Raw genomic sequence first — 106202 nt, 5'->3', positions numbered from 1 at the left:
AAAACAATAGGTCTTTTAAGATTCCAATATCCCACCTTCCTGGAAAGCCTTCCAGTGGACCCAGCAAATAGACTTTGAGTTGTGGCTGCAGGGTCATGTGATCACGACTCCAGATACTGAACTCCATGTTAAAATTAGTACTTTTCCACTGACTAGGGATGGACTCACACTGGAAAACAAGGGATTCCGGCCATATGTGAAACCTATTTAAGGCAGGGGAGCGACCTAATCAGTGTTTGTTTTTCACTGAATCCCCGCCCAAGATGTTTGCTGTGAACATTTAAGAAACAAAGACATGGGCTGGGGGGAGAGAAGAGCTGGAAAGCGTCTAGCCTGTGAAAGGAACATCTGAAGTTTTAAGTTGCAAGCAAGAGCAGCTTGCCTTCAAGATCCTCTGCAATATGCCTAAAATAACATTTAGGGTGAGAAATTGATGCTTACAACCACTTTCTTTAGCATATTGAGTTTAGCTTGCGTGTTTGTTTTAGTTGATCGGTAATCTGTTTTGATCCGTTTGCTCTCTCTTATAATCACTAACATCGATCTTTTGTAGTTAATAAACTTGGTTTTGTTTTCACTAAAACCAGTTTCTGAAATTCATAACTGGGGGGCAAAAGCTGTGCGTATCTTCCTCCACCCTGAGGAAAGGGGCGAATTTCATGAGCTTATGCTGTATAGTTCTCTATGCAGTGCAAGACAGTATAATTTTGGGTTTACACTCCAGAGGGGTTGTGATCATATGCTGGGCAATCATAGGCGCCGATTTCCTCTCTGCCTGGTGGGTGTTTGACCCCTTGCCTCTGTACCGCCCTCACCCCACCCCCATTCCACCCCTTTCCCAAAGTCCCCACCCCACCCCGCCTTTTCTCACCCCAGCCCCGCCTCCCCTTCCCACCCTCTTCCCCCAAGTCCCCTGCCCTGCCTCTTCCTTGCCTCCTCCCTCGAGTGTGCCGTGTCCCCGTTCCTCCCCATCCCTCCCGGAAAATCCTAAGCACCGCCAAACAGTTGTTAGGTGGTGGGGGGGAGAAGTGCTGGGAGGGAAGGGGAGGAGCAGGGACTCGGCCTGCTCGGGGTGGGAGAAGGAGGCAAGGACAGGGGAGCTTGGCTACCGGTGGGTGCGGAGCACCTGCTAATTTTTCCCCATGGGTGCTCCAGCCCCGGAGCACCCACGAAGTCGGCCCCTATGTGGGGAATTCCTTAGTTGAAGCCTTCCCATGCAGAGCTGATTTCAGTGTCTGTGTCCTTCTGCAGTTGGTTGTGGCCCTACCTGTGTGCGCTGAAGAGGCTGGAGGGCCTGGCTCAGCAGGGCAGGGTAAGGGAGCCCAGGCTGGTGGAGCAGGTGGGCTCAGTGGTTCCCCAGTACATCAGGTGGCACCCCGGGGGGAGGGGGGAACCCAACATGACATCAAAAGTGGGTCTAGGAATCAAAACTCCTTTGGCGCTTGAGTACCTGCCCTGAACCTGCAGCGGAGCACCAGAGCCTTTACATATTCCTCCCCGCACTGCCAGCCGTTACCAGTCACCTCTGCACATCAGACATTTTAGTCGCCCAGAGGGTGTTAACTCAGATATGAAGCAGTTCGCTTAACACAACCACGCTGTCAATTCATTAACCAGTGTGTAAATATGCAAAATGACTTTTTTTTTCTACATATCCGTTCGAGCTGGCGTGGAGGTGACTTCTCTGGCTCAGTTTCACCGTTGCAGTGGCTGGTTCTTGAGACGGAGAGGGAGTTCATTCAGGTGATTCACTCAAGGTGCTGTGCCAGCCAGACGCCTGTTCTCTGGGTGGATTCCTCAGTGGACTTTAAAAGCCAGAGTTAATAGGGTGCTTGTCAGCAACCCAACTAAAGTTGTTACCCAGCAGGCGGTGTTCTCTATGGCCAGGCGATGCTGGTCCCACTCACGTCTCCTTCGTGCAGACATTTTGACTTGAGGAAGCAACGTGCTGAACAAGATGGGACATTTTATACCATTTCTGCTGGATTGTGCAGCTTGGTCACGCTGCTGGGCAAAGCTGGCCTGAGCCAATCAGGAAACAACCTGTACTCATGGCAGAATCTTACAACATCCAACCAGGATATGAGTTGTGTCCATTCTCATTGTCCAATGAGACAATGAGGGTATCACAATCCAGAGTGTAATCCAGACATGCGGTGGGGAGGTGGGACAGTGTCACCGCCCGCCCTGTAACCTGGGGGGCCCAGTAATGCTTTGCTGCTGTCACTCCCAACCTGGACCACTCACAAACAGCCTCCAGCATTCCGGTCGTACCCCGAGTGTCTGTGTGTAGCTGCTGCCTGCCCGCCACGCTCAGCTCACACTCTGGCTTTCACAGCCTTGGTTATTACTGCAGGGTGATCCCAATACACACACTGTCCCAGATTTCCCCCCAAATATATGTGGCTTGTATTGTCCAGCCTTCTCCTGGACAGTCCTGATAGAATAGGTCCATTGCCCCTCTAAGGGGATCAATATACCTACATATTTCCGCACCCCAAATGGAGTTGCCGACACAGTCCACTTCATTTCAATTAAAGAAGAAAAATTTATTTAATCACAAAGGTAGATTTCAAGTGATGAGGCATCAAAGTCAGAAATGGTTTCAAGAAAAAGAAAGATATAAACACTTCTCAGGACTAAAGTGAACAAACCAGACGTGGTGCAAAGTGAAGTCCTTTACCACAGGTTTCCAGTAGCATTGCTGACCAAGTTTTTAGTTCAGGATCAGTTCCTGAGGTCCAAGGGCTGCTTTTTTTTTTTTTTTTTTGGGTCCTCTTAGGTGATAACAAGAGATGAACAGGAAAAATAACACGAGGTGTTTTTGCCCCTCTTTTTTATAGTTCAATCACCCTTTGAAATGCAGAATTTTCTCAGTGACCCCTAGATGTGGAGAGACATGAACTTTGGGGGAGAAGAGGTTTCACGCTGTTGTTGCTAAAATGCAGATCAGTTTGTTCCTGATTGCCTTCCTTTCCAAAGAATGGCTACTTGATGGGTGATGGCCCATCAGCTTTGATAACAACTCGGCTAACATCTCCTTTGTTTTTGAGAAACAGTTTTACCCGCTCCGGAGACGTGTCTGGTCAACACGCTTCAGTTGCAATTTCAGCTTCTGTTCATAGATTTTTATACAAAGTTGCTGCATACATTTCACTATGATCATGCTGACCAGTGAGTTATTAGTTTTCAAATGATACCTACCTTGTAAGGCATAATTTGTACATAGAGGATTATAGCAGTCTGTAGGGTTTAAATACAGGGGTGTATTCCATCCCAGAGATGTCTTGAGACTTTGGAAAACTCCAGTATCCCCGTGTAAAACACTCTGTGCCGTCCCAGTTGGTGTGAGACCTGTGGGGTCATGGAGTGAACCTCAGCTCCAATCAGTAATCTACCTCCACAAGCTACTTTCCATGGGCTCCCTGCCCTGTGCACCTTTGGCCAGCTTTGCATGACTCCATGCTCCTTCCATCAGCACTCTGAGCTGTGTGCAGAAACTAGGGATGTAATTAGGGATGGAATGGGCCCAGCTGCAGCACCAGCCCAAGTGGGCCCAGCCAGAGTCCCCCCCGCACCAGCCAGATGGGCCCCAGCCGTGTAAACGGTTAACTGTTTAAATGACATATTTTAATCATTTAAATGGTTAACTTTTTAAACAGTATTTACACCCCTAACAGAAATTTCCATCTACAAATTCGAACCATCTCTATGGAAAGCAGTATTGGTTTAGAGTTAGTGGGGCCCTGTGCTCAGCTCCATTTTTGGGGCCCCTCCTTGGGACCCAACCAAGAAAAAGAACATTCTCTCTTATCTCCCCCCCCTTCATTCTTTTTTTCTTCTTCCTCCTCCTATAAGTCATAGGAAGTAAATGAAAATAAAGGGAGATACCTTGATTGTTTTTGTAGTCTAATTTATTTTTCCACAGACCACTTGAAGATCATGGAGGGTCTCGGCGGACCACTTCATGATCTTTCCAAATATTGTTTGTACCATTAGCTAATGATTGTAGAGCGCTTTGGCTAAGAGCTCTTTATTAAAAAAAATTTAAAAAACCGTTGGGGTGTGGGGTCTGGCCAGGACTTAGGGTGTGGGAAGGGGGCTCAGGGCTGGGGCAGGAGGTTGGGGTGTGGAGCGCTGACTGGGGGCAGCTCCCGTTTGGTGCGAGGAGTGCAAGTGGGAATGTGTGTGTGTGTGTGTGTGTGTCCAGGAGCTCCCATTTGGTGCTGGGGATGGGGGGGGGGTGCTGGAGACAGGGCATGGGGTTTGGGGGTGCTAGGTATGTGTGGGGGGTGCAGGAGTCAGGGAGGGCTGTGGGTTTGTGAGGGGGGTGCAAGAGTTAGGGCTGGGGTCGTGGGGGTGCTCCCAGCCCCCTGCCCTGAGCGGCTCACGGCAGGGGGCTGGGGGGGTATGTGTAGGGGGAGTGTGGGGGCCCCACCCTGTCCCAATTCCACCCCTTTCCCTAAGGCCCCTCCCCCACCTCTTCTCCGCCTGCTCCCCGAGCGTGCTGCAGCCCTACTCCTCCCCCTCCTTCCCAGAGCGACCTGAGGGCCAGCAAACAGCTGTTTGGCGGCAGGGGAAGCATTGGGAGGGAGGGGGAAGGGAAGAGGGAGAGGGAGGGGCAGGAACACGGCATGCTCTGGGGAGGAGGCAGGGAGGAGGGAGCGTGGCTGCTGGTGGGTGTGGAGCCTGCAGCAGGAGCCAGGAGGACCAAGCTTCCGCCCCCACAACTGCCCAGACCTAGGGTACCCTGTTGTTGGGGGGCCCTGTGCCAGGGCACCCTCTGTTTCACTGCAAATCCGTCTCTGATGGAAAGTCTCTTTCCACTCCTGGGTGGCTCCTTGGAGAATAGTTCATCACAGAGACATATATAGTGATTTGACTCATTTGCGTAGTCTGTGGGCATGGCTAACAGGAGTGAACAGCTGAGGAAAGAACACGAACAGCTCTACGCACCTCTGTACCAGGGTTTGACACTTCCCTACATGTCAATGATTACATCAGTGATGTCACTTCACATGCGATACTCACAGAGGAATTCTGCACCACTGCACAAGCACAAACTTCATGTGCTCCACAAGTTATTTTTCACCCCAGAATAATTTATTTTGATGGAGTAGTGCTGCAATTATACCTTTTCCCCCCTGGGGGCTCCCATGGCACCAGAAGAGAGAGCAGCTGGTTTATGGCTGGAGCAGCTGGCCAGAGAGGGAGGGGGTCAGAGGATACTTCACAGTTCTCTGCCCATGGGGTCAGGTATGGAGGCAAGGAATATGGGGGAGATGGACAAAATGGGGCATACAGGTCTCCTGGGCGGGGTGAGGGGAGTCACAGGAGCTAGTGAGGTAACACTGAGGTAGGAGCAGAATGCAAGTGGGGATGCAGGGACACATGGGGGTAAAAGAGGGGGCAGGGATACACGGGGATGTGGGGAGGCAGGGACACACAGGGACAGCGGGCAGGTGTGCATGAATCAATGGGAGAGGCCAAGGGTAAGCCAGGGTTCCATACGGGAGGATTCCCCAGTCTCTATCAATCACTCTTCCCCTCTCCCAACAAATCCCCCTCTTCCATACTTCCCCCACCCACACCCAACAACTCTCAAAATTCACTCCAGGCTCCTTCCCAGCAATTACTTCCCTCTCCCTCAGCTTCTCCATTACTCCTGGCTGCCCCAAGCCTTTGCAGTGCTTCTGAGGGGTGCAGGAAATACATTTTGATAGTGTAGTTTAAATGAATTAATACTCAAAGTTCTGTGTTAAAGGGCCTAGTAAGGAATCTATTTGTGAAAAATCCCTTCCTGAATCTTTTTTGTCATCTGTTGTTTGTACTGTTGCAAACATAGTTGCTGATAGGTAGTTTGAAATAAATTACCAAAATAATTGACACTAGTGTGATTATATTGTGTTATGTTGACAAATAAAATATGCAAAATTTTAAAATGTGGTGTGCAGAATTTATTTATTTATTTATTTTTGGCATAGAATTCCCCAAGGAGTAATGCAAAACTCTCTCTGTGCACCTGCCAGTCACACGGTTCATCAGGCCTCATGGTCAGTCAGGCCTTAGATCAGACCAATCGATGCTGAGAAAGGACAGCAAATCCCAGCTCCAGATGTCACCTAAGAGTCACCCCTTGGCTAAAACCGAGGGAGCTGTGGGGGGAAGTTCCTGATTCAGTCCCATCTAGATGGGGGGAGGGGGAATTGTCCTGGCTGCCTCACAGCTATATGTGTTGTGGGGAGTTTGACAGGGAGACCCCTGGCTGGACCCCACCTAGATACAGGGGGCCCCTAATGGAGTAGGTTGTGACCATCTACTCTAAAATCCCCCCACCTCTCTGCTCTTCCCCACGCTGCTTAGTCAAGTCCCCTTCCCTGCCCCATACAGTCTTGCTGGGCATCATGGGGACAGGACCACGCCCTGGTCTGATTCTGCTGGCACTGTGCCAGGCCCGCCAGCTGCCAGAAGCCCCTTGGGCCCTGGTGGTGGCAGAAGGGCGAGTCAACTGGTGCCAGGTGAGGTTGCCCAAGTGAGCAAAGCATTTGCCACAGTCAGCACACTTGGACAGCCGCTCCCCGCTGTGAATGCGTTGCTGTATTCTCAGGTATTAGCTCTGTGCAAAGTTCTTTCTGCAGACAGTGCACTGGAATGGCCGTTCCCTGGTGTGCACTGGTGCTGGGTCAGCTTGTTGGCACCGTTGAACTTCTTACCACAGTTGGCACAGCGGTGCAGCTGCTCCCCGGTGTGCGTGGGTGCGTGCGCTGATGTTTGGTCAGTGCACTGGCATTGGTAAAGCTTTTGCTGCAATCGTCGCAGCGGTACGGCCGCTCCCCGGTGTGCGTGCGCTGGTGTATTCTCAGGTGTGCAATCTGGGCATAGCCCTTTCCGCAGTCCGTGCAGCGGTACGGCCGCTCCCCCGTGTGCGCGCGCTGGTGTATTCTCAGCTTTGAGCTCTCTGCAAAGCTCTTGCCGCAGTCGGCGCAGTGGTGCGGCCGCTCCCCGGTGTGGGTGCGCTGATGCATTCTCAGGGTTGAGCTCTGTGCAAAGTCCTTGCCGCAGTCGGTGCAGTGATGCGGCCGCTCCCCGGTGTGCAGACGCTGGTGTATTCTCAGCGTTGAGCTTGTCGCAAAGCTCCTCCCACAGTCGGTGCAGCAGTACGGCCGCTCCCCGGTGTGCGTGCGCTGGTGTGTTCTCAGGTGTGCGATCTGGGCATAGCCCTTGCCACAGTCAGCACAGCAATACGGCCGCTCCCCGGTGTGGGTGCGCTGGTGTGTTCTCAGCTTTGAGCTCTCTGCAAAGCCCTTGCCGCAGTCAGCACAGCGATGCGGCCGCTCCCCGCTGTGTGCGCGCTGGTGTCTTCTCAGGTGTGCAATCTGGGCAAAACCCTTGCCGCAGTCAGCACAGCGGTGCGGCCGCTCCCCAGCGTGCGTGCGCTGGTGTCTACTCAGATTTGAGCTCGATGCAAAGCCCTTGCCGCACTCAGCACAGCAGTGCGGCCGCTCCCCGGTGTGCGTGTGCTGGTGTGATCTCAGATCCGAGACCTGTGCAAAGCCCTTGCCACAGTCAGCACAGCGGTACGGCCGCTCCCCAGTGTGCGTGCGCTGATGTACTCTCAGCTTTGAGCTGTGTGCAAAGCTCTTGTTACAATCAGCACAGCGATGCGGCTGCTCCCTGATGTGTATGCGCCGATTCTGGGTCAGTGTGCTGGCGTTGCTGAGCCTCTGACCAGAGTTGGCGCAGCAATACGGCTGCTCCCCAGTGGGCATGCGCTGCTGCTGGGTCAGTGCGGAGGGGTTGCTGAACCTCTTGCCGCAGTCGATGCAGCGGTGGGGACACCGGCCCATGGGGAGTCTCTGGCTGAGTCTACCCAGGAGATGAACTGTATCCAGCATATTGATCCCCGTGTGGACTGTGGGATCCTGCTCTCCTTCTGTGCTCTCCCCGCATTCAGACTGTCCCCTCATTTCTCCCGGGATCCCGTGCCCTGCTGGAGAGAGCAGAGGCCATTCTGGTGTTAGCTCATCATTAGGGATGCAGGTTTGCCAAGGAAGGAAAAATGTCACGGATGGAACAATTTCCCCATTTCCAGGTGACGGTTTTTGGGATTTGCACCTCTGCCTGCAATGGCGATTCCTCTCCCACAAGGCTGGACCCAACACCTTGCTCCAGATATTGAGACCTGGCCTGCGGGGTTACAGTGCCGCTCAGATTTGCCCCACACCCCAGTCATGATGGTAGGGGAAAGGACCAAACTTCAGTGAATGGCATTGCCACCCACATCCACTCCAGCCCACCCTAACTGTTAGGATACAGATACGGAGGCCGGCCTGTAAAGGCCTATACTTTAAGAATTTAGGTATATGTTTATCATTTAGCTAGTTATAGAGATATAAAAGAAAGAATCTGTGTAATGGCGTTCTCTCACAAAAAACTTCAAAAACAGACTCCAACGAGAGACGCTGAATTGGAATTAATTTGCAAACTAGACACCATTAAATTAGGCTTGAATAAAGACTGGGAGTGGATTGGTCATTACACAAACTAACACTATTTCCCCATGCTTATTTTCCCCCCTACTGTCACTCACACCTTCTTGTCAACTGTTGGAAATGGGCCATCCGGATTATCACAACAAAAGTTTTTTTTCTCCTGCTGACAACAGCTCACCTTAATTGATCACTCTGGTTATAGTGTGTATGGCAACACCCAGTGTTTCATGTTCTCTGTGTGTATATGTATCTTCCTACTGTATTTTCCACTGCATGCATCCGATGAAGTGGGTTTTAGCCCATGAAAGCTTATGCTCAAATACATTTGTTAGTCTCTAAGGTGCCACAAGTCCTCCTTGTTCTTTTTTCTCTCACTGTGACAGTCTGAGGCCCTGTTCTTAAGCTAAGGCCTTTGGCTACGCAGCAGAGGCAGCCATAAGCTGGGAAGCGACCGGTCACACCCTCACATTCCAAACTAGTCACATTGAAATAAGGTGCTATTGGGCTGTTAGGGATTATTAGCACAGGATTGTATTCCTTTCACCACCTGAGAAAGATGGTTAAAGAAAATTTAGTTTGATAGCATCCTGTCTGGCAAGAAATCACTTCTCAATGGTTGTGAAACCCTCATTTCTGTATGTTTTATCTTTAGGGCCCCACTTTTCTATTGTTAATCTGTCTGGTTCTTTAATTCTTTCTGTCTGCCGTATAATTAATTTTGCTAGGTGTAAGTTAATTAGGGTAGTGACATATAATTGGTTAGAAAATTATGTTACAATATGTTCGGATTGGTTAGATAGATTTCAGTAAAATGATTGGTTAAGGTATAGCTGAGAATATTACTATATAAATTAGGGGCAAAGAGGAAGTAAATTGGATTCGAAAATAAGGAAGAAGGAACTTCTATTTAAGCTTGCTGGAAGTTCACCCCAGTAAACATCTAATTGTTTGCACCTTCGGACATTGTTGCTCTCTGTTCATGCAAGAAGGACCAGGGAAGTGAGAGGGTGAAGGAATAAGCTCTCTAACACCAACCATTCTGCCCCGGACTAGGATTAGGCAGTGCTGCGGGGAGCATGCTTCTTTGGGTGGCAAGTGCCTCTGGGCAGGGCGAGGAGGGGGGCAGGTTTTATTAAAAATCTTCAAGCAGTCACAGTAAATTTTGTGACCTGTGACTTTAATTAAATGTATTCAAACTGCTCCGTAATTTTTGAGACAAAATGCTGTGAAAATCTGCAGCCTGACTCATGTTGGTTCTATTCTATGTTGTTTGTGCAGTGCCTAGCGCCTGCTCCCATGTGTGCCATGCGCCTCTTGGGTCTTGTTTTATGCGTAAACTGCCCAGGATCCAGGCAGTGCCCTGACCCAGGACTAGGGCCCCGCGGTGCTCATGCAGTTGAAACAGGGTCCATGGTTTATTTTCAAACTGATTTTGGTTTCATTTCAAACAGAGGTTTTTATTTACACGGTGCTGGTTCTTCACTTTCTCCTGTTTTATAGCACGAGGCCTGTTCCTCAGTGTTTGTGCTGTTTTAACAAGGCTGGTTTCAATATAGTTCAGTTGAGGGGCTACAATCCCCTCCTGTGGACGCAGGTAGCTGCTTAGCACAACGTAGCTTATTCTTCGGCTTGACGTTTGTTTAATTCTTTGTGCAAAACTAAATCTAAACTAAAATACTTAAGAAGGGGGGGAGTTTTTTTTTCGGGGGGGGGGTGAGGGAAGGGGATTGAGGGGATGCCAAGTTACTCAGGGTTTGTGTGAGGTAACCTCAAAAAACATTTTTTGTCTTGTTTTACAACCTGATCCATGGCACTGCTGAGCTGGAAGGGGTGAATGGCTGCTACCCGGCAGGCCTTTGAGCTACAGACAGTCACAGACCCCGTTCAGGCTGAGGACTGTGCTAAGCATTGACACTGAAGCAATGTAAGTGACAATGATTTTGTGCCACTGAGAGAGCAGGAGGAGAGGGGATGTGACAAAGGCCATTCCACCCCCCTCCCTCACACCCTGCCCATACACCAGGGTACTCCAAGTTGTGCCACTCAGGACGATTTCCTCTGGACCCCACGTGCGTCCGCGCCCCCAGCAGCAGCTGCCTGGAACCCGGGGCAGTTTTAGAGCATTACAGTGAAGCGCTACAAGAGCCGGAGAGCTGCTCTACAAAATGGCGTCCTCCGCCTAGACATGACCTCGCACTCTTCCTACGTGATTGATCCTGTCTTGAGACAAACTGGAGAGCGTCTAGAGGAAGGCAATGAAAATGATCAGGGGGCTGGAGCACATGACTTACGAGGAGAGGCTGAGGGAACTGGGCGTGTTTATTCTGCAGAAGAGAAGAGTGAGGGGGATTTGATAGCAGCCTTCAACTACCTGAAGGGGGGTTCCAGAGAGGATGGAGCTCGGCTGTTCTCAGTGGTGGCAGATGACAGAACAAGGAGCAATGGTCTCAAGTTGCAGTGGAGGAGGTCTAGGTTGGATATTAGGAAACACTATTTCACTAGGAGGGTGGTGAAGCACTGGAATGGGTTGCCTAGGGAGGTGGTAAAATCTCCACCCGTAGAGGTTTTTAAGGCCCGGCTTGACAAAGTTGGTTTAGTTGGTGTCGGTCCTGCTGTGAGCAGGGGATTGAACTAGATGACCTCCTGAGGTCTCTTCCAACCCTAATAGTCTCTGACTCACCTGGGGAGGGGCTCTCAGGCCCGGAGCTTTCCCTGGAGTCCTCGGCATCCCGGATCCAGAGCTCTGCCTCCCCTACCTCGATCCGGTGGATTAAGTCCGGTGTGGAACCTGAAGAGCCTGTTTGGGGGGGAAAGAATCAGTGTTATTACTGAAGCGTTGGGGGCAGTGACTCAGTGATACGTTGGTGCAGCCCAGCACAACAAGGCCCCGATCTCGATCAGCGTATGGTTGCACAGCACCTAGCACAACGGGACACTGCTCTCGGTCGCTGCTTCAGACGAAAGTGCAAGAGATCCCAGGCAGGAGAATAATGAAATAAACCTTCCCTAGAAGAAACAACAAGGAGTCCTGTGGCACCTTAAAGATTAACACATTTATTTGGGCATAAGCATAGTAACGTAACACACCCATCTTTGCATGTGTGTGTATATATATATATATATATATATATCTGCCCACTTAAGTTTCCACTTCGTGCATCTGATGAAATGGTTCCAGCCCACAATAGCTCATGCCCAAATAAATGTGTTAGTCTTTAAGTTGCCACAGGACTTCTCGTTGTTTTTGCTGAAACAGACTAACACAGCTACCCCACTGAAACTTCCTTAGAAGAGATTTCTTCCCGTCTCCCACCAGGCAAGTTCAGTTTGTACTCTGAAGCAGCAATGTCTATGATCCTTCTCCATAGTTTGGGGGGGCTGAGTCATGGCAGGTATCGACATGTGGTGCCATTACACAGACCTATCAATTCTTTTGCTAAGGATGCAGCATTGTTCAACTGTAAGGTTGTTAAATTTACTAGGCTGTTCATTCTTTTGGAGAAGATGGGGAGCTGTTACAAGAAGCAGGAGAGTTTTCTCCCTGCCTTATTTGTCTAACTAGAGTCAGTTCTTAAGGAAGAGTTGCTGCTCTCAGTGGTTGGGCTGGGATTCCTGGAAAAGGTTGTTGCTCATGTGCTGTTTGCTACCACCGCTGTGTCAGGACTGAGGTACGTAATAAACAAGTTACGCAGAGATTAGCCCCAGGCTCTGTAGTCCTGAGTTGTCCTTTAACAGGAAGCCGGCCTGAAATGGGCTGATATTTACCACCATTTCGCTGCTGGGTAGCACATGGCAGCAGAGACCTTGAAGGAACCCGACATTTCACAGCTGTGAGTAAGACGAAGCCCGTTTTTCAACTTAAAGGGCTCTTAAAATCGATTTCTTCACTCCTCCCCCGACAAGGGGATTAGCGCTGAAACTGGCCTTGCGGGGTCGAATTTGGGGTACTGTGGACGTAATTAGACGGTATTGGCCTCCGGGAGCTATCCCAGAGTGCTCCGTTGTGACCGCTCTGGACAGCACTCTCAACTCAGATGCACTGGCCAGGTAGACAGGAAAAGGCCCGCGAACTTTTGAATATCATTTCCTGTTTGGCCAGCGTGGCAAGCTGCAGGTGAGTGCAGAGCTCATCAGCAGAGGTGACCATGATGGAGTCCCAGAATCGCAAAAGAGCTCCAGCATGGACCGAACGGGAGGTACGGGATCTGATTGCTGTGTGGGGAGAGGAATCCGTGCTATCAGAACTCTGTTCCAGTTTTCGAAATACCAAAACATTTGTCAAAATCTCCCAGGGCATGAAGGACAGAGGCCATAACAGGGATGCGAAACAGTGCCGCGTGAAACTTAAGGAGTTGAGGCAAGCCTACCAGAAAACCAGAGAGGCGAATGGCCACTCCGGGTCAGAGCCCCAAACATGCCGCTTCTATGATGAGCTGCATGCCATTTTAGGGGGTTCAGCTACCACTACCCCAGCCATGTTGTTTGACTCCTTCAATGGAGATGGAGGCAACAGGGAAGCAGGTTTTGGGGACGAGGAAGATGATAATGATGATGATGTTGTAGATAGCTCACAACAAGCAAGCGGAGAAACCAGTTTTCCTGACAGCCAGGAACTGTTTCTCACCCTGGACCTGGAGCCAGTACCCCCCAAACCCACCCAAGGCTTCCTCCCGGAACCGCCAGGCAGAGAAGGGACCTCCGGTGAGTGTACCTTTTAAAAGAGTATACATGGTTTAAAAGCAAGCATGTGAAAGGATTACTTTGCCCTGGCATTCGCGGCTCTCCTGGATGTACTCCCAAAGCCTTTGCAACAGGTTTCTGGGGAGGGCAGCCTTATTCTGTCCTCCATGGTAGGACACTTTACCACACCAGGCCAGTAGCACGTACTCAGGAATCATTGTAGAACAAAGCATTGCAGTGTATGTTTGCTGGCGTTCAAATAACATCCGTTCTTTATCTCTCTGTGTTATCCTCAGGAGAGTGAAATCATTCATGGTCACCTGGTTGAGATAGGGTGCTTTTCTTAAGGGGACATTCAGAGGTGCCCATTCCTGCTGGGCTGTTTGCCTTTGGCTGAACAGAAATGTTTCCTGCTCTTAGCCACGGGGAGGAGCTAGCCATGCGGTGGGGGGAGGCAAAATGCGACCTTGGAACGAAAGCACATGTGCTATGTATGTAATATTAACAGCAAGGTTTACTGTGAAAGAGTGTACCCATTGTTCTATAAAATGTGTCTTTTTAAATACCACTGTCCCTTTTTTTTCCTCCACCAGCTACATGTGTTTCAAGGATCACAGGATCTTCTCCTTCCCAGAGGCTAGTGAAGATTAGAAGGTGAAAAAAAACTCACTCTCGATGAAATGTTCCCTGAGCTCATGCTGTCCTCCCACACTGACAGAGCACAGACGAATGCGTGGAGGCAGACGATGTCAGAGTGCAGGAAAGCACAAAATGACCGGGAGGAGAGGTGGCGGGCTGAAGAGAGGGCTGAAGCTGAAAGGTGGTGGCAGCGTGATAAGAGGAGGCAGGATTCAATGCTGAGGCTGCTGGAGGATCAAACTAATATGCTCCAGCATATGGTTGAGCTGCCGGAAAGGCAGCTGGAGCACAGACCGCCGCTATAGCTCCTGTGTAACCAACCACCCTCCTCCCCAAGTTCCATAGCCTCCTAACCCAGACGCCCAAGAACGCGGTGTGGGGGCCTCCAGCCACGCAGCCACTCCACCCCAGAGGATTGCCCAAGCAACAGAAGGCTGGCATTCAATAAGTTTTAAACTTTTAAAGTGCTGTGTGGCCTTGTCCTTCCCACCTCCACCACCCCTCCCGGTGCTTCTCTCCTCCACCACCCCTCCCGGGCTACCTTGGCAGATATTAATAAAGAATGCATGAATGTGAAGCAACAATGACTTTATTGCCTCTGCAAGCGGTGATCGAAGGGAGGAGGGGAGGGTGGTTAGCTTACAGGGAAGTAGAGTGAACCAAGGGGTGGGGGGGTTTCATCAAGGAGAAACAAACAGAACTTTCACACCATAGCCTGGCCAGTCATGAAACTGGTTTTCAAAGCTTCCCTGATGCGCACCGTGCCCTCCTGTGCTCTTCTAACTGCCCTGGTGTCTGGCCGCGCTTAACCAGCGGCCAGGCGATTTGCCTCAACCTCCCACCCCGCCATAAACATCTCCCCCTTACTCTCACAGATATTGTAGAGCGCAGAGCAAGCAGTAATAACAGTGGGAATATTGGTTTCGCTGAGGTCTAACCGAGTCAGTAAACTGCACCAGCACACTTTTAAACGTGCAAATCCACATTCTGCACTTGCTCAGCCTGTAGTTGAACAGCTCCTGACTACTGTCCAGGCTGCCTGTGTATGGCTTCATGAGCCATGGCATTAAGGGGTAGGCTGGGTCCCCAAGGATAACTATAGGCATTTCAACATCCCCAACAGTTATTTTCTGGTCTGGGAAGAAAGTCCCTTTCTGCAGCTTTTGAAACAGACCAGAGTTGCTGAAGGTGCCAGCGTCATGTACCTTTCCCAGCCATCCCACGTTGATGTTGGTGGAACGTCCCTTGTGATCCACCAGTGCTTGCAGCACTATCGAAAGGTACCCCTTGCGGTTTATGTACTCGGCGGCTTGGTGCTCCGGTGCCAAGATAGGGATATGGGTTCCGTCTATGGCCCCACCACAGTTAGGGAATCCCATTGCAGCAAAGCCATTCACTATGACCTGCACATTTCCCAGGATCACTACCCTCAATATCAGCAGATCTTTGATTATGTTGTCTACTTGCATCACAGCAGCCCCCACAGTAGATTTGCCCACTCCAAATTGATTCCCAACTGACCGGTAGCTGTCTGGCGTTGCAAGCTTCCACAGGGTTATTGCCACTCGTTTCTCAACTGTGAGGGCTGCTCTCATCTTGGTATTCTTGCGCCTCAGGGCAGGGGAAAGCAAGTCACAAAGTTCCATGAAAGTGCCCTTACGCATGCGAAAGTTTCACAGCCACTGGGAATCGTCCCAGACCTGCAACACTATGCGGTCCCACGAGTCTGTGCTTGTTTCCCGGGCCCAGAATTGGCGTTCCACAGCATGAACCTGCCCCATTAGCACCACGATGCCCACATTGTCAGGGCCCGTGCTTTGAGAGAAGTCTGTGTCCATGTCCTCATCACCGCGCTGACGTCGCCTACTCGCCCAGTTTCACTATGCCAGGTTCTGGTGCTGCATATACTGCTGCATAATGCGTGTGGTGTTTAATGTGCTCCTAATTGCCAAAGTGATCTGAGTGGGCTCCATGTTTGCCGTGGTATGGTGTCCGCACAGGTAACTCAGGAAAAAAGGCGCAAAATGATTGTCTGCCGTTGCTTTCATGGAGAGAAGGAGGGCCTGACGACATGTACCCAGAACCATCCGCGACAATGTTTTTTGCCCCATCAGGCACTGGAATCTCAATACAGAATTCCAATGGACAGCGGAGACTGCGGGAACTGTGGGATACCTACCCACAGTGCAACACTCCGGAAGTCGACTCTAGCCTCGGTACTGTGGAAACACTCCGCCAAGTTAATGCACTTAGAGCATTTTGTGTGGGGACACACACAATCGACTATATAAAAACGATGTCTAAAAAAACGACTTCTATATATTCGACCTAATTTCATAGTGTAGATATACCCTAAAAGAAGGAAAATTGGTCCTTACCAAGGAAAACAAGGGCCCAGTAATTCCTCAGCATCTGGTCCCGGTACAGCTGCTTCTCTGGCCGGGATAAGAGCTCCCACTCCTCCCGGGTGAAATACAGAGCCACGTCCTCAAACGCCACCCGCAGCTGCTGGCACAAGCGTTACACACTCAGCACCCTCCGCGCCAGCCCCAGCCCGGGCTCTCAGCAGGGGACGCGGGTTCTAGGGCAGCGGCTCCCGGGGAACCCCCAGCCCAGCAGCTGTGACCCAGGGAGACCCCCCCGCACAGCCCCCCAGGGACTCGGGCCCTGCTGGCCGGGGACAGGAGTCGCCCTCGGCTCCCCACGGGGCTCTGGGGCGGGGCGCTGGGCAGGGCCCGAATCCCAGGGCAGGGACCAGGCTCCTCCCCCGGCCGGAGTCCCCGCCTCCGCCCCAGGCCTGTGCTCGGCCCCGCTCCCGCCCCCGGCTCGGCCGCCTCGGGGCTCCTCGGCCCGGCTCCGCGTGTCCGCCCGGCCCGGGGCCCCCAGCGCCGCTCCCCGGCCCCAGCGCTCCGAGTGCGGCAGCCCCCAGCCCCGGGGTCACTAGCGCGGGAGGGACCCGGTCCCGGCCCCCCTCGGCCCCAGCCGGGACCAGCCAGTGCCCGGCCGGGGAGTCCCCGCCCCGCGTCCTACCTGCGCCGGCCCCGCTGCAGCCATCGCGGGGCTCCGGCCCCGGCCGCTTCCTCCGCCCCGGCAGCGACCTCCCGCCCCGCGGCTGGTGCCTCGCTCCCCAGCGACCTGGGGCTGCAGCTGGGACCCGCCCTGCGCAGTGGCCCGGCTAGGACCCAGGTGTCCCGGCTGGCCCCGCCCCCCTCGCTGGGCGCTGTGGGACGCGCAGTCTCCAGCTGTGATTTGCTGCCCGCCCGCCCCGGCTGCAAGGGCCCGGCGCCTGCGCCGCTAGCTCCAGCAGCCCGGGGAGACCCCGGCGTGGCCGTGGGGAGCTGGGGGCGGGGCCCCGCTGTGCCGTGGGGAGCTGGCTGCGGGGGGCTGGGAGCCCGGGCTCCTGGGTCCTCTCCCGGCTCTGGGAGGGGGGCGGGGACTAGTGGGTACAAGAGGGCCCCGGCCAGGCTGTGCAGCGTGGGAGTGTCGCAGTAACACACGGGTCGGGCTGTGTCGTGTGTGTTGCTCGGCTGTGCGGTGTTGGTGCGTGTGTCACAGGAGATCACACCCCAGGCTGTGTGTGGTGGGTGTGTGCGCAGCGCTCGCTCTGTGTCTATGCGCGATACAGGCAAGGGGCGGGACTGGAGCAGTTTGTATTGGGGGGCTGCTGAGAGCCAGTGAACCAAACCCTAACCCCTGTATGTATTGGAAACCACTTCAAAGCAGGGGGTGTCATAGCACCCCTAATCCTAGCACCTATGGTTCCCGGAGCTCTCACATGGCTGTAGTGTGTGTGTTTCCGGAGCTCACACCCATGTCCCTGCCCAGCACCATGGGGAGGGCAGCTGCCCCATACAGATGCTGTGTGTGACACAGCCCCAGCCAGAGGAGGCGCTACAGAGCCCAGCCTTGACCACTACCACTGACCCTGTTGCCCCTAACCCCAGCACCCCCTAACCTATGTGAGCCCAAGGCCAGCACTATCCCTGGCTGGTGGAGAAGAGGATGCTGGTCTGTGGGGTAGTGTCTCTCCCATTCTTATCCTTTCTCCACTGGACCTGTCCTCTGTCCCACAGCACCTCCCCTAAGGTGGCTGGGTCTCTGTCCCCCTCTAGCAACTGCTTCACATAAGAGGGAAGAAGTCCAGTCCCTGTGGTTCATGTGGCCAGAGGTAACAGCTAAAGGTGGCCGAAGAGGGGCAGGGGGCTTGGGGCAGGGAGGGTCACCACGGGCCTCAGGATGCCTGGGTTCTATCCCTGTCTCTTAGAGGGCAGGGGCGGCTGGTGGGTTATAGCAGTAGGGACTGGGAGCCGGGAATGCCCTGGAATAGGATCCCAGCCGTCTCCCCCTCTCTGTGCTATTTCAAAGGAGGGACCCAACCCTGGTCTGAACACCAACCAGGCCAGCATTATTGAGCAGTGCCGGAGCAAGAGAGTGCCCAAAGCATCCACTGTGATGGCCATCAAGGGAGGGGTACGTAGCTGGGTCCTACCAGCCCAGCTCAGGGGACAGAGGGGCTCATGGACTGCAGCCTTGCTGCATTCATTCTCTGGGCCAGGACAGGCCATGTGGAGGAGCTTCAGAGCCTTGAATGAGGGAGCGAGGCTGGGCTTGTGGCTACGGGGCTGGGCTGGGCTACAGGACTCCTGGTTTCTATTGCTAGCTCTGCCACTTGCTCCCTCTGTGACCTTGGGCAAATCACTTAGGTCAGTGGTTCTCAACCAGGAGTATCCTTGGGGGTACGCAGAAGTCTTCCAGGGGGTACACCATCTCATCTAGATAGAGGCCTACTTTTACAACAGGCTACATAGAGAGCACTTGCAAAGTCCAGTACAAACTAAACTTTCATACTGACAATGACTTGTTTATACCACTCTATATGCTATACACTGGAATATAAGTGCAATTTATAGTGCAGTTGATTTAGTTTATATGACAAAAATGAGGAAGTCAGCATTTTCTCAGTACTTGTGTGCTGGGACATTTTTGTATTTTTATGTCTGATTTTCTAAGCATATCGTTTTTAAGTGAGGTGAAACTTGGGCATACGCAAGAGAAATCAGAGTGCTGAAAGGGGTACAGTACTCTGGGAAGGTTGAGAGCCTCTGACTTCGGTCATAGGAAGTAGGGACACTGGATCAGACCTGCAGCCTGTCCACTCCAGTGCCCTGTTTCCAGCATCAGAGGCTGCAGAGGAGGTGTAAGAACCCTGCAGTAACAGATTTGGGGATAATCATCCTGTGCTAGGTCTGATCTTGGTCTGTAATAGTTACAGTCAGCTCAAGTCTTGGAGCAGGAGGTTTAATATCCCTGCCAGTGGTTGTATGCATTAACTATTCCAGCTTTGGAAGTTCTTGTGGTCCATAGAACTATCCAGTCCTTCTTTGAATCTTGCTAAGTTTTTCCCTTTGTAACATCCTGTGGCAATGAGTTCCACCGGATAATCATCCATTGTGTGAAAAAGTATTTCCTATCATCAGCTTTGAATTTCCCACCTTATACATCACTGAACATCCTCTAGGCCTTGTGTTATGAATAGAGATGATTGGGAAATACAGTGTCCATCCTGTGGGAAATTCTGACACTTCTGAATTTTTAGTGGAAAGAAAATTTAAGAAAAGTGTTGGAGTAACTTAATTTATGGAAATGAGCTGGTGTACATTATTCCCTTTAAAGGAATAACTAATTTAGTATTTCTGGACTATCCGGGAGAGGGTTGGACATGACAGAACATACATTTCTGAGGGAAAATCTGGGATTGGGAGTATGTAGGGGTCACTCTGCAATAATTCAGGCTGGAGAGAAAAGCAAGGTGTGGCTGGCTGACTGTAGAAGGAAGCTCAGGGCAGTTCAGGAAGAGGGGGTTAGCAGAGGGACTCGGGGAGCCCACGGGAAGCTGGACAGGCCAGGGGCAATGCGGGGATGGCTGGAAAGCCTAGGGGAGTCATTAGGGATCGGGGGGATGGCTGGGTAGACTTGGGGACGCAGCAGGGAACCAGGATGATGGGGATGTGCATGTGGAGCCTGGGGAGGGCAGAAGGCTAAGGGGGAGATTGCTGGGCTCTGTGTGGAGGCAGTGGGGCCAAGGCAATGGGGAGGTGGGTGAGGAGCCAGGGGAGGCAGTGGGAGCCTGTGGAAATGGGAAGGTGAGGGGAATATAAGTGCAGGTCCCCTGAAACTGACAATATTTTATTTCATTTTTTCTTAAGGCCCTCACCCGGCAGAGTACTTCAGTGTGCTTAAATCTAAGCACTTGAGCAGTTCCATTGATTTCAGTGGGACCACTCACTTGCTTATAATTGAGCATAAATTTTAGATTTTGCTGGATTGGGGCCTTAACGTCAGAATATATTATAATGAGTAATAACTAAGAACTGGAAAGTCCCACTATTAAACTCTGTAATGTTAATAGCAGAAGTGGGTCAGTTGTGAAACTTTGATCCAAATTCAAGTTCCTAAACTTCAGATCGAAACCCAAGTCACTTCACAAGAGTGTTGGATTTGAGTTCTGAAGTGGGTCCATCATAAAAATAAACATGAGCTGTTCAGTTGAAATCTGCACCTAGATCTGATCTTCCTCGTGGTTGTGCTGTGTGGCACAGCCTGGTCACTCTGCTGGGCAAAACTGGTGTGGACCAATGAGGAAATGATCCGTGATCATGGCAAAATCTTGGAACATCCAACCAGGATATGAGTTGTGTCCACTCTCATTGTCCAATGAGGCAATCACAATCCAGAGTGTAATCCAGACCAGTGCAGGGCAGTGTCACCACCTGCCCTGTAACCTGGGGGGCCCAGTAACGATTTGCTGCTGTCGCTCCCAACCCGGCCCACTCACAAACAGCCGCCAGCATTCTGGCCTTACCCTGAGTGTCTGTGTGTAGCTGTTGCCTGCCAGCCATGCTTGGCTCACGCTCCGGCTTTCACAGCCTTGGTTATTACTGCAGGGTGATCCCAACCCACTCCCAGTCTCAGATTTCCCCCCCCCAAAATATGTGGCCTGTATTGTCCAGCCTTCTCCTGGACAGTCCTGATATAATAAGACCATTGCCCCTCCAAGGGGATCAATATGCAACAGTTTGTCACCCCAAATGGAGTTACCCACACAGGTGATAACACTGGATCCGTTTCAATTAAGGAAGAAAACAAATTTTATTTAACCAAAAAGGTAGATTTCAAGTGAGTACAAGTGATGAGGCATCGAAGTCAGAAATGGTTTCAAGAAAAAAAGAGATAAAAACACTTCCTAGTACTAAACTGAACAAACTAGACGTGGTGCAAAGTGAAGTCCCTTGCCACAGGTTTCCAGTAGCATTGGGCTAGTCTACACTGGCAACTACACAACGCGAAAGCTCTCCCAGTGTTCTAAAAAACCACTTCCACGAGGGGCGTAGCTACCCGCACTGTCTACACTGGCGCTTTACACCACTGAAACTTGCTGCACTTGGGGGGAGGGTGTTTTTTCACACCGCTGAGCCAGAAAGTTTCAGTTCTGTAAATTGCTAGTGTAGACAAGCCCATTGTTAACGAAGTTTTCAGCTCAGGATCAGTTCCTGAGGTCCAAGAGCTGGTTTTCTTTTCTTTTCTTTTCTTTTCTTTTCTTTTCTTTTCTTTTCTTTTCTTTTCTTTTCTTTTCTTTTCTTTCAGGTGAAAAAGAGAGATGGACAGGGAGAGATAACAAGGTGTGTTTTGGGCCCTTTCTTTTATAGTTCAATCACCTGTGAAATGGATTTTTCTCAGAGTGACTCCTTGATAAAATTCTCCTCAGCTGAGTGGGTAGACATGAACTTTGGCCAGAAGGGTTTTCATGCTGTTGTTTGCTAAGATGCAGATCTTTTTGTTCCTGCCCAAATTCCTTTCCAAAGAATGGCTACTTGACAATTGATGGCCCATCAGCTTTGATGGCACCCTGGCGAGAGGCATTCACTTCTCCTTTCAGAGCAGCAGCCGTGTTAGTCTGTATTCGCAAAAAGAAAAGGAGGACTTGTGGCACCTTCGAGACTAACCAATTTATCTGAGCATAAGCTTTCGTGAGCTACAGCTCGCTTCATCGGATGCATAAAGTGGAAAATACAGTGAGGAGATTTATATACACACAGACCATGAAAAAATGGGTGTTTATCATACATATTGTAAGGAGAGTGATCACTTAAGATGAGCTATTACCAGCAGGAGAGTGGGGTTGGGGGAGAGAAAACCTTTTGAAGTGATAATCAAGGTGGGCCATTTCCAGCACATTTCCAGGAGTTAACAAGATCGTCTGAGGAACAGTGGGGTAGGGGGGAGGAATAAACAAGGGGAAATAATTTTACTTTGTATAATGACTCAACCACTCCCAGTCTCTATTCAAGCCTAAATTAATTGTATCCAATTTGGATACATCTATTGAATAAACCTATCCTTGCAACAAAGCCCGTTGCCAACTGTGCCCACATATCTATTCAGGGGACACCATCACAGGGCCTAATCACATCAGCCACGCTATCAGAGGCTCGTTCACCTGCACATCCACCAGTGTGATATATGCCATCATGTGCCAGCAATGCCCCTCTGCCATGTACATTGGTCAAACTGGACAGTCTCCACGTAAAAGAATAAATGGACACAAATCAGATGTTAAGAATTATAACATTCGTAAACCAGTCGGAGAACACTTCAATCTCTCTGGTCACTCGATTTCTGATCTAAAAGTGACTATTCTTCAACAAAAAAACTTCAAAAACAGACTCCAACGAGAGACTGCTGAATTGAAATTAATTTGCAGATTGGATACAATTAACTTAGGCTTGAATAGACACTGGGAGTGGTTGAGTCATTAGGTTAGGATATAGATATTCAGGCCTGTCTGTAAAGGCCTATACTCAAAGAATTTAGGTGTATTCTTATCACTTGGCTAGTTCTAGAGGTACAAAAGAAAGAATCAAAATCACTGTCTGCCGGTGTAAGGGCCTTCTCTTACTGTGATGGTCTGAGGCTCTGTTCTTAGGCTAAGGCCTTTGGCTAAGCAACAGAGGCAGCCATAAGCTGGGAAGCGAACGGTCACATCCCCACATTCCAAACTAGTTTCAGAGTAACAGCCGTGTTAGTCTGTATTCGCAAAAAGAAAAGGAGTATTTGTGGCACCTTAGAGACTAACCAATTTATTTGAGCATGAGCTTTCGTGAGCTACAGCTCACTTCATCTGATGCTTACTGTGGAAACTGCAGCAGATATTATATACACACAGAGATCATGAAACAATACCTCCTCCCACCCCACTGTCCTGCTGGTAATAGCTTATCTAAAGTGATCATCAAGTTGGGCCATTTCCAGCACAAATCCAGGTTTTCTCACCCTCCACCCCCCTGCACACAAACTCACTCTCCTGCTGGTAATAGCCCATCCAAAGTGACAACTCTCTTCACAATGTGCATGATAATCAAGGTGGGCCATTTCCTGCACAAATCCAGGTTCTCAGAAACTTCCTGAAAAAGCACAAGATCAAATCCGCACAGACACACCCCTGGAACCCCGACCTGGGATATTCTATCTATTACCCAAGATCCATAAACCTGGAAATCCTGGGCGCCCCATCATCTCAGGCATTGGCACCCTGACAGCAGGATTGTCTGGCTATGTAGACTCCCTCCTCAGGCCCTACGCTACCAGCACTCCCAGCTACCTTCGAGACACCACTGACTTCCTGAGGAAACTTCAATCCATCGGTGATCTTCCTGATAACACCATCCTGGCCACTATGGATGTAGAAGCCCTCTACACCAACATTCCACACAAAGATGGACTACAAGCCGTCAAGAACACTATCCCCGAAAATGTCACGGCTATCCTGGTGGCTGAACTTTGTGACTTTGTCCTTACCCATAACTATTTTACATTTGGGGACAATGTATACCTTCAGATCAGCGGCACTGCTATGGGTATCTGCATGGCCCCACAGTATGCCAACATTTTTATGGCTGATTTAGAACAACGCTTCCTCAGCTCTCGTCCCCTAAAGCCCCTACTCTACTTGCACTATATTGATGACATCTTCATCATCTGGACCCATGGAAAAGAAGCCCTTGAGGAATTCCACCATGATTTCAACAACTTCCATCCCACTATCAACCTCAGCCTGGTCCAGTCCACACAAGAGATCCACTTCCTGGACACTACAGTGCTAATAAACAATGGTCACATAAACACCACCCTATACCGGAAACCTACTGACCGCTATTCCTACCTACATTCCTCCAGCTTTCACCCTGACCACACCACACGATCCATCGTCTACAGTCAAGCTCTGCGATACAACCGCATTTGCTCCAACCCCTCAGACAGAGACAAACACCTACAAGATCTCTGTCAAGCTTTCTTACAACTACAATACCCACCTGCGGAAGTGAAGAAACAGATTGATAGAGCCAGAAGAGTTCCCAGAAGTTACCTACTACAGGGCAGGCCTAACAAAGAAAATAACAGAACGCCACTAGCTGTCACCTTCAGCCCCCAACTAAAACCCCTCCAACGCATTATTAAGGATCTACAACCTATCCTGAAGGATGACCCAACACTCTCACAAATCTTGGGAGACAGGCCAGTCCTTGCCTACAGACAGCCCCGCAACCTGAAGCAAATACTCACCAACAACCACATACCACACAACAGAACCACTAACCCAGGAACTTATCCTTGCAACAAAGCCCGTTGCCAACTGTGCCCACATATCTATTCAGGGGACACCATCACAGGGCCTAATAACATCAGCCACACTATCAGAGGCTCGTTCACCTGCACATCCACCAATGTAATATATGCCATCATGTGCCAGCAATGCCCCTCTGCCATGTACATTGGTCAAACTGGACAGTCTCTACGTAAAAGAATAAATGGACACAAATCAGATGTCAAGAATTATAACATTCATAAACCAGTCGGAGAACACTTCAATCTCTCTGGTCACGCAATCACAGACATGAAGGTTGCTATCTTAAAACAAAAAAACTTCAAATCCAGACTCCAGCGAGAAACTGCTGAATTGGAATTCATTTGCAAATTGGACACTATTAATTTAGGCTTAAATAGAGACTGGGAGTGGCTAAGTCATTATGCAAGGTAGCCTATTTCCCCTTGTTTTTTCCTACCCCCCCCAGACGTTCTGGTTAAACTTGGATTTAAACTTGGAGAGTGGTCAGTTTGGATGAGCTATTGCCAGCAGGAGAGTGAGTTTGTGTGTGTGTGTGTGTCCCCGGGGGGCGGGGGGGAAGAGGGGGGGTGAGAGAGCCTGGATTTGTGCTGGACATGGCCCACCTTGATTACCATGCACATTGTAGGGAGAGTGGTCACTTTGGATGAGCTATTACCAGCAGGAGAGTGAGTTTGTGTGTGTATGGGGGTCGGGGGGTGAGAAAACCTGGATTTGTGCTGGAAATGGCCCGCCTTGATTATCATGCACATTGTAGGGAGAGTGGTCACTTTGGATGAGCTTTTACCAGCAGGAGAGTGAGTTTGTGTGTGTGGTTTTTGGAGGGGGGTGAGGGGGTGAGAGAACCTGGATTTGTGCAGGAAATGGCCCACCTTGATTATCATGCACATTGTGAAGAGAGTTGTCACTTTGGATGGGCTATTACCAGCAGGAGAGTGAGTTTGTGTGCAGGGGGGTGGAGGGTGGAGAAAACCTGGATTTGTGCTGGAAATGGCCCAACTTGATGATCACTTTAGATAAGCTATTACCAGCAGGACAGTGGGGTGGGAGGAGGTATTGTTTCATGATCTCTGTGTGTATATAATATCTGCTGCAGTTTCCACGGTATGCATCCGATGAAGTGAGCTGTAGCTCACGAAAGCTCATGCTCAAATAAATTGGTTAGTCTCTAAGGTGCCACAAGTACTCCTTTTCTTTTTACATTCCAAACTAGTCACATTGAAAGAAGGTGCTATTGAGCTGTTAGGAATACAATCCTGTCCTGATAATGCCTGTCACCTCCAGAGAAAGGGAAGTGCCTAGAAGTGCCTAGAAAATGTAAAAGGAAACTTAGTTTGATAGCATCCTGTCTGGCAAGAACTCACTTATCAATAGCTGGGATGTGAAATCCTCACTTCTGTATTGTTTTGTCATTATAGTTCCCACTTTGCTATTGTTTGTCTGTATAATCTCTGTCTGGTTCTGTGATTGTTTCTGTCTGCTGTATAATGAATTTTGCTGGGTGTAAACTAATTAAGGTGGTGGGATATAATTGGGTACATAATCATGTTACAATGTGTTAGGATTGGTGAGTTAAATTTCAGGAACATGATTGGTTAAGGTATAGCAAAGCAGAACTCAAGTTTTACTATATAGTCTGCAGTCAATCAGGAAGTAGGGTGGCGGGCATGCGGGTGGGGGAAATGGGAACAGGGAATGGGGGTAAGGAAATTGGAATCATGTTTTGCTAAAGGGGGAAATGGGAACAGGGAATGGGAGTAAGGAAATTGGAATCAAGTTTTGCTAAGGGCAGGAATGGGAATAGGGACACAGGTGTAAGGCTCTGTGGTGCCAGAGCTGGGAAGGAGGATACTAAGAAAGGAAACTGGAATCATGTTTGCTGGAAGTTCACCCCAATAAACATTTCCCCTTGTTTATTCCTTCCCCCCCCTCCCCCCGCTGTTCCTCAGACGTTCTTGTTAATTCCTGGAAATGTGCTGGAAATGGCCCACCTTGATTATCACTTCACAAGGTTTTCTCTCCCCCCACCCCACTCTCCTGCTGGTAATAGCTCATCTTAAGTGATCACTCTCCTTACAATGTGTACGATAAACACCCATTTTTTCATGGTCTGTGTGCATATAAATCTCCTCACTGTATTTTCCCCTTTATGCATCCGATGAAGCGAGCTATAGCTCACGAAAGCTTATGCTCAAATACATTGGTTAGTCTCTAAGGTGCCACAAGTCCTCCTTTTCTTTTCACTTCTCCTTTGTTTTTAAGAGTTTTACTCACTCCTCAGGTGTGTCTGGTAAACACACTTCAGTCATGATTTCAGCTTATGTTCATAATTGTATATACAAAGTTGCTGCATACATTTCACCATGACAATACTGGCCAGCAAGATATTGGTTTGGAAATTATACCTTATAAGGCATATTTTGTACAAAGATTATTCTAGTAGTGTGTAGGGTGTGTATAGTGGTGTATTCCATCACAGCAACCTCTTACAACTTTGGAAAACTCCAGTATCCCTGTATAAAACATTTTGTGCAGTCCCAGCTGGTGTCAGAGCTGTGAGGTCATGCACTGAACATTTAAAGGCACAGATCTGGTTAGTAATCTACATCGACAAGCTACGTTCCATGAGCTCTCTGCTGTGTGCTCATCTGTCCAGCTGTGCATGACTCCACGCTCTTTCCATCAGCACCCATAGCTGTCTGCAGAAATGTCCATCTGGAAGTTAGAACAGAGTCTCTATGGAAAGTTTCTTCCCACATCTGGATGGCCCTGTCCTTGGATAATAGTTCATCACAGTCACATACAGTGGTTTGACTCATTTGTGTGTTCCGTGCTACAGATGCCAGGTGTCCCATTTTCAACTGCAAAGTCTAGTCAAAAGGGGACCAGTACAGCATCTTGTCAGATGTACTGAACACATACCAAAAGTCTGGTTACTGTGGGAGGGAGTGGAGGTAGGTGGGAGAGGATCATCAATCTGTGCCAGCCCCTGCTCCTATCTGCAACTCGTGGGCAGACAGTCTCTGCGTCAGGGGCTGTAGCTCCCATCCTCGAAGGAGAGGGGGCCCAGCTTTGGAGATGGGGAAGTTCGAGAGGACTGAGCAACGAGAAATGCAGTGGGGGGGAGAGGAGTGAGTGGGGGGCCGTGGGAAGAGATGGAGAAGGGGCGGAGCATCAAGGGAAGAGGCAGAGCAGGGGGCAGGGCCTCAGGGGGAATAGGTGGGGCAGGGTTGCAATGCTCCTGCTGTATTGTCCTGTTTTCAGAAATTAGAAAGTTAGCAACAGGTTTCAGAGTGGTAGCCGTGTTAGTCTGTATCAGCAAAAAGAAGGAGGAGCACTTGTGGCACCTTAGAGACTAACAAATTGATTTGGGCATAAGCTTTCGTGGACTAAAACCCACTTCATCGGATGCATGCAGTGGAAAATACAGTAGGAAGATAGATATACACAGAAAACATGAAGCAATTGTTGTTGCCATACCAACTATAACGCTGGGATGTTGGTATGTATGTTAGCAACCTTATCCGCAGCCAACAGGGGAGAACAGTTAATGAAAGAACACTAACAGCTCTACACACCTCTGTACCAGGGCTTGATTATTCCCTACGCTTCAATGATAATATCGGTACTGTCGCTTCACATGCGATACTCACGAAGGAATTCCGTGCTACTGCGCAAGTGCAGAATTCATGCGCCCCATGTTTTTCCCCATTGCAGAATAATTTATTTTGATGGGGAAGCCCTGTAATTGCACCTTTTCCCCACAAGGGGCTGCTGGGACACCAGAACAGAGAGCTGCTGGCTTAGGGCTGGAGCAGCCAGTCACAGGGAAGGAGGGGGTTAGGGGCTGCTTTCTTCACAGCCCCCTACCTGTGGGCCGAGGTCTGAAGGCAATGGATGGGGGAGGGGGATGGACAGAATGGGGCACCCAGGGCTGCTGGTGGGGTCAGAGGAGCTAGGGGGTGACACTGAGCTAGAGGCTGAATGCAAGGGGGGGTGAGGTAAGAGTCTGCGGACTGCTTTTTTTGCATGTTACACGAACTGAGCATGCTCAGTAATATCTGCTGAAGCCACTGCCCTTCAGCCTGCCCTTTCTAGACGTTAAGATTTTGCTGACGGCTTTTTACAGGGGTTAAAAAGGGGAAAGGGGGCAAATCGGAGGAGGCGGGTGGTCAGGGTCTGAGTAGGGGGCGAAAATCAGCTGGTCTGGGGGGTCAAGCAGCTGGAGGCAGGGTTAGGAGAGGGACTGAGGGGCAAAATTGGGGGAGGGGAAGAAGGAGCCAGGGTTAAGCCCAGAGGTGAGGCGCTGCCAGAGGGTGCCAGAGGGCAAAACCCCGGCACAGGCAGGAGCAGAGGGGGTAACAGTTACCTTGGTGGACTGAGACACCAATGTTTGCAAAAATGGGGGGGGGGGAGGCAGAGGGGCTTTTTTATTATTTCCTCTCTCACAAACAGCACCTCTCAGTGTGGGCTTCCCAGGGCTGGGTTCTTAAAGGCACAGGCATCCCACTGCCTCCTCACCGTAGCTCTCTTTGTCTGATGTAACCGACTGAGGTGCTGCAGGAGACTTAATTCAGTGAAATATTTTACATATACCCCCCTCAGAAACAAAGAATCCCTAATCAGTGTATCTGACTGCATAGAGTCTCCTAGCAGTTCACCAGTTTGTCTTATCTGCTGCTGGGATTCCCTGAATTACTCTTAGGATTTCATCATTTAGCTTTGTTATTGTGCAGATGCATGTTATTGTGCTATTTAATTTATATTTTAACAGCAAATACTCATTGAAAATATATATAAGTAAGTTCATGCTAGTAGTTTTAGGAATGACAGCTGTGTTTCTAGTGTTGCCCTTGCTGTTTTTTACTGTGATTTCTAATTTGAAATTTTTAATTCTAACTTTTTTTCCCTTATTTTTAGAGCAGAAGATTTATTCTGTTGGGTCATCTGAGTTCCCGTCTCACTAAATTTATGGACTGGTCTCAAAACTTTGTTTTCATTCAATCTACCAACTGTGATTGCATTTTGCAACTGTTATTTTGCCTCTCAATCCAGCCCTTAGTGTTCTTCCGCATGCCATTGCTTGTGTGTACAACTGGATTCTCAAATATTCAATAAAGGCCGATTACTATCTCCTATAACATCTTTCTCAAAGGCAAAAATCTATTGTAATTTTTGCTGAACATTAGAACTGCCATAGTGGGTCAGACAAATAGTCCGTCTAGTCCCTTATCCTGTCTTCTGACAGCGGCCAGTGCTAGGTGCTTCTAAGGGAATGAACAGACCAGGCAATCACTGAGTGAACCATCCCATTGTCTACTCCCAGCATCTGACCATCAGAGGACAGTTTAGGGACACGCAGAGCATGGAGCTGCATCCCTGATTATTTTGGCTAATAGCTAATGCACCTATCCTGAGGGACTGATCTAATTCTTTGTTGACCCCATTCATAGTTTTGGCCTTCAGAACATAATGAACACACATCTACAACCCCAGGATACCTTGACAACCACAAGAATTCTAAAAACACGAGTTATACACCCTGAAGTCAAGATATTTTAATAAATAAATGATATTTTGTTCTTATGCACCTCTTTGTTCCTGAGCCTTTAGGGTGCAGTATGGTCAGTTCCCAAAGCTGGAGCCTAAACACCTGAATGAATCTTAGTCTACCCTCATACTTTTCCTGGGCTTATTAAGAATATGAAATAAGAGAAATCCAAAGTATGACTCCAACCAATTCCCTTGCATACAGGTCAGTTGGCCCTTTGAATGGGTGGGAATTTATTTAATACGGCCATTACTGGCAACAAAGGAGGGATACCAGTATATCCTGACAGCCACAGACTATCTTACAAGATAGTTGAAGCATTTCCACTTCGAAATACGTTGGCATCTGAGGTGCCAAAAAAAATGTATGAAATTATACAGCAACTTGGATGTCCACAGTGTATTGTGACAAATTTCAGTTACCAATCTGCCTGACGCGTCAGGTGATTAGGCTGAGGCCACAGGATCGTTAAGGGAGGAGATGACGGAACATACCAAGTGTCTAAGTTTTAAAGCTTTATTAATAAAATAATAAAATAACAGCGAAGAGTGGAGGGCGTACCCTACGTTACTCAGAGGAAGGAAGAAAGCATTAGTGCCCCAAGCCCTAACCCACTTTCATACTCACACATAAGCTACCTGAAGCTGGCCAAGCCTGGGTGTAACTTAAGAAGAAGAAGGGTGGAAGGGTGGACAGGAGTGCTGTCCTGGGCCCAGGTCGTCCAGGGTTCGCTGTAAATCTCCAAATTGCTTCAGCTCTCAGGAGGGTTTTTAAGTCCTGGGTTTCTTTGGGGTTGTTCTGTTCCGTGACCTCTGCTTTTGGTGCTTTTTGTACCAGTCCAAACTGGCTTTCTGTGGTCCCCTCTGCTTTCCCAAAACACACCAGCTAGACTTTGTTTTTCTCCATGTTGGTCTTCGCTGTTTTGCTTGTTTTGGGCTGCCTCTACAGGTCTGTTTAATTGGATCCTCCGTTCTCACTGTGACCTCCTTAACGTTTCCAGAACATATGCGAAGCTCCGCTTTTCTCCCCCTGTTGTCTCGCCTGTGTTTTTAATCTCTGCAGCCTTGGTTCAGTTCACTTTTTCTTTATCTCATGGCTGGCTGGGGCTGGGTGAGATAACACACAGTTGTAGACTTTTTCTCGCTGAACACCGTGGCCTTGGACTGGGGCCAGCATCTTATTTTCAGACTGAGCTAGCTGAAGCGTTGAGGTAACCCGTTCTCTGCTCTCTTCCTCCTTCCCCTTTTGGCCTCTCACAGCCTGCAAAGAAATCTTCCATTCCACACTCACACCTTTGACCCTTCCCAAAATACTCTGCGATACTTGAAACAGTGTTAGCACTATACAAGGCTAATTAGCCTCCCCCCGGGGACCCCCGGACGGAGGGGGCCATTGGGTTGTGACAGTGACAGGTCGTGGGCCAGAATTCAATGATGGGGTAAATACTTTTTTCTAAGGTTGTTTTTGACTATGTCTTCAACCACACTTTCAGATCACAGAGAGCTGACAGTGAACATGGGCTTCATTGCCCTGGTGAGTTTTTCTTCATGGGCATTTTTGCTGACAAGTTTCTATGAACTCCCACTCAACTCTGGTAAGGATTACGGCTGGTCACCCCATCAGGGTTGCTATAACATTTTATTCTTTGGTCTCTTTTTACCCACCAAACCTGTCCAAAGGAAAGTTTATGGCCTAACTGTTTTTCTTTCAGTTTAACCTAGACATTTACAAAAAATTGGGACTACAGTGTAGTTTCACCAGCCCATACCACCCACGAACCACTGGATTGGCTGAAAACACAAACAAATCCATCAAAGGGTCATTTTACGGCTGGGAAAATTACAGTATTAATAGCAAGGAGAATGCACTATGACAGAAGGTACAAACTGCTTCAAAATTTTAGTACATTGCAAGTCCACTTATCTTTTATTTCAAGAAAAAGTAATCGTACCAATAAACTAGGATGGCCTCTTTACGCCTTTTGGATTGCGTACAATTTCTCTCCCCTCTCCCCCACCAAAGAATCCATCATGATTTGTTATAGAGCATTGCGGAAGTTGGTTGATGACACTAGGAATAATTGGGACGAATTTCTTGGTGACATTTTATTTTCTTTGTGATCAAAACCAAACACAACAACCAAAATGTCACCCTTTCGACTACTGTATGGCTTTGAAGCAACATTCCCAGACCAAGTCTCAGAAAATTACATGGTCGGTGTCTTTAAGAACCATCAGCTTTCAGGTGCATATGTTATTCTGTGATTGTTCATTTTACACACACAACTCCTTCTCCATTTGTTTACAAAGCCAACAGATTTTGAGGAACTTGAGGAACAATTCTACAACGAGTACACCAGAAATATGGAATCTAGACGTGCTGCTGACATTGAACTTGCTCTTACTAATATTTCTAAAGCTCATTAAAAGCAACAGATACAGTATGCCAAACTAAGACTCATAAACATGGGAAAACAACATTCGCGGTTGGGGAGAGTGTCATGTTACTGAATGCAAGAAGGAAAACAAGAAAGGGAGGGCCACTGCAACCTTCCTACTGTGGACCATACAAAGCCACTGCTGTAGAGGGTAAAAGAGTTAAATTAGAAACCATCTCAGGAAAACTTTTAGGATCCATGTACAGTATCTCCCACTGAAAACTATTTAAAGAGCCTCCAACATTAGCTGCTGAAAACAGATTGCAGGAAAACATGGAATTGGAGACTGCTGTGGATGACACTATGAAAAAAGTCACCTCAGAAGAGATAGGCGAAATGGGAAGTGATGTATCTTACAAGCCTCACAACAGCCAAGTGATAAAGGTGGAGGTCACAGACAGGGATGAAGAGGAGTGTTTTTTGGCAGAAATTGCAAGCAGTGATCCAATCCAAACTATGACACACACCCCCCCCCCAAAAAAAAAAAAGGAAAATTATTTGCAAACAAGTTAATTTTGGGGAGTAATTGACAGTAATGAATAGATCAAGATTTCTATTTACAGTTTTGGTCAAAATGTAACCATCATTTGACAACATTTTATTGATTTTTTTTCAGAGACCATGGAGGGCTACTGCTTATACTGCAATTATGTGACTTGCAAAAAAAATAAAAATAAAATGAAGATGGCATGATGGTAAGAAACACAAAATGGGGTATGAGAGACATTCACCATATCTCCAATAAGATACTACCCCAGGAGCTTGCTGGAATCTACGCTCCCTTTGATCAGAAACCTTTCTCAGTCAAGACAACAGGACAAGTTCATCGCTGCCTGGGCCCACCTGTTGAGTTGATGAACTGTAATGGTCAGAGATCGCACCATCTGAAACCAGCATAGAAGTGTACTGAAGGCGAACCCTAAGGAAATTAAGATTTTAAATTATCCTCCACATGACCCGTGTCCCACTACAATGAATTCGGGCAGGGTCGTTTGGAAGCTGAACACTTTACGCTTCCCTCCCACACCACTGTCAAGTTTTAGCAAATTAGGATCAGCAACTGCTAATGTTAGCAATTCACTACCTCTCCCTACTACAGGTAGCAAATTCATACAAGTAGCAGTTTCACACAGCCTACAGCATAAGAAACTGCTCTCCATAGGAATTAGCTACATCAGCCAGTTTTTAGCAAAGCAGGACCTGTCGCTGCTTCAGGTAGAAAATTCCTACGGAGAGCAGTTTCTTACACTGTAGGCTGTGTGAAACTGCTCTTTGCCGTAATTAGCAGTTTTTAACAAATTAGGACAAGTCAGCAAATAAGAACAACCTTATGTTCTTGGTGGTGATGGGGGACTTCAACTACCCAGACATCTGTTGGGAAAATAACACAGCAGGGCACAGATTATCCAACAAGTTTTTGGAATGTATTGGAGACAATTTTTTTATTTCAGAAGGCTGAGAAAGCTACTAGGGGACAGGCTGTTCTAGATTTGATTTTGACAAATAGGGAGGAACTGGTTGAGAATTTGAAAGTGGAGGGCAGCTTGAGTGAAGGTGATCATGAAATGATAGAGTTCATGATTCTAGGGAATGATAGGAGGGAGAACAGCACAAGAAAGACAATGGATTTCAAGAAGGCAGATTTTAGCAAACTCAGGGAGCTGGAAGATAAGATCCCATGGGAAGCAAGTCTAAAGGGAAAAGCAATTGAAGACTATTAACAGTTTTTCAAAGAGACATTATAAGGGCACAAGAGCAAGGTATACCACTGTGTAGGAAAGATAGAAAGTATGGCAAGAGACCATCCAGGAGATCTTCAATGATCTAAAAATCAAAAGAGTCCTACAAAAAGTGGAAATTAGGTCAAATTACAAAGGATTAATATAAACAAATAACACAAGTATGTAGGAACAAAATTAGAAAGGCCAAGTCACAAAACGAGATCAAACTAGCTAGAGACATAAAGGGTAACAAGAAAACATTCTGCAAATACATTAGAAGCAAGAGGAAGACCAAGGACAGGGTAGGCCTGTTACTCAATGGGGGGATAAACAATAACAGAAAATGTGGAAATGGCAGAGATGCTTAATGACTTCGTTTCTGTTTTCTCCAAGAAGGTTGGTGGCGACTGGACGCCTAACATAGTGAATGCCAGTGAAAATGAGGTAGGACTAGAGGCAAATATAGGAGAAAAACAAGTTAAAAATTACTTAGACAAATCAGATGTCCTCAAGTCATCAAGGCCTGATGAACTGTGACCTAGAATACTCAAGGAGCTGACTGAGGAGATATCTGAGCCATTAGCGATTACCTTTGAAAAGTAAAGGAAGACGGGAGAGATTCCAGAAGACTGGAAAAGGGCAAATATAGTGCCCATCTATAAAAAGGGAAATAAGGACAACCTGTGGAATTACAGACCAGTCAACTTAACTTGTGTACCTGGAAAGATAATGAAGCAAATAATTAAGTAATCAATTTGCAAACATCTAGAAGATAATAAGGTGATACATAACCATCAGCATGGATTTGTCAAGAACACGTAGTGTCAAACCAACCTGCTAGCTTTCTTTGATAGGGTAACAAGCCTTGTGGACATGGGGAAGTGGTCAACATGGTCTATCTTGCTGTTAGTAAAGTTTTTGATACTGTCTCCCATGACCTTCTCATAAACAAACTAGGGAAATACAACCTAGATGGAGCTACAATAAGGTGGGTGCAAAACTGGTTGGAAAACAGTTCCCAGAGAGTAGTTACCAGTGGTTCACAGTCACGCTGAAAGGGCATAACGAGTGAGGTTCTGCAGGGACCATTTCTGGATATGTTTCTATTCAAAATCTTAATCAATGATTTAGATAATGCCATAGGGAGTACACTTATAAAGTTTGCAGATGATACCAAGCTGGGAGGGGTTGCAAGTACTTGGGAGGATAGGATGAAAATTCAAAATGATCTGGACAAACTGGAGAAATAGTCTGAAGTAAATAGGATGCAATTCAGAAAGGACAAATGCAAAGTACTCCACTTAGGAAGGGACAATCAGCTGCACACATACAAAATAGGAAATGTTTCAGAGTAGCAGCCGTGTTCGTCTGTATTCGCGAAAAGAAAAGGAGGACTTGTGGCACCTTCGAGACTAACCAATTTATTTGAGCATAAGCTTTCTTTGTTAGTCTCGAAGGTGCCACAAGTCCTCCTTTTCTTTTTGAAAACAGGAAATGATTTCCGAGGGAGGAGTACTGCGGAAAGGGACCTAGGGGTCACAGTGCACTACAAGCTGAATATGAGTGAAAAGTGTAACGCTGCTGCAAAAAAAACTGAACATCCTTCTGGGATGTATTAGCCGGAGTGTTGTGAGCAAGACACCAGAAGTATTTTTTCCGCTCTACTCTCATAGAATCATAGAATCATAGAATATCAGGGTTGGAAGGGACCCCTGAAGGTCATCTAGTCCAACCCCCTGCTCGAAGCAGGACCAATTCCCAGTTAAATCATCCCAGCCAGGGCTTTGTCAAGCCTGACCTTAAAAACTTCCAAGGAAGGAGATTCCACCACCTCCCTAGGCAACGCATTCCAGTGTTTCACCACCCTCTTAGTGAAAAAGTTTTTCCTAATATCCAATCTAAACCTCCCCCACTGCAACTTGAAGCCATTACTCCTCGTTCTGTCATCTGCTACCATTGAGAACAGTCTAGAGCCATCCTCTTTGGAACCCCCTTTCAGGTAGTTGAAAGCAGCTATCAAATCCCCCCTCATTCTTCTCTTCTGCAGGCTAAACAATCCCAGCTCCCTCAGCCTCTCCTCATAAGTCATGTGTTCTAGACCCCTAATCATTTTTGTTGCCCTTCGCTGGACTCTCTCCAATTTATCCACATCCTTCTTGTAGTGTGGGGCCCAAAACTGGACACAGTACTCCAGATGAGGCCTCACCAATGTCGAATAGAGGGGGACGATCACGTCCCTCGATCTGCTCGCTATGCCCCTACGTATACATCCCAAAATGCCATTGGCCTTCTTGGCAACAAGGGCACACTGCTGACTCATATCCAGCTTCTCGTCCACTGTCACCCCTAGGTCCTTTTCCGCAGAACTGCTGCCTAGCCATTCGGTCCCTAGTCTGTAGCGGTGCATTGGATTCTTCCGTCCTAAGTGCAGGACCCTGCACTTATCCTTATTGAACCTCATCAGATTTCTTTTGGCCCAATCCTCCAATTTGTCTAGGTCCTTCTGTATCCTATCCCTCCCCTCCAGCGTATCTACCACTCCTCCCAGTTTAGTATCGTCCGCAAGTACTCTGTGCTGATCAGGCCTCAACTGGAGTACTGTGAAGATTAAAAGTCTAGAAAACATGACCTATGAGGGAAGACTGAAACATGATAACAATTTTCAAGTATGTGAAAGGTTGTGACAAGAAAGAGGGAGAAGAATTGTTCTCCTTAACCTCTGAGGATAGGACAAGAAGTAATGGGCTTAAATTCCAGCAAGGGAGATTTAGGTTGCTGCATCAAATAGCAGTTTCTTACAATCTACACCTATCAGTAACTGCTACACATAGAAAATAAGGACTTGTGGCACCTTAGAGACTAACCAATTTATTTGAGCACAAGCTTTCTACACATAGCACATTTCTACGTGTAACAATGTCACACGGGACAGTGCAAGAAGCTGCTACCTGGAGGCATTTGCTACCTCAGGGAGCTGTTTTATACCACAGCAGTTTCTTACAATCTGCTACGTGTCAGTAACTGCGGCCAGTCGCACATTCCCGGGGGAGCAGTAATAGACACACCACACCGGAAGGTCCCTGCGCTGGGGTCTCCCTCGGCTGCTGGAGCAGGCGCGGGGTCCTTGCAGCCGCAGGGAGGCGGGCGGGAAGCGCAGCAGGGCTGGAGCCGGCTGCGGCCCCGGGGAGGGAGGCACCAGCCGCGGGGCGGGAAGTCGCTGCCCGGGCGGAGGAAGCGGCCGGAGCCGAGCCCGGCGATGGCTGCTCCGGGGCCGGCGCAGGTAGGACGCGGGGCGGGGACTCCCCGGCCGGGCACTGGCTGCTCCCGGCTGGGGCCGAGGGGGGCCGGGACCGGGTCCCTCCCGCGCTAGTGACCCCGGGGCTGGGGGCTGCCGCAGCCGGAGCGCTGGGGCCGGGGAGCGGCGCTGGGGGCCCCGGGCCGGGCGGACACGCGGAGCCGGGCGCGGCCCCTTGCCCCGAGCGAGGCCCCGGCCGGGCCGAGGAGCCCCGAGGCGGCCGAGCCGGGGGCGGGAGCGGGGCCGAGCACAGGCCTGGGGCGGAGGCGGGGACTCCGGCCGGGGGAGGAGCCTGGTCCCTGCCCTGGGATTCGGGCCCTTCCCAGCGCCCCGCCCCAGAGCCCCGTGGGGAGCCGAGGGCGACTCCTGTCCCCGGCCAGCGGGGCCCGAGTCCCCGGGGGGCTGTGCGGGGGGGTCTCCCTGGGTCACAGCTGCTGGGCTGGGGGTTCCCCGGGAGCCGCTGCCCTAGAACCCGCGTCCCCTGCTGAGAGCCCGGGCTGGGGCTGGCGCGGAGGGTGCTGAGTGTGTAACGCTTGTGCCAGCAGCTGCGGGTGGCGTTTGAGGACGTGGCTCTGTATTTCACCCGGGAGGAGTGGGGGCTCTTATCCCGGCCAGAGAAGCAGCTGTACCGGGACCAGATGCTGAGGAATTACCGGGCCCTCGTTTCCTTGGGTAAGGACCAATTTATCTTTACTCAAAGCTGTGAAATGTCTGGGTTCCCTTGTTGTCTCACCTGCCATGTGCCCAAGCAGTTGCAGATGTCAGCCTCTTTCAGTTCTGCTTCCTGTTGAAGAAGAAATCAAGGCTGCAGAGCCTGGGGCTAGTCTTAGTGTACCTTGTTTACTTACCTCAGTCCTGGCACAGGGCTGGTTGCAAACAGCACATGAGCAAATAAGACTATTAAGGCAGGAAGAAAACAGCTCCCCACCTCCCCAGAAAGAATGAACATCATAATCTTAACCGTACATTTGAACAATTCTTGCACGCTAAGCAAAAAAATGGTAGGTCTGTATAACAGTGACACCTGCCATGATTCAGCCCCAAAGCAAATTGAGAAGGGTCATAGATGTTACTGCTTCAGCGTACGAACTGAACTTGCCTGGCGGGAGACAGGACGAAATCTCCTCTATGGAAGTTTTATTTCTTTATTCTCCTGCTTGGGATCTCCTGCGCTTTCCTCTCAAGCAGTGTCTGAGATTGGGGCCTCATCGCACCAAGTGCTGCGCAGACAAACACTGACTGAGATCAGGGCCCTACTGTGTTTGGTTGCACCAACATATAAATGAGTCCCTACCCCCAAAACTTTAGTAATAAAACTGATTAATTCCCCCCAAACAGGCTATTCAGGTTCCACACCGGACTTAATCCACTGGATCGAGGTAGGGGAGGCAGAGCTCTGGATTCAGGATGTCGAGGACTCCAGGGAAAGCTCTGGGCCAGAGAGCCCATTCCTAGGTGAGTCGTAATAATCCAATCCCTTCTGATTTACGCACCTGCTAGTGGATTGCTCCTTAATCTAGAAGGCAAAGGCAGAGTGAAATCCACTGCCGAAGAACTGAAGGGGACAAATGGAGGCTGGGAATTAGGGGCCAGTATTTATTTTGGAGGGGAAGGAATTACTGGGCTGGAGGCAGGAATCACTGGGGGAGTTTCCCTGGCTGGGATAGGCAGGAAGCCAGGCTGGATGGGCACAACGAGCCTGTCTGGCCTTAATATCCGTGAATCCTAGAAATCACAGAAATGTAGGACTAGAAGGGACCTCAGTAGGTCATCTAGTCCAGTCCCCTCTACTGAGACAAGACTATGTATTATCTAGTCCATGACTGACAGATGTTTGTCTAACCTGTTCTTAAAAGCCTCCCATGATGGAGATTCCACAATCATCATAGGTAATTTGTTCCAGTGCTTAACTACACTTAGAGTTTGGAAGTTTTTCCTAATATCTACCCTAAATCTACCCTGCTGCACTTTAAGCCCATTACTTCTTGTCCTGGCCTCAGTGGATAAGGAAAACAATTTATCACCCTCTACTTTGTAACAGCCTTTTATGTACTTGAAGACTCTTGTTAAGCCCCCGTCAGTCTTTCCTTCGCCAGACTAAACAAATCCAATTTTTTCAATCTTTCCTCGTAGGTCATGTTTTCTAGATCTTTAATCATTCTCATTGCTTTCCTCTGACCCTGTCCAGTTTGTCTACATCCTTTCTGAAGTGCGGGACCCAGAACTGGACACAGTAGTCCAGTTGACACCTTACCCGTGCTGAGAGGAGTAGAAGAATTACTTATCACATCTTGCTTGCAAAACTCCTGCTCATACATCCCAGAATATATACTTTTTTTCTTTTCAACAGTATTACATTGACTCATATTTAATTTGTGATCCACTATAACCCCAGATGGTTTTCTGCAGTACTCCTTCCTAAGCTGTCATTTCAATTCTGACCATTTCTCCAGTTTGTCAAGATCACTTTAAATTCTAATCCTGTCCTCTAACGTGCTTGCAGCCCCACCCAGCTTTGAATCGTCCATAAAAATATTAGGTTGGTTAGACATAATTTGTTCTTGACAAATCCATGCTGACTGTCAGGGGTCTCAAACTCTGCACCCGCGAACCTCCCCAATGTGTCCTGCGAGGCTCCAGCAGTTTTGGGACAAGGTCTCTCCCTTGGCCCCACCTACTGACCCCAGGTGCTTCCCCCCGCTTCCCCAGGCGACTTACAATGGCCCCTCCCAGAGCCTGCATCCCTCCCCCGACCTCTGTCCCAGAGCCTGCACCCCTCCCCCTCCTCCTGTACACTCACCCCCTGCCCCAGCCCAGAGCCTGCACCCAGCACCCAAACTCCATCCCAGAGCCTGCACCCCAATCCCCTACCCCAGACCTCCTTCCCCCACCCAAACTCTCTCCCAGAGTCTTTGTGGGACAGGTTCTGGGCGGCATGAGTGACAGTACTGGCCCGCTGAGAGGATTTGAGGACTGGCACTGGCCCTAAGGTAAACTGAGTTTGAGACTCTGTTCTAGGTGCTCACAAATACAATGTTTGGTTACTTGTTCCGTTATCTTTCTGGGTACTGAAGTTAAGCTGTTTGGTCTATAATTCCCTGAGTTGTCCTTGTCCCCTTTCTGTAGCTAGGTACTATATTTGCCCTTTTCCACTCCTTGGTTCTCTCTACCATCCCCCACAAGTTCTCAGAGATCTCTTCATTCAGTTCCTTAAGTAGTATAGGATGTATTTACTTTTAACTTGTCTAAGTAATTCATAACTGTTTCCTTTCCTATTTTAGGCTTAGATCCTATCCCACTGACACTGGTGTTCACTATGTTAGTTGACTGATTACTGCTAACTTTTTCAGTGAAAACTGAAACAAAAGAGGCATTTAACAGTTCGGCCATTGCTGCTTTTTCTCTTATTGTCTCTCCCTCTTCATTTAGTTATGGGCTTATCCTGTCCTTCGTCTTCCTCTTGCTTCCCATGTATTTATAAAATGCTTTCTTGTTCCCCTTTATATCCCTAGCTAGTTTAGTTTTGTTTTTTGCCTTGGCCTTTCTAATTTTGTCCCTACATGCTTGTGGGTGTTTTTTAAATATTCATCCTTTGTAACTTGACTTAGTTTCCACTTGTATGACTCTTTTTTGCGTTTCAGGTCATTGAAGATCTCCTGGTTACGCCAGGGAGTCTTATTATCATACTTCCTCTCTTTCCTACTCATTGGATATCTGTGACCTAGGATGGGACCTAAAAATGATGGGGCCTCAAAGCTGTGAAAGAGAAATGGATCGGAGATGGGGAGGTGTCAGGGTTCCTTCCCCACTCTGAACTCTGGGGTACAGATGTGGGGACCTGCATGAAAGACCCCCCTACGCTTATTCTTACCAGCTTAGGTTAAAACTTCTCCAAGACACAGATTCCTTTCTTGCCTTGGGATTGCTGCCACCACCAAGTGATTTAACAAACAATCAGGGAAAGGACCACTTGGAGTCCTATTCCTCCAAGCCTACACCCCCTTTCCTGGGGAAGGTTTGAGCATATAGCCTCATCAATTGGCTACAGACCCAAACCCCTGGGTCTTAGAACAATGGGAAAAAATCAGTCAGGTTCTTAAAAAAGAAGGATTTTATTTAAAGAGAAAAAGGTAAAAGAATCACCTCTGTACTTAGGCTGGTAGTTAACCTTACAGAGTAGCAGAAAATTCAAAGAGCACAAAGGAACCCCCTCTAGCCTTAGTTTCAAAGTTACAGCAAAACAGGGATAAACCTCCCTCTATCAAAGGGAAAATTCACAAGTTGAGAAAACAAAGATAAACTAATATGCCTTGCCTGGCTGTTACTTACAAGTTTGAAATAAGAGAGACTTGTTCAGAAAGATTTGGAGAATATGGATTGATGCCCGGTCCCTCTTAGTCCCAAGAGCAAATGGCCACACAAACAAAGAACCCAAAAAAAAAACCTCCCCCCCCCCCCCCCCCCACACATTTGAAAGTATCTTTTGTCCCCATTGGTTCCTTTGGCCAGGTGCTAACCAGGTTACGTGAGCTTCTTAACCCCTTACAGGTAAGGAGGAATTTAGGCTACCCCTATGGTTATGACAGGAGGTGATGAAGTTGGAAGAGGGGTGGGATAGTGATATGGGACAATGTGGGGACAGGGAAGATTTGAGGGAAAGAGAGAGGTCTCCGTGGTGGGGGAGCATGTGGTGGGGGAGCATATGGGGGCTGCATTTACCTAGTGGGTAGGACATTGCAGTAGGATTCAAAAGATCTCACTTCAGTTCTAGAAGCGAGTCACTACAGCTCCACCATGCCTAAATAACCCCACCTGCGTAATGGAGAGGGCACTGGGGCTGTGAGGATAAAATCCATCTGTGCGTGTCAGTGGGTCTGGCACTGGGGGGTCAGACAAGCACCTGGCTAGAAAGACACGCCTGCCGGTCCATAGACCACAACACCACCTTCTAGGCTTTCCACATCTCAGAAAATCATACCAAGCCGGGGTGCCCTAGAGATTTTTCAAGTGTGTTTCATGCCGCTGCCCCTCCTGATTCAAGCTGGTGTCCTATGGCCCTTGACACCTGGATCTCGAAATAGTTCAGATAGGGACAAAAACCTGCTTGCAGCCTAGGTGAGCATCCCAGAGTCACTGGCCTTTGGCAGAGAAAGCGCTGTCCTCTCAAGGTTCCCGCCCCACCCCCTCTCTGCCACTTCACTTCGCACATGACATCTCAAACTGGAGAAACCTGTCCCTGGCGAGCAAGGAGAAAGCTGGGAATGATGCAGGGCAGGGCAGGATTAGTCATGTATGATAAGTGATGAGTGCGAGGTTACACCACACGGAGGATGCCATTTTGTAGAGAAGGTCTCTGGCACTTCCAGCGCTTCACTGTAATGCTCAAAAACTGCCCCGCGTTCCAGGTAGCTGCTGCTGGGAGAGCGGACATATTTGGGAGCCAGACGAAATCGTCCTTCGGGCCACAGCTTGGAGTACCCTGGTGTATGGGCTGGGTGTGAGGGAGAGGGGGTGGAATGGCCTTTGTCACATCCCCTCTCCTCCTGCTCTCTCAGTGGTATGAAATCGTTGTCACTTACATTGCTTCAGTGTCAATGCTTAGCACAGCCCTCAGCCCGAACGCAGTCTGTGACTGTAGATCAAAGTCCTGCTGGGTAGCAGCCATTTACCCCTTCCAGCTCAGCAGTGTCACTGATTGGGTTGTAAAACAAGACATGGTTTTCAGATTACATAACACAAACCCTGAGTGACTTGTCATCCCCTCAACCCACTTCCCACCCCCCAAAAAACCCCTACCCTCTTGACGGTTTTAGTTTTGCACAAAAAGTGAAACATCAGGCTGAGGGTAAATGATTTCTGTAGAAGGAATTCCTTGAAAAGGATTCACTCCCCCGCAGGAATAAACTGCGTAGTGTTATACTAATAAAAATGATACCAACAGGATCTTGTAAGAGGGACAAGGCAAATTGCCATGTTAATTGTAAATACAACAAAATATTCCTTTATGCAATTTCTATATAGATCCATTTTCCACTGAATGCATCCGATGAAGTGAGCTGTAGCTCACGAAAGCTTATGCTCAGATAAATTTGTTAGTCTCTAAGGTGCCACAAGTCCTCCTTTTCTTCACACACACAGACATTCTCACACAGGTTCTACATAAAGGTTGTTATAGTTACCAGCCTAGATGTTGCTCGTGCCAAGTCACTGGCCAGGTGGCCTGGACACGAGAGTGGAACCGAGTCGTTGTCAGATATGCATCCGATGCTCCTGGAGGGTGGTTGTAGAACCAGACTCAAAGAACACAGTCCCTGGACCCAATTTTTAATAGATCTCTGGTTCAATACAAGTCTATGGAAGTTGCTTCATCATGCTGAATTTCCAATTGAGATGACCATGGATCAGCTCAATCAGCAGCAGGTGGTACATCCACCATGGCTAGATGTTATCTTCTTGTTCTTCCTTGATGTGTTTTGGGTGGATTCTGGTTCGCCCTCTGGGTGTCATCCGGTTATCTCCACTTTGCATATTCTTTGGCCCATCAATATCAAGGTTGAAATTCTTAGGATTAGGCTGGCACCATTTACTAACCAATTATTTCCCTGCTTCAGGCTCTCAATTCGATGCACTCATCATTCATTCTTTTACTTAACAACACAATCGATGATTCTTGATTCATTTAACAAGTTTTATCCCACTATCTATTTTTCCCTCTTCGGATACCAAGATTTACATAGGCATGACAAGGGCCCCCCCCCGCGGGGGAAGAGCATCACAGTGTTGTTTTAAAGAATAGCATTGTTTCTTCAAAGTTCTTATCACTATCCAGCACAGACTCTTTGTCCTGTACCGGCCTGAAATAATTAGCACTTTGGCCTTGCATTTGTTACGGAGTGAAATTCAACAGCATGGAACTGATGTTCATACCTTTTTACAATACCTATTGTCACGGAGTCCCTGGGCGATGCTCTGGAACTGCTCCCCATGAAGCCAGTCAGGACTCTGGGGAAGTCTCCTTTCTGTGAGCAGCCTGTCTTCAGGACACAAAGCTCACACAACTTCCACCTTCCTGGGTCTGACCTCGGAGCATTCAGCATCCTCTGCCCCTCCGTGTGCTTTCCACAGCAAGTCCGCTCAGGCGGGTCTCCTGGGGAAGCCAGAGGGTCCTGCACCCCAACTTCACAGTCAGACGGGACTCTCAGCCAGCCAGTAAAACAGAGGTTTATTAGACGACAGGAACATGGTCTAACACAGAGCTTATAGGTGCAGAGAACTGGACCCCTCAGCTGGGTCCATTTTGGGGCCAGTGAGCCGGACAACCACGTCTGCACTTCACTCCATGTCCCAGCCAGCCCCAAACTGAAACTCTCTCCAGCCCCTCCTCCTCTGGGCTTTCCCCTTTCCCTGGCCAGGAGGTCACCTGATTCCTTTGTTCTCCAACCCTTTAGCTCTCACCTTGCAGGGGGAAAGGGCCCAGGTCATCAGTTGCCAGGAAACAGGGTGTTGGCCATTGTCTGTGTCCAGACCCCTGCACACACCTGCCCTCTAGGACTCTGCAATAATCATACACCCTTACCCCACCACCTAGATACTTAAGAACTGCATAGGGGAAACTGAGGCACCCCCACACTATCCAGAAGAAACATCAAGAACAGTCTCACTTTGTCACACCTATATACTCTTTTGTCTATCTTTATTTCTACTACTACATAATTATAATTCTATCCTACTTGTGTAACTTTGAGGGCGACCCAACAGTATCCCTCTTTTGACACTATAATAATACAGTCAATAGTGTCATTTTCTAGATAATCTTTTAGAGCGCATTTATTGAGAGGCGAGCTGGGCTCATGGTTCTAGCCTCACATACATTCTTTTTATCCAACAATGCACTCCACACATCCCAATTAACGTGGATAGTTGTATTCCCTACGGTCTCACTTGTTTGTTCTAATAGCTAATAAGTATTTGTTCTAATAGTTAACTCTAGTGCTAACTCTTGCCAGTCAAGATCAAGGTGAATGGAGAACTCTGGTCGTCCTGCCTCCATTGTAAATTGAGATCTTTTTGGCTGTGGCAAATAGTAAGTATGATTTTTAGTGAAAATCGTGCTTACATTACATTTACATTCATCTACCGGTGGATTACTGGTCCTCCCATCCTCCCACTATACAATTTCCCATGAGGTAATACAAACGCATTGCCCATTATACAGTACCCTGGTTTCATTACTTAACTCATCCCATACACAGGATCCCATGGACATATCCTTACTGTGAGGTTCTGAGGCTTCAGGCAGGGATAAGCACACCCACTTTTGAGGTGTCCATTTGGTACATCCTCTAATATCCAATAGTTTTCCGTCCCCCCCCAGCCCACTGGCTCGAGGTCCGAGGTAGCCAGTATGATCCCACATGCATTGTGGGGAGTAGGCTAACTTTCCATATCCGAGTCTCCTGTCCTTGTTGCTGTGCTACTTTAATCATAATTTCTCCGAGCAGCAGTTCTGGTTTTACATTACTGGACACATACTGCACCCATTCGTACCGATATGTGTCAAACAGTGATCTTCTTCCTTGTTTTAGTAGGTGTAGCAAGACCTTCGTATTCCCCGATATAACCCAGAACATTTCCTGTCCTAATGTGGAGAGTGCCATAATTTGCATCTCCGTACACCCCATGGCTATGCGGTTCTCTAGCTGTAATTGTTGTTTATGCAGCATCCAGGTAGTGGCATTAAGCCATTGCCAAAGATTCCATCTAGCTTTTAGATTGCCAATGCCTGTTTGAACCAGGTCTACGTCTGCGTGAACTTGTTTCTGAATTAGGCTATCTTGTAGTTGGGACAGAGAGCTTAATTTATTCTTAATTACCTGAAGGTCTTCAGTATATATATATATATATTTAAACACACAACAGTGCTAGCAACAAGACAAAACAGAACACAAAACACAATTTCTGTTATGACAGTAAATTCATGGTATTGGGTTGCTCTTCAGCTGGCATCAGCTTTTCCTGATTTTCTGAAAGAGAAAAAGAACGTGTTTCTACCCCTTTTGGGGTGGCAGATTATTGCTTAAAATATTTCTTTTACAAATACTCTTGCTGATTGCAGGCAAAACAGAGGAATTGCCCCCATATTTTCCTATGTTTGTTCTATAGGCAGGCCAGGTTTCAATGGCTTCTATCTTTATGGGGAAATTATCCCACTGTTTAGTCATTAAATTCATGAGGTGGGATACCTCAGTGTTCCTTTGTATACAGCAGACCAAGTTTATAACGTTTTTCCTGCTGTGTTAAGCTTTAAGTTTATTTACAGGTAATAGCTGAGAAGCATTACCATAAGGAAAAGGAGTACTTGTGGCACCTTAGAGACTAACTAATTTATTTGCTCAATTTAATGCTCAAATAAATTGGTTAGTCTCTAAGGTGCCACAAGTACTCCTTTTCTTTTTGCGAAGACAGACTAACACGGCTGTTACTCTGAAACCTGTCATCATTACCATATGACCTTAAAGGATTTTTCCAAAAATCATGCACACTATACATTGTTACAGGGGTACTTATTATCATTAGATTTATTAAAGTTATCTTGTTATCCCTTGGATTATTTATTTAGACAATTTGTTTGCTGACCAGGTGTGTCCTTTATCTGCAGCTCCTTTGTGCTGCTAGTTCTTTCCTTCCTTTATCATTTAGGTCATTTGCATTTTCACAGACGCTTCCTGCTTTTGGATTTAAAGCCATCAGCAGCTCAGAGACTCTATCTTAAAAGGGACACAATCAACTTTCACCAGAGTTTTGATTACTTTCAACTTCTACTTCCAAAACACACAGCAATCTGAAAAAGAAAACCCATCCTATTGTGGCTCCCTTTGGAGCCCTAATAGCATTTTAATTAAGTAGCATGGTATGTTTGCATTTTTTTTCCCCTTCTACAATATACCCTGCACATGTTCTGGGGCAAATGCACATTCCTTCCATAGTTTAACTTCTATAACAATATCCATATCCATTTTTACATAAGGTGTAACTATTTCTTTTGTGCTTACAGAGTTTTCATGTACCTTTATTCAAGTGAATCAGATTACACAGAGCCATTTTAAGACTCAGCGTTTCTAACATTGCTTCTTTTTGTTTTGTGCACCTCACGCCTGCTGTTGCTTCAGAGGGGCACTGTCTTTTTTAATTTCTTATTTATTTTTTTACTACACTCATGTGCTATTTTGTTACAAAAATAAACAAAAACCAAACAAACAAAAAGAATCCAGAATTTTTTTTCTATTCTCCTGATTTTGACTGCCCTGCTGCAGCCACAACTTAAAAACATTTTAAATTTTGTAAAGCATTGAGTTACCTTTTAAGGGTTAAATACCAAATCCCGAAGCTAAACAACACTAATTACCTGTGTCTAGCAAAAAGGTCTGTCAGTTTTGCAACTTTGAATTAAAGAGTCAAATGGATTTTTAGTGGCATTATTTAAAACAAAAACAAAACCAATTGGTCCTTAGAACTTTACATATTTACACACACACAGATACATACACATTTTCTTTTCCTTAACATCCCTTCCACACTGCTCTGTTTTTACATCTTACATTTCCTTTATATATTTGAGGCAGTTAAGTTCCAATAGAACCCTCTTATGTTCTTTTAGCAAATTTGACTAAATTGTCTAGTCAAATGATTTTAAATAGTTTATTTTTGCCTGGCTAATTTACAGACATTCCTTTGGAAAAGGGCCCATTTTTCCTTCAGAATGGCTGCAAAGAAACCAAGAATTATTTTTCTCTAACACTTTTTCTTTTTAACATTTTCACAAAGTTTAGCTGCTTAATTCCCTCCAGCTCTGCAGAGTTAACTTTTCACTCTCTTTTCTCTTTGTAATTATGCCTGGGGGTGCCGTGCATAGGACCTTCTCCCCCTTCACCTACTGTAATGGCTGCTACCTGTTTAGAGGCAAAGCCCAATTTTTGTCTCAGTCTCTTAATTAGTGACTCACAACGACTGTGATTTGCAGGTGCTCTGCCCTGCTTCAAGGTTAATTTCTTTACCATACCTTGGAGCACATGATTCTCTCTTTCAGTTTTCTCAGAGGCTTTAGCTTGGTCTGCCAGGAATCTTTCTCTCTTTTTGCATTCCTGGAGTGCCTCTTTCACTATTTTCAGCTGACTTTGGGTATCCAATTGTCTGCTCCCTTTTCCGTTTGTGCCTTTTCCTCTTTACGAGAAGACAAGCGGAAGGAAGAATCCTTACATGCCTCCCACAACAACCAAATTGCTGCTGCATCTCTTTTGGCAACACTAGAAGGTTTGTATATGAGGCTATACTGAGCCAATCTATCCTCTAGGTCCGAAATAGTGCAGACATCAGCTAGGGCTTGTTTAGTCCAAGGACTGTGCCCAAATTTTTGAAGGATTTGTTTAAAAGATGTAACTTCTTTTACAAAGGGGGTGGCTAGAGGTTCTGTGAATTCCATTCCTCCCTCTGTTATTGGCTTCCCCTGCCTTTCCTTAAACATTTTTACAAGCATACTTTTGTTTCCTTTTTGTTACCCCGATATCCGTTCAGCGAGTTAGTGCTGGGCCTTTCGGCTCTTTATTACTCCTGATCTCGTTCAGCGAGTAATTTGGCTTGGATACCGTAATTGTAGCTTTACCAAAGTTTTCTGTTTTTCTCTGTGAGCTCCTACCTCCCGGAGGTCAGGGAGCTTAGGTACCAACCTCCCGGAGCTCTATAAGAGATTGGTACCTAAGCTCCCTGACCTCCGGGAGGTAGGAGCTCACAGAGAAAAATAGAAAACTTTTTTAAAGCTACAATTACGGTATGCAGCTTTAGACCGGTCTCACTGCATCCACATGAGCTAGTTTCGAACCAATATGGTTAAAACCGCGCAAACGCTGTGGAACAGGCCTCATGGTATAAAACAGGAGAATGTGAAGAACCAGCCACATGTAAATAGAAACCTCTGATTGAAATATAACCAAAGTCAATTTGAAACAAACCGCGGACCCTATTTGTTAGCACTTAGAGGCCCTGTTGTGCCAGGCACTGCCTGTATCCTGGGCAAGCTACAGTTTAATCATCAAAGAAAACCCAAGAGGTGCATGGCGCACGTGGGAGTGGGAGCAGGTACTAGGCTCTGCACAAACAACATAGGGTAGAACCACCCTGAGTCAGGCTGCAGATTTGTCATGGCATTTTGTATAAAAAATTACAGAAAATTTAGTAAAAGTCACAGGTCACTAAACTTCCTGTGACTGCACCCTGGTTTTTAAAAAAAACCTGCCCGCCTCCTCGCCGTGGGGCACGTGCCCAGCACTTCCCCCAGTGCTGAAAGCCTGACTGCAGCTTGGTGTAGAGGGGTTGCTGCGGGCTAGAGAGGATCTGGGTGGCAAGGCCATTCACTGTAGTTTAGCCTCCTTCCCCCACCATTGTCACTGGGGGCAGAGGCAAATCTGAGTGGCGCTGTAACCCCGCAGACCAGGTCTCAGTACCCAGAGAGAGGTGTTAGGTCCAACCCTGTGAGACAGGAGCCACCATTGCAGGGTGAGGCACCCATCCAAAAAACAGTCACAGACAAATGGTGAAATCGCTCCATCTGTGACATTTTCCATCCTTGACAAACCTGTAGCCTTAACCGTGAGCTCTCTCCAGCAGGGCTCGGGATCCTGGTGGGGACGCGGACACAGTCTGAATGTGGGGAAAGTGCGGCAGGGAAGCAGGATTCCACATCCCACAGAGGGATCCATGCACAGACCGCAGTCCATCCCCGGGGTAAACTCAGCCAGAGACCAGACCTTGCTATACACCAGAGACTCCCCATGGGCCAGCGTCCCCACCACTGCACCGACTGCGCCAAGAGTTTCAGCAACCCGTCCGCGCTGAACCAGCACCAGTGCACGCACACCAGGGAGTCGCTGCACCGCTGCACTGACTGCGGCAAGGCCTTTGCACGGCGCTCACACCTGAGAAGACACCAGCACGCACACACTGGGGAGCGGCCGCACCGCTGCGCTGACTGCGGCAAGGCCTTTGCGGAGAGCTCAAAGCTGAGAAGACACCAGCGCACGCACACCAGGGAGCGGCCGCATCACTGTGCTCACTGCAACAAGGGCTTTGCACAGAGCTCAGCCATGAGAATACACCAGCACACACACACTGGGGAGCGGCCGCACCGTTGTGCCCACTGTGGTAAGGGATTCTGCAGTGCCTCCACGCTGACAGTGCACCAGCGAACGCACACCGGGGAGTGGCCGCATCGCTGTGCTGACTGTGGGAAGGGCTTTGCATGGCGCTCAGAGCTGAGAAGACACCAGCCCATGCACACTGGGGAGCGGCCACACCGCTGTGCTGACTGCGGCAAGGCCTTTGCACTGAGCTCACAACTGAGAAGTCACCAGCGCACGCACACCGGGGAGCGGCCGCATCGCTGTGCTGACTGTGGCAAGGGCTTTGTAGAGAGCTCAAAGCTGAGAATACACCAGCGCACACACACCGGGGAGCGGCCGTACCACTGTGCTGACTGCGGCAAGGGCTTTGCACAGAGCTCAGCCATGAGAAGACACCAGCGCACACACACTGGGGAGCGGCCGCACCTTTGTGCCCAGTGTGGTAAGGGATTCCGCAGTGCTTCCACCCTGACACTGCACCAGCGAACGCACACCGGGGAGTGGCCGTACTGCTGTGCTGACTGCGGGAAGGGCTTTGCGGAGACATCAACCCTGAGAACACACCAGCGCACACACCGGGGAGCAGCCGAACCACTGTGATGATTCTGGTAAGAACGTGAAAAAAACCAATCCACCCACCCGGCACCAGTGCACGCCCACTGGGGGGAGGACATTCCGACGCGCTGGCTGCAGCAAGAGCTTTGCACGGGCCGCCTCCTTGCAATCACATTGGTTCATTCACAGCCGAGAGGAGCAGTACAGCTGTGCTGACTGGGGCAAGCACTTTGCTAGAGTGGCCAACCTCACCCGGTCACGCACACCGGTGCCCCTCTGCCACCGCCAGGGCCTGAGGGGCTTCTAGCAGCCTGTGGGCCTGATACAGCACCAGCAGATGCAGACCAGGGAGTGGTCCTGTCCCCATGATGCCCAGCAGAGAGACTGTGGAGGACAGGGAAGGGGACTTGGCTGAGCAGTGTGGGGAAGAGCAGACAGGTGGAGGGAATTTAGAGCAGATGATCACAGCCTACTGCATTAGGGAGCCCTCCCCCTCATGTAGGTGGGATCCAGATATGTGTCTCTTTCTGTCCCACACTCGCTCACTCACTTCACTGGAATGCAGCCAGGATAACCCCTTCTTCCTCCTCCCATCTAGATGGGACCCAGCCAGGAACTTCCCCCCACACCTAACTCTGTTCCAGCCAGCGGGTGTGTCATAACCATAAGGGTAGCCTAAAATTCCTCCTTACGTGTAAGGGGTTAAGAAGCTCAAATAACCTGGTTGGCACCTGACCAAAGGAACCAATGGGGACAAAATATACTTTCAAATCTGGGGGGGAGGTTTGTTTTTGGTTTGTTTCTGTGGCTGTTCTCTCTTAGGACTGAGAGGGGCCAGACAGAAATCCATCTTCTCCAACCCATCCTAATCCAAGTCTCCAATATTGCAACCAGTATAGGTAAACCAGGCAAGGCGGATTAGTTTATCTTTTGTTTTGCTTGTGAATTTTCCCTTTGTTAAGAGGGAGGTTTATTCCCGTTTTCTGTAACTTTAAGGTTTTGCCCACAGGGGAATCCTCTGTGTTTTGAATCTCAATACCCTGTAAAGTATTTTCCATCCTGATTTTACAGGGATGATTTTTCCTTTTTTTTTTTTTTTTTTAAAATAAAATCTTTCTTTTAAGAACATGACTTTTTTTTTTCCATTGTTCCAAGACCCAGGGGTTTGGGTCTTCGATCATTTTGTAACCAATTGGTTAGGATATTATTCTCAAGCCTCCCCAGGAAAGGGGGTGTAAGGGCTTGGGGGGATTGCTGGGGGAAGAGGAACTCCAAGTGGTCCTTTTCCCTGGTTCTTTGTTAAATCACTTGGCGATGGCAGCATACCTCAGTCCAAGGACAAATAGAGATTTGTGCCTTGGGGAAGTTTTTAACCTAAGCTGCTAAGAATAAGCTTAGGGGGTCTTTCATGCGGGTTCCCACTGCTGTATCCTAGAGTTCAGAGTGGGGAGGGAACCCTGACGGGGTGACTCTTGGGTGACATCTAGAGGTGGGATTTGCAGTCCTCTCTCAGCATGAATTGGGCTGAGGGGCAGGGCAGGACAGCCCAGTGTGTGTGATTGAAAGAAGACTCAGGAACTGCTCATGCCGTCTACTTTAAATAGAAATGTGATGAAGAAGAACTACGTCCCTAATGTGTAACAAAGGTCTGTCTAACCAGGTGTTTCTTTGCTATTAAAAAAGCTGATGCATTCACACGGCAGGTGGAGAAGCCAATGTGAAGTGCAACCAATCAAAGTGTTCTAGGGCCTAACTGCCCATGAGGCCTGATGAACTGTGTGACTGGCAGGTGCACAGAAAGCATTTCCCATTACTCCTGGGGGAATTCTGCACCTACAAATTCTGCAAACGATATTTTAAAATTCTACATATTTCATTTGTCAAAATAACACAATATAATCACACTAGTTTCAGTTATTTTGGTAATTTATTTCAAAATTCCTGTCGGCAAGTATGTCTGTAGCAATGCAGACAACGAAGATTCAGAAAGTGTATTTTGACAAATAGATTCTTTACTAGGCATATTAATACAGAACTTTTTGTAAGAATTCATGTAAACTATAATACAGAAACCTATTTTCTGTACCCCTCAGGAGTAGTACAAAGGCTTGGGGGAGTCAGGGGTAACAGAGGAGCTGAGGGAGAGGGAAGTAATTGCTGGAAGTAGCCTGGGAGTGAAGCAGGAGGGTTGTTGGGTGTGGGTGGGAGAAGTATGTAACAGATTTTTTTGTGGGGTGGGGGCGGGGATTGTTAGAGAGTTGCGGAGCCCCCTACACGCTTCCCTGGAGGACTCCCTAGCCTCTCCCATTCAGTTAGGCACATCTGTCCTGTCCCTGTGTGTTCCTGCACTCTCCTCCCCCCATCCCTGTGTGACCCTGCACCACCACTCAGCCACCCCTGCCCCCATGCACCCCACTGTCCCTGTGTGGTCCTGCACCCCCACTCCCACTTAGACCCCCACCCCAGTCTTCTCACCCACCAGCCCTTCTGAACCCCAGCCTATGTGATCCCCGCAGCAGCCCTATGTGCCCTGCTCTGTCTGTGTCCCCCCGCCCCATATTGCCTGCTTCCTCACCTGGCCCTGTGGGCGGGTTGCTGAGCTGGCTGCCCTCTGTTCTGGCACCATAACAGCTCCTGGTGGGAGAAAGGTGTAACTGCAGCGCCTTGCTGGCAAAATGTATTTTCTGCCAAGGAAGAAAAAATCTGATGGGGACATGAATTCTGCGCCTGTGCAGTGGTTCATAATTTCCCCAACTCTTCCGTGCGTAATATCTTGCCGTGCCTTTAAATGAAAACACTGGGCTTCACACACCCCTTGGGACAGCATGAAAGAGTAACAGCCCCCCCCAAACCTCCCCAATGTCACTGCCACACTGGGCAAGGAGTGATCTGACCACCCAGGAATGACCCAGCTTTTAATGAGATGAAAGGAGGGGCCTGTTCCACAGCGTGTACTTATTGTATGACTGGTAGGGTTGCCACCTGTCCAGGTTTTGGCTTTTGTGTCTGGGTGCCATTTAGGGTTTCCGGGTGTCTGGTTTTTGGGATCTGGCAACCCTAAATCGTGCCCGAACCAAAAGTCCAGTTATGGGGTGGGAGGAGGCAGCAGTGCTGAGCGAAGAGAAAGGAGCTGAGGCAGGCGTACCAGAAGGCAAGGGAGGCAAACCGTCACTCTGGTCCTGCGCTGAAGACCTATCCCTTCTATCAGGAGCTGGATGCCACCCTTGGTGGTGACCTCACCTCCACCGCCAAGAGCCCTGTGGATACTTTGGCGGGGCTGCAGGCGGTGGACAGGGGGCTCAAGCCCGAGAACGAAGTCCTGGACAAAGGTCAAGTTGGAGAACATTGTGGAGTCGGTGGTAGGGTCATCCAGTGGCACAGCGAGTCAGGAATTCTCCACTCCGGAGGGGTCTAGCCGGTCTCAGCAATCTATTTGTGGCCCACATGACACGGAACAGGAGAACCGTAGTAAATGTTCATTTTGGAGCTCATGCTGCTCAGTTATATGAGGTAGACCTGTTCTTTCCTATGTATATTGTGGCAGTGGGTGAAGAGATAGAGAAAATTAAAAAGAAAAAGAAAAAAAAACCAACCCCAAAAGCCTGCACACACAGCCCCAGTCACAAACCCCTCCCAGCCCAACTTCTCAAAACAAATAAGCATTCATTCAAGCCAACTTATGAACCACCATAAGCATATATTCAAATTAGTTTTATAGATGTCACCCACTCACATACACATTCATACTTGTTTTCAGCATTATTTTATACAGAATACGCACACAGCTTAGTTTAAAAGAAATCTAACGGTGTTCAATTGTTCAGTACACCCCACGTAGACAAAATGTAGGGCTAGTTTAAACTATTTTATGTTAAGAGTTGATTGCACTTTTTACCAGAGCTATAAATGTTGTTTTCTGACCTCTCCTCACACATACAGACACATAACACTTTAACATCCACCCTTCCCTCCTCTTTCTCAAAACAATTTAGCATACACTCAAACCAAACTGCATATTATTTTATAGATAAACTACTTTAAGCATACGTTCAAGTTAGTTTTATTGACAGTTAAGTCTCACAGACCATCATACTTGTTTTCAGCAGTATTTTATACAAAACACACACAGCCTAATGTCAGGTAAATCTAACAATGTAAAGTTGAACAATACACCCATGTATGAGACAAAATGCAGAGCTGGTTATTGATTTATTTGGCACATTTAGCAAAATACTAAAAAAGAAATGAGAAAATCATGAAACACTTAGGCCTGGCAGAAGCTATAAAAAGCCCTAGAAACATCTGCATTTTGCCTCTTTCCTGCACTGATCTCTGGACTATGGACTTACAATAAAAGGAGCGTTCTAATCAATGGACTCGGGACCTTCCAATCTTTTGGATGCCATCAGAGACTTAACAAGCCAGCAGTTTATTCCATCACTGCTTCAAACTGGACACAAGCACTTTGCAATGTGTGTATGTATTTGATTCCTTTAACCATTTTTACCCTCACCTCTTTCTTTTCGCTTATACATAAACCTTTAGATATTAGATACCAAGGATTGGCAACAGCGATTACTGGGCAAGATCTGAGCTGTATATTAACCTGGGTATGTGGCTGGTCCTTTGGGATCAGAAGAACTCCTTGTTTGATGAAGTTGGTTTTCAATAACCACTCATCATTAAGTCTAGTGTGTGGGTGATGAAACAAGGCCTGGGATACCTAAGGTGGCTGCATTTCTGACTATTAGCCACTGTGGTGAGACAGGAGTTTACTTTTGTTGCTGGTTTGGTATATCTTATGGAAGAATAACCAGCAATTTTGGCGTTTGTCTGCCCTATTTCTGAGCAGTTTGTCCTGAATCTGGTATTCTCCGGTGTGACCCACTGAGTGACACGAGCACATGAGATTATCCCCACATCTGCTACTGCAGGATTCTTACACCAACCTCTGCAGTCTCTGGTGCTGGAAACAGGACACTGGAGTGGACACGTCTGCTCTGATCCCATCTGGCAATTCCCTATGACCTAAGTGATTTTCCCAAGGTCACAGAGGCAGCAAGTGGCAGAGCTAAGAATAGACACCAGGAGTCCTGTAGCCCAGCCCAGCACCGTAGCCACAAGCCCAGCCTCGCTTCCTCATTCAAGGCTCCCAATGCCCCTCAGCATGGCCCAGAGAATGCAGTAAGGCTGCAGCTCATGAGCCCCTCTGACCTGTGAGCTGGGCTCCTGGACCTGGCTCCGTACCCTTCCCTTGACAGCCGACTCAATGGCTGCTTTGGGCATGCTCTTGCTCCAGCACTGCTTGATGATGTTGGCCAGGTTGGTGTTGAGATCAGGGTTGGGTCTGCAGGAAGTGTCACAAAACATGGCTGGGATCCCATTCGAAGGCAGTCCAGGCTCCCAGCCCCGACTACTTTAACCCACCAGCCTCCACTCCTCTCCCAGAGCCATGGATATAACCCAGGCGTCCTGACTCTGAATATCCCCCTTGCAAAGCTGGGGACGGGACCCAGGAGTCCTGAGACCCCTGGTGACCCTCCCTGCCCCACAACACCTGCCTAACGCCCTTCCCCTATTCAGCCACCATTAGCTGTTACCTTAGGCCGCTTGGACCACAGGGACTGGACTTCCCACCACTTATGCAGAACAGCTGCTAGAGTGGGGCAAAGACCCAGGCACCTTAGGGGAGGTGTTGTGGGACAGAGGAAAGGTCCAGTGGAGGAAGGATGGGAAGGGGAGACACTACCCCACAGACCAGCATCCTCTTCTCCAGCAGCCAGAGGGGATGTAGGCCTTGGGCTAACAGAGGTGCTGGGCTTAGGGGCACCAGGGTCAGTGCTACTGGTCAAGGCTGGGCTGGCAGGGCTCTGTAGCCACAGCCTCTGGCTGGAGCTGTGTCACATACAGGAGCCATCCCTTCCGTCCCCCCCATAGCTTTCTCAGCAAGCACAGCGGCATGGCGAGCTTCTGGAAGAGCCAGCTGCGGTGGGCTTCCCATGGGCCCTTGATAAGTTTGACCTTGGACCATTTGTTGTGGCCAGCGGGAGCAGAACATGAGGTGTGCAGGGCGGCGGGTGGGGCAGCCAGCCTGGGCACCAGCTCCTTCAGCACCACACAGACACACACACACACACATTACACAGATGGGTGATGGATCCTGTGACATACATGTCACACACACACTGCGCAGCCCTCCTGAAACACACATGTAGCACACCGTACAGCCAGGTGTGACTGAGCTCCTGTAACACACACAGACACACCGCTCCCGAAACCTACACGCACGCACTACAGCCGGGGTGAACTCCAATAAGATATGCACACTACACAGCCAGGGTGTGAGCTGTAAAACCCTCACATCACACAGTCTTCCTGCAACACCCATACCTACACACCATACACAGCCTGGGGTGTGATCTCCTGTAACACACACACCAACATCACACAACCGAGCAACAAACACACCACACAGCCCGACCCGTCCCTTACTGTGACAGTGACACACTCCACAGCCGGGCCTCAGCCCTCTTGTACTCACTAGTCCCCGCTCCCCTCCCAGAGCAGGGAGAGAACCCAGGAGTCCGGGATCCCAGCCCCCACCCCAGGGGGCTGCCCTGTAACGGGCTCCTGCCGCCGGGGGACCAGGTGCCGCGAGCGCCCCCGGCGGCCGGACTCGGGACCCAGGCGTCCGGGGGCTGGGCCGGAGGGTCCCTGCGCTGGGGCCTCCCCCGGCTGCTGGAGCTGGCGGCGCAGGCGCGGGCGGGGCCTTCCCGGCCCCCTGGGTCCCAGCCCGGCCCCTGCGCAGGGCGGGTCCCGGCTGCAGCTCCAGGGACCCGGGCGGGGAGCGGGCGGGAGGCGGCCCTGGGGAGGCACCAGCCGCGGGGCGGGAGGTCGCTGCCCGGGCGGAGGAAGCGGCCGGAGCCGAGCCCGGCGATGGCTGCAGCGGGGCCGGCGCAGGTAGGACGCGGGGCGGGGACTCCCCGGCCGGGCTCTGGCTGGTCCCGGCTGGGGCCGAGGGGGGCCGGGACCGGGTCCCTCCCGCGCTAGTGACCCCGGGGCTGGGGGCTGCCGCAGCCGGAGCGCTGGGGCCGGGAAGCGGCGCTGGGGGCCCCGGGCCGGGCGGACACGCGGAGCCGGGCCGAGGAGCCCCGAGGCGGCCGAGCCGGGGGCGGGAACGGGGCCGAGCACAGGCCTGGGGCGGAGGCGGGGACTCCGGCCGGGGGAGGAGCCTGGTCCCTGCCCTGGGATTCGGGCCCTTCCCAGCGCCCCGCCCCAGAGCCCCGTGGGGAGCCGAGGGCGACTCCTGTCCCCGGCCAGCAGGGCCCGAGTCCCCGGGGGGCTGTGCGGGGGGGTCTCCCTGGGTCACAGCTGCTGGGCTGGGGGTTCCCCGGGAGCCGCTGCCCTAGAACCCGCGTCCCCTGCTGAGAGCCCGGGCTGGGGCTGGCGCGGAGGGTGCTGAGTGTGTAACGCTTGTGCCAGCAGCTGCGGGTGGCGTTTGAGGACGTGGCTCTGTATTTCACCCGGGAGGAGTGGGAGCTCTTATCCCGGCCAGAGAAGCAGCTGTACCGGGACCAGATGCTGAGGAATTACCGGGCCCTCGTTTCCTTGGGTAAGGACCAATTTCCCTTCTTTTATTCACTGCAGTGGGCTACCTCATGCCTCAGCTGCCATGTGCCACCGAGTGGCCAAGTGGTGGCAAATGTCAGCCCCTTTCAGGTCGGTTTCTTGTTAAAGGAGAAATCAGGGCTACAGAGCCTCAGGGTAATGTTAATGTAACTGGTTTACTTGCATTATACCTCAGTCCTGGCACAGAAGTGGTTGTAACCACCTCTTCCAGGAATCCCAGCCCAGACACCGAGGGAAGGAACTCTACCTCAAGAACTGACTCTAGTTAGACAAATAAGGCAGAGAGAAAAGTCTCCTGCTGCTTGGAACAGCTCCCCACCAATGTTCCCTCTAAGATTTTACATCCGTGTGTGGAATGAATTTTGTTCTGTGCACCATTATGGAGGTGATGTGTGGTGGGGGTGGGGCTGAGGGGTTCGGAGTGTGGGAGATGGCTCAGGGCTGGGGCTAAGGGTCGGGGGGGTTAGGACTCTGGCTGGGGGTGAGGGCTCTGGGGTGGGGCCGGGGATGAGGGGGTTCAGGGTGCAGGAGGGGTTTCAGGGCTGGCACAGCAGGTTGGCGTGCAGAGGGTGAGGGCTCTGGAGTGGGGCCGGGGATGAGGGGTTTGGGGTGCAGGCTGCCTAGGGCTGTGGCGGAGAGAGAGGACTCCCCCCAGCCCTCTCTTGCTGTAGCAGCCCAGGGCTGAGGGAGAGGCGCCTCTCCCTGGTTGCGGCAGCTCTGGGGCTGGGGCCAGGGGAGAAGCGCCTTTACCTGGCCGCGGCACCTCTCCAGTCCAGACCCCTGTGGCTGTGCGCCTGTGCAACCCTTGATAGTCTGCTGCACAGCTTAGTGGGAATTTAGCTCTCCACCTCGCCAAAAAGAAGGAACATCATAAATTTAACAACTGCACAGTTGAACAATGCTGCATCCTAAGCAAAAGAACTGGTAGGTCTGCGTAATGGTGTCACCTGGTGCCACCTGCCGTGACTCAGCCCCCAAAGCAAATTGAGACGGGTCGTAGACGTTACTGCTTCAGAGTACGGACTGAACTTGCCTGGCGGGAGATGGGAAGAAATCTCTAAGGAAGGTTTATTTCATTATTCTCCTGCTTGGGATTTCTTGCGCTTTCCTCCTAAGCAGCGTCCAAGACTGGGGCCTCATTGTGCCAGTTGCCACGCAGACGCACCCTGACCGAGATCAGGGTTCTGTTGTGCTGGGTTTCACAAACATATAAATAGAACAGGAGTACTTGTGGCACCTCAGAGACTAACAAATTTATTAGAGCATAAGCTTTCGTGGGCTACAGCCCACTTCATCAGATGCATAGAGTGGAACATATACACGTACAGATAAGTTGGAAGTTATCATACAAACTGTGAGAGGCTAATTAGTTAAGATGAGCTATTATCAGCAGGAGAAAAAAACTTTTGTATTGATAATCAAGATGGCCCATTTAGAAAGTTGACAAGAAGGTGTGAGGATACTTTTGCGTAGAGACTGTCCGGTTTGGCCAATGTACATGGCAGAGGGGCATTGCTGGCACATGATGGCATCTATCACATATCATATATCTACGCAAAAGAATAAATGGACACAAATCTGACATCAGGAATCATAACATTCAAAAACCAATAGGAGAACACTTCAACCTCTCTGGCCTCTCAGTAAAAGATTTAAGGGTGGCAATTTTGCAACAGAAAAGCTTCAAAAAACAGACTCCAATGAGAAACTGCTGAGCTTGAATTAATATGCAAATTAGATACCATTAACTTGGGTTTGAATAGAGACTAGGAGTGGCTGGGTCATTACACATATTGAATCTATTTCCTTAAGTTAAGTATCCTCACACCTTCTTATCAACTGTCTAAATGGGCCATCTTGATTATCACCACAAAAGTTTTTTTCTCCTGCTGATAATAGCTCATCTTAACTAATTAGCCTCTCTCAGTTTGTATGGTAACTTCCAACTTATTTGTTTGTGTATCTATGTATCTCTCTTACTATATGTTCCATTCTATGCATCCGATGAAGTGAGCTGTAGCCCACGAAAGCTTATGCTCTAATAAATTTGTTAGTCTCTAAGGTGCCACAAGTACTCCTGTTCTTTTTGCGGACACAGACTAACACGGCTTCTACTCTGAAACATATAAATGAGTCCCTGCCCCCGGAACTGATTCTTTCTCCCCAAACAGGCTGTTCAGGTTCCACACCAGACTTAATCCACCGGATCGAGCTAGGGGAGGCAGAGCTCTGGATCCGGGATGCCGAGGACTCCAGGGAAAACTCAAGACCTGAAAGCCCCTCCTCAGGTGAGTCATCATTATCCAATCCCTTCTGATTTACCCAGCTGCTAGCGGAGGGATGCTTAATGTAGAAGGCAAAGGCAGAGTGAGATTGACTAGTGGGGAGCAAAAGGGAGACAAATTGAGGCTGGGAATTAGGAGCTATTGTTTATTTGGAAGGGGAAGGAACCATTGGGAGAGCTCCCCTCAGGACAAGATGGATTCTCCATTACTGGGAGTCTGTCAGTGGAGATGGGGCATCTCTTTCTCAAAGCCCTGCTCTAACTCAGCCAGGAGTTACTGGGCTGGAGGCAGGAATTGCTGGGGGAGATTCTTTGTCTGGGATAGGGAGGAAGCCAGGCTGGATGGGTACAATGAGCCTGTCTGGCCTTGATATCTATGAATCCTAGAAATCATAAAAATGTGGGACTGGACGGGACCTCTGTAGGTCATCTCATCCAGTCTCCTGCACTAACAGGACTAAGTATTTTCTAGACCATCCCTGACAGGCGTGTTTCTAACCTGTTCTTAAAAACCTCCAATGATGGAGATTCCACAGCCTCACTAGATAATTTTGTTCCAGTGCTTAACTATCCTTAGAGTTTCAAAGTTTTTCCTAATGTCTAACCTAAATCCCCCTTGCTGCAATTTAAGCCATTACATCTTGTCCTGGCCTCAGTGGATAAGGAGAACAATTTATCACCCACCTCTTTGTAACAATCTTTTACGTACTTGAAGACTTTTATCAAGTCCCCCACAGTCTTCTCTTCTCCAGACTAAACAAACCCAATTTTTTCAATCTTTTGTCATTGGTCGTCATGTTTTCTAGACCTTCTTGTTGATCTCGTCTGATGCTTTCCAAGTTGTCCACATCCTTTCTGAAGTGTGGGCCCTAGAACTGGACACAATACTCCAGTTGAGGTCTTACCTGTGCTAAATAGAGTGGAAGAATTACTTCTCGCATCTTGCTTGCAACACTTGGAAAACCGCACTCTGAGAGTAGTTATTATGGTTCACAAATAAACTGAAAGAGCATCTCGAGTGGGATCCGGCAGGGATCTGTCCTGGGTCCAGCTCTGTTCCATATCTTCATAAATGATTTGGACAGTGGCACAGAGAATACACTCATAAAGTTTACAGACGAGTCTAAGGTGGGAGTGGTAGCAAGTGCTTTAAAGGACAAGATTAGAATTCAAAAGGTTGTTGATAAACTGGAGAAATGGTGTTGCTCCATTATTTTTCCAGGTTTTGAAGTTAAGCTGACTGGTCTATAATTCCCTGAGTTGTCCTTATTCCCCTTTCTATAACTGGTAACTATATTTGCCCTCTTCCACTCCTTGGGTCTCTCTACCATCCTCAGTGATTATCTCTAAGAACATGTGAATGGCTCAGAGATCATTTCAGCCAGTTCCGTAAGTATTCTAGGATGTATTTCATCAGGCCGTGCTTACTTGAAGACCTCTAACTTGTCTAAGTAATTCATAACTATTTCTTTTCCTATTTAGGCTCAGATCCTACCCCACTGACACTGGTGTTCACTATGTTAGTCGACCGATTACAGCTAACTTTTTTGGTGAAAACTGAAACAAAAGAGGCATTTAATGGCAGTTTGGCCACTGCTGCGTTTTCTCTTATTGTCTTTCCCTCCATTTAGTAAGGCTAGCCTGTCCTTGGTCTTCCTCTTGCTTCCCACGTATTTGTAAAAAGATTTCTTATTCCCTTTTATATCCCTAGCTAGTTTAATTTGTTTTTTGCCTTGGCCTTTCTAATTTTGTCCCAGCATGCTTGTGGGGTTTTGTTTTTTTGATATTAATCCTTTGTAACTTGACCTAGTTTCCATTTCTTGTATGACTGTTTTTTGAGTTTCAGGTCATTGAAGATCTGGTTAAGGCAGGGGGTCTTACTATCATACTTCCTATCTTTCCTACTCATTGGATATCTGTGACCTACGATGGGATCTAAAAATGATACAGCCCTAAAGCTGTGAAAGAGAAGTGGATTGGAGAGGGGGAGGTGATGAACTTGGAAAAGGGGTGGGATAGTGATATAGGACAATGTGGGGAGGTGGGAGATTTCAGGGGATGCTGTGGGAAAGAGAGAGGTCTCCGTGGTGGGAGGAGAATATGGGAGCTGCATTTACCAAGTGGGTAGGACATTGTAGTAGGATTTGAAAACATCTTGGTTCATTTCTAGAAGCGAGTCACCACAGCTCCCCCATGCCTCAACTTCCTCAAGTGTGTAATGGAAAAGGGATTGCGGCTCTGAGGATAAACTTCATCTGTGCGTGTCAACCGATCAGACACTGGCACTTGGGGGTCAGACAAGCACCTGGGTAGAAAGACACGCCTATTGGTCCATAGACCACAACACCTTCTTCTAGGCTTTGCACACCTCAGAAAATCATACCAAGGCAGGGGTGCCCTAGAGAGTTTTCAAATTGGTTTCATGCCTGAAAAACCTGATTCAAGCTTTGTGCGCTGGTGTCCTATGGCCCTGGGGCACCTGGATCCAGACATAGCTCAGAGAGGGGCAAAAACCTGCTCGCAGCCTGGGAGAGCATCCCCGAGTCACTGGCCCTTGGCAGAGAAGGTGCTGCCCTGTCAAGGTTCCCATCCCCCGCCCTCTCTGCCGCTTCACTTCGCACGTGACCTCTCAGACTGGAGAAACCTGCCCCCAGCGAGCAAGGAGAAAGCTGCGAATGACTCAGGGCAGGGCAGGATCCATCATTACTTCCGCCAAAAAATTCAAAGTTCTGTGGACAATATTTTAAAATTCTGCATATTTTATTTGTCAAAATAACACAATATTATCACCCCAGTTTCAATTATTTTTGGTCATTTATTTCAAAATACCTGTCAGCAAGTATGTCTGTAATAACAAAAAAGATTCAGGAAATGTTTTTTGACAAATAGATTCCTTACGAGGCGTGTTAAAACAGAACTCTGAGTAATAATTCATTTAAACTACAACAGAGAACCATATTTCCCACGCCCCTCAGAAGCAGTGCAAAGGCTTGGGGGAGCCAGGGGTAACGGAGGAGCTGAGGGAGTGGGAAGTAATTGCTGAGAAGGAGCCGGGGTGTGAACTTGGAGGGTTGTTGTGTATGGGTGGGAAAAGTATGGAACAGGCTTTTGGGGTGGAGAGCGGGGTAGGGGCGCAGGGAGAGATTGTTAGGGAGCTTCCTCCATGCAAACCCTGACCAACTCCTAATCTCTCCCATTCAGTTAGGCACATCTCCCCCTATCACCATGTGTATCTGTACCCCCACCCAGCCAGTCCCCTCTCCCTATGTAGCTCTGCAAACCTCCCCCATCACTGTGTGTCTCTGCACCTCCCTCTCCCCCGTGGCCCTGTGCCTCCACTCCCATTCAGCCCCTGCCCCAGTTTATCCTCCCCCACTAGCCCTTATGAGCCCTTGTGTGACCCGACCCTCCCCCACAGTCAGCCACCCCACAGTCCCTGTCTCCTGACTCCCTCACTAAAGGGAGCTGCAACTTTGTTCTATCACCACAGCACCCCTTGGTGGGCAAAAGGCAGAACTACAGCAACATTTTGGCAGAAGCTTTTTTCTGCATGAAAAATTAGAAATCTGCGGGGCTCATTAAACATCCGTGCACACAGTCGCACAGAATCCCCCCCCCCCCCAGAGTGGGTCATGTACCATGAGTGCGAGGTCACGCCACGCAGAGGACACCATTTTGTAGAGCAGGTCTCCGGCACTTGCAGCTTTTCTTTGTAATGCTCTAAAACTGCCCCGCGTTCCAGGCAGCTGCTGCTGGGGGAGCGGACATGTTTGGGGGCCAGACGAAAGGCTCCTGTGGGCCATGACTTGGAGTACCCTGGTGTATGGGCTGGGTGCGAGGGAGAGGGTGGCCTTTGTCACATAGAATATAGAATATCAGGGTTGGAAGGGACCTTAGGAGGTCATCTCCTCTCCTGCTCTCTCAGTGGCACAAAATCTTAGTCACTTACAATTGCTTCAGTGTCCATGCTTAGACACCCCTCAGCCTTAACACTGTCTGTAGATCAAAGGCCTGCTGTGTGGCAACCATTAATTCCTTCCAGGTCAGCAGTGTCTCTAGGTGACTTGTCATCTCCTCAACCCCTCCCCACCCCGAGGATTTTAGTTTAGTTTTAGTTTTGTGCAAAGAATGAAACATCAGGCCAAGGCTGAATGACTTCTTTAGAAGGAATTCATTGAAAGGGACTGACTCCCCTGCAGGAAGTTACCTTGTGCTAAACAGCTTTATACCGGTCTAACTGCATCTACATGAGGGGATTATAGCCCCTCAGCTAGTTTCAAACCAGTATAAACTGCACAAACACTGGGGAACAGGCCTTGTGCCATAAAACAAGAGACAGTGCAGAACCAGCAACATAAATAAAAACCTCTGATTTAAATAAAGCCAAAATCAGTGTGAAAACAAACCCTGGACCCTGTTTGTTAGCACTTAAAGCCCCTACTTCTGGATCAGGGCCCCTTTGTACAAGCTGCTGCCTGTTGTCTGGGCAAGCTACAATTTAAGCATAAAATGAGACCCAGTAGGTGCATGGCATTTGTGGGAATAGGCACTGCATAAACAACATAGGGTAGAATCATAGAATATCAGGGTTGAAAGGGACCTCAGGAGATCATCTAATCCAACCCCCTGCTCAAAGCAGGACCAATCCCCAATTTTTGCTCCAGATCCCTAAATGGCCCCCTCAAGGATTGAACTCACAAGCCTGGGTTTAGCAGGCTAATGCTCAAACCACTGAGCTATCCCTTCCACCCTGAGTCAGGCAGCAGATTTGTCATGGCATTTCATATAAAAAATTACAGAGCAGTTACAGTAAATTTAGTAAAAGTCACAGGTCATTAAACTTCCTGTGATGGTTCCATGATGTTTAACAAAATGTGCCCTCGTCCTCGCCCTGCCAAGGGGGCACTAACTGCCCAAAGAAGCACTTTTCCCCCCCCAGCACTGCAACCCTAACCCCAGCCTGGTGCAGAGGGGTAGGAGGAGGCTAGAGACGAAATGGGTGGCAAGGCCATTCACTGAAATTTGGCCCGCCTCACCCACCATTATGACTGTGGGCAGGGGAAAATCTGAGTGGCATTGGAACCCCGCAGGCCAGGTCTTAATGTCCAGAGCGAGGTGTTCAGTCCAGCCCTGTCAGATAGGAGCTGCCATTGCAGAGTGAGGCGCACATCCAAAAAATCAGACAGAGAAATGGGGAAATCGCTCCATCCGTGACATTTTCCATCCTTGACAAACCTGTATCCCTAAGCATGAGCTAACACCGGGATTGTCTCTGCTCTCTCCAGCAGGGCACGAGAGCCTGGGAGGAACGAGGACATGGTCTGTCTTTGGCAGGAGCTTCAGCCAGTCCTCAGTCGTGAAAATACACCCGCATATGCACACCAGAGAGCGGCTGTACCACTGTGCTGACTGCGGAAAGGGCTTTGCACGGAGCTCAAACGTGAGAACACACCAGCGCACACGCACTGGGGAGCGACCACACCACTGTGCTGACTGCAGCAAGGGCTTTGCAGAGAGCTCGCTCCTGAGAACACACCACCGCACACGCACTGGGGAGCGTCCGCACTGCTGTGCTGACTGCAGCAAGGGCTTTGCAGAGAGGTCACACCTGAGAATACACCAGCGCACACACACGGGGGAGCGGCCGTACCACTGTGCTGACTGCGGAAAGGGCTTTGCGGAGAGCTCAAGCCTGAGAAGACACCAGCGCACGCACACTGGGGAGCGGCCGTACCACTGTGCTGACTGTGGCAAGTGCTTTGCACAGAGCTCGATCCTGAGAAGACACCGACGCACACACACCGGGGAGCGGCCGTACCACTGTGCTGACTGCGGCAAGGGTTTTGCACAGAGTACAAGCCTGAGAAGACACCAGCGCACACACACTGGGGAGCGGCCGTACAGCTGTGCTGATTGCGGCAAGAGTTTTGCAGAGAGCTCAAACTTGAGAACACACCAACACACACATAGCGGGGAGCTGCTGCACTGCTGTGATGTTTGCGGCAAGAACTTCAGCAACACCAATGCACTGACCAAGCACCAGCGCACACACACAGGGGAGAGGCCTTTCCAATGCACTGACTGCAGCAAGAGCTTTGCAGAGAGCTCAAGCCTGAGACGACATCAGCGCACACACACCGGGGAGCGGCCGTACAGCTGTGCTGACTGTGGCAAGTGGTTTGGTAGATTGGCGAACCTCAACCGGCACCAGGTCACTCACACTAACACCCCTCTGCCATTGCCAGGGCCTGAGGGGCTTCTTGCAGCCAGTGGGCCTGCCATGGCATCAGCAGATGTAGCCCAGTGAGTGGTCCTGTCCCCCTGATGACCAGCAGTGATTGCGTGGGGCAGGGAAGGGAACTTGGTTGAGCAGTGTGGGGAAGAGCAGACCAGTGGTAGTAATTTAGAGAAGATGGTCACAGCCTACTCCATTAGGGAACTCCCTCCTGCCCTCCATGTAGGTGGGATCCAACTACGTCTCTCTGTTCCACACACACTCATGCATCTAGAGGGGATGCAGCCCGGACAACCCCCCTCCCCCCCACCCTCGCAGATGGGACCCCGCCAGGAACTTCTCCCCACATCTATCTCGGTTACAACCAGTGTGACTCTTGGGTGACATCTAGAGGTGGGATTTGCAGTCCTGTGGGGCGGGGCAGAACGGCCTGGTCCATGTAATTGAAAGAAGACTCAGGACCTGCTCATGCCGTCTACTTTAAATAGAAATGTGATGAAGAAGAACTACGTCCCTAATGTGTAACAAAGGTCTGTCTAACCAGATGTTTCTTTGCTATTAAAGAAGCTGATGGGTTCAGATGGCATGTGGAGAAGCCAATGTAAACAGTGTAAATATTTAAGGTGAGCCAATGAAAATGTTCTAAATCCTCACTGTCTGTAAGGCAACCGTGGCTCTCTCCCCGTGCGTCCGGAGGCTGTGCAGTCCCAGCTGCGCTTGAGCTGTAGGAATTGGGATACCCACGGGCAGATTTCTCGAGGCTTGTGCGAAAAGGGCTGTGATCGGGGCACGCTACAGTGCAGAGCGAAGGTAAAGGAGCTGAGGCAGGGGGACCATAACGCGAGGGAGGCGGACTGTCGCTCAGGTGCTTCACCTAAGGCCTTCTGGTTCTATAAGGAGCTGGATGCTATCCTCAGTGGAAACCCCACCTCCACTGCCAAGAGCCGCATGGATACTTCAGAGGGCACAGAGGCAGCGGAAAGAGGACCTAACCCAGAGGCTGAAGCTACTGATGAAGAGGTGGAGTTAGATGAGGATGTGCAGCTCCTGGCAGGGTCATCCAGTAGGCCAGGCAGCCAGGAACTGTTCTCCACTCCAGAGCTGTCTAGCCAGACTCAGCAGTTGCTCTTCAGGGAGCAAGAAGCAGGAGATGAGATGCCTGGTAAGTGGCTGTGGCTTGTGTAGTGTGGAGGTGGGTTCAGGCTATAGAAATGTGGGAGGCTGGCTGTGTTTCTGTGAGCTGGACGATTCCCCGTGTAGCTCATTGGTACGGTGGAATTGGTACGGTGGTAGGGTGTTGATGCACGTCGAGATCTCACAGAAATCCTGCAGGGAGATCTCCAGGAAAGTATCCTGGAGGTACTTGCCAATCCTCTGCTGAAGGTTCTGTGGTAGAGCAGCTTTGTTCCTTCCCCCATTGTAGGAAACTTTCCCGCGCCATTCGGCAATCGCTTGTGCAGGGACCAAAGTGGCACACATGCGAGCAGCATATGGAGCAGGGCAGAAACCACAAGCGTGGAGTAGCTGTACCCTTTTCCCCTGCTTACCCTTAGCAGTGAGATGTCCGCTAGAACGACCCCCACCTGTAGAAAGGCGTGGGAGAATTTTAGAATTTGTTCCCTAGAATGCTGCACCACGATGCTTGCAAAGAGTGTGTGCTCTTTTCTCAGTGTGGAGTCAGTCCCCCGTCCCAACACTCCCCATGCTTTGGGTGTTCACAGAAATGTGTGCCTCGCTAGGGTCGGTGAGAAAGTGATGGCAATGTTGTAAAAGGTATATTTAATTGAAATGTTTTAACGTTGTGCATGAATTTAACAATCCTGCCTCTGTGCATTGTCCCCTGTGCTTCACCAGATGTGGCCTTCAGGAACACCTCACGCATGCTGGCCAAGCATCTCCGCCAGATAAGAAAGCGCCCAAGGTGCAGCAAAGAAGACATATTCTGGGAGGTCCGGCAGTGCTCTAATGCAGAAAAAAAGGGAACACAAGGAGTGCTGGGAAGCTGAATAGCAGGACAGAAAAGAGAATCACACATTTCTTAAGGACACAACTGAGTGGATGACTAAAATAATGGAGGAGCAAACACAGGTGCTGAAGTCCTTAATAATGCTGCAGACTGAGACCTTGCCTATGCTAGAGGGGAAATTCGATCTAAGCTACACAATTTGAGTTACGTGAATAGCGTAACTCAAATCAACATAGCTTAGATCTACTTACCACGGGGTCCACACTATGTGATATTGACGGGAGACACTCTCCTGTCGACTCCTGCTACTCTTCTTGAGCTGGTGGAGTACAGGAGTCGATGGGAGAGCGATCTGCGGTCGATTTAGCAGGTCTTCACTCAAGCCACTAAATCAACCGCCGATGCATTGATTGCCACTCGTGGATCCCCCGGGAAGTGTAGACAAGCCCCAAGCAGAGCAGTGCTCCTCCGCCTCTGCAGCACATTCAGAACTCTTTCCCATGTCCCTGCCCCCTAAACTCCGCCCACAGATTCCTTTCCACTTTCCGGGACTTCTCGGTTTCCCCTTCACTCCACCCCCTCGGACAACTTTCACAATGACAGCTGGACCTACACACAGCTGTGAAAGTCTGCCCTTCCCTGGTTCCTCCTTTCCCGCCAAGCATCTGTGTGTTTGTGCGCGTGCTGTTCCTCGTGCAGTAAAAGCCAAGCTTTATAATGGTAAATCATCTTTATTTTTTCTTTCTACAAGGTGAGATTGCAGGCACTGCCAATACATGCACAGGCATTTTAATCACTTTCTTACTGGATTATAAGGCCCCAAATGTCACCATTTCCCCTAGGAAAACTACATGTAATGTAATATTGGAGTACCTCTGACAGAGATATGTTACTGGTGCTTGTTGTACAAGTGCTGTCTCAAACCCTCCCTGATTCAAATAGCTCCCCTCTGGGCTCCTCTAACAGCCCTGGTATCTGGCTGCTCAAAATCAGCAGCCAAGTGGTCTGCCTCAGCACTCCACCCCTGAGCAAACTTTTCACCCTTCGCTTCAGAGATTGTGCAACATACAGCATGTGGCTATGACCATGGGAATATTATCCGAAGTGAGCTCTAACCTGCTATAAAGGCATCGCCAGCGTGCCTTTAATCTGCCAAAGGCACATTCCACTGTTATCTGGCACCTACTGAGCCTGTTGTTGAACCGCTCCTTACTGCTATCCAGGTGTCCTGTATAAGGTTTCATGAACCATGGCTGTAAGGGATATGCAGGGTCCCCTGGGATTACTGTGGGCATTTCAACATCCTCCACTGTGATCTTCTGGTTAGGAAAGAAAGTCCCTGCCTGCAACTTTCTGTATAGGCTGGTGTTCAGAAGATGTGTGCGTCATGCATCTTCCCGGACCACCCCATGTTGATGTCAGTGAGACGCCCACAAGTACCTGCAACAGCATGGGGAAGTATCCCTTCCTATTGATGTACTCCGTTGCAAGGTGGTCTGGTGCCAAAATTGGAATATGTGTGCTATTGCCCCTCCACAGTTAAAGAAACCCATTTGTGCAAAGCCGTCCACTATTTCACGCACATTTCCCAGAGTCATGGTCCTTCATAGCAGGCTGCGATTTATTGCCCTGCACACTTTCATTAATGCAGCCCCAACGGTCGACTTCCCCACTCTGAATTGATTCACGACTGACCGGTAGCAGTCTGGAGTCACCAGCTTCCACACACTGATTGTCACACGCTTCTCTACTGAGAGGGCAGTTCTCATTCTGGTGTCCTTGCGCTGCAGGGCTGGGGCGAGCTCCGCACGTGGTTCCAGGAAGGTGGCTTTCCACATCCGAAATTTCTGTACCCACTGGTCATCATCCCACACCTGCATGACAATATGATCCCACCATTCAGTGCTTGTTTCCCGAGCCCAAAAGCGACGGCCTACCCTATACACCTGCTCTGTGAATGCCAAAAGCAAGCTAAAGTTGCTCCTATCCCTATCACACAGAATGTTGGGCACCTGCAAGACCTCCTCAGTTAGGAACTTCACGATTAACTGCACTGCCATCCGTGATGTCTTCATGACAGTTAACAACATAGGAAAGCACTGCAGGATCCATCCCTTCTCACAAAGATGCCAGAGTGCACAGCGAAGAAGGGCCATTGCAAAAATGCCACGAAAGAAAGCCGGAAGCCCATAGAGTGCTGGGACAGAAAGCAATGCATCACAGGACATTTAGCCCTGTCCCAAGATGTGCTGTGATCTGCTCCGTTGTCCCACAACACCTAGTAACAGAAGGTGTTGAGCTGGACTGGTACTGACAGTGCTTTGCTCACACTGTCAGTGATGGTGCCCCTCCTGTGGACATGAGCTGCCAACAGAGGGCGCAATGTGAACGTGCAGTCGCGATTTTTATTACGTCAACTTTTGGGTGTTGACATCACTTTTGTCAACACAAAGTGGTAGCGTGGACATAGCCTTAATGACTCTGGCTGGCTGGCAGACCTAGCAGCAGAGGGTCTATAGGCCCAGAGAATCAGGGCGGGACAGCAAACAGTTCATGGCCCTGGTGTGCAGTCAGGCAGAGCAATACAGCAGTGTAGCGGGATCAGCTCCCTGGTACAACAGTCAGCAAAACCATCTGGTGTCCTAGTTCGAGCGGGCGGTAGACCAATGCAGGCTTCTTGGCCTGAAAGTGGGGAGGCTGCCAGCCCCAGGGATGGAGTGGCAGGGGGTAGGAGGAACGCAGGCCCACCCACTCCACTGCATCCCAGCCCAAGGCCCTAACGGTGGTGGAGTGGTCTGCAACTGGGTCAGCGGGGAAATCTGGCTGCAACATGCTGGCCGGCTTGCAGTCAGTCACATAGCCGAACCCTATTCAGCTTCCCTGGGCTCCTTCCTACACTCCCAATCAGGGGGTACCTGGGTTCCAGGGTTGTCGCTCATCTCGCTGGGGTAAACGGCTAGTGGCTGCCCCAACAGCTCCTCAGTGGCAGCGCAGAAGGGCGGCAATATCACACCAGGCCAGCCTCACTTCTGGGCTGCTGCTGGCGGTGGGGCTGCCTTCAAAGCTGGATTCCCAGCTGCCAGCTACCGCTCCCCGGCCACCCAGCTCTGAAGGCAGAAGTGAGGGTGGAGATACTGAAAGCCCCCTACAATAGCCAGAGAGCATTGTGGGGGAGACCAGGCTTCAGGGCTGTGAATTTGGTAGGGACCTATTTATCATACATAAAGTCCTTGCAATCCCAAGGGACCAGCCACTTAGCCAGGTCAATATATAACTTAGATCCTACCCCAAAATCAAGCTGGTAGCCAGTCCTCTAGTATCTAATAACTACAGGTTCTTCTTCCAGGGATGTCCCTGTGGGGGCTCCACTCCAGGTGATTGTGCGCCCCTGCACCTCTAGCCAGAGAATTTCAACAGCAGTGCCCGGTGGGGTCGCATGTGTGCTCTCCCTGTCTCGTGCCGGCAGGAGCCATTAACTAGCACTGTGCGATCAACCCCCCCTCAGTCCTTCTCACCCACCTCTAGTCTGAGTGGGAGCTCTGGCGGTGCATCTGCACAACTTAACATTTAGATATAGGTGTGATGTTGCACCCCATAATGCTTTATGGGAATCTGCTTATGAATGTCTATATGACATAACTGGAATATGTTTTATGCTACATATGCCATGTAACATATCTCTGTAAAGGGTATGATCTACTGACTATATTCATCCTATTTGTATGCATGGGTCATTTTTGTGTTCAAAGTTATGAATATTGGCTGTGTACTTGTTTGATTTTAAGTAGGCTCAGGGAAGCAGTTGGTCAGCTGCCTGAGAAAAGCCTCTTCTCAGTAAGTGCCCAATCAAAAAACACTTAAGCTAACAACGAACTTGGAGACGCCAATCCACATCTGAACCAAACTGTACCATAGAATCTCTATGGATAGTCATTCCATGCTTGAATAATAAGAAGATAGCAGTAGGGATATATTACAGACCACCTGACTAGGATGGTGATAAGTGACTGTGAAATGCTCAGGGAGATTAGAGAGGCTATAAAAATTAAAAAACTCATGAATAATGGGGGATTTCAACTATCCCCATATTGACTGGGTACATGTCACCTCAGGATGGGGTACAGAGACAGCTTCTTGACACCTTAAATGACTGCTTCTTGGAGTCCTAGAACCCACAAGGGGAGAGAGGCAATTCTTGATTTAGTCCTAAGTGGAACACAGGATCTGGTCCAAGAGGTGAATATAGCTGAACTGCTTGGTAATAGTGACCATAATATAATTAGATTTAACATCCCTGTGGCAGGGAAAACATCACAGCAGCCCAACACCATAGCATTTAATTTCAGAAATGGGACCTACACAAAAATGAGGAACTTAGTTAAACAGAAATTAAAAGGTATAGTGGCAAAAGTGAAATCCCTGCAAGCTGCATGGAACCTTTTGAAAGACACCATAATAGAGGCTCAACTTAAATATACACCCCAAATTAAAAAACATAGTAAGAGAACCAAAAAAGTCACAGTGGCTAAACAACAAAGTAAAGGAAGCAGTGAGAGGCAAAAAGGCATTCTTTAAAAAGTGGAAGTCAAATCCTATTGAGGAAAATAGAAAGGAGCATAACCTCTGGCAAATGAAGTGTAAAAATATAATTAGGAAGGACAAAAAAGAATGGGACGAACAGCAAGCAACAGACTCAAAAAGTAACAGCAAATTTAGTTTTTTACCTCAGCAGCAGGAAGCCTGCTAAACAACCAGTGGGGCCACTGGATGATCGAGATGCTAAAGGAGCACTCCAGGATGAGAAGACCATTGCGGAGAAACTAAGTGAATTCTTTGCATTAGTCTTCATGGCTGAGGATGTGAGGAAGATTCCCAAACCTGAGCCATTCTTTTTAGGTGACAAATCTTGAGGAACTGTCCCCAGTTGAAGGGTCATTAGAGGAGGTTTTGGAACAAATTAATAAACTGAACAGTAATAAGTCACCAGGACAAGATGCCATTCACCCAAGAGTTCTGAAGGAAGTCAAATGTGAAATTGCAGGACCACTAACTGTCGTCTGTAACATATCATTTAAATCAACTCTGTACCAGATTACCTGTAGTCTGTACCAGTCTGTAGACCTGTAGTCTGTACCTGATGACCTATAGTGTAACCTATCATTTAAATCAGCTTCTGTACTAGATGACCGGAGGATAGTTAATGCGATGCCAATTTTTAAAAAGGGCTCCAGAGGTGATCCCGGCAATTACAGGCCCATAAGTCTGACTTCAGTACCAGGCAAACTGGTTGAAACTATAATAAAACCAGAATCATCAGACACATAGATGCATGGGCGCCAAGTCCATGGGTGCTCCAGGGCTGGAGCACCTACTGAGAAAAATTAGCGGGTGCTCAGCACCCACTGGCAGCCAAGCTCCCCCCGCCCCTCAGTGCCTCTCACCTGCCTGCGGGCCCCACTGACCAACTCCTCCCTCTCCCTCCCAGCACTTCCTACCCACTGCAAACAGCTGTTTTGCAGCATATAGGAAGCTCCGTGAGGGAGGGGGAGGAGCAGGGATGGGGCCTGCTCGGGGGAGGAGGTGGGGAAGATGTGGGAAGGGGGCGGGGCAGGGGCTTGGAGGAATGGGTGGAGTTGGGGCAGGGCCTGGGGCGGAGGGGAGGTCGAGCACCCACCGACTAGAGGGGAAGTCGGCGCCTGTGCAAGGAGTCCAGGAGAGCTGACTGTATTTTAAAGAAGATTTATTGAGGGCGCACGAACAAGTCATCCTGAAGTGCAGAAGGAATAGCAAATATGGCAGGCGGCCAGCTTGGCTTAACAGTGAAATCTTCCTTGAGCTTAAACTAAAAAAGGAAGCTTCCAAGAAGTGGAAATTTGGACAGACGACTAGGGAGGAGTATACAAATATTGCTCGAGCATGCAGGGGTGTAATCAGGAAGGCCAAAACACAACTGAAGTTTCAGCTAGCAAGGGATGTGAAGGGTAACAAGAAGGGTTTCTACAGGTATGTTAGCAACAAGAAGGAGGTCAGGGAAAGTGTGAGACCGTTACTGAATGGGGGAGGCAACCTAGTGACAGATGATGTGGAAAAAGCTGAAGTACTCAATGCTTTTTTTGCCTTGGTCTTCACAATCAAGATCAGCTCCCAGACTGCTGCACTGGGCAACACAGTATAGAGAGAATGTGAGCAGCCCTCAGTGGTGATGGACTATTTAGAAAAGCTGGACATGCACAAGTCCATGGGTCCAGATCTAATGGATCCAAGGATGCTGAGGGAGTTGGTTGATGTGATTGCAGAGCCATTGGCCATTATCTTTGAAAATTTGTGGCTATCGGTGGAGGTCCCAGACGATTGGAAAAAGGAAAATATAGTACCCATATTTAAAAAAGGGAAGAAAGAGAACCCAGGGAACTACAGACCGGTCAGCCTCACTTCAATCCCCAGCAGAATCAGGGAGCAGTTACTCAAGAAATCCATTCTGAAGCACTTGGAGGAGACGAAGGTGATCAGGAACAGTCAACATGGATTCACCACGGGCAATCATGCCTGACCAACCTGATTGTCTTCTATGATGAGAAAACTGGCTCTGGGGATATCAGGAAAGCAGCTGGATTCTCTAGGGACCAAAGGACAAAGAAGGGGTTTGTGGATAAATAGCCTGGTTTCAAACAGGCTCAGGGCCTTCATCCTGGTCCATCAAATGGACAGGACCCCTGACCCACGCAGAACCTCAGGCCTTAGGGGTGGGCTGGAAGGACTGGGTGCTAGTTCTGAGCTGAAACTCAGATGAGCTGATGACCACAAGGAACCCAACTGGGCAGGGGTTGCAAGGACTGCTTCTGCCAGAATCCATGGCAGGGTTGGGATAATCCTGGTCTTGATAGCACATGTGTAGGTTTTTTATTGTTTTTATGATGTTTTCTCTGTAATGCTTTGTACCTTAAGAAGAAAGCAGACTTGCTAGGAAATGCTGGGTGGTATTTTATACCAGTAGCACTGCACCTATTAATCACCTCTAAAGAGAAAGCCAGGAAGTGTCCTTGGGCAGCCTCTCCGTGCTGGGATAACACAGTGAGGGAGGGAACGGTGCAACCTGCAAATACCCCGGTCAGACGGGAGAGGGGTGAATGTCTTCAGCTGAGAGAGGGAACAACTGGGGAGCTGGAAGCCTGACAGTGGGGCCCACTGAGGGCAAATACAGGTGCAGTTGCTCTGAACTGACACCCAGAGCCCAGCCCCTGGCAGCCTCTCCCTGGTTGAGCAGAAGGACAAGGGGCCCCCAGGGTGGGTGTAACCAGGTAAGTGGTTCCTCCTCCTTCCCATCTGCCACCTGCTCTAGTCCTCCTGCCTCTCTCCGCTCCCTGTGTCCTACCCATCCCCACCCCGTCTGTGCTTGTCCCCTGGGCTCCTGTCCCCTATATCCTAACACCACTGCCCTAGCCTTCCTATCCACATCTTCCCCACCTCCCATGTCCTAGCCTATCTGACCCACGTGTCCAGCCCCATTCTACGGCAATCTGCCCCACAGTATCCTGCCCCCCCATACCATGGGCCTCCTTCTCTAACATCCTGCCCCCCATGTTCTATCCCCACTCACCATCTGCTCTTTGCCTACTGTTTCCCTAGCCCATCCCCTTTGCCCACAGTGTCCTAGTCCCCTCATCCCATTTCTCTCCCACTGTGTTCCAAACCCCACCCCATCAGTCCCTTGTGTCCTGACCCCGACCCCATCCCCACCCTGTGTCCATATGCCCTGTATTACACCCCCGTTATTCCACCCACGTATTTCATGCCCCTGCTTCCCCAGCCTCATGTCTGGGACCTCCCATCTCTGGCTTGATGCAGCTCCATGTACACCCTAAGGTGGCCTTCAGATTGACAGCCAGAGGGGTATGTTCTGGACGGGCTTTCAGATTGACACCCAGCGCCCAACGGGGGGGAGCAGATGTAGCTCCACGCCACAATTTCCAGTGTACATGCTGCTCTTGGGGACAGATTCCCACTGCAGAGCTGCTGGCTCCTTGGGGTGAAATGGACCTGGAGGCTCTAAAGTTCTACATTGTTTTGTTTTTGAGTGTAGTTATGTAATAAAAAAAAATCTACATCTGTACATTACACTTTCACGATAAAGAGATTGCACTATGGTACTTGCCTGAGGTGTATTGAAAAGTACTATTTCTTTTATCAATTTTACAGTGCAAATATTTGTAATAAAAATAAGTGGGCAACTATACACTTTGTAGTCTGTGTTGTAATAGAAATCAATATATTTGAAAATGTAGAAAAACATCCAAAATATTTAATAAATTTCAATTGGTATTCTATTGTTTAACAGTGCGATTAATTTATTAAATTTCAGTTACTTTTTTTTGAGTTAATCGCATGAGTTAACTGCGATTAAACAACAGCCCTCGAAATAAAGCATACATTTCTGATCGCAAAGGTAATTAACCATTTTGGAACAATTTACCAAGGGTCATGGTGGATTCTCAAGATGGGATGTTTTGTTAAAAGATCTGCTCTAGGAATCTCCACTCCTCCTCCCCCACAAATCCTTTCTATGCTTCTCCCACCCGCACCCAACAGCCCTCCTGCTTCACTCCCAGGCTACTTCCAGCAATTACTTCCCTCTCCCTCAGCTCCTCTGTTTCCCCTGACTCCCCCAAGCCTTTGCACTGTTTCTGAGGGGTGCGGGAAATACGTTTTTGAATGGTAGTTTACATGAATTATTACTCAGAATTCTGGATTAATATGCCTAATAAGGAATCTATTTGTCAAAAACACTTCTTGAATCTTTTTTGTTGTCTGTATTGTTTCCACGGTATGCATCCGATGAAGTGAGCTGTAGCTCACGAAAGCTCATGCTCAAATAAATTGGTTAGTCTCTAAGGTGCCACAAGTACTCCTTTTCTTTTTGTATTGTTAGACATACTTGCTGACAGGTATTTTGAAATAAATTAACAAAATAATTGAAACTAGTGTGATTATTATGTTATTTTGAGAAATTAACTATGCACAAATTTAAAATATTGTTCGCAGAATTTTTACGCACCGAATTCCTCCAGGAGTAATGGGAAATTCTCTCTGTGCACCTGCCAGTCACACAGTTCATCAGGCCTCATGGTCAGTTAGGCCTTAGAACACTTTGATTGGTTCACCTTAAAGATTTACACTTCACACTGGCTTTTCCACATGCCATCCGAATGCATCAGCTTCTTTAATAGCAAAGAGACACCTAGTTAGACACAGGGTGGATAAAAATCAGTGATTTAAAAAAAAAAAAAATCTGATTTTTTTGACAAAATGCTTTTTGAGGAAAAAACCTATCTAGAGATAGTTTTAATTAAGATACATTATAGCTCAAAGATATCTCATAATGGAATAGGGATTATAAATTCTAATTCTATAGTATGAGACAATATATTCATGTAATGTTTAAGAAAAGTTTTGTAAATGAGTTCCAATAGTTCATGGATTAGGGACCCAATCTTATGGGGTTCCAGGGGCTTCTGTATAGATTATTTAGGGGACTCAGTGCTCAGTCTAGAAGATACCATCAGAGATGCTTAGTTTTGCAGTTCTCAAACTGTGGATTTGTGGCTCCAGAGATAACATGCTTGTTAACAGCAAAAATGTTTTTAAATAAATAATATATAGACGTGAGAAATAACAGACCTCAACTCTATTGTCCCTCTGCAAATTTGTGTACACAGAGTCAATCCCTTACCTCTCTCTAGAAGTGCAAAGTTTCAAAAAGTTCAATAAATAGAAGATTGTTGGGGGCGGAATAGATCTGGACAAGGAGAAGAAGTCTGGAGATAAATGTGAGAAGGGAGGTGTGACATTGCACTTCATCTGTTTATGTAAATAATGCTTATGAATGTGAATATGATGTAACTGGAATATGCTTTATGCAAAAGGTCTCTTGTAAGGTATCATTACAAAGCTTATAATCTACTGAGTGTGGTCATCCTATTTGTATGTATGTATCATTCTTGTATCTAAAATTAGAAATATGAAGTTAACTCTGAGGTCCTATTGTAATTATGCAAAGCATGGGCTATTAATGGTGGTTTAGATGGCTCCCATTGACTAGGACAATTGGCTGTAAGTGGCTCTATTTACCTGCAAGCCTTCCTGTGTACATGAGATGGGTAAAGAAGAATGAGGTCTCACAGGACATGTGACCTGGTCACATGATACTGGAATCCATCTTAAACCTGGTGCTTTTCCATTTAGAAGGAGGGGTGGGAACCCAGAGAGAAAAGGATTCCCACCTTGTGCCAAAGATATAAAAGGGCATGGAACAGAACAAAGGGGTCCCCACTTGTGGAATCCCCTGCTTTTCATCTAAGACGCCTGCTGGAACTAACAAGGTCTGTAACAAGGGAAAGGCCTGGGCCCAGACTAGGAAGGAGTCTAGTCTGTGAAAGAAGCTTATTGGAACATCTCTAAGGGTTACATTTACCCGTATTCAGTTTCTTAATGTATTAGGCTTAGACTTGCCTGTTTTGTTATATTTTGCTTGGTAACTTACTTTGTTCTGTCTGTTATTACTTGGAACCACTTAAATCCTACTTTTTATACTTAATAAAATCACTTTTGTTTATTCATTAACATAGAGTAAGTGATTAATACCTGGGGGAGCAAACAGCTGTGCATATCTCTCTATCAGTGTTATAGAGGGCGGACAATTTGAGTTTACCCTCTATAAGCTTTATACACAGGAAAACAGATTTATTTGGGGTTTGGACCCCATTGGGAGCTGGGCATCTGGATGCTGGAAACTGGTTACCTGCTGAGTAGTTTTCAGTTAAAGCCTGCAGCTTTGGGGGTGTGGTTCAGATCCTGGGTCTGTGTTGCAGCAGGCTTCTGGAGTCCCAAACCATCAGGGAAAATGGATTCAGAGGTAGTTTCAGCACATCAGGTGACAGTCCCAAGGGGGTCTCTGTGATCGAACCCATCACAGGAGGGGCAGGCAGTAGAAACAAAAGTGAAACTGTTTGAGCAACATATTCCAGAAGTCTTGAGGTCTTTCTGAGTGTAGCCTTCATTGATTTAAGATCTACCATACCATTCTCTCAATAGAAAGGAAAACCTATAATGGCAGCAGGTCATAAGAGACCCAGTTTGGGAATAAGAACCATACAAGAAATATGTGTTCGCTGATGATGTTTTAAAGAAAGTCACATTGATGGAACTGGTAGAAGTCACTTAAGCACTTGGATTCAGAGACTGTTGAAGTGATAATCTCACTTAAGAGGAGTAGCTTCTTCTGCCAGAGTAGAAAGAATATTTTCTTCCTTTGAAATAATTCATTCCAAATTGAGAAATCATTTGGGACCTGAAAAAGCAGGAAAGCTTGTTTTTCTTTTCCAGATTATGAACAAACAGGAAAATGAAGGCGAAGGTGACTGAGTTAGCTCCAGAAGCCAATATTTTAAGTTTCTCATGTTAACCTGGCTGACATCGTCGATTTAATTTTTTTAAAAAATATTTCATTTAACTATTTTAGTTAAAAACAATTTTCACAAAAACAAACCTGATTTTAAAAAACTTGAATGTTTAACTAAATTCAAAAATTCATATGCTTGTTTTGTAAAAAATATTATACGTTTGCTGTTGAAGAAAAAAAATCCAGAATACATAACGTTGTTGCTTTAGTTAAATAAAACTATTTAAATGTCTGTCTGGTGATATTCTCCTCCTAACACAGCATGGCAAGAAAATCCTCCAAATATTAACGATTAACCTGTTGATTTGGAGATAGTTCACCTCCCAGTGACTTCATAAATGTCTGCTTCAATTATCTTTGGTAAATGAAATAACCAAACAATCATTCATTTTCTGATATAGCTGTAAAACTCATCTGAAAAGTTTTCAAAATAAATCACTTAAAAATGTATGGTGTGTAACCTTTTAAAAATGAAGCCTACATCTCTCTCTTAGTTGTGAAGAATATGTATTAAGGTTATAACAACCAACAAGAATGCACTTTTAATCACGGATTTCTACATAAATCGAGTCTTCCTGACTCGTGATTTAAATCAAATCCACCCTGGTTAGACAGACCTTTGTAACACATTAAGTACATAGTTCTTCATCACATTTGTATTTAAAAAGATAGCAGGAGTAGTTCTTGCGTCATCTTTCAATCACATGCAGCCGGGCTGTCCCGCTCTCAGCCCAATCCATGCTGAGACAGGACTGCAAATCCCACCTCTAGATGTCACCCAAGAGTCACTCGCTGACTGGAACTGAGGTAGGTGTGTGGGGAATTTCCTGGCTGGGTCCCATCTAGAGGGGGGTGAGGGGTGTCCTGGCTGCATCCCAGCGAGATGCATGAGTGTGGGACAGAAAGAGAAAGGGCTGGCTGGATCCCACCTACAGGGGGTGGGGGTGGGGATGCTCCCAAATAGAGTAGGCTGTGACCATCTGCTCTAAATTCCCTCCACCTGTCTGCTCTTCCCCACATTGCTCAGCCAAGTCCCCTTCCCTGCCCCACAAAGTGTCTTTGTCAGGCATCATGGGAACAGGACCACTCCCTGGTTCACACCTGCTGGCGCTGTGCCAGGCCCACTGGCTGCCAGAAGCCCCTTAGGCTGTGGCGTTGCCAGGGGGGCACTGCTGTGTGTGATTTGGTGCCGGATGAGATTGGCCAACCTAGCAAAGCGCTTGCCACAGTCAGCGCAGCAGTGCGGCCCCTCCACGGCGTGCGTGTGTTGATGGACTCTCAGGTGTGAAATCTGTATAAAGCCTTTGCCGCAGTCAGCACAGCGATGTGGCCGCTCGCCGGTGTGCGTACGCTGATGGACTCTCAGGTTTGAAATCTGTACAAAGCCCTTCCCGCAGTCAGCACAGCGGTGCGGCCGCTCCCCGGTGTGGGTGAGCTGGTGTCTTTTCAGGATTGAGCTCTGTATAAAGCACTTGCCGCAGTCAGCACAGCGGTGCGGCCGCTCCCCCGTGTGTGTGCGCTGGTGTCTGCTGAGGCTTGAGCTGCGTGCAAAGCCCTTGCCGCAGTCAACACAGCGATGCGGCCGCTCCCCGGTGTGCGTGCGCTGGTGTCTTCTCAGGCTTGAGCTCTGTACAAAGCCCTTGCCACAGTCAGCACAACGGTGCGGCCGCTCCCCCGTGTGCGTGCGCTGGTGTCTGCTGAGGCTTGAGCTGCATGCAAACCCCTTGCCGCAGTCAGCACAGCGGTGCGGCCGCTCCCCGGTGTGTCTGCGCTGATGGACTCTCAGGTGTGAAATCTGTGCAAAGCCCTTGCCGCAGTCAGCGCAGCGGTGCGGCCGCTCCCCGGTGTGTGCGCGCTGGTGTATGCTGAGGCTTGAGCTGTGTGCAAAGCCCTTGCCGCAGTCAGCGCAGCGGTGCGGCCGCTCCCCGGTGTGTGCGCGCTGGTGTATGCTGAGGCTTGAGCTGTGTGCAAAGACCTTGCCGCAGTCAGCGCAGCAGTGCGGCCGCTCCCCGGTGTGTGTGAGCTGATGGACTCTCAGGTGTGAAATCTGTGCAAAGCCCTTGCCGCAGTCAGCGCAGCGGTGCGGCCGCTCCCCGGTGTGCGTGAGCTGGTGTCTACTGAGGCTTGAGCTCTGTGCAAAGCCCTTGCCGCAGTCAGAGCAGTGGTGCGGCCGCTCCCTGGTGTGCGTGCCCCGGTGTGTTCTCAGGATGGAGGACTGCCTGAAGCTCCTGCCACAGGCAGCGTTGTGGTACGGCCTCTCCCCGATATGCCAGCGCTGGTGCTGGGTCAGCGCGGACGGGTTGCTGAACCTCTTGCCGCAATTGATGCGGCGGTCAGGACGCTGGCCGATGGAGAGTCTCTGGTGTGTAGCCAGATCCGGCCTCCGGCTGAGTTTACCCCAGGGATGGACTGAGTCCTGTGCATGGATCCCCCTGTGTGATGTGGGATCCTGTGTTCCTGCCATGCTCTCCCCACATTCTGCCCATGCTCTCGTTCCTCCCGGGATCCCGTGCCCTGCTGGAGAGAGCAGAGGCAATCCTGGTGTTAGTGCACAGTAAAGTCTACTGGTTAGTCAAAGATGGGAAAATGTCACGGATGGAGCGATTTCCACATTTCTCAGTGACTGTTTTTTGGATGGGTGCCTCTGCCTGCAATGGGTCCGACAGGGCTGGACCCAACACCTCGCTCTGGGAATTGAGACCTGGCCTGCGGGGGTTACAGCGCCACTCAGATTTGCCCCCGCCCCCAGTCAGAATGGTGGGAGAAGTGAGCCAAACTTCAGTGAATGGCCTTACCACCCAGATCTTCTCTAGCCCACACCAACCCCTCTGCACCAGGCTGGGGTTAGGGCTGCAGCACTAGGGGGAAGGTGCTTCTTTGGGCGGTTGGTGCTCCATGGGCAGGGCAAGGAGGAGGGCAGGTTATGTTAAAAATCATGGAGCTGTCACAGTAAATTTAGTGACCTGTGACTTTTACTAAATTTACTGTAACTGCTCTCTAATTTCTGATACGAAATGCTGACACAAATCTGCAGCCTAACTCAGGGTGGTTCTATCCTATGTTGTTTGTGCAACGGCCACCGCCTGCTCCCATGTGTGCCATGCATCTTGGGTCTCGTTTTATGCTTAAATTGTAGCTCGCCCAGGATACAGGCAGCGCCTGGCACAACAAGGCCCTCAGCCAGAACTAGGGCCTCAAAGTGCTAACAAACAGGGTCTGGGTTTTGTTTTCACACTGATTTTGGTTTTATTTCCATTAGAGGTTTTTATTTACATGTTGGTGGTTCTGCACTGTCTCCTGTTTTATAGCATAAGGCCTGTTCCCCAGTGTTTGCGCTGTTTAAACTATATTGGTTTGAAACCAGCTACAATCCCCCCATGTGGGCCCAGTGAGACCGGTATAAAGCCACTTAGAACAATGTAGCTTATTCCTGCGGGGGAGTGATTCCTTTTCAAGGAATTCCTCCTAAAGAAGTCATTTAGCTTCAGCCTCATGTTTCATTCTTTGTGCAAAACTAAAACCGAACTAAAATCCTTAAGAGGGTGGGGGTTTGATGGGATGACAAGTCACTCAGGGTTTGTGTGATATAACCTGAAAAACATGTTTGTCTCATTTTACAACCCAATCAGTGACACTGCTGAGGTGGAAGGAGTGGGTGAATGGCTGCCACCCAGCCTTTGGTCTACAGACAGTCACAGACTATGTTAAGGCTGAGGGCTATGCTAAGCATTGACACTGAAGCAATGTACACAACAAAGATTTTGTGCCACTGAGAAAGCAGGAGGAGAGGGGATGTGACAAAGACCATTCCACCCCCTCTCCCTCACACCCAGCCCATACACCAGGGTACTCCAAGTCGTGCCCCACAGGACGATTTTGTCTGGGCACCTAAACGTGTTCATTCTCCCCCAGCAACAGCTGCCCGGAACACGGGGCAGTTTTAGGGCATTACAGCGAAACGCTGCAAGTTCCTGAGACCTACTCTACAAAATGGCGTCCTCTGCATGGCATGACCTGCGCTCTTCATACGTGACTAATCCTGCCCTGCCCTGAGTCATTCCCAGCTTTCTCCTTGCTCGCTGGAGGCAGGTTTCTCCAGTCTGAGAGCTCATGTGTGAAGTGAAATGGCAGAGAGGGGGTGGGGTGGGAACCTTGACAGGGCAGCACCTTCCCTGCCAAGGGCCAGTGACTCTGGGATGCTCTCCCAGGCTGCGAGCAGGTTTTTGCCTCTGGCTGAGCTATGTCTGGATCCAGATGTCCCAGGGCCATACGACACCAGCACAACAGCTTGAGTCAGGAGGGGCAGAGGCATGAAGCCCATTTGAAAAATCTCTAGGGTACCCCTGCCTTGGTATGATTTTCTGAGGTGTGGGAAGCCTAGAAGAAGGTGTTGTGGTCTATAGAACGACAGGCATGTCTTTCCAGCCAGGTGCTTGTCTGATCCCCAGTGCCAGATCCACTGACACACACACAGATGGATTTTATCCTCACAGCCTCAATGCCCTCTCCATTACACAGGTGGGGTAACTGAGGCATTGTGGAGCTGTAGCGATTCGCTTCTAGAACTGAATCAAGATCTTTTGAATCCTACTGCAATGTCCTACCCACTAGGTAAATGCAGCCCTCATATGCTCCGTGGCCCTACCACGGAAACCTCTCTCTTTCCCTCAGCATCCCCTGAAATCTTCCCCCTCCCTACATTATCCCATATCACTATCCCACCCCTCTTTCAAGTTTATCATCTCCCCATCTCCGATCCATTTCTCTTTCACAGCTTTGAGGCCCCATAATGTTTATGTCCCATCATAGGTCAGAGATATCCAATGAGTAGGAAAGATGGGAAGTATGATAAGAGGACTCCCTGCCTTAACCAGGAGATTGCCAGTGACCTGAAACTCAAAAAAGAGTCATACAAGAAGTGGAAACTAAGTCAAATTATAAAGGATGAATATTAAAAAAAAAAAAACCCACAAGCATGTAGGGACAAAATTAGAAAGGCCGAGGCAAAAAACAAAACTAAACTAACTAGGGATATAAAGGGCAACAAGAAAGCATTTTACAAATACATGGGAAGGAAAGGGAAGACCAAGGACAGGCTAGGCCCACTACTAAATGAGGAGGGAAAGACAATAAGAGAAAATGCAGCAATGGCCAAACTGTTAAATGCCTCTTTTGTTTCAGTTTTCACCAAAAAAGTTAGCTGTGATTGGTCGACTAACATAGCGAACATCAGAATCAATGGGGTAGGATCTGAGCCTAAAATAGGAAAAGAAATAGTTATGAATTACTTAGACAAGTTAGAGGTCTTCAAGTAAGCACGGCCTGATGAAATACATCCTAGAATACTTAAGGAACTGGCTGAAGTGATCTCTGAGCCATTCACTTTTCTTAGAGATAATCGCTGAGGATGGTAGAGAGACCCAAGGACTGGAAAAGGGCAAATATAGTAACCAGTTATAGAAAGGGGAATAAGGACAAGCCAAGGAATTACAGACCAGTCATCTTAACTTCAGTACCTGGAAAGATAATGGATAAGCAAACATTCTATTTGTAAGCACTTATTAGTTTATTTCCTTCTAGGTAACAGAAAACATGGATTTGTCAGGAACAAATTATGTCAAACCAACCTAATATCCTTCTTTGACAGGTAGTAAGACTCATGGATAGGGGAGAAGCAGTACATGTCACAGCTCAACGTTAGTGAGACTTCTGATACGGTCTTACATGACCGTCTCGTGAACAAATTAGAGAAACACAGCCTAGGCAAATAAGGTGGGTGCACAACTCGTTAGAAAACTGTACTCAGAGAGTAGTTATTATGGCTCAAAAACGAGCTGAAAGGCATATCGAATGGGATCCCACTGGGATCGGTCCTATTCCATATCTTCATAAATGATTTGGACAGTGACACAGAGAATACACTCAAAGTTTATGGACGATTCCAAGCTGGGAGGGGTTGCAAGTGCTTTAGAGGACAGGATTAGAATTCAAAAGGATCTTGACAAACTGGAGAAATGGTTGGAATTAAATAGGATGAAATTCAATAAGACCATATGCAAAGTACTACACTTAAGTCGGAATAATAAATCACACAAATACAGAATGGGAAATGACTGCCTAGGAAAGAGTACTGCAGAAAACCATATGGAGTTATAGTGGATCACAAACTAAATATGAGTCAACAATGGAATTCTGTTGAAAAAAAAAAAGCAAATATCATTCTGGGATGTATTAGCAAGAGTGTTGCAAGCAAGATGTGAGAAGTAATTCTTCTACTCTGCTCAGCACTGGTAAGGCCTCAACCGGAGAATTGTGTCCAGTTCTGGGCCCCACACTTCAGAAAGGATGTGGACAAATTGGAGAGGGTCAGACAAGAGCAACAAGAATGATTAAAGGTCTAGAAAACATGACCCATAGGAAAGATTGAAAAATTGCATTTGTTTAGCCTGGAGAAGACAAGACTGTGTGGGCGGGGGGAGGGCGGCTGGTGGACACCTGATAACAGTCTTGAAGTACCTAAAAGGTTGTTAGAAAGAAACTGTTCTCCTTATCCACTGAGGCCAGGACAAGAAGTAATGGGCTTAAATTGCAGGAAGGGAGATTTAGGTTAGACATTAGGAAAGACTTCCAAACTGAAAGGGTAGTTAAGCACTGGAAAAAATTACCTGAGGAGGTTGTGGAATCTCCATCATTGGAGGTTTCTAAGAACAGTTTACACAGACACCTGTCAGGGATGGACTTCATAATACTTAGTCGTGCCTCAGCACAGGGGACTGGACTAGATGACCTACCGAGGTCCCGTCTAGTCCTACATTACTATGATATCTGTGATTCATTGATATCAAGGCCAGACAGGCGCATTGAGAGCATCCAGCCTGGCTTCCTGCCTATCTGAGCCAGAGAATCTCCCCAAGCCATTCCTGACTCCATCCCAGTAACTCCTGGCTGAGTTAGAGCAGGGCTTGGAGAAAGAGATGCCCCATCTCCACTGACAGACTCACAGTAATGGAGAATCCACCCTCTCCAGAGGGAAGCTCTCCCAATGGATCATTCCTCTTCCAGATAAACAGTGGCCCCTAATTCCCAGCATCAATTTGTCTTGCTTCTGCTCCCAGCCAGTGGATCTCTTTCTGCCTTTGCCTTTTACATTAAGGAGCCCTCCACTAGCAGGTGTGTAAATCAGAAGGGTTTGGATTATTATGACTCACCTGAGGAGGGGCTCTCAGATCCCGAGCTTTCTTTAGAGTCCTCGACATCCTGAATCCAGAGCTCTGCCTCCCCTAGCTCAATCCGGTGGATTAAGTCCGGTGTGGAACCTGAATAGCCTGTTGCGGGGGAATGAATCAGTTTTATTACTAAAGTTTTGGGGGTAGGGACTCATTTATATATTGGTGCAGCCCAGCACAACAGGGCCCTGACCTCGATCAGTGTTTGTCTGCGCAGCACCTGGAACGACAAGGCCCCAATATCAGACGCTGCTTGAGAGGAAAGCGCAGGAGATCCCAAGCAGGAGAATAATGAAATAAGCCTTCCTTAGAAAAGATTTCTTCCCATCTCCCACCAGGCAAGTTCAGTTCACACTCTGAAGCAGCAACGTCTATGACCCTTCTCAATTTGCTGTGGGGGTTGAGTCATGGCAGGTGTCACCGTTACACAGACCTACCAGTTATTTTGCATAGGGTGCAAGATTTGTTCAGTTGTGCGGCTGTTAAACTTACGATGTTGATTCTTTTTTGGAGAGGTGGGGAGTTGCTGCAGGAGGATTTTCTCCCTGCCTTATTTGTCTAACTAGAGTCAGTTCTTGAGACAGAATTACTGCCATTGGTGTCTGGGCTGAGATTCCTGGAAGAGGTTGTTGCTCATGGGCTGTTTCCAACCACCTCTGTGCCAGGACTGAGGTACATAATGCAAGTAAACAGGTTACATTAACATTAGCCTGAGGCTCTGAAAGTTGCTGACATTTGCCACCACTTGGCTGCTGGGTGGCACATGGCAGCTGAGGTGTCAAGGGAACCCAGACATTTCACAGCTATGAGTGAAGATAAATAGGTCCTTACCCAGGGAAATGAGGGCCTGGTTATTCCTCAGCATCTGGTCCCGGTACAGCAGCTTCTCTTGCTTAGATAAGAGCTCCCACTCCTCCCGGGTGAAATACAGAGCAACGTCCTCAAACGCCACCTGGAGCTGCTGTCAGAAGCGTTACACACTCAGCACCCTCCGCTCCAGCCCCCCAAGCCTGGAGTCTCTGCAGGGGACGCGGTTTCTAGGGGAGCGACTCACAGGGATAACACCCAGCCCACCAGCTGTGAACGAGGGAGACTCCACCGCCCCACCCAGCTCCCCCAGGGACCTCAGGGCAGGGATTTCCCTAAGACCCCCCTGAATTTCCCCAACACCCCCCCCAATTACATGCAGTGTTGCCAGTTTAGTTGTTGGTTGGAAATCTGAATTGAAATTGAAACATTAATACACACTTTAAATGCATATACAGTGTATGAGAAAATACTTGTACCTGAGAAAGCATAATGGGTTTGAAAAGTATGAACCAAGACTAGCTTCCTCATACAGTTGTTATTTATGACAATGTTGGCACATTTGTTTCAGCTATATTGGCCAACCTAATAATTTCAAATGATGGTTTGTAAGCAAGGTCTGAATGAGCTCTCCCCTGACAGCTAGTGATGACCCAGTTGGGTGGAAAAGCTTCAGGACCAGACTGTATATACATGAACTCACCTACTCTGCCTAGGTATCCAGGAAACAGAGCTGTGTTGCCCAAGGGATCAATTTTGGCAGGTGTTGGTTACAAATCACTTAAGAATTAACTGGTTTCAGAGTAGCAGCCATGCTAGTCTGTCTCCGCAAAAAGACAGGGAGTACTTGTGGCACCTTAGAGACTAACCAATTTATTTGAGCATAAGCTTTCGTGAGCTACAGCTCACTTTATCAGATGCATTCAGTGGAAAATACAGTGGGGAGATTTATATACATAGAGAACATGAAACAATGCGTGTTACCATACACACTGTAAGGAGAGTGATCACTTAAGGTGAGCTATTACCAGCAGAAGAGTGATGGGTCGTCCTTCCCTCTCACAGATCTTGGGAGACAGGCCAGACCTTGCTTACAGACGGCCCCCCAACCTGAAGCAAATACTCACCAGCAACCACACACCACACAACAGAACCACTAACCCAGGAACCTATCCTTGCAACAAAGCCCGTTGCCAACTGTGCCCACATATCTATTCAGGGGACACCATCATAGGGCCTAATCACATCAGCCATGCTATCAGAGGCTCGTTCACCTGCACATCTACCAATGTGATAGATGCCATCATGTGCCAGCAATGCCCCTCTGCCATGTACATTGGTCAAACTGGACAGTCTCTATGTAAAAGAATAAATGGACGCAAGTCAGATGTCAAGAACTATAACATCCAAAAACCAGTCAGAGAACACTTCAATCTCTTTGGTCACTCGATTACAGACCTAAAACTTGCAATTCTTCAACAAAAAACTTCAAAAACAGACTCCAACGAAAGACTGCTGAATTGGAATTAATTTGCAAACTGGATACAATTAACTTAGGCTTGAATAAAGACTGGGAGTGGATGGGTCATTACACAAAGTAAAGCTATTTCCCCATGTTTATTCCCCCCTCTCGCCCCCCACTGTTCCTCAGACTTTCTTGTCAACTGCTGGAAATGACCCACCTTGATTATCACTACAAAAGGTATTCCTCCCCCCCACTCTCCTGCTGGTAATAGCTCACCTTAAGTGATCACTCTCCTTACAGTGTGTATGATAACACCCATTGTTTCACGTTCTCTACGTATATAAATCTCCCCACTGTATTTTCCACTGAATGCATCCGATGAAGTGAGCTTTAGCTCATGAAAGCTTATGCTCAAATAAATTTGTTGGTCTCTAAGGTGCCACAAGTACTCCTTTTATTTTTAAGTATTAACTGTGGAGGTTATGAAATGTTATCTGTATTGTATGAGTAAAAGGCAGCAGAACTGTACTTAGCCTGACTGAATGAGGAGGTCTCCCTCAGTGCTTAATTTGTGCCAGGGCTGAGCCCCGGCACCTCTAGGCTGGGCAGTTCATAGCTCTGGGACCTCTGGGCTTGTCACATCAGTTATTAAAGTAACAAACTTGCTTGAGCCCCAGCACCTCTTCCTTACAAATTAAGCACTGGTCATCTTCAACTGAACTGCACTCCCTAAGCAGGAGGTTTGGATGCCATATCCTAGTGCACAGAGAGAGAGGGTGGGGCACAGGTGTTTCGCTCGGTGGTGTAGGTGACAGGCATTATTTGACCTGCCCCTCTCTCCTGTTTACAGAGAGAGTTGATTAGGCTTCATAAGTGACCACAAGAGCTAAAAACACTGATAATTAGGTCTAAGTGCTTAAACCTGCTGTGGGAGTGTTTCTGTGGAAGAGACGGCCCAGCCTGCACTAGCTGTGAGGTTCCCCCACTGAGAGCTGGGTGGAACCTGAAGAGACAGACTCACAGAGGTCACAGTGGCAGCAGAAGGTGACAGTGCAGGGCCATTGTGGATGGAGCGGTAGAGTGAACGGTGGAACGACAAACAGCGGCCAGGGCATTGGACTACGTTTTAGTGACTTCGCCACAGAATGCTAGATTTGTGACTGGGAAACTTATATAAATATATGTTTCGTAGTAGGCCAATATTTTAAAAATGCATTATTTCCCAAGGCCATTATCTCACATCATCGCTACCTGAAGAGGTCATTATCTCGGGGAATTTCTGTACTGAACTTCTACTATTATAATTATTTTTATGTAAGAAGGACATTATTGGGTCAGACCAATGGTCCATCTATCCCAATATCCTGTCTTCCAGCAGGAATTATTCCAGGTGCTTCCGAGGGAATGACGAGAACTGCATGCAGCGTTCAAGATGAGGGTGTACCATGGATTTATATAGTAAAAACGGAGGAGCTGGGTTTGCCAGACTGATCAGCTAAACCAATACTGACAACCTATAAGAAAAGGCTGCAAAACACCTGGCCTCTGGACTGTATGGACATGCAAAAAGCCTTATCAGCCCGCCACTGTCAAAGCCAATTTTAGAAGAACCGAATGCGGCTGTTAAGAATGCTGGAGACACAACTCAGTTTCTGTGAACCAACACGGCTGTGGCATCCTACTTTCCACTTAAGCAAGAGATACCAGACGCTACAGAAACGGGAGGCCAATGTTCAGGGCATTGTCACTTGTTCATCCCGAAGTTGGACACTCGTTTGGAACAAGACCAGCAAATGCTCCCCATCTGTCTGCAAGAAACTCAGCTGACTGGCTAGACGCATGTGGTGTAAGAGTGAAAGACTCAACAGTTGGAAAAGTGAAGCCCTCTCTCACCCACGGCTCCGGCCGCTGCAGCTGTGATCCAGGGAGACCCCCCCCCCCGCACAGCCCCCCGGGGACTCGGGGTAAAGGGGTCCCGCCTGGCTCCGCATGTCCGCCAGGCTTTGTGGGCGGATCCCGGGGCCCCAAAGCCGCTCCCCGGCCCCAGCGCTCCGCCTGCTGCAGCCCCTGACCCCCGGGCTGCGCTGGTGCAAAGCGGGAGCCCGGACCCTGCCTGGCCGCGCTGAGCCGCTCCCAGCCCCGGGGTCACTAGCGCGGGAGGGACCCGGTCCCGGCCCCCCTCGGGCCCAGCCAGCGCCCGGCCGGGGAGTCCCCGCCCCGCGTCCTACCTGCGCCGGCCCCGCTGCAGCCATCGCCGGGCTCGGCTCCGGCCCGGGCAGCGACCTCGCGCCCCAGGTGCCCGGGAAGGCCCCGCTCCGCTGCAGCCCCGCCCGCCGCCAACGGCCCCGCGCCTGCGCCTCCCGCTCCAGCCGCCGGGGGAGGCCCCCACGCAGGGACCTTCCGGCCCCGCCCCGCGCCCCCCGTGCGGCCCGGCTGGGAGCATCTGCCGCGGGGCGGGGCCCGGCCCGAGGCTGCTGGAGACAAGCCGCTGCCCTGGCCCAGGCCCCGGGGCAGGGGCCTAAAGCGGCGGATACTTTGCAAACCGGGGTCCCGAGTCCAGGGGCCGGGACTCACCCCTCGTGGATCGATCGCGGGCGGCTCGGAGGAGGCGCGGGCTGCGGCAGGGGAGAGATCCCCAGCAGGGGCAGCTGCGGTGGGAGTTCCCTGGGACCGCCCCGTGCTGCCCCTCCTGGAGTGCGGGGCCCACGGGGAAGGGCAAGAGCCTGGAGTAGAAGGGGGCCCGCGGCTTGTTCCTGGGCAGAAGGAGGGGGCAGAGGGGACGAAACCCACCGGGGGCCCAAGGAAGTGTCACTTATGTGACAAAGTGATGCCCCATGTCTGGGGGATCCAGATCCCCGCCCTGAGCTGCCCAGGTGAAAGCCGCTGCCCCCCAGGCAGAGACTTCAGTGGTGGCAGCCCGAGCTCGAGTTAATTTTGGCAGGTCTGATCTCCTGGACCCAGACCAAGAGTTTATTAAAAAGGCCGAGGTCAACGGTAGCCTGTGCCAGGGCTGGGGAGACACTGAAGTGAGCTGTAGCTCAGGAAAGCTTATGCTCAAATGAATTGGTTAGTCTTTAAGGTGCCCCAAGTCCTCCTTTTCTTTTTGGAGCACAGATGTCTCTAGTCAGGAAAGAGGTGACTAAAGAGGGTGATCTCCTAGGGGAGGAGGTAAAACAGGTTTTGGGGCAGCTGAAAACCATGGAGCCTTTAGCTCAGTGGTTTTCAAACTTTTTTTCTGGCGACCTGGGTGAAGAAAATTGTTGATGCACACAACCGAACGGAGCTGGGGATGAGGGGTTTGGGGTGTGGGAGGGGCACAGGGCTGGGGTGCAGGGGTGAGAGCTGCAGGGTGGGGCCAGGAATGAGGGGTTCAGGATGTGGGAGGGGGTGGGGGCTCTGGGCTGGGGCAGAGGTGTGGGAGGGGGTCAGAGCTCTTGGCTGGGGGTGCAGGCTCTAGGATGGGGCTGGGGATGAGGGGTTTGGGGTACAGGAAGGGGCTCTGGGTTTGGGGCTCAAGCTGGGGCAGGGGATTGGGGCACAGGCTTACCTCAGGTGGCTGCCCAGAAGCGGCCAGTGGCAGGTCCGGCTCCTAGGTGCCAGCAGCTCTCCGCGACTCTTGCCCGCCTGCACCGCGCCTCAGCTCCCATGAGCTAGGAGCCAGCCAATGAGAGTACAAAGCCGGTGCTCAAGGCAGGGGCAGCGTGCGGAGCCCGGTGGATCCCCCGCCTAGGAGCTGGACCTGCTGCTGCCCACTTCTGGGGCACAGCATGGTGTCAGAACAGGTAGGGACTAGCCTGCCTTAGCCAGGCAGCACCACCGACAGGACTTTTAATGGCCCGGTCAGTGGAGCTGTCCAGAGCCGCCACGACCCACTGCCTCACATTCTGCGACCCAGTAGTGGGTTGCGACCCACAGTTTGAAAACCACTGCTTTAGCTGACAGTGAATGAGAGTGGGAAGGTTTACGGGCTACTTTCAGTGTGAGAGTTCTTAAGAATTTCTCAGCTGATGCATTGGTGGGAAATAAGATATCACTGCCCAAAACTGTTAATATTGTGACAACCTGTATCAAAAGGTTTCAGAGTAACAGCCGTGTTAGTCTCTAAGGTGCCACAAGTACTCCTTTTCTTTTTGTATCAAAAGGAAATATGTCTCTGAATTCCCAGAGGCAAACTCTGAGAAGAGGGGCAGCTATTTTGTGAGTTCTGGGAGACGTGCAGGGTAAAGCAATTGAAATTTGGCCCATACCATGTAGAGATCAGCAGTTTAGTTGAGGGGTTCAACAGGACTCTAAAATCCATGTTCAACAGGAATATATGCAAACAAGAGGGTGAGTGACTGGGATGTAATGTTACCCTGTCTATTTGCTTACCCTGGAGTGCCCCAAGAGGCCACATGGAGTGCCCCATTTCATCTCCTGGATGGGAGAAAAGTCACAGGGCCCCTGGATCTCACTGGAGAGTCCCTGGAGGGTGGCTCTGAGGCAGAGGGGGAGCTGATGGCTGGACTTGTGCAAAAGTTTGGGGAAGCTTTAAAGACTATGATAGGCATAGTTCCGGAAATCCTCACAAAGAGCCAAACTGCTCAGATAGCCTGGTGTGGTCGCAATATGTGTGAACGATCACTTGATGCAAGGGGCTTGGAGCTGGTGTTACTCCCGTAGAAAGGTACAAAATGCAGAACCCAGGCAGGAAGGCTGTGGAAAGGGTTATCGATATTACCTAGAATGCACAAAGGTCCCACATCAAGGTTACTCCTGATAAGCAGGTTAAAAGCAGATGACAATGGAGAAGTCATTGTCAACATGCCATGCTGTGCAGAGGAGGATCCTCAGACTGCCCCTTTAACTGATTTGGTGGCTGAACGCCATAGCAACACTTCTCTCCAGAGTGCTGAGGCATGTGAAGAGTTAACCCCAGCTGAAAACGCAGAGGTTATGAGCATGTGGCAGAGTCACCAGCAGGTATTTGCCAACAGGCCAGGAGTGACTCAGCAAATGGTTCATAAGTTGAACACTGTGGGGCCACACCTGCCCACAGCAGAGCATATCGGACCATTGGAAAAATGCAGGAGCAAATTTGTGAGGCACTAAGAAGCATGGTGGGCATGGGGATAGTTACAGAGTCAGACAGTCCTTGGGCTTCTCCAGTCGCCATGGCCCCCAAAAGGGCAGGACCATGAGGTGTTTGGGTTGATTACAGGGAGTACAACACTGCCACTGTTCTGGATGCATACCCTATGCCCATGTTGGATCATATTAAAGAAGTTCTATATTAAAATCACAAATGAGTTTGATTCCCCAGAGTTTAAATTCCAGGGTATTACTAATTAAGAGGTCTCTTGGTTTTTGGTACTGTTTCTCTCCCTCTATGTGTGAAACTTGCAAGCTGCTAATGTGTTAGTACATTCCAAGACAGAGTCTATTCTCAAAGCAATTCACAGAGAGAGAGACTCAAAGCAATACTCTAACAACAGAAACAGCACCCAGAGACTCCCCACCCTTTTGTTGTATTAACAATTGTGATTAAAATAGAGATAGAGGATGTATGTGGATGGATGCTTGGTGTGGATAATAACTGAATGATCAGGGAGGTGCCAGCCTAAGAATCCAGTGTCCATTGGGTGAAGAAGGCGTCAAGTGGAAGTAACCAGAGGACCCCCATCCCCCCCGGAGGGCAGACTGGAATCCACCCAACAGCCTCAAGAATGGGAGAACCAAAGAACAAGATAACATCTTGGAGCCGTCAGGAATGTGCTATCTGCTGATTGATTGAGCAACGGCATGATGAAGCAATTCCCATAGACTGACATAGGAAGAAATTCCTATAAAAATAGACTCTAAAAAGTGAGAACTTTGGGGTCTGATTCTGCAAACCAACTTCCAGGAGCATCAGATGAGCATCTGACAAGGCCCTGCTCCCTCCTCATGTCCAGGCCACCTGGCCAGTGGCTTGGCATGAGCAACTCTAAGGCTGGTAACTATGATAACAACCTTGCAGAACCTGTGTGTGTGTGTGTGTGTGTTTGTATGAATGAATGTGTGAATAAATAGGAGATTGAATGGAATGTTATAGCGATAAGTAACTGCTTACTATGATTCTTTCTGTATTCACAATAAATGTGGTATTTTGCCTTTTTCCCTTTAATAAGATCCTGCTGGTTTTTATTTTATTGGTACAACACCCAGGATTGATGGCCTGTTAGACAGTCTAGGTGGAACAAAGTTCCCAAGCATCTTAGATATAAAGCAATCCTCTTAGACAGTGAAGTGCAGAAAAAGTCCATGTTCGTTACTCATTTGGGACTTTGAGTTCATTAACTTTTGGGGTTAGTTAATGCAGGAGCCACATTTCAGAGCTTGTTAAGCAAGTGCTGAATGAGGTAGCTGGACTTTGCACAGGCCGCTAATGACAATCTTACAATTTCAGCAATTCCTGGTCAGACAATAAAAACCTCTTGGGAATTGTGCTGAAACAACTCAGAGCTGCAGGGCTCACAGTCAAAGCATCCACGTGTTAAGCAGGAGCGGCCGCAATCCATTATCCAGGACATTGGGTAGGAGGCGGCCAATTTTGCCTAGATTCCTTGAGGGTGGAATCCATGGGCTTGTAGCCCATACTAAAAAGCAAGTCCAGTCTTTTATAGGCTTGGCTAACTACTGCCGCAGATTTGTAAATGGTTCCAGTTACTTTGTGGTTGCTATCAGAGACTTGTGTAAAAAGACAAACCCGAGTAAAGTGGTGCGGACAGCTGCCTGTCCGAGAGGCTTTTGTGACATGAAGAAAATTGTCAGGAAAGTCCATTCTGGCCAGTCCAGATTTTGATAAGGGGTTTGAACTGTGCACTGATGCATCTGGCGCAGGCCTGGGAGCTGTAGTAATGCAACTGGGGAATGGAACAAGCAGCATCCTATCACTTTTCTGAGTAAAAAACCTACACCCCACTGAACAGAGGTAAGAGAAAGAGAATGTTCTCACTTGTGTGGGCAATCAACCCATTACAGGCTTAGCTATTGAACAGGAAATTGAGGGTCCTGTCAGACCATTCTTCATTGGTATGGCTACACAGAACAAAAAGGTACCAACTCCAAACTGGTACATTGGAGCATCACTCTCCAAGAATATAAAATGGAAATTTACATGTTAGAGGTAAAGAAAACGTAGCAGCAGATGCTCTGTCCAGGCAACAGGGCCCTGAGGTGACTCTAAAAATGAGCCCATGATTGACCCTGCTGCATCAATATAAATGAGTCAGTGTGACCCAGGAACCTCTTGATACCAACTGGCAAAGAGGGGGTGCATATGGATTACAGGGATCCCCTGGGTCTGATATATACATAATGGTGTGATGGAATACACCCCTGTAGTCACACCCTAATCTATAGTGATATACTTTGTACAAGGCATGAATTGTGAGGTATCATTTGAAATCTCATACTTTGCTGGTCAGTGATAGCACGGTAAAATGCATGTAGCAATGCTATAGGTAAAGTTCTGAACATAGGCGCTAACTCTGTGGGTGCTCAGGCGGTGGAGCACCCACGGAGAAAAATTAGCGGGTGCTTCACACCCACTGGCAGCCAAACTCCCCCCGCCCCCACCCTTTCCTCACCACCTCCTCCCGCACCAGCATGCCGCATCCCTGCTCCTCCCCCTTCCTCCCTCCCAGCACTTCCTGCCTTCCTCCTAACAGCTGTTTGGCGGCACTTAGGACTTACTGGGAGGGAGGGGGAGGAGCGGGGACTTGGGGGAATGGGGTGGAATGGGGGCAGGGCTTGGGTGAGAAAAGGCAGGGTGGGGTGGGGACTTTGGGGAAGGGGTGGAATGGGGGTGGGAGCGAGGGTGGTGCAGGGGCGGGAAGTGTAGGGCAGAAGTGGGGCCAAGGTTGGGGTGGTGGGGTGTCAAGCACCCACCAGGCAGAGGGGAAGTCAGCGCTATGGCTCTGAGTATAAGCCAACAGCATGACTGACGTGTGTTTCTCAGATAAGTCTGGGGAGTGGCTATACCAGTTTATCAAACACAATGTGCAAGCTGGTGCCCCAGCTGGATGTCAACAAAGCTGATGGGCCATTACCTGTCAAGTGGCCATTCTTTGGCCTTTTATTCTATTTAACTTTACACATATCTAAGTGGGTTTGGCTGTGGCGGCTATAGTCTCAAGTTCAACAGAGTTACCTCTGTTCTAGATTTAGAGTTCATAGGAACACATGAAACCATAGGCAAATAACACATACAATTACAAGAGCATCTATCTTTTAGTAATTTTATTGAAGTTACCAATAAAGCTATAAATGTCACAGCATATACAATTCCTATCGATAAGAATAATGAACTAATTATACCTACAGACATACTCACATCCTCCTAGATGGTGTTAGTTTGTTCTCTCATGGATCGACCATCAATAGCAGAGTGCTTCCTGCTGGAGTTTCCCATAAGAAGCCCAATTTTCCTGCTCTGGGCGCCCCTTTTTATACTGTGAGTCTGTCTATACCTACATTCTGCGCATTTACATGAAAGTGCCAACCCTCTCTTTCTTATTGGTTTATGATTCCTGGAAACACAAGGGATCCCAAATTCTATTGACTGGGTACGTTCTTGTCAATATTGACGTACCACCTTTGTCCTGTGGTTAGGGCACGCATTAGAGATAGTGTTTGTTGTTACAGCATTTCATAATTTAATCTTCCCAGCAATACTTTTGCAATATTACCAGTTGGTAACTCTTTTCCCATCATCTTTTGGGTTATTTCTCAGTCATTGACTTGCACCGTCATTTCTTGTCTCCAAGGCCCAAAATAGCAAAGGTAGAGTCTTGCAAGCCTTGGCCTACAGGCTTTGTGTTTCAGCTTGTCTTACTTATGTCTACTACGTGTTTCCTCTAAATACTGAGGAATCTTATACTTTCATAATCCTACAAATCAACTCTAATTAACATACAGTGAATATATATAATATTGATTAATCAGAACATCACACGATAAATGGATACTAAACTAAAATCATTGGATACAGGGGGCAGGGACAAAGATCTGCATTTTAGCAAAGAAATATCTCCTTCGTCCACCAGACCCTCTGTCTCTTGGTTCTCAGCTGCAAATGCTTTCCAAAGAGGAACTGAATGTATAAAAAGGAAGGGCAAACACCTGAATACACCTCTTGTCTCTCTCCCTGCCCATCTCATTCTCTGCATCTGCGAAGACTAAGGAAACAACCTTTGGACTCTGGAGGAGGGATCGTGACCTAAATTGTCAGTAATGCTGCTGGAAGCACATGGTGAGAAACTTTGCTCTGAATCTAGTACAGTTTGTTAAGTAGGCATTTGACAGCGTTTTATCTTTTTGTTATTCTAGTAACCATTTCTGACTGTTATGCCTCATTGCTTGCACTCACTTAAAATATCTCATTGTTGTTAATAAACTTGATTTATTGTTTCATCTAATCCAGTGTGTTTAAGTTAAAGCGTCTGGGTAACTTCATTTATGGGGCAAAGGCGCTGTATATTATATATTAAAATATTTCTTTGTTTGTTTTAAATCTGCTGCCACTTAATTTCATCTGGTGACCCCTAGTTCTTGTGTTTCAAGGAGCAAATAATACTTACTTATTTACTTTCTCCATGCCAGTCATGATTAGACCTCTATCATATCACCTTTTGTAGGTGACAAATCTGAGGAATTGTCACAGATTGAAGTGTCACTAGAGAAGGTTTTGGAATTAATTGATAAACTGAAGTAACAAGTCACTGGGACCAACTGGCATTCACCCAAGAGTTCTGAAAGAACTCAAATGTGAAATTGCGGAACTGAGGGGGAGAGGGATAGCTCAGTGGTTTGAGCATTGGCCTGCTAAACCCAGGGTTGTGAGTTCAATCCTTGAGGGGGCCATTTAGGGATCTGGGGCAAAAATTGGGGATTGGTCCTGCTTTGAGCAGGGGTTGGACTAGATGACCTCCTGAGGTCCCTTCCAACCTTGATATTCTATGATTAACTATGGTTTGTAACCTGTCCTTTAAATCAGCTTCTGTACCCAATGACTGGAAGATAGCTAATGTAACACCAATATTTAAAAAGGGCTCTAGAGGTGATCCCGGCAATTATAGACCGGTAAGTCTAACGTCAGTACTGGGCAAATTAGTTGAAACAACAATAAAAAGAAAATTGTCAGACACATAGAAGAACATAAATTGTTGGGCAAAAGTCAACATGGTTTCTGTAAAGGGAGATCATGTCTTATTAATCGAGTTCTTGGAAGGGGTCAACAAACATGTGGAAAAGAGGGATCCAGTGGACATAGTGACCTTAGATTTCCAGAAAGCCTTTGACAGGGTCCCTCACCAAAGGCTCTTATGTAAATTAAGTTGCCATGGGATAAGAGGGAAGCTCCTTTCATGGATTGAGAACTGGTTAAAAGACAGGGAACAAAGGATAGAAATAAATGCTAAATTTTCAGAATAGAGAGGGGTAACTAGTGGTGTTCCCCAAGGGTCAGTCCTAGGACCAGCCCTATTCAACTTATTCATAAATGATCTGGAGAAAGGGGTAAACAGTGAGGGGGCAAAAAGTTTGCAGATGATACGAAACTGCTGAAGATAGTTAAGACCAAAGCAGACTGTGAAGAACTTCAAAAAGATCTCACAAAACTAAGTGACTGGGCAACAAAATGGCAAATGAAATTTAATGTAGATAAATGTAAAGTAATGCACATTGGAAAAAATAACCCCAACTATACATACAATATGATGGGGGCTAATTTAGCTACAACAAATCAGGAGAAAGATCTTGGAATCTTCGTGGATAGTTCTCTAAAGATGTTCATGCAGTGTGCAGCGTCAGTCAAAAAAGCGAACAGAAGGCTGGGAATAATTAAGAAAGGGATAGAGAATAGGACAGAAAATATCATGTTGCCTCTATATAAATCCATGGTACGCTCACATCTTGAATACTGTGTGCAGATGTGGTCGCCCCATCTCAAAAAAGATATACTGGAATTGGAAAAGGTTCAGAAAAAGGCAACTAAAATGATTAGGGGTTTGGAACAGATCCCGCATGAGGAGAGATTAAAGAGGCTAGGACTTTTCAGCTTGGAAAAGAGGAGACTAAGGGAGGATATGATAGAGGTATATAAAATCATAAGTGGTGTGGAGAAAGTGAATAAGGAAAAGTTATTGTTCCCATAATATAAGAACTAGGGGCCACCAAATGAAATTAATGGGTAGCAGGTTTAAAACAAATAAAAGGAAGTTCTTATTCACACAGCGCACAGTCAACTTGTGGAACTCCTTGCCTGAGGAGGTTGTGAAGGCTAGAACTACAATGGGGTTTAAAAGACAACTGGATAAATTCATGGAGGCTAAGTCCATTAATGGCTATTAGCCAGGATGGGTAAGGAATGGTGTCCCTAGCCTCTGTTTGTTAGAGGGTGGAGATGGATGGCAGGAGAGAGATCACTTGATCATTACCTGTTATGTTCACTCCCTCTGGGGCACCTGGCAATGGCCACTGTCAGTAGACAGGATACTGGGCTGGATGGACCTTTGGTCTGACCCAGTATGGCCATTCTTATATCTCCCCTTAGTCATCTCTTTTCCAAGATGAAAAGTCCCAATCTTATTAATCTCTCCTCATATGGAAGCTGTTCCATACCCCTAATCATTTTTGTTGCCCTTTTCTGTGCCTTTTCCAATTCCAATATATCTTTTTTTGAGATGGGGTGACCACATCTGCACGCAGTTGTGACATTGCACTCTACAGGATTTTATGAAAATATGCTAATGAGTATGAATATAATGTAACTGGAATATGCTTCATGCAAAAGGTTTCTTGTAAGGTATCATTACAAAGTTTATAATCTACTGAGCATCATCCTATTTGTATAAATGTATAACTCTTGAATCTGAAACTAGAAATATGAAATATAACTGAGGGCCTATTGTAATTATGCAAAGTGTGGGCCATTAATGGTGGTTTGGAATCTTGATGGCTCCCATCAGCCAGGAACATTGACTGTGGATGGCTGTTTGCAGGCAGGCCTTCCTGTGAGGCAGGCTGGGAGGAATGAAGGCTTGGAGTCTCACAGGAAATGTGACCATGTCACTGGGTACTGAAATCCATCTTAAACCTGGTGCTTTTCTATTTAGAAGGGTGGGGGGACCCAGAGAGACAAAAGATTCTTGCCTTGTGCCAAAGCCATATAAGGCAGTGGAACAGAACAAAGGGGGCGGCCATCATGAGAAATCCCCTAGCTACCACCTGAGCTGGAACAAGGGCTGTACCAGGGGAAAGGATTGTGCCCAGACTAGGAAGGCGTCCAGTCTGTGAAAGAAACTTATTGAAACATCTCTGAGGGTGATATTTTATCTGTATTTAGTTTTATTACTGTACTAGACTTAAACTTGCGTGTTATTTTATTTTGCTTGGTAATTCACTTTGTTCTGTCTGTTACTACCTGGAACCACTTAAATCCTACTTTCTGTATTCAATAAAATCACTTTTTGCTTATTAATTAACCCAGAGTGTGTATTAATACTTGGAGGGGCAAACAGCTGTGCATATCTCTCTGTCAGTGTTACAGAGGGCGAACAATTTGTGAGTTTACCCTGTATAAGCTTTATAGAGGGTAAAACGGATTTATTTGGGGTTTGGACCCCATTGGGAGTTGAGCATCTGAGTGTTAAAGACAGGAACACTTCTTAAGTTGCTTTCAGTTAAGCCTCCAGCTTTGGGGCATGTGGTTCAGATCCTGGGTCAGTGTTGGAGACCCAAGCGGGCAGGGAAAGCAGGGGCAGAAGTAATCTTGGCACATCAGTTGGCAGCCCCAAGGGGGTTTCTGTGATCCAACCCATCACAGCAGTATTCAAGATGTGGTCATACTGTGGATTTATATAGAGGTGTCGTGGGGCAAGTGCACCCCATCCCATTTTGGGGTGGGGTAATTAATTCCCCATGGTTGTGTCTTTACAACTACCCTTTTCAGGGTTGTGTGGCCCGATGGCCAGAGTCAGCGTGATGGCACCTTCCCACAGGGCTGTGGGACCTAATGGCCTGAGTCAGTATGGATTCCCGGTTTAGCCTAGTGCTCGGAGTCAGTGTGGCCGCCTGGCTCAGCAAGGCAGTATGGCCTAGCAGCAAGAGTCAGTAGGGCTGCCCTCTCTCAGGGCTGCATGGCCCAATGGTCAGAGTCACTATAACTGCCCCTTCTGTAGGGCTGTATGGCCTAGTGGCCTGTCAAGGGAGTGGGTCCCAGCTCAGGGCCCTGTCAGTGGTAAGTATGCCTGCCACTGGGTCAGCAGGGAATCCGCTTGAAACATGCTGACCCCACTCGGCACAATAGCTAGTCCCGCTGAGCTATTTCCTACCCTGTGCCTGACGCAGTGGTCCCGGGGTCTCTGGGCTCCTTGGTCAGTGCAGCTACGAGCAGCTCCATCACTCCTTGGTCATCCTTTGGAGTCTCGGCGTCTCTGGCTTCTGCCATCCGGGGCTTCCACAGTTCCCAGGCTGGAGCTTGCAGGGTGTGTTTTCCCTCTTCAGCGGTCAGCCCTGAATGTGCCGAGCTGCTCCCTTTTATACCTAGTCCCCAGCCAGAGCGCCCGAGGGGGCGTGGACTCCTCGCCTCAGAGAATAGAGTTAACCCTCAGAGTACCAGTGTGGGGCAAGTGTGTCCCATCACAAGAGGCTATATGATATTTCCTGTCTTAGTATCCATTCCTTTCTGAATGAGTCCCAACATTCTGTTCATTTTTTTGACTGCTGCTGCACACTGAGTGGATGTTTTTTTAATCGCGTGATTAGTTTTTTTAATCGCTTGACAGCCCTACTTATTTCTAATCTGAATTTGTCTTGCTTCAACTTTGAGCTTTTGGATCTGTTATACTTTTGTCAGCTAGACGGAAGAGCCCATTATGAAATATTTGTTCCCTATGTGATACAGACTGTAAGCAAGTCACCCCTTACCTTCTCTTTGTTAAAATAAACAGATTGAGTTCTGTGAGTTCATGGGATCCCAAGGAACATGTGCATGCCCTGGGCCTCCTGTGTGCTTTTCCCAGAGCAGACCCCAAGAATCCTGGTTCTAGGGCTCCTGGAAGGTGCCCCTGAAAGTGGGGAACTCACAGGGGTCAAGCCAGCTAGGATCATCCACCAGCCTGGTCCCCAGCTAACTTCACCGCCTGGCAACTAACAGGCCCATCAGCTCTATCCTGGAGCTGCCTGATTGATCGCAGGGTCTGACTGGCCACAGGGCCAGCAGCCTGGTTGATAAGCCCAGCAGCAACAGCAGAGTGCTGGCTGCTCAAGTGAGCTCCTTGGCTCAGCTGCACTGGGTCCTGTCTCTGGTCTGCTGTGTCTAGTTCGATTCCAGTTCCTGCTCCAGCCCCAGCCTGCACCTATGCCTGCTCCTGCTCCAGCTGCAGTCCCAGCTCTGTACTGTCTTTGGACTCCCAGCTCTCACCCTTGGCTGTGCCTCCTGACTGTGACTCCAGCTTACCCTTTGGCTTAGACTATAGCTTTTAACTCCCAGCTCCGACCCTTGGCTCTGCTTCAGGACCCGTCTCTTCTGGGTTCAGACTCTTGCTCCACCCATTATGCCAGACCACCCATGACTTGGCCAGTGACAGAAATGACAGGGGATTGGGAGCCTGTTGGGTGAGGGTGCCAGGGAGACAGGGCACACCAAGATTGGACAGGGTGAGATAGGGACTGGCTGGACAAGGAAACGGGCTAGGAAACGGTGGTGGGAGAGGGGAGATACAGATCAGATGAAGAGCTGTGGGGAACTGGGACTGGCTGGGCAAGGAGAACTTGGGACTTGCTGGGGTAGACAAGTGGGACTGGACTGAGGAGCCATGGGTGGGGAAGAGGCAGGACTGGGAGAGGTTGGAAGGAACAGGACAGAAGGGGACAAGCTTCGGGGAACTGAGCTGACTCCTCCTGATGGCGAGAGAGGGATGTGTCTTTGGCTGGGTTGTGCACAGAAATAAGAGGGCAGGTTGGGGTGTGTGACATGGGTCCCCTATTAGGGAGTCTGATCTCTCTTGAGCTCATTCTGTACTGCCTCTGCTGAGTCCCTCTGTCAGGTCTCTGCAGTCCATGTCTGTCAGCACCTTCACGGCCACCTCCACCCCATATCGCTCGGCGCAGTACCTGATCAGCACATCATTAATAGCTATGTCCCCTATGTCCAGCTTCTCACAGGGAATGTGCTTCACCCCCTTGTCCAGCAGGGCCACCTGCAGCCTGCTCACTTATCTCCTCAGCTCTCTGTCCCCCTGCTCTTCCAGGGTCTGCCACAGCAGCTTTCTCAGTGTCTTCTTCACGCCGCCCTGCCCAAGGGGAGTCAGGACGCTGCTTCCAGTCTGGGCCACTACCCTACCACACCAGGCCATCCTCACTTCCACACTGCTGCTGGCGGTGGCAGTGCCTTCAAAGCTGGATTCCCAGCCAGCAGCCGCCGCTCTCCGGAGTCCAGCCACCCAGCCCTGAAGGCAGCGCGGAAGTAAGGGCGGCAATAACGCTAACCCCCTACAATAGCCAGATTTCATGGGGGAGACGAGGTTTCATGGCTGTGAATTTGACAGCACCCTATTCATCATACATAAAATCCTTCCAATCCCAAGGGACCAGCCACTTAACCAGCCACAGGTCAATATATCACTCAGATCTTACCCCAAAATCAGGCTGGTAGCCGGTCCTCTAGTATCTAATAACTAAAGGTTCTTCTTCGAGGGATGTCCCTGTGGGCGGTCCACTTCAGGTGATTGTGCGACCCTGCACTTCTAGTTGGAGAATTCCATCAGCAGTGCCCGGTGGGGTCGCACGTGTGCTCTCCCTGTCTTGCGCTGGCAGGAGCCATTAACTACCGCTGTGCGACCAATCCCTCTTCAGTTCCTTCTCATAAGAACATAACATAAGAACATA

The 106202-nt window shown here is 48.7% G+C and overlaps 3 protein-coding genes across 4 annotated transcripts; 1 reads left to right on the top strand and 2 right to left on the bottom strand.

Annotated features, from left to right (window-relative positions):
• Positions 1-6683: 6683 nt before the first annotated feature.
• On the bottom strand, positions 6684-16865 carry LOC144267038 (uncharacterized). The gene is made up of 4 exons (XM_077820680.1): positions 16842-16865; positions 16190-16319; positions 11173-11289; positions 6684-7990 (listed from the first exon to the last, which is right to left on the bottom strand). Exons 1-4 carry the CDS (start codon positions 16863-16865, stop codon positions 6684-6686), a joined length of 1578 nt encoding a protein of 525 aa, XP_077676806.1.
• Positions 16866-36784: 19919 nt separating this feature from the next.
• LOC144266063 (uncharacterized) lies at positions 36785-71358 on the top strand. Its single transcript, XM_077819210.1, is given in 12 exon segments — positions 36785-36867; positions 38042-38168; positions 38835-38951; positions 48729-48806; positions 50154-51237; positions 51239-51529; positions 56485-56545; positions 57872-58183; positions 58709-58835; positions 61024-61140; positions 66422-68533; positions 69226-71358. Coding segments are annotated over 11 exon segments (3378 nt in total). The 5' UTR covers positions 36785-36825; the 3' UTR covers positions 67444-68533; positions 69226-71358.
• A 9922-nt stretch (positions 71359-81280) lies between these two features.
• Positions 81281-92606, bottom strand: LOC144267030 (uncharacterized). Of its 2 annotated transcripts, none has more exons than XM_077820670.1 (4): positions 92519-92606; positions 88850-88979; positions 88001-88117; positions 81281-83309 (listed from the first exon to the last, which is right to left on the bottom strand). In XM_077820670.1, exons 1-4 carry the CDS (start codon positions 92540-92542, stop codon positions 81862-81864), a joined length of 1719 nt encoding a protein of 572 aa, XP_077676796.1. In that variant the 5' UTR covers positions 92543-92606; the 3' UTR covers positions 81281-81861. The 2 variants fall into 2 exon arrangements, with proteins under 2 accessions (XP_077676796.1, XP_077676797.1); XM_077820671.1 differs by having other exon boundaries at positions 88850-88976; positions 92519-92603.
• Between the last annotated feature and the right edge of the window lie 13596 nt (positions 92607-106202).

The sequence above is a fragment of the Eretmochelys imbricata genome, chromosome 6 (genome assembly GCF_965152235.1).
Source record: "Eretmochelys imbricata isolate rEreImb1 chromosome 6, rEreImb1.hap1, whole genome shotgun sequence".
In the NCBI taxonomy this organism is placed as follows: Eukaryota; Metazoa; Chordata; order Testudines; family Cheloniidae; genus Eretmochelys; species Eretmochelys imbricata.
This window is presented reverse-complemented; position numbering and strand designations above follow the sequence as displayed.

Coding starts and splice junctions, on each gene's coding strand:
- LOC144267030 (XM_077820670.1), bottom strand. CDS start 92,542: ATGGCTGCAGCGGGGCCGGCGCAG. Junction 88,980..92,518: donor CTGCAGCGGGGCCGGCGCAG/GTAGGACGCGGG, acceptor CGCTTCTGACAG/CAGCTCCAGGTGGCGTTTGA. Junction 88,118..88,849: donor CCAGGCCCTCATTTCCCTGG/GTAAGGACCTAT, acceptor CCCCCGCAACAG/GCTATTCAGGTTCCACACCG.
- LOC144267038 (XM_077820680.1), bottom strand. CDS start 16,865: ATGGCTGCAGCGGGGCCGGCGCAG. Junction 16,320..16,841: donor CTGCAGCGGGGCCGGCGCAG/GTAGGACGCGGG, acceptor CGCTTGTGCCAG/CAGCTGCGGGTGGCGTTTGA. Junction 7,991..11,172: donor GCCTGAGAGCCCCTCCCCAG/GTGAGTCAGAGA, acceptor TGCTCTCTCCAG/CAGGGCACGGGATCCCGGGA.